This window comes from Aotus nancymaae, unplaced genomic scaffold, assembly GCF_030222135.1.
Source record: "Aotus nancymaae isolate 86718 unplaced genomic scaffold, 86718_ANA_hifiasm-v0.15.2.pri h1tg000028l, whole genome shotgun sequence".
In the NCBI taxonomy this organism is placed as follows: Eukaryota; Metazoa; Chordata; class Mammalia; order Primates; family Aotidae; genus Aotus; species Aotus nancymaae.
In genome coordinates, this window is record NW_026988441.1 from 34,242,117 (window position 1) to 34,380,062 (window position 137,946).

The window sequence follows — 137,946 nt, forward strand, 5'->3', positions numbered from 1 at the left end:
GCGCCACCATGCCTGGTTAATTTTTGTATTTTTAAGTAGAGACGGGTTTCACTGTGTTGGTCAGGCTGGTCTCAAACCCCTGACCTTGTGATCCACTCTCTTCAGCCTCCCAAAGTGCTGAGATTACAGGTGTGAGCCACTGTGCCCACCTAAAAAAAATTTTAATAAAAAGTTTTCAGCCCAACTTTTGGGTTGGATGGATGGTAAGCCCTATCCATCATACTCCTTGTCCTTAGTCACCATCAAGGATGGAGAACACAAGATGCCATCTGCCCTAACAGCTATCCTGACCCAACCTCCCACCTCTACCCTTGCCGTTCCACCACTCAGTGCTCAAAAACCCTCTATGCAACACCATTCTCCCCTCCTTGCCTTCATGACATCATCTGTCATCTGGCTGTTCCTCCTCCTCTCTTCCCTCCATCCCACTCATTGGTTGAAGATTTAGGAATCTTCAACCAATGAGAATCTCTGTCTAGACAGAGAATCTCTCTGGAATCTATCTAGACAGGTCCTGTCACTCTCAGGGGCTCTCCTGTCCTCTCAGCCTCTCTATTCACTGTCTTCCTCATCTTCAGCGATTCCACCCACTCTCCCAATCACACCCTGTTAACTTCGCTCCTTAAAAGCTTTTTGTCCTATGTCTGTACCCTTCCTGCCCTCTCAGCGTGGACATGGATGACCACTCTGGGATGGACACTGTGGGATGACCATGGTCGTTGGGGAACCATTCCTCTCTCAATGAAACTGTAGTCTAGATGGCAGGTTCCTGCTGCCTGACTCCAAAACTAGACCCATCCTTTGACTGCAGTGATTGATTCAATGATTTACAATAAGTAAATGACCAAAATCAGGCTGGTAAGAGCCAGTGAGCTCCAGGCTTGGCACTTAGGAGCAAGACTACGCTGGGCCAGACACAGTGGCTTTCACCTTTAATCCCAGCACTTTCGGAGGCCGAGGCGGGTGGATCACGAGATCAGGAGTTCAAGACCAGCCTGGCCAAGATGGTGAAATCCCATCTCTACTAAAAATACAAAAATTAGCCAGGTGTGGTGGTGGGTGCCTGTAATCCTAGCTACTCAGGAGGCTGAGGCAGAGAATTGCTTGAACCAGGAGGTGGAGGTTGCAGTGAGCCCAGATCTCACCACTGCACTCCAGCCTGGGTGACAGAGTGAGACTCTATCTCAAAAAAAAACAAAAAAAAAAAGACTTCTCTGATCTTAAAACCAGAAAAATGTATGGTGTGTGTTATTATTAGGGATCTCCAGAAAGAGCTAATAGGAGGTAGGTAGATAAGAGGAGATTTATTAGGATAATTGGCTCACTTGATTATGGAGGCTGAGACATCCTACCGCACACACCGACTGCAAGCTGGAAACCCCGAAAAGCCAGTAGCGAGGCTCAGTCAGAATCTGAAAGATTCAGAGCCAGGGACACCAATGGTGTAATTCCCAGTCCAAGGCTGAAGGCCTGAGAACCTGGAATCAGTGGTATAAGTCTTGGAGTGTCAAGACAGGAGGAGGAGAGTGTCCCAGCTCTGGACAGGAAGATTCTTTCCCTCCTTTTTTCTTTTCTTTTTCTTTTTTTTTTTTTTTTGAGACAGAGTCTCAGTCTGTTACCCAGATTGGAGTACAGTGGTGCAATCTTGGCTCATTGCAACCTCTGCCTCCTAGGTTCAAGCGATTCTCATGCCTCAGCCTCCCGAGTAGCTGGGATTCCAGTCATGTGCCACCACACCTAGCTAATTTTTATATTTTTAGTAGAGACAGCGTTTCACCATGTTGGCCAGGCTGGTCTCAAACTCCTGACCTCATGATCTGCCCACCTTGGCCTCCCAAAGTGCTGGGATTACAGGCGTGAGCTACCGCGCCCGGCCCTTTCTCTCCTTTTTCTGTTTTATTGGAGCCCCAGCAGATTGGATGGTAATACTTTATCAGACAGAGTGTTGCTCCGTCGCCCAGGCTGGAGTACAGTAGTGCGATCTCAGCCCACTGCACCCTCAGCCTCCTGGGCTTAAGTGACCATCTCGATTCATCTTCCTAAGTAGCTGGGACAACATGCACACGACCACCACACCCTACTAATTTTCATTTTTTTGGTTGAGACAAGGTTTCCACATGTTGCCCAGGCTGGTCTTAAGCTCAAGTGATCTGCCCACCTCAGCCTCCGAAAGTGCTGACTGTAGACCTGAGCCACCGCACCCAGCCACTTTGTTGTTTTTTCTTTGTCTTATTTTTACCACATCACAGCTCAAATCTGGGTATTTTCTAATCCAGCCAAGTTCACACCTAAAATTAACCATCACAGTATAGTGTGGTTGGAGGCAGGGAATATACCCAGATAAAGGAACTTGGCAGAGAATGAAGCCAACCCAGAAGAAAGTGGAGGCAAAGCATGAAGCCAGAAAACACTTTGGTGGTTCCTCAAAAAATTAAACATAAGCCAGGCACAGTGGAGAGTGCCTGTCATTCCAGCTACTTGGGAGGCTGGGAAGGGATGAAACCTTCAGTCCAGTAGTTCGAGCCAGCCTGGGTAACATAGCGAGACCCAGTTGCTTAATAAGAAAGAGATGGATATGGCAAATTTTATGCTATGTGTATTGCACCACAATTCTGGGTTGTTGTTTTTTTCTGAGACAGAGTCTCACTCTGTTGCCTATGCTCAAGTGCAATGGCGCAATCTCAGCTCACTGCAGCCTCCACCTCCCAGGTTCAAGGGATCCTCCTGCCTCAGCTTCCTGAGTAGCTGGGATTACAGGCACCTGCCACCATACCTGGCTAATTTTCTTTTTTTTTTTTAGTGGTGATGGGGTTTCACTATGCTGGCCAGGCTGGTCTCAAACTCCTGACCTCAGGCCTTGGCCTCCTAAAGTACTGGGGTTATAGACGTGAGCCACCACAGTTATTTAAATTTTTAAAAATGGCCAGACGCAATGGCTCACATCTGTAATCCCAGGACTTTGGGAGGCTGAGGTGGGCAAATCACTTGAGGCCAGGAGTTCAAGACCAACCTGGCCAACATGGCGAAACCCTGTGTCTACTACATATACAAAAGTTAGCCAGGCATTGTGGCTCACGCCTGTAATCCCAGCTACTCAAGTGGCTGAGGCAGGAGGATTGCTTGAACCCGGAAGACAAAAAAAAAAAATTATGGAGTGAAAGTGAGACCAAATTGTAGCCACATCATTTAAGCCCCAGGACGTTGAGACGTGTGGCAAACAATTCCCAGGACCATGCACACTGATGCCAATATTTGGGACACATGTAGGACCTTGACCTCCTTATATTTACCTTCACCTCTCCAGGACCTCCCTGGGGCCCTGAAGTCCCTCTGGCCACTTCTCCTCCATCTTTTATTACTATTATTACTTTGTTTTTTGAGACTGTCACCCAGTCTAGAGTGCAGTCGCAGGATCTTGGCTCACTTCAACCTCTGCCTCCCGGGTTCAAGCCATTCTCCTGCCTCAGCCTCTCAAGTAGCTGGGATTACAGGCATGCACCTGTAATCCGTCTCATCCAGCCTGATGACTGGCTCGGAGATGGCATCTCACCAAAATAGATGGCAAGAGAGGCACCTCTAGACCTTGCCTCTCATCATCTGAGAATATAGGATCTTTCTTTTGGAAGCAACTGGGCTGGCAGGCTGTACTCCCAGGACATATGTTCAACTTCATGTGTCCTTTCACACTATGCTCCATTCATTAGTTCATCCATTCATTAATTCATCCAAAGACCCTCTCCATTTTTTGTTTTTGTTTTAAGATGAGATCTCACTCTGTCGCCCAGGCTGGAGTGCAGTGGTGTGATCTTGGCTCACTGCAGCCTCCACCTCTCGAGTTCAAGCAATTCTCCTGCCTCAGCCTTCTAAGTAGCTGGGATTACAGGTGGGCACCATCATGCCTGCTAATTTTTTGTATTTTTAGTAGAGATGGGTTTTCACCATGTTAGTCAGGATGGTCTCTATCTCCTGACCTCGTGATCTGCCTGCCTCAGCCTCCCAAAGTGCTGGCATTACAGGCATGAGCCACTGTACCTGCCCCCCTCTTTTTTTTTTGAGATAGAGCGTCGCCCCTTTGCCCAGGCTGGAGTGCAGTGGCGCAACCTCCTCTGCCTCCCGGGTTCAAGTGATTTTCCTGCCTCAGCCTCCTGAGTAGCTGGGATTACAGGCGTGCACCACCACACCTGGCTAATTTTTGTATTTTTTGTAGAAACAGAGACTGAGTTTCTCCATGTTGGCCAGACTGGTCTGGAACTCCTGACCTCATGATTCGCCCACCTCTGCCTCCCAAAGTGCTGGGATTACAGGTGTGAGTCATGGCAGCTGGCCCTTCTCTGTTTTTGTTTGTTTGTTTGTTTGTTTGTTTGAGATAGAGCCTCTCTCTGTCGCCCAGGCTGCAGTGCAGTGGTGCAGTCTCAGCTAACTACAACCTCTGCCTCCTGAGTTCAAGCGACTCTCCTGCCTCAGCCTTCCGAGTGGCTAGGATTACAGGCGTGCACCACTATGCCCGGCTAATTTTAGTATTTTCAGTAGAGATGGATTTTCACCATGTTGGCCAGGCCGGTCTTGAATTCCTGACTTCAGGTGATCTGGCCACCTCAGCCTTTCAAAGTGCTGGGATTACAGGCATGAGTCACTCTGCCTGGCCTCCATCTTTAAATCATATTTAAAATTGAAACACTTTTCTTTATCTTCACTATGGTTGCCTGAGTGCAATACACCATCAGCACTTACCTGGTTTGGTGCAGTACCCTGTCAATGGTCTCTCTGCCTCTATACTTGCATTGTAAGAGCTTTTCCCACACAACAGTCAGAAGGCTTTGGGTACATAAATAAGGGTGAGATCTGGGCGGGGCATGGTGGCTCACACCTGTAATCCCAGAATTTTGAGAGGCTGAGGCAGGAAGAAAAGCTCTTGAGGCCAGGAGGCTAGGAGTTCAAGACCAGCCTGGGCAATATAGCCAGACTCCATCTCTATAGAGAATTTAAAAATTAGCTGGGTGTGGTGGCACCTGCCAGTAGTCTCAGCTACTTGGGAAGCTGAGGTCGGAGGATTACTTGAGCCCAGGAATTCCAGGCTGCAGTGAACTATGATTGCACCACAACACCCCACCCTGGGTGACAGAGTGAGACCTTATCTCTCTCTCTCTCTTTTTTTTTTTTTAGATGGAGTCTTGCTCTTGTTGCCCAGGCTGGAGTGCAATGGCGCGATCTCAGCTCACTGCAACCTCCACCTCACAGGTTCAAGCAATTCTCCTGCCTCAGCCTCCTGAGTAGCTAGAATTACAGGCATGTGCCACCATGCCTAGCTAATTTTGTATTTTTAGTAGAGACAAGGTTTCTCCATATCAGTCAGGCTGGTCTTGAACTCCTGACCTCAAGTGATCTGTCTGCCTTGGCCTCCCGAAGTGCTGGGATTACAGGTGTGAGCCACTGAGCCCGGCTGAGACTTTATCTCTTAAAAAAAAAAAAAAAAAAAAATCCAAGCACGGTGGCTCATGCCTGTAATCCCAATGCTTTGGGAGGCCAAGGCAGAGCACTTGAGGTCAGGAGTTTGAGACCAGCCTGGCCAACATGGTGAGTGGTGAAACCCTGTATCTACTAAAGATACAAAATTAGCTGGTTTTAATGGTGCACACCTGTAATCCTAGCTACCCGGGAGGTTAAGGCAGGAGAATTGTTTGAACCTGGGAGGCAGAGGCTGCCGTGAGCTGAGATTGTTCCACCGCACTCCAGCCTGGATAACAAAGTAAGACTCTGTCTCAAAGAAAAAAAAAAAACCACTAAATAAATAAGAAGACTTGGGGCCCAGGCTTGGTGGCTCACGTCTGTAATCCCAGCGCTTTGAGAGGCCAAGGCGGGGGTATCACGACGTCAGGAGTTCCAGACCAGCCTGGCCAACATGGTGAAACCCGTCTCCACTAAAAACAAAAATTAGCCAGGTGTGGTGGTACACGCCTGTAATTCCAGCTATTCAGGAGGCTGAGGCAGGGGAATAGCTTGAACCTGGGAGGTGGAGATTTCAGTGAGCTGAAATCACACCACTATACTCCAGCCTGGGACAGAGTGAGACTTTGTCTCAAAAAAAACGAAACAAAACAAAAAGACTGGGAGCTTAGAGGCAGGTATCACTAATGCGTAACAATCGCTAACACTACGCACTTCCTCCCGGTGTCAGGCAGGTTAAACCCTTAACATCAGGCCAAGAGTAGTGGCTCATGCCTGTAATCCCAGCACTTTGGGAGACTGAGGAGGGCAAATTGCTTGAGCCCAGGAGTCTGAGATCAACCTGGGGAACATGGTAAGACTCCCATTTACAAAAAATACAAATATTAGCCGTACGTGCGTTGGTGGATGCCTGTAGTCCCAGCTGCTGGAGAGGCTGAGGCAGGAGGATCACGTGAGCCTGGAGGTGGAGGTTGCAGTGAGCCAGGATTACTCCACTGCACTTCAGCCTAGGTAACAGAGCAAGACCCTGTCTCTAAATAAATAAATAAACCCTTATTATTCATTCAGCTCTTCCATGTGCATGTCCGGTATGTCTGCTGTGTACCAGGCACTCTGGCTCACCCTGGGATAAGGTGGTAAACAAAAGACAAGGTCTGTGTCTTCTCTGAACTGCCATTCTGGTTGGGGAGGCTGACAGTAAGTGAAAAGACACATAAGTTATATAATTACAGATGGTGGCAAGTGCTAAGGAGAAAAAGATTGTCACCCAGAGAGCCAACTTTAGGTGAGCAGGGTAAGCTTCCTGGAGGAGGTGATCCCCAAGCTGGAAGTAGAAGGATGCAAAGAGGTGAAAGAAAAATGGAAGGCATTTCAGGCATCAGTGCTGGGATCTGAGTGGCTGGAGGGCTGGAGTGCGTGGGAGAGTGAAGGGAGATAAAGGTGGGAGGTGACAGAGCAGATGGTGCTGGGCCTGTGGGCTGCAGGGAGGACTTGGGATTTGACGTGGGTAAAGTGGGAACCGTGGAAGGTTCTTGAGCAGAGGAGGGGCGTGGCCTCACTCTGATGTTTGCAAGTGTCTCCCTGTCCCTACTGGGGGAATGGGAATAGGAGCTGGGCACCAAGGAGGCAGGGTGGCACTCCCTCAGCTCAGTGATGATGGGGTCTGGGAACCAATAATGTGGACAGAAACAAGTGGGGTTTGGGAGCTGTTTTTTTTTTTTGACGGAGTTTTGCTTTGTCACCCAAACTGGAATGTATTGGCTGTCTCAGCTCACTGCAACCTCCACCTCCTGGGTTCGAGTGATTCTTGTGCCTCCTGGCCAAGTCAGGAGTTATTTTTTGGTTGGAAGGGAGCTGGGGCTAAAGAAAATGCCAGACTCAAAGGATCCAGGGGAACAAAGGCATCGATGAAGAGGTCAGTGCCGGTGTAGGGTAGAACTTGGGGGCTCTGGAGCCAAGACCTGGGTTCAAATGCCTTCGTGGAAACAAACAAAATGCAGGCCAGGTGCAGTGGCTCACGCCTGTAATCCCAGCACTTTGGGAGGCCGACGCAGGTGGATCACATGAGGTCGGGATTTTGAGACCAGCTTGGCCAACAAGGTGAAACGCCATCTCAATGAAAAATACAAAAATTAGCTGGATGTGGTGGCTCACACCTGTAATCCCAGCTACTCAGGAGGCTGAGGCACAAGATTCGCTTGAAGCTGGGAGGTTGCAGTGAGCTGAGATCATGCCACTGCACTCCAGCCTGGGCCACGGGGGGAGACTCCGTCTCATGAAAAAAAAGAAGAAAAAAGCCTTCTTAGCCCCTTTCCTGTTGGGCAATCTATAGATAGCACTTTCGGAGGCCGAGGCAGGCGGATAACTGGAGCCCAGGAATTTTAGACCAGCATGGGCAATATGGTAAAACCCCATCTCTACAAAAAAATACAAAAATTAGGTGTGGTGGTGTGCACCTGTAGTCCCAGCTACTTGGGAGGCTGAGGTGGGAGGATCACCCGAGCCTGGGAAGGTTCAGGCTGCAGTGAGCCATGACTGCACCACTGCACTCCAGCCTGGGCCATAGAGACCCTGTCTCAAAAAAAAAAAAAAAAAAAAAAAAAGGCTAGGAGTGGTGGCTCACACCTTTAATCCCAGCACTTTGGGGGGCCCAGGTGAGTGGATGAACTGAAGTCAGGAGTTCGAGACCAGCCTGGCCAATATGGTGAAACCCCGTCTCTACAGTAAAAATACAAAAATCAGCCAAATGTGGTGGTGTGCACCTGTAATCCCAGCTACTCGGGAGGCTGAGGCAGGAGAATCGCTTGAACCCAGGAGGTGGAGGTTGCAGTGCGCCAAGATTGCACCACTGCACTCCAACCTGGGTGACAGGCCAAGACTGTCTCAAAAAAAAAAAAAAAGTGCTATTGAAGAAAAATTCCGAGAGGGGAGGGTGGAGATAGTTAAAATCTTGGGGCAGATTGCCTGGAGGCAACTGACACAGGCAGCTGGCACCAGGGGGCAGCAGCGAGCCTACGGGCAGCAGGGTCCATCCCACGGGCCATCCCTTCACAGATCCAAAGTATCTGGTGAGCACAGTGACTGCAGGACCTCAGGTGCCTGGGCCCTGGGAGAGAGCAGGCCTGGGGGAGGGGTGTCCAGGAGGGGTGATGGGGGAGGTGGACAGGCTGCTTGTGCCTTCTGGAGTCCAGGGATTAGGGCCTAATCAGGGGAAATCTGAGCTGCCTGAAGTTTGGAATTCAGGCAGAGCCGCCAGCAGCCAGTGGGTTTCCTGCCCCCTCCTCCTTCCTTTTGAGAGAATTGCCCCAGCTCAGAGAATTCAAGAGTCTTGGAAGCTGGGGTCCCCCCACCAGCCGCCCACTGGCTCACTGCCCCCCACAAACACGCCAGGCCTGGACCTGTACAATAGGCACTTTATTAGTGGTTGGAATGCAGTTACACGCAGGGTTGTGCAGACGCAGTGGGGGCAGGGCTGGCGCAGGTACAGGAAACGGGAGACCCCCCCCTTTCTCCGGGGGCCGGGGTTCTCCCTCTCCAGGATCCTGGGACAGTGCTGATGAGCAGAGATGTTAAGTCTCAGGGGGCCTTGGAATATGGCAAAGGGGCCACTGGGAAGCCAGGTCCCCCAAGTTCAACAAGTTTGGCAAAAAGATCATCAAGTGAGGTGCGTGGGCAGAGGGGCCCGGTTTGCCCCGGGCATCTGCCCTCTACCTCTCCCCCTGAAATCATCCCTTGGGTGGGTTCAGTTTCTTTCCTCTCTTACAAAGAGAGCTGTGTCAATAACTGGCAGAGGAAGTCGGGAAATTCAGCCTCCCTCCCTCCAGCCCAGCAGGTTTCCATTAAACAGCTATTAGCGATCTCCTCTCCAGCCTGCTCCCCACTGCCAACCACCTCTGTAAAAACCTCCCTCCCTCTCCCTCCTTCCCAGCCAGGAGACACCCCCACCTGGGCACACACACTCCCACCCCAGCCACGCCCAGCTAGGAGGGAGCAAAAGAAAGGCACTCCTTGGCGGCCCCATCTCAGCTGTTGAGACAGATTGGAAAAAAAAAAAGCTAATAGACCCTTTAATGCACGTCCAGGTTAAAAAATAATAATAATAAAGAAATGCTTCTGGTGGCTCTTACGCCAACTGTTCAGGTGTGGAGAAGGGGTTCAGTCCTGGCTGGAGCAGGCAGGAATAAACGTGGGTGTTCACTGTGGCCAGCAGCTCCCTCAGACGCAAACACTATCCTTCCTGTGGTCTGGCCTGTTGTCATGTAAGCGGGAACCAGAAGCATGAGGGAGCTTGCGGCGGTCGGACAACATCCTGGACATCAAGAGGTCCCACTGGATTTGAACTCATTTCTCGCAGTCTTGGGGGGCAGCTGTGAAAACTCCAAGCGCCCCCTTGGCATAAGAAGGAGATGCCCCAGATGCTCCACGTCCAGAAACTGGTGGGATCTGGATCATGGGGATGGGCCGAGCGGCAGTGATAGGACTTCGGGTGAGCCCAAGGGGTTGGGGGAACAGACCCCGCTACTGAGCACCCTGTGGCATGAGGCTCCTCGAGAAGTGGGGAGCACGGGGCCTTCAGGACTCCGCTACCTTCTTGTTGGTCTTGTTCAAGAGTTTCTTGAGGGTGGAAGACATGAAGTAAGGCCTCTCGGCCGAGCCATCATTCCTCTCCAGGTCCTCCACTGTGGAGAGAGGTCCCAGAGCAGGAGGCGTGAGGGGAGCTCACGGGCAGGGGCCACTGGGGACAGGGAGGGTGGACGAGGGTCACAGAGAAGCCTCAGAGGGTTAGAAAGCAGACACACTGGGACCAGAGAGGGGCGGACTGTGACGGGCTCCGAGGGACACACAGGATCCCCACACTCCCAGGCCAGAAAGCCCCCCGCTTCATGCACCCCCAATCTACACGGAGGAAACCTGGCCCCCACGCCAGCCTCCCTCACTGTCTACTCCTCATCTTCTGCCCGCTTCCCCTCCTCCGCACTCCCCTTCAACAGGATGTCTCTCAGCTCGGGCGACATGAAGTAGGGTCGCTCCTGAGAGCCGTCATTCCTTTCCAGGTCCTCACCTGGGCTCCCCCCGGGAACCGGCAGGGGGAAAATGGGGTGGTCAGGAAGGGAGGGAAAGAGAGAGGCAGGGAAGAACAGGGAAGCCAGCAGGCATGGAGAAGAGGAAGAGAGAAGAAAAAACAAAACAAAACAAAAACAGATGGAGAGACCAGAGTTAGTGGCAGCCACAGATCCACCCCCCATCAAAGCCAGAAACTGCGAAGCGAGGGCTTGAGGCCAGCATCTGGGCTGCAGCCTGGGTCAGTGGACAGGAGGTCAAAGCCGCTTCTAAGTGCAAAAGGAAACCAAGAAGACGGGCTGGGGACCCAGGACGAGGGACAGCCAAGCCCTGGGGAAGCTGGGGGCAGGCAATCATGTTGCCCCGTTGGAGGGGGATGTGATGCCCAGTGGAAAGGAGGGTTTCGGGGCCCCGCAAGATTTGGGGTGAGGGGTCACTCACAGAAGCAGAGGAACAGCGTGTCCACACACATGCCATAGACGCTGAAGAAACCGTGTGCAATCAGGTAGGAGCCGATGATCACCGTCTGGGCGAGGAGAAACAAGCTGTCCTTGCTCCGTGTCCTTCCCAGAGCAACCCCCACCCACTGTGTCCTTCCTCTACTGAGAAACCCTCTTTGGAATAACGACATCTTAACCCCTCACCCATGCCAGCCGGGCCCCACCATCCACACAGCCCTCTTCTCTCCCTCTCTCTCTTTCTTTCTCTTCTTTTTTTGGAGACGGAGTCTCACTCTGTCACCCAGTCTGGAGTGCAATGGCGCGATCTCAGCTCACTGTAACCTCCGCCTCCCGGGTTCAAGTGATTCACCTGCCTTAGCCTCTCTAGTAGCTGGGATTACAGGCACCCACCACCACATCCGGCTAATTTTTGTATTTTTAGTAGAAATGGGGTTTCACCATGTTGGCCAGGCTAGTCTCAAACTCCTGACCTCAAGTGATCTGCCCGCCTCAGCCTCCCAAAGTGTTGGGATGACAGGCATGAGCCACTGCGCCCAGCCTAATGCACACATCCTCACTATGCCCAGTCCCATTTACTGCTACATCCCTAGCAATCTGGAGACTCCCAGGGCTTCGGTAGCTGCTTGATAAACATTTGTCAACGTAAGTCAGTGGAGCTGGCCAGGCGTAATGGCTCATGCCTGTAGTCCTTGCACTTTGGGAGGCTGAGGCAGGAGGATCCCTTGAGCCCAGGAGTTCGAGACCAGCCTGGGCAATATAGGGAGACCCTGCCTCTATTATTATTATTATTATTATTATAGTAGAGCGTGAGCCACCAGACCCAGCCTATCTCTGTTATTTTAAAGTAAAAATTTTAAGAAATAAAGCCATGGCCAGGCAGGGTGGCTCACTCCTGTAATCCCAGCACTTTGGGAGGCCAACGTGGGTGGATCACCTGGCCAATAGTTCAAGACTAGCCTAGCCAATAGGGTGAAACCCTGTCTCTACTAAAAATATAAAAATTAGCTGGGCAGAGTGGTGCATGCCATGAGTTCGAGACCAGCCTAGCCAACAGGGTAAAGCCCTATCTCTATTAAAAATTCAGAATTAGCCGGGCATGGCTGTAATCCCAGTTACTCGGAAAGCTGAGGAAGAATTGCCTGAACACAGGAGGCGGAGGTTGCAGTAAGCCGAGATCACACCATTGCACTCCAGCCTGGGCAAGAGCGAAACTCCATCTCAAAATAAAAAGAACTAGCAAATAGAGGAACTAAGATAAGAAACTGGGTCACTGGGCTTCAAGACCTGTACTGAGATACAATACTGCCCTTGCAATGAAGGCTTATTCCCTCCACAGCCTCATTACCTCCTTTTTTTTTTGAGACAGAGTCTCACTCTATTACCCAGGCTGGAGTGCGGTAGCATGATCTTGGCTCACTGCAATCTCTGCCTCCTGAGTTCAAGCAATTCTCCTGACTCAGCCTCCTGAGTACCTGGGATTACAGGCACCTGCTACCATGCCTGGCTAATTTTTGAATTTTTAGTAGAGATGGGGTTTCGCCATGTTAGTCTCGAACTCCTGACCTTAAGTGATCCACCCACCTCAGCCTTCCAAAGTGCTGGGATTAGAGGAGTGAGCCACCATGCCCAGCCCTTATCTCCACTTGTTTAGTCCCTCCACATGCCCCACTGCTCTCTTTACTGTTCCTGGCACAGTCCCACCCCAGGGCCGCTGTACTTGCCATTCCCTCTGCCTGGATACTGTCTACAGCTTCAGATCTCAGATCCAACATCACCAGCATGGTGACACCACCTGGACTCCCACACCTGCCACAGGTCCAAATAGTTCCCTGTGCTATACAGACATACAGACATACTAATGGCATGTCCCAGTTTGCAATCATACATTCACCAATATCATTATGGAGGAATATCTGTATACCCCCAAACTGTAAGGCCTCGAGAGGAAAGCCCTCCCTCTCAATGCCTGATACACAATAGGTGCTTGATAACGTTTGTGGTCTGAGGTCGGGCATGGTGGCTCAAGCCTGTGGGAGGCTAAGGTGCGCAGATGACTTGAGGTCAGGAGTTTCAGACCAGCCGAGACAACACAGTGAAACCCTGTCTCTATTAAATACACAAAAATGAGCTGGGTGTGGTGGTTCGTGCCTGTAATCCCACACTTTGAGAGGCCAAGGCAGGTGGATCACCTGAGGTCGGGAGTTTGAGACCAGCCTAGCCAACGTGGTGAAACCCCGTCTCTACTCAAAATAAAAAAATAAAAAATAGGCCTGGTAAGGTGGCTTATGCCTGTAACCCCAGCACTTTGGGAGGCTCAGGCAGGCAGATCACCTGAGGTTAGGAGTTCAAGACCAGCCTGACCAACATGAATAAACCCCGTCTCTATTAAAAATACAGAATTAGCCAGGCATGGTGGCGTATGCCTGTAATCCCAGCTACTCAGGAGGCTGAGGCAGGAGAATCACTTGAACGTGGGAGGTGGAGGTTACAGTGAGCCGAGATTGTGCCATGGCACTCCAGCCTGGGCAACAAGAGCAAAACTCTATCTCAAAAAAAAAAAAAAAAAAAAAATTAGCCAGGTGTGGTAGCATCTGCCTGTAATCCCAGCTACTCAGGAGGCTGAGGCACAAGAATCACTTGAACTAGGGAGGTGGAGGTTGCTGTGAGCCAAGATTGCTTCACTCCACTACAACTTGGGCAACAGAGTGAGACTCTGTCTCTAAATAAATAAATAAAATGAAAATTAAAAAATAAATAAATATACAAAAATTAGCCAGGTGTGGTGGCAGGCACCTGTAATCCCAGCTACTCGGGAAGCAGAAGCTGGAGAATTTGCTTGAACCCGGGAGGCAGAGGTTGCAGTGAGCTGAGATCTCACCACTGCACTCCAGCCTGGGTGACAGGGCAAGACTCTGATTCAAAATCAAACAAACAAAGTCTGCAGTCTGAATAAATAATCATTTCCCCACTTCTGACCTCTATCCCCATTTATCTAGTCAAAGAAGACCAGCAAAACATCTCTTCCCAAACCCCCATCTCTCCCCAGCGGTCCATACCAGTATAGGAACCCAGTAATAATTGAGGGGTGGTGCTGTATCCTGCACAATCCTAATACGGTGAGTGAAGAAGAAGAAAGCCAGGATCCCTGGAAAAAGGAGAGGAAAGCAAGATGCTGAAGGGTTCTGGGTATAGGAAACAGCTTCCCAACAAGATGACACCCATCACAGAAGACGGAAATCAGGCTCCCACACCCTGAGAGGCTAGGTGGGCAGCACTCACCCACACTACCCACGATCAGAAGTTTGCCCAACAGAAAGAGGAAGTCGGTAACTTTGTCCAGGACAGCCACTCTGCAGGGGACAATGAGGGGCAGGTGTGAATGTTGGCTTCAGGGACTAGGGGAAGAGGTGGGGTGGCAGGAGGAAGATGTCTTCCCTGACCTGATGATGTTTCTCATGAGCAGAAAGAAGGCATTCCTGGCCGAGGTGCAGAAATTGGTGCCGTAGATGGCAATCTGGAGGAGAGTGTGAGGGAGAGATCAGACTCACTGAGTGGGCATGGTGGCGGGGGGGGGCTGTCACCCTGCAGGAGCTGTTGGGTTGGTTGGGGGTCCCAGGCCCACTCACCATGATGTAGGCATTCCTGTTGAGGAATTTGATGAATTTCTCCAGGCACCAGAAGCAGCATTTGAGACAGGTCATGAGGTACTTGGCAAACCTGTTCTCCGCAGCTGGAAAAGAAGGGAAGGGATGTGGAAGTGAGGGGGACACCCGGCCTGGCCTAGAAGGGATCCCCTCTTCTCTATCACACAGATTTGCCACCGTCCAGGTCTCCTGAGTCCATGCTGTCAAAGAGACAGGGACTTGAGCCCAGGATTTTGAGGCTCCAGTGAGCTATGGTGGTGCCACTGTACTCCAGCCTGGGCAACAGAAAGATCTTGTCTCTAAAACAAAGTGTGACCAATCCCAGCCCCACAGCCCCTCTTGTGCTTTTTTTTTTTTTTTTTTTTTTTTTTTTTTTTTAACGGAGTCTCGATCTGTTCCAGGCTGGAATGCAGTGGCTCGATCTTGGCTTACTGCAACCTGCACCTCCCAGGTTCGACCAATTCTCCTGCCTCAGCCTCCCAAGTAGCTGAGATTACAGGCATGCGCCACTACGCTCGGCTAATTTTTATATTTTTAGTAGAGACGGGGTTTCACCATGTTGGCCAGGCTGGTCTTGAACTCCTAATCTCCGCTTTGGCCTCCCAAAGTGCTGGGATTACAGGCATGAGCACTGCATAAACCCATAAACCAGTTTTATTCCTGCTCTCTTGAACGCAAATAGATCTCACTCCTACTCGCTCTAGTAATAACCAGTGGTGGGCCAGGCCTCATGAGCCTGCCTCCTCCGGTAGGCTCTCTGGGCTGCTTCTCCATCGCAGGACCCAATCACGCGAACTCCCGAACGCCACCGTCACAGACAGAAACCAATGACTCCCCTATTCTCTTGTCCCCGCCCACCTCCAAGCAAGAACCAATCCTGGTTTGCTATTCAGCCTCACCCCCCCCCCCCGCCCCCCAGCAGGAGCCAATGCCAGCCGTCGGTGGGCCGTACCTTTCAGCCGCTGATCCAGGTACTCAAGGATCACTCGGATGATCTGCACAATGGCCAGGATGAGCGCGCCAAAGGCCAGGGAGCCTGTGTGGTACCTGCGGGCCGAAGGGGTGGTCGGTGGCCGGGCCAGGCCTCGTCCTCCACCCCATCCTGCCCGCAACGCCAGCCCACCTGAGCGCCCGACCAAAGGCAGAGAAGAGCGGGAAGGCCGGCAGGTCGTCTGGCTTGCGCAGGGCCCAGTAGTAGGAGGCAAAGGCCCCGGCCAGCGTGACTTGGCCCAGCGCCAGCACGAAGTTGGCCAACCAGAAGAACATGAAGGCATTGAAGATCTGCAGGCCCAGCAGGGCTCGGTGGTAGCCCGACTCACCACCGTAGAAGGCGAACTGGCAGCGGGCATTGGGGCATAGGCGGGACTCATTGGAGGAGGGGAAGGTCTGTGGGAGAGAAGGGAGAACGGAGTCCAAAAAGAGGCGCCAGGAGTTCAGAGTGGGCTCTGAGCATCAGATGTGGGGCCAGGGAAACTAGGATAGGAGACATGGGGATCAGAGTTAAGTGAAGGAATTAAGGGTTCCGAATACGGGCTTGTGCAAAAAAAGGGATTCTAGAAACAAGAAGTGGCCAGCACCAGGGTCAAGAAGAAGGCATGGAGACAGGAAATGAAGTGGGGAAAATGAGTGATTTAGCAGCTGGGGTGAAGGCCAGGTCAAGTTGGAGAAGTCGGCCTGTCTCGGGAAGTTGTTTGATCCTCCCCTGCTCCCCCTCGCCACACACACCCAGCACAGGGCATGCAACAGGGGACAGTTGCTTGCTGAATAATCTTCAAGTGGACATGAGAGGTTTCAAATCATCTGGGGCCTGCTGGGGCAATACCTGCCCTCCCCACCCCAGGGACGCCTACCTCTGGGTTGCAGGTTTTCGAAGTAAGTGGGCAGGGGCCATCATCAAAGATCTTATAGACCGCTTCGTTGGAAGTGGACAGGAAGCTAGAGGCTCGTTAAGGAAGTGGAGGTCTAGGACTGAGGACCCCAGGGACTTGTGGGAAAGAATCCATTCTCCCACCAGTTTCCAGCCCTGTTCCTAAGCTGCATGTTACTTCTGGGCAAAGTTGGTCTTTTTCTTTTTTTTTTTTTTGAGACAGAGTTTCGCTCTTGTTACCCAGGCTGGAGTGCAATGGCGCGATCTCGGCTCACCGCAACCTCCGCCTCCTGGGTTCAGGCAATTCTCCTGCCTCAGCCTCCTGAGTAGCTGCGATTACAGGCACGCGCCACCATGCCCAGCTAATTTTTTGTATTAGTAGAGACGGGGTTTCACCATGTTGACCAGGATGGTCTCGATCTCTTGACCTCGTGATCCACCCGCCTCGGCCTCCCAAAGTGCTGGGATTACAGGCTTGAGCCACCGCGCCCGGCCTCAAAGTTGGTCTTTAGCCATCCCTAGGGTCAGAGATTGGTGTCTGGGGGTGGATACACAGCAGTGCTGGCCCAGTAGGCAATGCAGAGGCACAGCAGGAAGAAGGTGACCAGTGGGTAGAGCATGGAGCACATGACGTATCCCACAGCCCTAGGAAGGAACAGAGACACAAGCATCAGGGCAAAAGACATGACTCTAGGGATAGGTCCATCCTGGCCCCTGATGCCCCAGCCCCTACCTGCTGGCTTCTTTGATGAGTGCGATCGCGATGAGAATCCTCTTCCGGAGAAAGATGAGCAGTAAGATGATAATGACTTCAAGGATACTCAGAATGATCACTGCAAAGGGCAAAGGCTGAGCCGCCTGGGCTCCCCACTCCCTCCAAGGCCTCATGTAGGGGCAGGATTGGGAGACTGGGACTCACTAAAGGCCAACCAGGTCTGCCGTAAATGCAGGTACACCCGGAAATCCGTCTGAAAGCCGAGGTCCACCAGAGAGACATCAGAGCCAGCCTCACCACGCAGTCGGGAGTACTCCATGTAGCAGTGAAATATGCCTGCATGGAGGAACCACAAGCTCAGTCCACCAGTGCCTCCTGTAACTTTGCAAAGCAGCTACAACTGCCCCCACTTAACAGAAGCAAACGCCGGGCGCGGTGGCTCACGCCTGTAATCCTAGCACTTTGGGAGGCCGAGGTGGGTGGATCACCTGAGGTCAGGAGTTCAAGACCAGCCTGGCCATCATGGAGAAACCCCATCTTTAAAAAAAAATAATAATAATAAAAATAATAATAAAAAAATAACAGAAGCAAACACTGGCCAGGCTCGGAGGCTCACACCTTAAACCCAGCACTTTGGGAGGCCGAGGTGGGCAGATCACCTGAGGTCAGGAGTTTGAGACCAGCCTGGCCAACATGGTGAAACCCCATCTCAACTGAAAATATAAAAAGTTAGCCAGGCATGGTGGTGGGTGCCTGCAGTCCCAGCTACTCGGGAGGCTAAGGCAGGTGAATTGCTTGAACCCAGGAGGTGGAGATTGCAGTGAGCTGAGATTGCGCCATTGCACTGTAGCCTGGGCAACAGAGCAAGATTCTGTCTCAAAACAAAACAAAACAAAAAAACATAAGCAAACATTGAGGCTGAGAGGCTGCCTTTTTTTTTTTTTAAATGGAGTTTCGCTCTTGTTATCCAGTCTGGAGTGCAATGGCGTGATCTCAGCTCATCGAAACCTTTGCCTCCCAGGCTCAAGTGATTCTCCTGCCTCAGCCTCCCCAGTAGATGGGATTACAGGCAAGTGCCATCATGCCCAGCTAATTTTGTATTTTTAGTAGAGACGGGGTTTCTCCATGTTGGTCAGGCTGGTCTCGAACTCCTGACTCAGTTGATCTGCCTGCCTCAACCTCCCAAAATGCTGGGATTACAGGCGTGAGCCAGCATGCCCGGCAGAGGCTGCCTTTCCTTGCCCCTGCCTCAGGGACTTTACACTTGCAGTTCCCACTGCCAGGCACTTTCTCTCCCCATGGCTGGATCCCACACATCCTTAGGTCTCTGCTAAAGGGTCATCTTCACGGGAGACTTTCCAGAACACTTTCCCCCTACTTGGAATCATAATGATACTGCCATGCTCTAACTTCTCTCTCTTTTTTTTTTGAGGCATCTCACTCTGTCGCCCAGGCTGGAGTGCAATGGCATGATCTTGGCTCACTGCAACCTCCGCCTCCCAGGTTCAAGAGAGTCTCCCTGCCTCAGCCTCCAGAATAGCTGGGATTACAGGCGCCTGCTACAACGTCTGACTAATTTTTGTATATTTTAGTAGAGACAGGGTTTTGCCATGTTGGCCAGGCTGGTCTCAAATTCCTGACCTCAGGTGATTTGCCCACCTCGGCCTCCCAAAGTGTTGGGATTACAGGCGTGAGCCACCAAACTTGGCCGAGTCATTTTTTTTTTCCACCTTTGCTCTCCTCCACTTTTTTCTTTTTTTTTCTTTTTTAAAGACAATGTCTTTCTCTGCTGCCCAGGCTGGAGTGCAGTGGCAGGATCACAGCTTATCGCAGCCTCAAACTCCCAGGCTCAGGCAATCCTCCCACCTCAGCATCCCCAGTAGCTGGGACTACAGGCTTATACCACTACACCCAGCTAATGTTTACATTTTTGGTAAAGATGCGGTCTCATTATGTTGCCCAGGCTCGCCCAAAACTCTTGGGCCTCCCAAAGTACTGGGAGATTACAGGCATGAGCTACTGTGCCTGACCCAAGTAGCTTTCTTGAGAATGCCTTTTGCTGTTGATAAAAGTATAGACCTCGACCTGGATTGGAGGGCAGTGGTGAGCCTGGCCCAGGCCCCACTGAAGGATGCTGAGGCTGTTATCACAGGAATGTGCTCTTGGCCTGTAACCCCAGCACTTTCAGAGGCCAAGGTGAGAGGATCACTTGAGGTCAGGAGTTTAAGACCAGCCTGGCCAACATGGTGAAACGCTGTCTCTACTAAAATACAAAAATTTGGCCGAGCATGGTGGCTCATGCCTGTAATCCCAGCACTTTGGGAGGCTGAGGTGGGCAGATCACCTGAGGTTAGGAGATCTAGACGAGCCTGGCCAACATGGTAAAACCCCTTCTCTACTAAAAATACAAAAATTAGCCAGTTGTGGTGGTGCATGCCTGTAATCTCAGCTACTGGGGAGGCTGAGGCAGGAGAATCACTTGAACCTGGGAGGTGGAGGTTGCAGTGAGCCAAGATCAACCCACTGCACTCCAGCCTGGACGACAGAGCAAGACTTTGTCTTAAAAAAAAAAAAAAAACAGAGCCAGGCTGGGTGACTCATGCTTGTAATCCCAGCACTTTGGTAGGCCGAGGTGGGTGGATCACCTGAGATAGGGAGTTCAATATCAGCCTGACCAACATGGAGAAACCCCATCTCTACCAAAAATACAAAATTAGCTAGGTGTGGTGACCCATGCCTGTAACCCCAGCTACTCAGGAGGCTGAGGCAGGAGAATCGTTTGAACCTGGGAGGGGGAGGTTGTGGTGAGCCGAGATCGCGCCATTGCACTCCAGCCTGGGCAATAAGATGAAACAAAAGAAAACTCTGTTTCAGAAAATGAAACAAAAGAAAACAAATAAAAAAGAATCTGGTCTTCTCAACAACACCAAGATGAACATTTTCACAAATATGTCAAGTAAGTGATGAAGAATGTCTGATGGCTTAGGATAAATTTCCTGATGGGCCATTTCCATGGGAAGGGGAAGGGCGGAGTACAGACTCAGGAAAGACGTGTCTCGGGAGGGGGTGACGCACCATAGCCCAGCACCAGAATCACCATGATGATCATCACCCAGACCATAATACCAGCCAGGAAGCGCAGCAGGATGATGAACAGGAGGCTCATCACCATGGCAATGACCAGGCCTCTGGGGAAAAGAAAAGGGTCATGAACAGATGCCACTCCCGGTCAGGCATAGAGGGGGCAGCCAGGGGAGAAGCCCCTTCCCTCCCGACTTACATGATAATCCAGTACCAAGACACGGTGTAATCTTCAAATATGCGCATGGCAAGTTGCCGCGCCTCGAGGACCCCATTAGCTTTCCTGGGGGAAGGAGAATGAGGCTCAGATCAGACCCTTTTCTGTGATCAGGCCAACCCCAGGGGATGCCTGTCCCACCCAGGAAAGCGCGACCCCAGCATGGTGCGCCAACATCCTCACTTAGCGCCCTCCACCAGGTCTGTGATGTTTTTCCGGGAGCCGTGCCCATCCTCATAGGTCGTCTCATTGCCCACCATCAGGACACCCTTGTGGGCGTGGATGGCGGGGAAGCATCTCCGGGCCACTGCATGGAGCAGAGGATAGGACCAGTCAGGCTGAGTCTCTGCACAGCCTCCCTGTCCCCACCTGAGCCTCCTGGGATCCCCTGACTCACAGGGTTTGCTGGGGATGAGGACAGCGGGGCAGTCACCATCTCGAAGCACCTCAGCGACTCCCTGCCGAGAGAGAGGGAGGGAGGTGAGTCCCTGAGGCAAGCACCCTGCCACTACCTGTGCCTGGGCTCCTGGGGCAGGCTACAACTCACTTTATTGTTCTTAAAGCCAGGAACACAGAACTGCTTATAGTACTCAAAGTCCCGGGAGCTGCGCGCATTCAGGTATGTGAGGTAACGGTCGGGGCATTTTTCCACGCAGATCTGGGAGGGGAGAAGGAAGGGACTGGGTGGGGTTGGGACAGACTGCTCAGGACAGAGGTCCCAGCCCACCTTTACGGGGGAAAAGGATGGAAAGCAGGGAGGGAAAAAGGGGAACAGTGTGGACAGGTTACCTGGGGAGTAGGACATTGGAATTCCAGCAAAACCAGGGGGCTGGCACACTTCACAATGTTGAAATAAAACAGGAAGGGTTTGTTCCTGGAGTTGGAGAAGGGAGAATGGAAACTGTCAAGACTTCTTAACCACCCAACAGAAAACTTCTTTGCTTCTTTTTTCCTTTTTATTTTTTTTCTCTCTCTTTTTTTTTTTTTTGAGACGGACTCTTGCTCTGTTACGCAGGCTGGAGTACAGTGGTGAGATGTGGACTCACTGCAACCTCCACCTCCCGGGTTCAAGTGATTCTCTTGCCTCAGCCTCCCGAATAGTTGGGACCACAGGCACCCGCCACCATGCCCAGCTAATTTTTTTTTTTTTTTTTTTTGAGACGGAGTTTCGCTCTTGTTACCCAGGCTAGAGTGCAATGGCGTGATCTCAGCTCACCGCAACCTCCACCTCCTGGGTTCAGGCAATTCTCCTGCCTCAGCCTCCTGAGTAGCTGGAATTACAGGCACGTGCCACCATGCCCAGCTAATATTTGTATTTTTAGTAGAGACGGGGTTTCACCATGTTGACCAGGATGGTCTCGATCTCTTGACCTCGTGATCCACCCGCCTCGGCCTACCAAAGTGCTGGGATTACAGGCATGAGCCACCGCGCTTGGCTAATTTTTGTATTTTTAGTAGGGATGGGATTTCGCCATATGTGCAAACTGGTCTTGAACTCCTGCCCTCAGGTGATCCTCCCACCTTGGCCTCCTAAACTGTTGGGATTACAGGAGTGAGTCACTGTGCCTGGCCTCTTTTTTGTTGCTGTTTTTCAGAGACACAGTCTTTCTCTGTTGCCCAGGATGGAGAGCAGTGGCACAGTCTTGGCTTGCCACAGCCTCAACCTGGGCTCAGGTGATCCTCCACTTCATCCTCCTGAGCAGCTGGGATGACAGGCATGCACAACCACACCTGGCTAATTTTTTGTAGTGACAGTGCTTGAACCCAGGTGGCGGAGGTTGCAGTGAGCCAAGATCGCACCATTGCACTCCAATCTGGGCGACAGAGCGAGACTCTCTCTCTCTCAAAAAAAAAGATATTTTATATAGCGCCAGGCAGGGTGGCTCAGGCCTGTCTTATGCCAGCACTTTGGAAGGCCAGGTGGGAAGATCACTTGAGCCCAATTCCAGGTTGTAGTGAGCTATGATCCTGCTACTGGCTGACAGCGAGACACCACCTCAAAATAATAACAATAAAACTGCAGCAGCAGGAACTCTATGGCAGGTGCCACTCTAAGCTCTACACAGGTACTGGCGCATCTAACCATCAAAATGGCCCCATGAGGGTGGGACTGTCATGATCCTCATTTTAGAGATGAGGAAAATGAGGCCCAGAGAGATTGAGACACCTGTCCTAGGTCACAGAGCCAGGAAGTGACGCCACTCACACTGTACTTGCTCTGCTGTCTCACCTGCTCATCACCACCTGACGTCTGCTCCAGGACCGTCCCCTCTCTGTCTCTCCTGCCCTTAAAATGTGAGCTGCCAAAGAACAGGACACTTACTATCTCATTTAGAGCTGTGTGTCCCCAAGGCCTAGAATAGTGGCTGAGGCTGGTGAGGCTTTTATCAGTACTTGCCTTCTTTTGTTGTTTGTTTTGTTGAGACCAGGGTTCGCTCTGTCGCCCTGGCTGGAGTGCAGTGGTACCACCACACCTTACTGCAGCCTTGATCTCCCAGCTCAAGCGATCCTCCCACCTCAGCCTCCCGGGTAGCTGGGACTAGAGGTGCACCCCACCATGTCCAACTAATTTTTTTGTTTGTTTCTTTTGAGACAGAGTGTCACTCTGTCACCCGGGCTAAAGTGCAATGGCACGATCTCGGGTCACTGCAACCTCTGCCTCCCAGGTTCCAGTGACTCTCCTGCCTCAGCCTCCCGAGCAGCTGGGATTACAGGCATCTGCCACCACGCCTGGCTAATTTTTGTATTTTTAGTAGAGACAGGGTTTCACCCTGTTGGCCAAGCTGGTCTCAAACTCCTGACCTCAAGCGATATTCCTGCCTCGGCCTCCCAAAGTGTTGGGATTTCGGGTGTGAGTCACTGTGCCTGGCCCTGTAAACACTTTTTTTTTTTTTTTAATTCATTTTATTATTATTATTATTTTTAAAATTTTAAATAGAGATGGGGGTTTCACCATGTTGGCCAGGATGGTCTCGATCTCTTGACCTCATGATCCGCCCGCCTCGGCCTCCCAAAGTGCTGGGATTACAGGCATGAGCCACAGCGCCCAGCCTCGTAAACACTCGTTAACTGGACTTAAGGAGATGGGGAACGCCTAGAATCTTCTGCCCACTCCTCCCCAGCCCCACCAGGCCCCAGGGAGGACTCACTCGTTTTTGGTGCCCTTCTGCCCACAGAACTCGCCCCGGCTATCCGTGGGGTAGATGACCTTTCGAGGGTCTCCATGAGTCCAGGCTGTGGAAAGATCCGGGGATACTGAGACGCTGCCACTCCTCAGAACCAGCCCTGTTCCCACTGCAGAGGCTGGGGCTGTGTGGCTGCCCCCTCCTATCCTGGAACCCCGGGTACCATCTCATTCTCTACTCACCTATAATGCCCACAGCCACGTAGCCCACAATGGCCAGGAGCAGAAACACACAGCAAATGACGTCTGTGCAGCCCCTGGGGAGCAGAGGGGCAGTGTTGAGGGGAGTCTTGGTGCCGTGTGCACCACGGGCACATCTGCACTCTGCAAACACCCGCATCCAACACCCGCATCCCTGTGTTATTTGGACAAATTTTCCTGAGTCGTTTGAATGCCGTACCAACCGGCACATGCATTTTAATTTTTATTTCATTTCACTTTTATACTGGCTACTTTTTTTTTTTTTTGAGACGAAGTTTTGCTCTTGTTGTCCAGGCTGGAGTGCAATGGCACGATCTCGGCTCACCACAACCTCCGCCTCCCAGATTCAAGTGGTTCTCCTGCCTCAGCCTCCTGAGTAGCTGGGATTATAGGAATGTGCCACCACACCCAGCTAATTTTGTACTTTTAGTAGAGGCCAGGTTTCTCCATGTTAGTCAGGCTGTTCTTGAACTCCTGACCTCAGGTGATCCATCTGCCTCGGCCTCCCGAAGTGCTGGAATTACAGGCATGAGACACCGCACCTGGCTTTTTATTTTTTATTTTATATTTTTGAGAGCAACTCTCGCTCTGTTGCTCAGGCTGGAGTGCAACCTGGCGCCTCCCAGGTTCAAGTGATTCTCCTGTTTCAGCCTCCCAAGTAGCTGGGATTACAAGCACCCGCCACCACACTGGGCTAAGTTTTGTATTTTTAGTAGAGACAGGATTTCACCATGTTGGCCAGGCTGGTCTTGAACTCCTGGTCTCAAGTGATCCACCTGCTTTGCCCTCCCAAAATGCTGGGATTACATGTGTGAGCCACCGTGCCCGGCTGCATTTGATTTTTTGATATTATTTTTTTGAGACAGAGTCTCACTCTTGTCATTTAGACTGGAGTGCAGTGGCGCCATCTCGGCTTACTGCAACTTCTGATTCCCAGGTTCAAGGGATTCTCCTGCCTCAGCCTCCCTAGTAGCCTCCAAGTAGTCACAGCTGCTCTGGAGGCTGAGGCAAGAGACTCGTTTGAACCGGGAGGGGTAGGCTGAAGTGAGCTGTGAGACTGGGCCACTCCAGCCTGGGTAACAGATGGAGACTCCATCTCAAAAATAAATAAATAAATAAGAGCATGGTAAAAATTAAGTGCAGGCTGGGTATGGTGACTCACACCTGTGATCCCCAGCACTTTGGGAGGCCAAGGCAGGTGGATCACTTGAGTCCAGGAGTTCAAAACCAGTGCTTTGCACTCAGGAGGTCGAGACCAGCATGGGCAACACAGCAAAACCTGTCTCTGCTAAAAATACAAAAAAAAAAAAAAAAAAAAAAAGAAAAGAAAAAAAATTAGCCAGGCATGGTGACTTGTGCTTGTAACCGTAGCTACTCGGGAGGCTGACTTGGGAGCATTGCTTGAACCCGGGAGGTGGAGGTTGCAGCCACTGCACTCCACCCTGGGCAACAGAGCAAGACTCCGTCTCAAAAAAAAAAAAAAAAAAAAAGAACAGTTGCAAATATTTGTCACCAGTCTGTTAGAGAACAGATGGGAGCGGGTGTGAAGAGACAGGGATTGGAGTGGTATTATCTGGGAGAACCCCCCAAAACCCAGAGCCCTTACCTGTTGTAAATGGGTCCTTTGAAAGTGGGATCATACTTCTGTGGCGTTCCTGAAAGTGGACAAAATTAAGATGGATGGGGTTGGAAACCCGAACCAAGACAGCGCTGGGAGAGCACCTCTCCCAAAAGCCCCTCGGGGTGTCTTTGCCTTGGCAAGAATAAAATTCAGAGACCTGTGGAATTTCTGCCCCACCCACCTCCAGGTGACCACACCCAAGCCCCCAGCCCGGGCAGGCCAGGGCCGGGGGGAGGGATCACTAATTGTGAACAAATTCATTAAGTGGCGGCCACCTACTGGGAAAGAGCTGAAATGGTGGCCACCCCGGAACCAGGTGGCGACGGGGAAGGTCTGAAGTGGGATAGGGGGAAGAGGGAGCCGGCACCAGTGCCAGGCAGAGGGGAACAGGGGCAGGTCCTTCGGGTGGGGGAAAGTAAGGAGGGTCGTCTGCGAGGCTCTGGGGGACAAGTGGAGTGAAGGGGGCTGGGTGACGGTGGGGGGCTCCAGGCGCAGATTTGCAACTGCGCTCCCCCTCCAGCCCCCTTCCCTGCGCCCCAGCTCCTCGAGAGGCCCCTTCCGAGGGGCCGAGGGGTCGGCCCGGGGCTGCAGGCGGGGGTCGCTGCTTACCGTGTTTCCCGTAGTAGTGGGGCCGCTCGTTCCCCATTCTGCAGGCGCCCAGCCCCGGCGGCCGCCTGCGCTCTCTCCCGCGCCCCCTCGGCCCTCCGGAGTCTGGAGGGAGGCACTGACCGCGCGGCTGGCGGCGGCTCCTCCCAGAACAGCGCCAGGCGGGGCGGCCCAAACCGGTCAGGCCGGCCCGAGCTGGACGGCTGCCCAGACGGAGGGACCCGGGAGGGCGCGGGCGGGGCGCAGCTGCTCCCGCCACTCACCGGCCGACCGGATTTAGCCCTCCCCGCCCCCATGGGGGAACCCTGCGGATTCACCCCGGGGCCACGCTGCCACCGGGCAACGCCACCTAGAACCCCTGGACACCCTCAAAGGGCGCTATTGTGGCTCCGTTTTGCAGGTGTGGAAACTGAGGCACGGGGAGGGAAAACGGCCCACGGCCCAAGCCCAGACAACCAACTGTGGAGTGTTGCGGCTGAAAACTCCTCAAACCTGTGCATGAGTTTTCTGTCTGCTGCTTTTTTTTTTTTTTTTTTGAGACTGGATCTCCCTCTGTTGCCCAGGCTGGAGTGCAGTGGTGCAATCACAGCTCATAGCAGTCAGGCCATTCTCCTGACTCAGCCTCCCGAGTAGCTGGGACTACAGGTGCTCTACTGCACTCGGCTAATTTTTAATTTCTTTGTAGAGATGGGATCTCGCTATGTTGCCCAGGCTCATCTTTAACTCCGGGACTCATGGGCTCTTCCCACCGTGGCCCCTCAAAGTGCTGCGATTACAGGCATGTACTACTGGGCCTGGCCTTAGAACAAGTATTTATTCAGCCCTTACAGGGTGCAGGCCTTGGACTGGGCACTGCATACAGTGAGGAATAAGAGACCCAATCTCGCCGGTAATCCCAGTGGCTCACACCTGTAATCCCAGCACTTTGGGAGGCCGAGGCGGGTGGATCACGAGGCCAAGAGATTGAGACCATCCTGGCCAACATGGTGAAACCCCATCTCTATTAAAAAAAAAAAAAAAAGGTGGGGGGGACCCGATCTCCAGCCTTGTAGAGCCCACATCCTCCTGGGTCACCCTGAATTTAAATGCTCCTTCTGCGCCCTCTGGACTAGATGATACTTAACAAAGGCCTTATCTTCCCTGAGCCTCAGTTTCCTCAACTGCAAAATGCGGCTTAAGTATGAAACCAAAAGTGACCTCAAAGAGCTGGCATAGGCTGGGCATGGTGGCTCACACCTGTAATCCCTGCACTCTGGGAGGCTGATGTGGGCAGATCACCAGCGATCGGGAGCTCGAGACCAGCCTGACCAACATGATGAAACCTCATCACTACTAAAAATACAGAAATTAGTCAGTGTGGTGGCACGTGCCTGTAATCCCAGCTACTTGGGAGGCTGAAGCTGGAGAATCACTTAAATCTAGGAGATGGGGCCATGCCTGATCTAGCCAGTGTTTTTCTTTTTTAAAAAATTTATTGTCTTTTTTTTTTGTGATGGAGTCTCACTCTGTCCTCCAGGTTGGAGTGCAGAGAGGTCCAGTGACTCACACCTGTAATCTCAGCACTTTGGGAGGCTAAGGTGGGCAAATCACCTGCGATCAAGAGTTCAAGACCAGCCTGGCCAACATGGCGAAACCCAGTCTCTAAAAATTAGCCAGGCATGGTGGTGGGCACCTGTAATCCCAGCTACTCTGGAGGCTGAAGTAGGAGAATTGTTTGAAACTGGCAGGTAGAGGCTGCAGTGAGCCAAGACTGTGCCACTGCACTCCAGCCTGAGTGAAAGAGTAAGACTCTGTCTCAAAAAAATAAAATAAAACAAAAATAGAGACAGGGTCTCACTGTGTTACCCAGGATGGTCTCAAACTCCCTGTCTTAAGCAGTCCTCCCACCTTGACCTCCCAAAGTGCTGGGATTGCAGGCATGAGCCACTGCACCACAACCTGACCCTACTTGTATATTTATACATAATTATAAATATAAGTGCAGCTGATTACTTGGTTAACATGGCATTATACAGGTGGCATGGAGGTGTCCTCAGCAGAAATATACATTTAGTGTGGAGGGGGTACACAGACAGCCTGGGGTTATACAGTCAGTGTGACCATATGCAGTTGGTGTCCAATAATTATAGCTGCTGTCTTAGACTCTAGGACTCACAGGCAGGGCTCTGGTCACTAACTCAGCTTATCCTTAAAGAAATCCCCTCTCGGCTGGGCAAGGTGGCTCACGCCTGTAATCCCAGCACTTTGGGAGGCCGAGATGGGTGGATCACGAGGTCAGGAGTTTGAGACCAGCCTGACCAACATGGTGAAACCCCGTCTCTACTAAAAATACAATTAGCCGGGTATGGTGGCTTGCGCATGCCTGTAATCCCAGCTACTAGAGGGGGCTGAGGCAGGAGGATCGCTTGAACCTGGAAGGTGGAGGTTGCAGTGAGCCAGGATCATGCCACTGCACTCCAGGGAAACAGTGGGAGACTCTATCTCAAAAAAAAAAAAAAAAAAAAAAGCTCCCTCTCCTATTAGTAGCCTCCAGCAGAGAGGAGGCTCCATCTAAACACCTGGAACACAGGCGAGGCCCGAGGCACCAAGTCATGCCCTTGGATGACCCAGACTCCCAAAGAAGCCCTGTGGTTCTTTCTGGAAGTCTCTGCCAGCCCAAAGGCTGGCTGGTCCCACCCTACCCATTCCAAGTAGTGGAGAGAGAGCAGGACACAGGCCTCTTCTCTTCCCAACTACACTGGGTGCCCTGGGGACATTTGGGTTTATTCGTGCCCCACCCACCAGCTCCACACTGAGGAATCCCAGAAGTTGAGCCCTCAGGAAGCCGTTGTCTCTGAACTGCACACCCATGTGACATCTGTTTTCCCCCAACACACGTGGGCATCTCATACTCAGTGTGGCGGCATCCAAGCTTTTTTTGAAACAAAGTTTCGCTCTTGTTGCCCAGGCTGGAGTGCAATGGCAGGATCTCGGCTCACTGCAGCCTCCGCCTCCTGGGTTCAAGCGATTCTCCTGCCTCAGCCTCCCAAGTAGCTGAGATTACAGGTGCCCACCAGCACGCCCAGCTAATTTTGTATTTTTTTTAAAATAGAGATGGGGTTTCATGATGTTGGCCAGGCTGGTCTTGAAATCCTGACCTCAGGTGATCCACCCGACTCGGCCTCCCAAAGTGCTGTGATTATAGGCGTAAGCCACCACACCTGACCTAATTTTCTATTTTTTTTTTTTTTTTTTTACAAAATACGTGTTGGTCAGGCTGAGCCACTGTGCCCGGTCAGCTTTTTTGTTTTTGAGACAGGGTCTCACTCTGTCACCCAGGCTGGAGTGCAGTTGCACAATCACAAGTCACTGTAGCTTTGACCTCCTGGGCTCAAGCGATCCTCCCACCTTAGCCTCCTGAGTAGCTGGGACCACAGGCATGCACCACCACACTCAGCTAATTTTTTGTATTTTTAGTAGAGATGGGGTTTTGCAACATCACCCAGGCTGGTCTCAAACTCCCAGCCTCAGGGATCCTCCCACCTCAGCCTCCCAAAGTGCTGGGATTATAGGTGTGAGCCACCGCACCTGGCCCAGCCAAGCTTCTGATTATCCCATGACTCAGGAACAGCAGCTCCATCCTCCCACATGCTCAGGCCAGGAACCTGGGGCTACTTCTCTGCTTCAGATCAGTTTTGCCTTCAGAGCTATCCAGAATTCAACCTCGTTTCACCTGTTCCTCAAGCACTCACCCTTTCTTTTTCTTTTTTTTTTTCTTGCTCAGCCACCCAGGCTGGAGTACAGTGGCTGGATCTCAGCTCACTCCAATAACCATCTCCTGGGTTCAAGAGATTTTCCCATCTCAGCCTCCCAAGTAGCTGGCATTACAGGCGCCTGTCATCATGCCCAGCTAAGTTTTGTATTTTTAGTAGAGATAGGGTTTCACAATGTTGGCCAGGCTGGTCTTGAACTCCTGACTCAGACGATCCGCCCACCTTGGCCTCCCAAAGTGATAGAATTATAGGCGTGAGCCACCACCCCCGGCCAGCACCCGGCCTTTTCACACAGCCCTGTCATCTCCTCTCTGGACAAACACAGGTACCTTCTATCTTCCCTATAGCGGTCAACATGGTGAAACCCTGTCTCTACTAAAAAACAAAACAAACAAACAAAAAACAAAAATTAGCCGGATATAGTGGTGCATGCCTGTAATCTCTGCTACTCGGGAGGCTGAGGCAGGAGAGTTGCTTAAACCTGAGAGGCAGAGGTTGCAGCGAGCCACGATCGCACCCACGCCATTGCACTCCAGCCTGGGTGACAAGAGCGAAACTCTATCTTAAAAAAAAAAAATTCCACATGGATTAATCATGCAAACATATAAAACTCAAAACTATTACAAGTATGAAGGGAAAGCTTAAGAGAATACTTCTACCATCAGATAGGCAGTAAGACTGGTAAAGCCAGAAGGCAGAGATAAGGGAGTACCAGAAGTTTCTGGTGTTAGCTAGAATGGCAGAGGGTGAGCGGCCACATAGAAACAGCCAGTGCTGAGCAAAGACAACTTGCTACCTTTCAGATCCTCCCCACCACACTGGAGGCCATTTCATCAACCTATTTTATAGCAGAGGGAATGGAGGCTAAGGGAAGGGAAGGGGCTTTGCTAGTCAACTGAGTGATCTGTCTCCAGTCCAGGCTTGATGGGTAAGTGGGAGCCATGGAGGGTGTTTGGGCAGGAGCATGACAGGGCCGCGCTGGGGAGGGGAGAACACATGGGGGAGTCTCAGCTGTCTCGGGAAAAGACTGGGGAGCCTGAGGGTTTGGTGCCATGAGTGGGACAGCTAGGCCATGCCTGGCTGTGTGAACTTGAGTTACTCCTCAGTGAGATGGAATTAAAAATGCAGAGAGAGGTGCCTGGCATACACTTGGCTCAAGGCCTGGCTTTGTGGGCTCTCAGGAAAAAGGGAACATTGGTATCATCTTGTGATGGTTTCCAAGTTAGCTGGGTGGGGACGAAGGGAGGGGAACAGCAAATACTAATGGTTTCTGCTCTGAAGATCGGAACTTGCTGTATCTCTGCAGCAACACTGCAAGACAATAATAAGCACAGGCTGGGCGTGGTGGCCAGTGGCTGGTGTCCGTATTCCCGGCTACCAGGGAGACTGGGGCAGGAGGATGATTTGAGCCCAGGAGTTACAGGCAGCAGTGAGCTGTGATGGCACCATTGCACTACAGCCTTGGCCACAGAACAAGACCCTGTCTCTAAAAATAAAAGTAAAATAGAGACCAAGCATGGTGGCTCAATACTGTGATCCTAGCACTTTAGGAGGCTGAGGTGGGTGGATGGCTTGCGTCCCGGAGATCAAGACCAGCCTGGGCAACATGGCGAAACCTTGTCTCTACAACAACAACAAAAAAATTAACTGGGCGTAGTGGCATGCCTTTGTAGTCCCAGCTACTTGGGAAGCTGAGGTGAGAGAATCTTTGAGCCCAGGGAGATAGAGGTTGCAGAGAACTGAGATTGCGCCACTGCCCTCCAGCCCAGAAACAGAATGAGACCCTGTCTTTTTCACTATGTGTATGGAAACAGAGTTTCACTCTGTTTCGATAAATAAATAAACATAGTAATAAAATGTTACACAGTTCGCCTCATTTCATCCTTGCTTTTTTTTTTCTTTTAAGACAGGGTCTTACTGTCACCCAGGCTGGAATGCAGTGGCACTAGCTTGGCTCACTGCAGCCTCGAGCTCCCAGGCTCAAGTGATTCTTCACTTCATCTGGGACTACAGGCACATGCCCCCATGCTTGGCTAACTGTATTTTTGGTAGAGACAGGGTTTTGCTATGCTGCCCAGGCTGGTCTCCAAATCCTGAGCTCAGGCGATCCTGCATTGGCCGTCTAAAGTGCTGGGATCACAGGCGTGAGCCACCATGTCCAGCCCGCCTCGTTTCATCTTTACAGCCACTCCTGTCATTATCCCCATCTGAGACAGAGCAACTGAGGCCTAGAGAGAAATAGGTGCCCACGGTGTGAAAGATTTCAATGAGCAGACCCAGGCTGTCCAGCTCCTGAGTCAACATTTAGACAGTTAACCTTTGAACAACACAGGTTTGAACTTCACGGGTCCCCTTAAACACCAATTTTCTTCCGCCTCTGTTACCCCTGACACAGCAAGACCAACCCTTCCCCTTCCTTCCTCTTCCTCCTCAGCTCACTCAGTGTGAAGACCTTTTTTTTTTTTTTTTTTTTTGAGATGGAGTCTTGCTCTGTCGCCCAGGCTGGAGTACACTGGTGCGGTCTCCGCTCACTGCAACCTCAGCCTCCCAGGTTCAAGCGATTCTCATGCCTCAGCTTCCTGAGTGAGTAGCTGGGACTACAGGTGTGAGCCACCACGCCCAGCCAATTTTTGTATTTTTAGTAGAGATGGGGTTTCACCAGCCTTGGCAGCCTCTGAGGTGGGAGGATGACTTGAACCCAGGAGTTACAGGCAGCAGTGAGCTATGATGGCACCACTGCACTACAGCCTTGGCAACAGAGCAGGACCCTGTCCCTAAAAACAAAAGTGAAATAGAGAGCGAGCATGGTGGCTCAATCCTGTAATCCTAGCGCTTTAGGAGGCTGAGGTGGGCGCCCCTCCTGTGGCTGCCCTGGAACCTGGGAGGGAGGCTGCTGTGAAGGGCAGTACAGGGAACAGGAGACCCATCTGAGGCTCAGCCCTAGCTGTCAGCCCAGCTGCGGGGAAGTTTACTGCCTGGAGACCCCCCTTGCCCATGCCTCCTGCTACAAAACAATTCAATTGCTTTTTTTGTTTGTCCAAAATAAAACCTCAGCTAGCTCTACCAAAAGGAAAAAAAAAAAAAAAAAAAAGAAATGGTGTTTCACCATGTTGGCTGGGCTGGTTTCAAATTCCTGACCTCAAGTGATCTGCCCACCTCGGCCTCCCAAAATGCTGGGATTACAGGTGTGAGCCACTGTTCCTGGCCCCTAATTTTTATTTTTAGTACAGACAGGGTTTTTGCTATGTTGACCAGGCTGCTCTTGAACTCCTGACCTCAAGTGATCCACCTGCCTTGGCCTCCCAAAGTGCTGGGACTACAGGTGTGAGCCACCGCACCCAGCCTCTGAAAACCTTTGTGATGATCCACTTCCACTTAATGAATAATAAACATATTTTCTTTTCCTTATGTTTTAATAGTTTTTGCCATTAAAAGGAACGGCAAAAACTGCAATCACTTTTGACTTTTGCACCAAACCTATAATATTTTCTTTTGCTTTGTTTTGTTTTCTTTCTTTCTTTCTTTCTTTTTTTGAGATGGAGTCTCACTCTGTCACCCAGGCTGGAGTGCAATGGCACAATCTCGGATCACCGCAACATTTGCCTCTCAGGTTCAAGCCATTCTCCCGCCTCAGCCTCCCGAGTCGCTGGGATTACAGGCACACGCCACCACACCCAGCTAATTTTTGTATTTTTAGTAGAGATGGGGTTTCGTCATGTTGTCCAGGCTGGTCTCAAACTCCTGACCTCAAGTGATCCCACCCATCTCCACCTCCCAAAGTGCTGGGATCACAGGCGTGAGCCACCTCCACCTCCCAAAGTGCTGGGATCACAGGCGTGAGCCACCTCCACCTCCCAGAGTGCTGGGATCACAGGCGTGAGCCACCGCACCCGGCCTTCTTCAGCTTGCTTTCTTGTAAGAATGAGATATACATAATACATAGACACAATACATATACATTGGCTGTTATGTTATCAGTAAGGCCAAGGGTCAATAGTGGGTATCACTAGTTAAGTTTCTGAGGAGTTATATGCAGGCTGAATGTGGTGGCTCACACCTGTAATGCCAGCAATTTTGGAAGCTGAGGTGGGAGGATCGCTTGAGCCCAGGAGTTTGAAACCAGCGCGATCAACACATCACAACCCTGTCTCTACAGAAACTTAAGGCACAGGCAGATTTCTAATTGCACGGGGGTCGGTGCTCCTCATACCCATGTTGTTTGAGGGTCAATTACATTATTTCCTATGGTTGCTGTAACAGGACACCAATGCCGTCTGGCTTAAAAAACACAAATTTGGCCGGTGCGGTGGCTCACGCTTGTAATCTCAGAACTTTGGGAGGCTGAGGTGGGCAGATCATGAGGTCAGGAGTTCGAGACCAGCCTGGCCAACATAGTGAAACCCGGTTTCTACTAGAATTACAAAAATTAGCTGGGCATGGTGGTGTGTGCCTGTAGTCCCAGCTACTTGGGAGGCTGAGGCAGGAGAATCACTTGAACCCAGCAGGCGAAGGTTGCAGTGAGCCGAGATCGCACCACTGCACTCCAGCATGAGTGACAGAGTGAGATTTCATTTCAAAAAAAAAAAAAACAAACCAAAAAAACACAAATTTATTACCTCACAGCTCAGGAGGGCAGAAGTACAAAATGCATCTCACTAGGCTTCAATCCAGGTGTAGGCAGTGCTGTGTTTCTTTCGGAGATTCTAGAGGAAAATCTGTTTCCTTGCCTGTTTCACGTTCTAGAGGCTGCCCACGTTCCTTGGCTCCTGGCCTCTTCTTCCATTTTTAAAGCCAGCAATCACATCAAACCCACCATGCTTCCGTTGTTTCATGTCCTCCTCTGACTCCGCTATCTCCCTCTTCCATTTTTTTTAAAGAGACAGGGTCTTACTATGTTGCCCAGGCTGGTCTCAAACTCCTCGGCTCAAGCAATCCTCCCACCTTGGCCTCCTAAAGTGCTTGAACTACAGGCATGAGCCACTACACCCAGCCAAAGTCTTCAATTTGGTCAGGTGCAGTGGCTTACGCCTGTAATTCCAGCACTTTGGGAAGCCAAGGAGGGCAGATCACTTGAGGTCAGGAGTTCGAGACCAGCCTGGCCAACATGATGAAACCCAGTCTCTACTAAAAATGCAAAAAAAAAAAAAAAAAATAGGCCGGGCGCAGTGGCTCACGCCTGTAATCCCAGCACTTTGGGAGGCCGAGGCGGGTGGATCACGAGGTCAAGAGATCGAGACCATCCTGGTCAACATGGTGAAACCCCGTCTCAACTAAAAATACAAAAAATTAGCTGAGCATGGTGGCGCAGCCTGTAATCCCAGCTACTCAGGAGGCTGAGGCAGGAGAATTGCCTGAACCCAGGAGGCGGAGGTTGCGGTGAGCCGAGATCGCGCCATTGCACTCCAGCCTGGGTAACAAGAGTGAAATTCCGTCTCAAAAAATAAAAAATAAAAAATAAAAAAATAACCGGGCGTGCTAGCAGGCACCTGTAGTCCCAGCTACTTGGGAAGTTGAGGTAGGAGAATCACTAGAACCCAGGAGGCAGAGGTTGCAGTGAGCCAAGACTGTGCCACTGCACTCCAGCCTGGGCAACAGAGCAAGACTCCATCTCAAAATAAAACAAAAAAAAAGAAAGGAAAAGAAAAGAAAAAATAACTATATTAGCTAAGTGTGGTGGTACATGCCTGTGGTCCCAGTTCACAGCTCACTGTAGCCTACCACTAGGGAGGCTGAGGTGGGAGGATCACTTGAGCCCAGGAGGCAGAGGCTACAGTGAGCTGTGATCACACCACTGCACTCCAGACTGGATGACAGAAACCCTGTCTCTAAAAAAAAAAAAAGCAAACAAATAAAAATAACAAAACAAAAACAACCCCTCCCATCCCCACTAACCATTAGTGTGATCCCACTTCACAACAGGCACACTGAGGCTGCTTGGTCAGACCACACAGCTGGTGAGAGACACAGCCAGGAATCAAACCAGGCCCTGCTGGAGCCAACCCAGGCCTTTCCTTGGCAGGTACTGGAAGAAGCAGAGATAATGTTGCGGCAATGGTGGGGAAGAACAATTGGGAAAATTGGGCTGTTGGACAAGGCCAGGATTGAGGGAGGCAGCCTTCAGGTTCCAGCCTTGCTGGTGGTAACAGCTGACCCACCCAGTGTAGTGGGCGTAGGCGATAAGAGAACAGCCACAGCCTGCCCAGTCACAGTGCTGGTGCCAGGACATCAAATGCCACCCAGCCCCCACAGCTTCCGGACACTGGCCAAGTCCCCAAGAGCTGCAGTGGCCCAAGGCCTCACCCACACAGCCAGCCACTGGCCTCTGCCTTCCCAGAAGTCTGTGCCTGCGGAATGAGCATCACCAGCTGCCCAGCACCTCCTTTTGACAAAGGATTTGAGGACAGCATCTAGGTGGGAGGCGCAGAAGGGTTAAGGGCAAAAGATAAGAGTGCCTACTGTATGCACAGAGCTCCTACTGTGTGCTGGACTGTGCTAGGCACCAAACCAGACTTTGCTTTTAAAAACAGTTAAGATTTTTTTTTTTAAAGACAGGATCTCCTTTCTTTTTTTTTTTTTTTTGAGATGGAGTCTCACTCTGTTACCAGGCTGGAGTGCAGTGGCGCAATCTCAGCTCACTGCAATCTCCGTCTCCTGGGTTCAAGCGATTCTCCTGCCTCAGCCTCCCAAGTAGCTGGGATTACACTACAGGTGCGTGCAGCCACACCCAGCTAATTTTTGTGTTTTTTAAATTAGAGATGGAGTTTCACCATGTTGGCCAGGATGGTCCTGATCTCTTGACCTCATAATCTGCCCTCCTCAGCCTCCTAAAGAGGGAGGCTCACCATGCCCAGCCGAGACTCCCATTCATAAATAAATAAATTTTTAAAAATCATGCTCTCAGGCCGGGCGCGGTGGCTCACGCCTATAATCCTAGCACTTTGGGAGGCTGAGGCGGGTGGATCACGAGGTCAAGAGATTGAGATCATCCTGGTCAACAAGGTGAAACCCCGTCTCTACTAAAAATACAAAAATTACTTGGTCGTGGTGGCGCACGCCTGTAATCCCAGCTACTCAGGAGGCTGAGGCAGAAGAACTGCTTGAACTCAGGAGGCGGAGGTTGCGGTGAGCCGAGATCGCACCATTGCACTCCAGTCTGGGTAACAACAGTGAAACTCCGCCTCAAAAAAAAAAAAAAAAAAATCATGCTCTCTTGGGGATTGATTGGGAAATGGCAAAAAAGTCTCGGCGGGGTATGGTGGTTTACGCCTGTAATCCCAGAACATTGAGAGGCTGAGGCGGGCAGATCACCTGAGGTCGGGAGTTACAGACCAGCCTGGCCAACAAGGTGAAACCCAGTCTCTGTTAAAAATACAAATATTAGCCAGGCGTGGTGGCTCACGCCTGTAATCTCAGCGACTCGGGGCGCTGAGGCAGGAGAATCGCTCGAACCCAGGAAGCAGAGGTTGCAGTGAGTCGAGATAATGCCACTGCACTCCAGCTTGGGCAATAAAAGTGAAACTCCATCTCAAAAAAAAAAAAAAAAAAAAAAAAGGGAAAAAGAAAAGCAAAGTCTCTAGGGAGAATTCTTTACCAGGGCTCTGCAAATGTTTTCTGTTAAAGACTAGATATTAAAGATTTTAAGCTTTGTGGTTCACATATCATCTCTGTCATATATTTTTTTCTTTTTTTACAACCATTTAAAAATATAGCAGCCATTCTTAGCCCACTAGCCTAACAAAAACAGGCCACCACCCAGCAATCTAAATATAAGTAACATTAGCCATGTTCGGTGGCTCACGCCTGTAATCCTGGCACTTTGGGAAGCCAAGGTGGGTGGATCACTGGAGGTCAGGAGTTCAAGACCAGCCTGGCCAGCAAGGTGAAACCCCGTCTCTATTAAAAATACAAAAATTAGCTGGGCGTGGTGTCTTGTGCCTGTAATCGCAGCCACTGGGGAAGCTGAGGCATGAGACTCACTTGAACCCAGGAGGCAGAGGCTGCAATGAGCTGACATGGTGCCCCTGCCTTCCAGCCTGGGCAACAGAGGGAGACTCCGTCTCAATAAATAAATAAATAAGAGTAACATAGATCTGCACATTTTAAAAGAGTTATGGGCTGGGCGTGGTGGCTCACATCTGTAATCTCAGTACTTTGAGAGGCCAAGGTAGGAGGATCACTTGAGCCCAGGAGTTCAAGACCAGCCTGGGCAACATGACAAAACATGGTCTCTTCAAAAAATACAAAAATTAACCGAGCATGGTAACTGGAACCCTGTAGTCCCAGCTCCTTGGGAGGCTGAGGCAGGAGAATTGCTTAAACCCAGGAGCGGAAGTTGCAGTGAGCCAAGATTGAACTATTGCACTTCACCCTGGGTGACAGAGTGAGACCTGTCACACACAAAAAAAGTATATACTAATAAAATAATAATAATACAGATTGGCCCTCCTTGGGCATGACAGGGCCCGTGCTGGCTAGATGAGGTGTTCACCTTGTGAAAACACCTTCAGCCTCATATATTTAGGATCTATGCCCTTTTATGTATGTATTTCCTACTTCAAAAAAAAGTTTAAAATAAATATTCACTTTGATTGGTTAAATAACAGACGGTCCATCCACAAATGTGCTATTCTATGCTACTGTGCAAAAAGGTTGTGCTGGGCACCGTGGCACATACCTGTAATCAGTGCCAGCTACTCAGGAGGCTGAGGTGGGAGGCTCCTTTCAACCCAGGAGTTCCAGGCTAGCCAAGGCAACATAGCAAGACCCTATGTCTTTTCTTTTTATTTTAACCCTCTCTTAAAATAATAATAATAAATGATTGAGGAAGCTTTGGAGGTGTTGACATGAGACCATCTCTAATATATATTAGGTAAAAAAAACAAAAAAACACTAGGTGCAGTGGCTCATGCCTATAATCCCAGCACTTTGGGAGGCCAGTACAGGAGTATTGCTTGAGCCCAGTAGTTCACAACCAGACTGGGCAACAGGGTAAGACCCCCACCTCTTAAAAAAAAAATTAGTTGACTATCATGGTGCACACCTGTAGTCTCAACTACATGGGAGGCAGAAGCAGGAGGATCACTTGAGCCTAGGAGTTGGAGGCTGCAGTGAGCTATGATCATCCCACTGCACTCTAGGCTAGCCTAGTGATAGAGTGAAACCCTGTGTATAAACAACAAAAATAACAACAAAGAATAAAGTATTGTCCAGGGTGACAGAGCAAGAGGGAAACTTTCATCATAAAGCCATAACATCTTTTGTATCTTTTAAATTTAAAGCATGTGAATGTATTATCCCTTTCAAAGAAAACAGTCACAAGTAACAACCTTTCATACATACATACATATATATGTGTATGTGTGTATATATATTTCAATATTACACATATACATATATATATATATATATATATATATTTTGAGACGGAGTTTCGCTCTTGTTACCCAGGCTGGAGTGCAATGGCGCTATCTCGGCTCACCGCAACCTCCACCTCCTGGGTTCAGGCAATTCTCCTGCCTCAGCCTCCTGAGTAGCTGGGATTACAGGCGTGCGCCACCACGCCCAGCTAATTTTTTGTATTTTTAGTAGAGACGGGGTTTCACCATGTTGACCAGGATGGTCTCGATCTCTTGACCTCGTGATCCACCCGCCTCGGCCTCCCAAAGTGCTGGGATTACAGGCGTGAGCCACCGCGCCCGGCCATATTTTTTTTGAGATGGAATTTTGAGCTTGTGGCCCAGGCTGGAGTGCAATGGCATGATCTCAGCTCATTGCAATGTCCACCTTCTGGGTTCAAGCAATTCTCACTCAGCCTCCCAACTAGCTGGGACTACGGGTGCACATCACCACACCCAGCTAATTTATTTATTTATTATTTTTTTTGGGACGGAGTCTGTCGTCGCCCAGGCTGGAGTGCAACGGCGTGATCTCGGCTCACTGCAACCTCTGCCTCCTGGGTTCAAGTGATTCTCCTGCCTCAGCCTCCTAAGTAGTTGGGATTACAGGTGCGCATCACCATGCCCGGCTAATTTTTGTATTTTTAGTAGAGACAGGGTTTCACCATGTTGGTCAGGCTGCTCTCGAACTCCTGACCTTGGGATCCACCCGCCTCAGCCTCCTAAAGTGCTGGGATTGCAGGCTTTAGCCACCACGTCCGGCCCTAATTTTTGTATTTTTAGTAGAGACGGGGTTTCACCATGTTGGCCAGGCTGGCCTCGAACTCCTGACCTCAAGTGACCCACCCACCTCAGCCTCCCAAAATGTTAGGATTATAGGCGTGAGCTCACACCTGTAATGCACGCCTGGCCAAGACTGTTTTAAATAAGCATCACTACTGTCCCCTCCGACCCCAGTTTTATTTCTCCCTAGTCAGAGTCTATTGTTTTGGATCCAGAATCTTTTTCTACACTGCTCTTACCAAGGGGGGGTTGGCTGGAAAGGATGGCAGTGCCCATTGCTGACATCCTCCGGGGGCCCAGAGCCATTTCCCCATTTCCCCTGGAACTGCTGCTTTCCTCTAGATATGATCTCTGCTGAGGAACGCGCTTCCTGCCCGACCTGGTCTCGCCCAAGTCAATGCCTTGGGTTGCTTCTCCATTAGCTCGTGGGAAAGCCATGTCCACAGTAACACCAGCCCTGGTGGCCTCTTGGCACACTGAGTTTGCCAGCCTATGCAAAATGCTTCCTCCACCAGTGAGTGTGGTCAGCTGAACCCTACAGACAAAGACACAGAGCATCAGAGAGGTCACGGACTCACCCAGGGCCACACGGCTCCTAAGTGTCAGAGCCAGGATTTGGTCCTGGGTTTGTCTGACGTCAGTCCCTAAACTTCTGCGGGATGGGAAGCCATTAGGACAAGGGGGTAGGTTATGTGAGCCACTCTTCCACACCATCCCCAGGAGAAAGTTCCCTTCATCCATCAGAGACTTCATGGGGCAGTCCAAGGCCCCCAGGTTTTTGGTTCTGAAGTGAAGCTTGCTTTTCCAAGCTAAGCAAAACCCCTACTTCAAGCAATCAAACCAGATGGCCCCTCTGGCCCCAAGGCAAAATATAATTAAGTAACTATGTGGTTTGTTTGCTGTTCTTTCTTCCTGAAGCACACTTCCCCTAAATCTTCCCACGGCTGGCTCAACCTCCAGCCCTTAGTAACCTAAAATAATCACTGATGTTTCTGCCACACAAGATCATACGATGTCCTGTTCTTTGCTTCACAATTTACAGCAACCTAAAATTACACATTCCTTCCCTTGACTACTCCCTGCGGTCAAAGATTTCGCTGCTGTATTCACTGCTGGGTTCCCAGGGTCTAGACCCCTGCCTAAATTGTGCTCAATAAATATTTGTTGATTGAAGGTACTCCCTTGAGCACAGCACAAGGTCTGTCTGGCGGGGTCCCCGTCTCATGTGTGGGCCTGGGAGATCTGCCTAGCTCCGCCCATGGCTCAGTTCCATCCTTTGGCCAAATTCAAGGCTGGGTGAATCCTATCATTGTCTACTCTGCCCCAGCCAAACCTCATAGAGACCCAATACCCCTCAGATGCTGCCCACAAGCAGGCAAGACCTGGCTGGAACCCCAGACTTAGACTCTGAGGTCAGAGACAGCCTGTCACACCCAAGGGACACACAGCACCCGCAGCCACTGGAGCTGGGGTTTGAGCCCAAATCAAGACCAAGGGGGTCCCTCCAGGGGACTGGGCTGGCAGCTTCAGTTGGGGAGGGGGTGCTGGGAGCCGGCCAGGTCCTGCTGCCTCCCTTGGCTAGGCTCTGCAGGGAAGGTCCCAGCCTCCCCCATCTATCTCTCCTGAAGCCTCCTGAGGCCACAGTCCCTGGGGGCAGGAAGGCACAGCTCTAGCCAACTTGTTTGTCTTGAATATTTTAGAGCAGTTTCCGGCCCCCTCCCCAAGGCCCTTCAGTGTCACTGTTTCCAGGAAGTTCTTGTCACACACAGAGGGGCGATATATGGTGCCTCTTTGCCTCCAGGGTAGTACCACGTGGGGCTGGGGCTGAATTGGGTCTTGGGGACCCAAAATGGAGAAGAGAAAGGAGAAACTGAGGATGGCAACTCTCCCCACCGTGGGAATCCAGGGGAGGGCGGCACCACACGGCGCTAGGGATGGAGAAGCCCATATCCTGGCCCCATCCCCGGGGCCAACTGACTCAGGCCGCCCCCAGAGGTTCGCGGGAGGGAGTTCCAGTCGCCAGCACCTCTCGAAACGGGAGGTGGGTGTCCCCATCCCCTTGCACAGGGCGGGGAAAGTTTCTCAATTGTTTCCTGCTTCCTTCCTGCCCCCTTGTCAGAGACGCCCTTCTTTCCGCCGTTTCCAGGCGGCTGGCCAGACCCGGTGGGCTCCCACCTTGGGTATTCGGTCTGCCCAGTCTTGCCTCAGTTTCCCCATTTGGCTAACAGCCCTGGAGGGCTACTTCTGGCGGTAAGGTGCAGGAGGAAGAAGTGGACAAAGGGGTTCGAGAGAGGAAGGGGATTTGGGGAGGTCGGGGCCCTGTCTCTTTTCCGAGCCCGCAGCGCCGCGCCTCCCCTCCCCCGCCCGCCATCTGAGCCGCCCAGATAACGGGACCTCCCCGGGCGGAGCATGCGCCGTGCACCCCGGCCCATCAGCCGGAGGGGGAGCTGGGGCTCCCGGGGAGGGGATGCGGGGCGACCCGGGTGGAGCAGGGGGCGTGGGATCCGCGCAGTGTGGGATGCGGGGGCCCGAGCGCGGAGGGCCCTCCAGCGGCAGCGCGGGTGCCTAGGGTCTCAGATGTCCCCCTGGCTCAACGTCCCCCCACCCCCAGGTCAGCAGAGGCGGCCCCTGACCGGAGGCGGCTCCTACCGTAGGCTCCGTTTTTCCGCTCGTCCTCCATGGCCGCGGCGGGCGGGAGGCGAAGTCCAAGCCAGCGCGACCCCAGCCCGGGCGGGCGGGAGGCTCCGCGGGCTGCAGCGCCCCGCCCCGGGCTCCGGCCACGCCCCGCCCGCCGGACCCGCCCCCGCGCGGCTCCTCCAATGGGAGCCTCAAGCGGGCGAGGGCGGTGCCCAGAGGCGGGACCTGGCGTGGGAGGGGTGGAGCCCCAACCTTTGTTTCTAGTCTCGGCTCTCAAGTAATCCTCTGGAGGGTGTGCACCGTGGGCAAAGAGAGGTCTGTCATTCATTCATTCATTCATTCATTTATTCATTCATCTATGCATTTCATCGTCAAGGAGATATTGAGACTGGGTGTGGCGGCGCGGGCCTGTAATCCCAGCCACTCTGGAGGCTGAGGCAGGAGGATCACTTGGGCCAAAGAGTTCCAGGCCAGCCTGGACAACATAGTGAGATCTGGTCTCTAAAACGTACATTGACCGGGCGCGGTGGTTCACACCTGTAATCCCAGCACTTTGGGAGGCCTAGGTGGGAGGCTCGCATGAACCCAGGAGTTTGAGACCAGCCCGGGCAACATAGGAAGACCCTCGTCTGTAGAAAAAAATGTAAAAAATTGCCGGGCGCGGTGGCGCGTGCCTGCAGTCCCAGCTACTCGGGAGGCTGAGGTGGGAGGATCGCTTGAGCCCAGGAGTTCTGGGCTGTAGTGCGCTATGCCGATCGGGTGTCCGCACTAAGTTCGGCATCAATATGGTGACCTCCCGGGAGCGGGGGACCACCAGGTTGCCTAAGGAGGGGTGAACCGGCCCAGGTCGGAAACGGAGCAGGTCAAAACTCCCATGCTGATCAGCAGTGGGATCGCGCCTGTAAATAGCCACTGCACTCCAGCCTGAGCAACGTAGCGAGACCCGGTCTCTTAAAAAAAAAAGAAAAAGAAAAGGCCAGGTGCGGTGGCTCACGCCTGTAATCCCAGCACTTTGGGAGGCCGAGGGGGGTGGATCACGAGGTCAAGAGATCGAGACCATCCTGGTCAACCACCCCGTCTCTACTAAAAATACAAAAAATTAGCTGGGCATGGTGGCGCGTGCCTGTAATCCCAGCTACACAGGAGGCTGAGGCAGGAGAATTGCCTGAACCCAGGAGGCGGAGGTTGCGGTGAGCCGAGATCGCGCCATTGCACTCCAGCCTGGGTAACAAGAGCGAAACTCCGTCTCAAAAAAAAAATAAAAAATAAAAAAATTAACCGTGCTTGGTGATGCACACTTGTAATTCAGCTACTCTGGAGGCTGAGGTAGAAGGATCACTTGAGTCCAGGAGTTTGAGGCTACAGTGAGCTATGATTGTGCCACTGCATTCCAGCCTGGGCAACCCTGTCTCAAAATAATAGTAATCATAACTAACAGTAATAATAACAAAAGATGAATAGATAAATAATTGATAGGTAACTATTGATCACCTAGTACCACTGAACATACCAAAAGATGCCATTTTCTTTTCTTTATTTTATTTTATTTTTTGGAGATGGAATCTTGCTCTGTCTCCCAGGCAGGAGTGCAGTGGCACAATCTTGGCTCACTGCAACCTCTGCCTCCTGGGTTCAGGCAATTCTCTTGTCTCAGCCTCCGGAGTAGCTGGGATTACAGGGGTCCGCCACCACGCCCAGCTAATTTTTTGTATTTTAGTAGAGACGGGATTTCACCGTGTTGCTCAGGCTGGTCTCAAACTCCTGATCTCATGATCAGCCCACCTCGGCCTCTCAAAGTGCTGGGATTACAGGCTCCGCGTGAGCCACCGTGCCCAGCCAAGATGCCATTTTCATTCATTAGATTAGTAAGAATTTTAGAGTTTGATAACATGAAATCAGGTGAGTGACTGCTTTAAAGCAGAAGGTTTTCTGGCAGAAAGAGTAAATCCAAGTCATGTTCACCTGGCACCATTCCTGCCTGGCACTGACCAGTGTGTGTGCATGGAATGGAGTAACCAAGGGGTGTTCCCTGCAGCCTTGACAGTTATTGTGAAAAATGGGTGAAAACATCACTACACTCCAGCCTGGGTGACAGAGTGAGACCCTATCTCAAAAAAGTAAAAAAAAAATGAATAAAGCATAAAGCACGAAGTCATCAGGGACATGTAAATTAAAGCCTCGATGAGATACCATTGCACACCCACCTGAGTGGCTAAAATTAAAAAGTCTGGTCGAACCAAGTGTTGAGGAAGATGGGAAGCATATGGGTGCTCTCCTACTCTGTTGGTGAGAATGTAAAACGGCACAACCACTTGGAAAATAATCTGACAGTTTCTTCTTTCTTTCTTTCTTTCTCCATGTTGGTCAGGCTGGTCTCAAACTCTCGACCTCAGGTGATCCACCTGCCTCTGCCTCCCAAAGTGCTGGGATTACAGGCATGAGCCACCGCACCTGGCCTGATCTGGCAGTTTCTTGCAAAGTTAATGCCCTAGAAATTGCACTCCTAGGTATATACCCAAGAAAAGTATAAGTGAAGAAAAGAAAAAACCCACAGAGACTTTCATATAAATGTTCATGGCAGCTTTATAGTATCCTTATTCACAACGGCAAAAAAAAAAAAACAAAAAACTAGTGGCCTGGTGCAGTGGCTCACGCCTGTAATCCTAGCACTTTGGGAGGCTGAGGCTGGCAGATCACAAGATCAGGAGTTCGAGACCAGCCTGACCAACATGGTGAAACCCCATCTCTACTAAAAATACAAAAATTAGCTGGGCATGGTGGCACCCGCCTGTAATCCCAGCTACTTGGGGGGCTGAGGCAGGAGAATCGCTTGAACCCAGGAGGCAGAAGTTGCAGTGAGCCGAGATTTTGCAACTGCACTCCAGCCTGGGCAACAGAGTGAGACTCTGTCTCAAACAAACAATCAAACAAATGAACAATCAAAAAACTAGGAGCAACCTAAATTCCCATTAATGGTTCAGTGGTGAAGCAAACAATTGTGGGTTTCACCCATACCATGGGATTCTCCTTAGCGATGAGAAATGCATGTTTTATTTTTCTTCTTCTACTTCTTCTTCTTCTTCTTCTTTTTTTAGGGACAGGATCTTTCTCTGTTGCCCAGGCTGGAGTGCAGCGGTGCAGTCATAGCTGACTGAAGCTCTGACCTCCTCAGCTCAAGCAATCCTCCTGCCTCAGCCTCCCAAGTTGCAGGGACTACAGAAAAACAACACCACGCCCGGCTAATTTTTTAAGTTTTTGGAGAGATGGGGCTCTCCCTAATAGATGCCCAGTCTGGTCTCAAGTGATCCTTCTGCCTCAGTCTCCTAAAGTGCTGAAATTACAGGTGTGAGCCACAGTGCCCAGTCCAGGAATAAACTATTGATACAGGCAAAAATAAGGATGAATCTCCCCAAAAAGCATAATGTTGTGTGAAAGAAGCCACACACATTTTTTCTGAAATTCTAGAACAGGCATAGCTAATCAACCTATAGTAACAGAACATAGATAGTAACAGAACATAGATCATTGGTTGACTTTTGGGACAGTAGTAACTGCTAGGATGACAGGAGCAGCTTCTGGGAACTGGAAACAGGATTGTAGTGATGTAGCTTAGTTCAGTTTGTGAATACTTCATATTTGATCTTTCCCCTTCCACCTCCCCAACTCCTTTTTCTTTCTTTTTTTTTTTTTGAGACAGTCTTGTTCTGTCGCCAGGCGCCAGGCTGGAGTGCAGTGGCACAATCTTGGCTCGCTGCAACCTCTGCCTCCTGGGTTGAAGCAATTCTCCTGCCTCAGCCTCCTGGGTAGCTGGGACTACAGGCATGCGCCACCATGCCCGCTGATTTTTTTTGTATTTTTAGTAGAGACGGGGTTTCACCATGTTGGCCAGCGTGGTCTCAATCTCTTTTTTTTTTTTTTTTTTGAGACGGAGTTTCGCTCTTGTTACCCAGGCTGGAGTGCAATGGCACGATCTTGGCTCACCGCAACCTCCACCTCCTGGGTTCAGGCAATTCTCCTGCCTCAGCCTCCTGAGTAGCTGGGATTACAGGCATGTGCCACCGTGCCCAGCTAATTTTTTTTGTATTTTTAGTAGAGATGGAGTTTCACCATGTTGACCAGGATGGTCTCGATCTCTTGACCTTGTGATCCACCCGCCTCAGCCTCCCAAAGTGCTGGGATTACAGGCGTGAGCCACCACACCTGGCATGCTTTTTCTTTTCTTTTCTTTTTTTTTTTTTCTGAGACAGAATCTTGCTCTGTTGCCCAAGCTGGAGTGCAGTGGCAATTTTTGTATTTTTACGAGACACGCAGTTTCACCATGCTGCCCAGTATGGTCTCAAACTCCTGACCTCAAGAGATCCACCCACCTCAGCCTCCCAAAGTGCTGAGATTACAGGTGTGAGCCACCACGTCTGACCTCGACTTCTGCCCTTTAAAAATATGTTGCTCAGCTGAGCGTGGTGGCTCATGCCTGTAATCCCAGCACTTTGGAAGGCTGAGGCGGGAGAATCACCTGAGGTCGGGAGTTCGACACCAGCCTGACCAACATGGAGAAACCCCATCTCTACTAAAAATGCAAAAAAATTAGCCAGGCGTGGTGGCACAGGCCTGTAATTCCAGCTACTCAGGAGGCTGAGGCAGAAGAATCGCTTGAACCCGGGAGGTGGAGGTTGTGGTGAGCTGAGATTGCACCATTGCACTCCAGCCTGGGTAACAAAAGCGAAACGCCTAAAAAAATTAAATAAATAAATACATAAAATATGTTGCTCTTCCCAGTCCAGTCGCCAGCATCATGCTCTTTTATTCCTTTTTCAAGTCCCTCGTGGGCAAGAATGTGGTCATGGAACTCAAGAATGATGTGGGCCGGGCGCGGTGGCTCACGCCTGTAACCCCAGCACTTTGGGAGGCCGAGGCGGGTGGATCACAAGGTCAAGAGATCGAGGCCATCCTGGTCAACACGGTGAAACCCCGTCTCTACTAAAAATACAAAAAATTAGCTGGGCATGGTGGCACGTGCCTGTAATCCCAGCTACTCAGGAGGCTGAGGCAGGAGAATTGCCTGAACCCAGGAGGCGGAGGTTGCAGTGAGCCGAGATCACGCCATTGCACTCCAGCCTGGGTAACAAGAGCGAAACTCTGTCTCAAGAAAAAAAAAAAAATAAAAGAATGGTGGCACCCTTCATTCAGTAGATCAGTATCTCAACATCAAACGAGCTGACACAAGTGTCATACACCTTGAGAAATATCCTCACAAGTTATCAGTGAAGAACTGCTAGGCTGAGCTTGATGGCTCACACCTGTAATCCCAGCACTTTGGGAGGCTAAGGCAGGTGGATCACCTGAGAGCAGGAATTCAAGACCAGCCTTGCCAACATGGCAAAATCCCATCTCTACTAAAATACAAAACTTAGTCCAGGGCAGTGGCAGGTGGACCACCTGAGGTCAGGAGTTCGAGACCAGCCTTGCCAACGTGGCAAAATCCCATCTCTACTAAAATACAAAACTTAGCCCAGGGCAGTGGCAGGTGCCTGTAATCCCAGCTACTCAGGAGGCTGAGGCAGGAGAATTAGTGGAACCTGGGAGGTGGAGGTTGCAGTGAGCTGAAATCACGCCACTGCACTCCAGCCTGAGCAACAGAGCAAGACTCTGTCTCAAAGGAAAAAAAAACAAGGACTGCTTCATTCTGGGCTTAGTGGTCCCATACAGACAGTTCCCAGCAGAGGAGGTGGACACACATTGTCACAGCGTACAGCAAGGAAGAAAGCCCAGCAGCAGTAAGTGACAACCCCTCCTTCTCCTCCCCTCCCTCTTCCTTGGTGACCCGTAACCCCAATCCCCAGCCCAGGACCCCTAACTCCCAATACTTGAAGATTTTGTTTTTTTGTTTTTTACTAATGATGGTTTTGTGAGTTTTTTTTTTTTAAAAAAAGGGATGATCGGATAAGAGGAATAATAGGGAACAGGTATCCTTTCTGAGCAGGGGAGAAGAGGTAGGCTGGGAAATTTCAAAGCCTTCCCAATCCCCAGTACCTGCCTTTCTCACTACCTCCCTGGAGATGGTGGGAGGGAGGGCTTCCTAGGTCTTTCCAGGGCAGCATGTGAATCACTTGGGGGGATGGAAGGAATCTGTCCCACGTCAGGAATAAAATTTATGATGCAAATATATATATATACACACACACAGACACATACACACACAAGCATATATATATATATACACACACTATATATATAAAATGTAACACACACACACATACATATAACATATATATAAGCCAAACGTGGTAGCTGATGCCTGTAATCCCAGGACTTTGATCCCAGGGCGGATCGCCTGAGGTCGGGAGTTCGAGACCGACTTCACCAACATGGAGAAACCCTGTATCTACTAGAAATACAAAATTAGCTGGGCATGGTGGCGCATGTGTGTAATCCCAGCTACTCAGGAGGCTGATGCAGAAGAGTCACTTGAACCTGGGAGGTGGAGGTTGTGGTGAGCCGAGATTGTGCCATTGCACTCCAGCCTGGGCAACAAGAGTGAAATTCTGTCTAAAATAAATAAATAAATAAATAAATAAATGTGTGTCTGTGTGTGTGCTACATGTTACTGGGTGCAGTGTCTCACACATATTGGGAGGCTAAGGCAGGAGGATTGCTTGAGCCCAGAGGTTCCAGATCAGCTTGGCTAATCAAGTGAGACCTCATCTTTAATTAAAAAAAATAATAAATACGTCGGGCATGGTAGCTCACACCTGTAATCCAAGCACTTTGGAGGCCATGGCAGGCGGATCACCTGAGGTCAAGAGTTCAAGACCAGCCTGACCAACATGGTGAAACCCTGTCTTTTTTTTTTTTTTTTTGAGACGGAGTTTGGCTCTTGTTACCCAGGCTGGAGTGCAATGGCGCGATCTCGGCTCACCGCAACCTCCGCCTCCTGGGTTCAGACAATTCTCCTGCCTCACTCTCTTGAGTAGCTGGGATCACATGCACGCGCCAACATGCCCAGCTAATTTTTGTATTTTTAGTAGAGACGGAGTTTCACCATGTTGACCAGGATGGTCTCGATCTCTTGACCTCATGATCCACCCGCCTCGGCCTCCCAAAGTGCTGGGATTACAGGCGTGAGCCACCGCGCCTGGCCTGAAACCCTGTCTTTAAAAAATAAAAATAAATGGGCCGGGCGCGGTGGTTCATGCCTGTAATCCAAGCACTTTGGAGGCCAAGGCGGGTGGATCACCTGAGGTCGGGAGTTCAAGACCAGCTTGACCAACATGGTGAAACCCCGTCTTTAAAAAATAAAAATAAAAACAAAGATCTCGAAGAGATATTTGTAATAAATAAATAAATAAATAAAAATAAAAACATAAGCCGGGCGCGGTGGCTGACGCCTGTAATCCCAGCACTTTGGGAGGCCGAGGCAAGTGGATCATGAGGTCAAGAGATCGAGACCATCCTGGTCAACATGGTGAAACCCCGTCTCTACTAAAAATACAAAAAATTAGCTGGGCATGGTGGCGCGTGCCTGTAATCCCAGCTACTCAGGAGGCTGAGGCAGGAGAATTGCCTGAACCCAAGAGGTGGAGGTTGCGGTGAGCCGAGATCGCGCCATTGCACTTCAGCCTGGGTAATGAGCGAAACTCCGTCTCAAAAAAAAGTAAAAATAGAAATAAAAATAAAAGTAAAATAAAAAATAATAAACAAATAAATAGCAATATGTTACATTTTGGCCGGGCGAGATGGCTCACGCCTGTAATCCCAGGACTTTGGGAAGCCAAGGCAGGTGGATCATGAGGTCAGGAGTTCAAGACCAGACTGGCCAACATGGTGAAACCCCGTCTCTACTAAAATACACAAAAATTACCTGGGCATGGTGGCTCGTGGCTGTAATCCCAGCTACTTGGGAGGCTGAGATAGGAGAATTGCTTGAACCGGGACCTGGGAGGCAGAGGTTGCAGTGAGCCCAGATCACACCACTGCACTCCAGCCTGGACTATAGAGCCAGAATCTATCTAAAAAAAAAAAAAAGGTTATATTTTTATTGGTCAGATGGTGGAAGAAAAAAAAATAAAAAGAAAAAATACGTTGTATTTGGAAATGGGAATTTTATTTTATTATTTATTTATTTATTTATATTTTAAGATGGGGTTTCACCGTGTTGACCAGGCTGGTCTTGAACTCCTGATCTCAGGTGATCCGCCCTCCTCGGCCTCCCAAAGAGCTGAGATTACGGGCGTGAGCCACTGCGCCCGGCCAGAAATGGGTATTTCAAAAAATAGTTTAAGAAAGGAGGTGGCTCTGCAGATTATAACAAGAGTCAATGTTACAGCCAGGTCAGGTGGCTCACACATGTAAACCCAGCACTTTGGGAGGCAGGATGGTCACTTGAGGTCAGGAGTTCAAGACTAGCCTGGATAACATGGTGAAGCCCTGCCTCTACTTTAAAAGAAAAAAAATAGCTGGGTGTGGTGGCATGCGCCTGTAATCCCAGGCAGTTGGGAGGCTGAGGCAGGAGAGCTGCTTGAACCCTGTAGGCTGAGGTTGCTGTGAGCCAAGATCGCACCACTGCACTCCAGCCTGGGTGACAGAGTGAGACTCTGTCTCAAAAAAAAAAAAAAAAAAAAATTAGCCAGGTGTGGTGGTGCACACCTCTAATCCCAGTTACTGGGGAGGCTGAAGCAGGAGAATCACTTTAACCTGGGAGGCAGAGGTTGCAGTGAGTTAAGGTTGCACCACTGCACATGCCAATCTGGGCAATGAAATGAGACTTGGTCTCAAAATAAAAGAAAAAGAGTGAATGTTTATATAAAGCTTAGTCAGTGTTAGACAAGGCATTAAGTGCTTTATATTTATTATTATCATTTTATTTATTTATTTTTCAGATGGAGTTTCACTCTTGTCTCCCAGGTTTGAGTACAATGGTGCCACCTCGGCTCATCACAACCTCCGCCTTCTGGGTTCAAGCGATTCTCCTGCTTCAGCCTCCAGAGGGATTACAGGTGCCCGCAACCACGCCCGGCGAATTTTTTGTATTTTTAGTAGAGATGGGGTTTCACCATGTTGTCCAGGCTGGTCTCAAACTCCTGACCTTAGGCGATCCACCTGCCTCGGCCTCCCAGAGTGCTGGGATTACAGGTGTGAGCCACCAAACCCCGCCTCCATCTAAATTTTTATTTTTAGTAGAGATGGGGTTTCACCATGTTGGCCAGGCTGGTCTTGAACCCCTGACCTCAGGTGATCTGCCCACCTTGGCCTCTCAAAGTGCTGGGATTACAAGTGTTAGCCACCATGCCCAGCCCACCTTTTATTTATTTATTTATTTATTTATTTATTTTGAGCCGAGGTCTGGCTCCGTTGCCCAGGCTGGAGGGCAGTGGCACCATCTTGGATCATCCGGTCAAGCACTCTATATTAAATCATTATAACCATTTTCCAACTGGGGAAAGTGACATGGAAAGGTGAAGTAATTTACCCACAGTAACACAGTGAGCACCTCACCGTGCAAGAATCTGCACCCGGAGAGTTTGGCTTTACACCGCAGACACACTTCCTTCCCCTTCAACCACATGCTTTCCAGAGCAGCCTCCGGGTCATATTGTTGAGTAATAATAGCAAGTTGTATTTATTTTTATTTAAGACAGAGTCTCGCCGGGCACGGTGGCTCACACCTGTAATCTCAGCACTTTGGGAGGCCGAGTTAGGCGGATCACCTGAGGTTGGGAGTTCAAGACCAGCCTGGCCAACATGGTGAAACCCAGTCTCTACCAAAAATACAAAAATTAGCCTGGCGTGATGGCAGATGCCTGTAGTCCCAGCTACTCAGGAGGCTGAGGCAGGAGAATCGCTTGAACTGGGAGGCAGAGGAGGTTGCAGTGAGCCAAGATCGAGTTGCGGCACTCCAGCCTGGGCAATCTATCTCAAAAAAGAAAAAAAAAGAAAAAAGTCCAGGCAAGGTGGCTCACTCCTGTAATCCCAGCACTTTGGGAAGCCAAGGCGGGTGGATTATGAAGTTGGGAGTTCAAGACAAGCCTGGCCAATGTGGTGAAATCCCATCTCTACTGAAAATAGGAAAATTAGGCAGGCATGGTGGCACACACCTGTAATCCCAGCTACTCGGGACGCTGAGGCAGAAGAATCACTTGAACCTGGGAGGCAGAGGTTGTGTGAGCTAAGATCACACCCTTGCACCTCAGCCTGGGTGACAGAGCAAGATTCTGTCTCAAAAAAAAAAAAAAAAAAAAGAATAAGGAGAAGAATGGTGGGTGCCAGGGGCTGGTAGTGGCAGTGGGAGTGTTTCATGGGGACAGATGAGAAAGCTCTGGAGATGGATGGTGGTGATGCCTGCACCACAACGTTGATGTGCTTAATGATGCTGAACTGTGCACTTCAAGATGGCTAAGGTGGCCAGGTGGCGTGGCATATATCTGTAGTCTCGGCTACTTGGGAGGCTGAGGTGGGAGGATGGCTTGAGAGAACCAGGAAGGGAACTGAAATTTGGGGCAGCAGGTTCAGTGATTTCCTGTGGCAAAGGTCCGCAGGTGTCTGACTGTGCCAGGTGCGGTGGTTGAGGGGCAATGGGGAGCCACAGAGGATGTGAGAGTGAGTGAGAGTCAAAAAGTCACAGAGAGTTTCAGAGAGATCCCTTTAGTGGTATGGAGAAAGGATTGAAGACAGGGCCTAGAGCCATGGTCCCTGGGAGAGGCTGCGGGAGGCTCCAGGCATCCAGAAGAATTAGGACAAGGCCATGGCCTCAGGGGGACGGGGGAGGTCACCACTGAGGCGGGGCAGGCTGGGCAGAGCCAGGGCACAGAGAGCTGCTCTGTTCTCTGACCCCATGGAAGCTTTTGGGCTCATGAATTTTTCATGCCAAACAGGCCTGCAGTTTCAGATTCCAGGGCGCTGGGCCCAGGCTTTTTGCTTCTGTTTACTGCCTCAAAACATCTCAGGGCCCCAGGAGACGAGTTATTTATTTATTTATTTGAGGCGGAGTCACTCTATTGCCCAGCTAATTTTTTGTATTTTTAGTAGAGATGGGGTTTCACTATGTTGATCAGGATGGTCTCAAACTCCTGACCTTAGGCAATCCACCTGCTGGAGTGCAGTGGCGTGACTCTGGCTCACTGCAACCTCTGCCTCCCAGATTCAAGTGATTCTCCTGCCTCAGCCTCTCAAGTAGCTGGGATTACAGGCATGCGTGACCACGCCTGGCTAATTTTATATTTTTAGTACAGACAGGGTTTCACCATGTTGGCCAGGCTGGTCTCAGACTCCTAACCTCAGGTGATCCACCTGCCTTGACCTCCCAAAGTGCTGGGATTATAGGCGTGAGCCACCAACCCACCAGGAGACAGTTCTTTTGAGGTTCAGCAATGCCTAGGCTGGGGTGAGGGCCTGGCAGTGGCTGTATCCCCCCAGGTGACCTTCTCGGCAGGCAGCTGCTGAGAGCCTGAAGGACACCCCGTCTCCTTTGGGCAGAGGCAACATAAAGTCTTGGGCTCTAGGCCAGGCGAGATGGCTCATGCCTGTAATCCCAGCATTTTGGGAGGCCAAGTGGGGGCGGACCACTTGAGCCCGGGAGTTCGAGACCAGCCTGGGCGACATGGTGAAACCCGTCTGTACCAAAAAACATAAAAATTAGCTGGGTGTGGGTGTGGTGGCTCATGCCTGTAATCCTAGCACTTTGGGAGACTGAAGCGGTGGATCACCTGAGGTCAGGAGTTCAAGACCAGCCTGGCCAACACGGTGAAACCCTGTTGTGTTTGCTTCGGCAGCACATATACTAAAATTGGAACGATACAGAGAAGATTAGCATGGCCCCTGCGCAAGGATGACACGCAAATTCTTGAAGCGGTCCATATTTTAAAAAAAAGAAAAAAAAGAAACCCTGTCTTTACTAAAAACACAAACATTAGCTTGGTGTGGTGGTGGGCACCTATAATCTCAGCTACTCAGGAGACTGAAGCAGGAGAATTGCTGGAACCTGGGAGGTGGAGGCTGCAGTGAGCCGAGATCGTGCCATTGCACTCATTCCAGCCCGGGCCGACAACAGCAAGACTTTGTCTCAAGAAATAATAATAATAGGCCGGGTGTGGTGGCTCACACCTGTAATCCCAGCACTTTGGGAAGCCGAGGTGGGTGGATCACCTGAGGTCAGGAGTTCGAGACCAGCCTGACCAACATGGAGAAACCCTATCTTTAAAAAAAAATAGTAATAATAATAATAAATAAAATGAGAAATAAAAAATTATCATCTTGCATAGGTCTCCTTCGTGTCATCTTATAAAGGCAGAAGCAGGGACACAGAGAGGTAAAGGCCCTTGCTAAAGACCACAGTGACACAGCCAGGAGGCAGTTAACCCAGAATTCCAATCTTAGTCCTGGGATTTGAAAGTCTGGTCCCTTGGTGAAAAAAAAAAAAAAAAAAAAAAGAGTCTGGTCCCTCCCACTCCTGTGTGTAGTTTGGAAAAGAACAAAGAAAAGGAAAAAAGAGTCTGGTCCCAGCCTGCTTCCACCTGCTTTGCTGTATTGCTGGATGCAAATACTGCTATTAGTAACATTAACTCTGGCTTGACTGGTGTTCAGTGTAAGTGAGGGTGGCCCTAAATGTCTCCCATGCAGGAATCCTCAAGACAACCCCTTGAATTAGAGAACCCTTTTATTTATTTATTTATTTATTTATTTGAGATAGAAACTTGCTTTATCATCCAGGCTGCAGTGCAGTGGTGCAGTCAAGGCTCACTGAAGCCTCAACCTTCTGAACTCAAGAGATCCTCCCATCTAGGCCTCTTCAGTAGCTGGGACTACAGGTGAGCACCACCACTCCCGGCTAATTTTAAAATTTTTTGTAGGCCAGGCACGGTGGCTCATGCCTGTAATCCCAGCACTTTGGGAGGCCGAGGTGGGCAGATCACGAGGTCAAGAGATCGAGACCATCCTGGCCAACATGGTGAAACCCTGTCTCTACTAAAAATACAAAAATTAGCCGGGTGTGGTGGCATGAGCCTGTGGTCCCAGCTACTCGGGAGGCTGAGGTGGAAGAATTGCTTGAACCCAGGAGGTGGAGGTTGCAGTGAGCCGAGATTGTGCCACTGCACTCCAGCCTGGTGACAGAGCAAGACTCCATCTCAAAAAAAAATAAAAATAAAAATATTTTTTTGTAAAGACAGTGTCTTGCTACTTGCTCAAGCTGGTCTTGAACTCCTGGTCTCAAACCGTCCTCCCACCTCAGCTTTCCAAAACACTGGGATTGGCCAGGCAAGGTGGCTCATGCCTATAATCTCAGCACTTTGGGAGGCTGAGGCAGGTGGATCACCTGAGGTCAGGAGTTTGAGGCCAGCCTGGTCAACATGGCGAAACCCCGTCTCTACTAAAAAAAACAAAACAAAAACAAAAAAAAAACAAAAAAAAACCCAGGTGTGGTGGCGCATGCCTGTAATCCCAGCTACTTGGGATGCTGAGGCAGGAGACTCGTTTGAACCTGGGAGGTGGAGGTTTGATAAACCGAGATTGTGCCATTGCACTTCAGCCTGGGCAACAAGAGTGAAACTCTGTCTCAAAAAAAAAAAATTAGCAAAATTTGCTAGGTGTGGCAGTTTGTGCCTGTAGTCCCAGTTACTAGGGAGGCTGAGGCAGGAGGATGGATGGAGCCCAGGAGGTTGAGGCTGCAGTGAGCCATGACTGCATCACTGCACTCCAGTCTGGGGTACAGAGTGAGACCCTGTCTCTGCAAAATGTTTTTTTGGCTGGGTGCAGTGGCTCATGCCTGTAATCTCAGTACTTTGGGAAGCTGAGGCAGGTGAATCACCTGAGGTCAGGAGTTCAAGACCAGCCTGGCCAACACAACGAAACTTCATCCCTACTAAAAATACAAAAATTAGCTGGACATGGTGGTGGGTGCCTGGAATCCCAGTTACTAGGGGTGCTGAGGCAGGAGGATCGCTTGAACCTGGAAGGCGGAGGTTGCAGTGAGCTGAGATCATGCCACTGAACTGCATCCTGGGCAACAGAGCAAGAATCCATCTTTAAAAAAACAAAGCTTTTGGGCCGGGCGCGGTGGCTCACACCTGTAATCCCAGCGCTTTGGGAGGCCGAGAGATCGAGACCATCCTGGTCAACACGGTGAAACCCCGTCTCTACTAAAAATACAAAAAATTAGCTGGGCATGGTGGCGCGTGCCTGTAATCCCAGCTACTCAGGAGGCTGAGGCAGGAGAATTGCCTGAACCCAGGAGGCGGAGGTTGTGGTGAGCCGAGATTGTGCCATTGCACTCCAGCCTGGGTAACAAGAGCGAAACTCCGTCTCCAAAAAAAAAAAAAAAGCTTTTTTTTTTTTTTTTTAATGAATAGAGTAAATTGGTAAGAATAATAAAAGCTACATTTGTCCTGCTCGGAATGATATTCACAGTTCCCGTTACTGAGTGAATGAATATTTCAAATTCACTCAGTAAAATTTATTTATTTATCTAGAAACAGCAATGGTGCGATCTTGGCTCACCGCAACCTCCACCTCCTGGTTCCAGTGATTCTCCTGCCTCAGCCTTCCAATTAGCTGGGATTATAGGCATGGGCCACCATGCCAGGCTATTTTTTTTTTTTTTTTTTTTTGTATTTTTCGTAGAGATGAGGTTTCTCCATGTTGGTCAGGATGATCTTGAACTCCCGACCTCAGGTGATTCACCCCCTTCGGCCTTCCAAAGTGCTGGGATTGCAGGTATGAGCCACCACGTCCGGCCCACCAATAAAAATTATTATATGAAACAGTGAATGAATGAATTGGACAAATTTTGAGCACCCAGTGCTGAGCACTGGGGATATAAACATGAACAAGACAAAGTCCTTGCTGTATTGGCGCTGACATGTGTGGGAGAGACAAGATGAATGGATAGATGAATTAACGAGAGAATGAATGAATGGATGGATAGATGGGTGGATGGATAGATAGGTGAATAAATTAATGAGTGCAAGAATGGATGAATGGATGGATGGATGGACCAATGGATGGATGGATACATGAATAAATTAACGAATGCAAGAATGGATGAATGGAGCCAGGGATGGTGGCTCATGCCTATAATCCCAGCACTTTGGGAGGCTGAGGCAAGTGGACCACGAGGTCAGGTGTTCAAGACCAGCCTATCCATATGGTGAAACCCCGCCTCTACTAAAAATACAAATATTAGCCCCTTATAATCCCAGCTACTCAGGAGGCTGAGGCAGAAGAATTGCTCCAGCCTGGAGGGCAGAGGTTGCAGTGAGCCAAGATTGTGCCACTGCACTCCAGCCTGGGTGACAGAGTGAGACTCCGTCTCAAAAAAAAAAAAAAAAAGAATGGGTGAATGGATGGATGAGTGGAATGATGGATGGATAGATGAATAAAATGATGAATGCAAGAATGGATAAATGGATGGATAGATAGATAAATTGATGAATGTAAGAATGGATGAATGAATGGGTGGATGGATGGATGGATGGATGGATAAATAAATTGATGAATGCAATAATGGATGAATGGATGGATGGATGAATGGATGAATGATGGATGGATGGATGAATAAATTAATGAATGCAAGAATGGATGAATGGATGGATGGATGAATGATGGATGGACAGATGGATGGATGAACAAATTAATGAATGCAAGAATGGATGGATGGATGGATAGATAAATTGACGAATGTAAGGATGGATGGATGGACAGATGAATAAATTGACAAATATAAGAATGGATGAATGGATGAATAGATGGATGAATGGAAAGATGAATAATGAATGTAAGAGTGGATGAATGAATGAATGGATGGATGGATAATGGATAGATGAATAAATAAATAAATGCAAAAATGGATGAATGGATGACGAATGGATGGATGGAGGGATGAATCTATGGAACATGGATTAATGAATGGCCGAATTAGTGGATGCATGGATGGATTAATGAATGCAAGAATGAATGAATGGATGGATGGATGGAGAGAGGAATGTAAGGAAGGATGAATGAATGGGTGGAAGGCTGGATGATTTGTCTGGGGTCTCCACCCATCAGTACTCCTGGGGGGGTAAGGAAAGTGAAGCGGGGCAGCAGACCCATCCGAAGCCGCAGTACCTCTCCGAGCCCCGCAGCCGTCTTCGCGTCTGCCGACAGCGCTGCTCACCTGGCGGCCTCCCCTTTAAGACGCACACACCTGGGCGCTCACCTGGGCGCAGGCGCTTCCGCAGGAAGAAGGAAGCGGCACTGCCGTCGCCTCCCCGCGCTCCCTCCCCGCCTCCTAGGTCCCTCGGCCGCCACCATGTCCGCCTCGGCCGTCTTCATTCTCGACGTCAAGGGCAAGGTGAGGCTGGGCATGAGGAGTTGGGAGACTGACTGGTGAGGTCTCGCTCCCGGGGATTCAGGGAAGACTCTACTCTGCGCAGGCCAGGGAGGGAGGCCCCAGAAAGGGGCCTGGGAACACCCCCTCCCCACGCAGTCCCTGGGAATCCGGGGCCAAATCCCACCTCCAGCATTCACTCACCTTGTGCCAGAGGCCAAGGCCTTCGCCTCTCAGGGCCTCAGTTTCTCTGTATGTAAAAATGGGAGCAACAGAGTTCCCCACCCAATGAGAATTAATACAACTCGCTGCATGTAAACTACTTAGCACAGTGGCCTTTCTGCAAATATTAGGAACTCAGCAAATTGAAATTATCTCCATCACCATCGGCATCCACAGTGTTAATACCTGGGGAAGGCGGCTGAGGCAGGGGCCTCTAACTCCGCTCTGTGGCTGTCTTGTGTCTTTCTGAAGTCCTTTCATTCCTCTTGCCTTTTTAAATTTTCGAGACAGGGTCTTTTGCTGTCACCCAGGCTGGAGTGCAGTGATGCCATCATAGCTCACTGCAGCCTGGAATTCCTGGGTTCAAGGGATCCTCAGCCTCCAGAGGAGCTGTGAAAACACAGGTGCAGGCCACCACGCCTGGCTAATTCTTGAAATTTTTTTGTCGCGAGATCCCGCTATGTTGCCAAAGCTGGTGTCAAACTCCTGAGTAACTGGGGCTGTGGGCTGACTCCACCCTCCACTATGCCTGGCTATTTTTAATTATTATTATTTTTTTTTTAGATGGAATCTCACTCTGTCACCCAGGCTATGATTCTCCTGCCTCAGCCTCCTGAGTAGCTGAGACTACAGGCGCCTGCCACCATGCCCAGCCAATTTTTGTATTTTTAGTAGAAGCAGGGTTTCACCATCATGGCCAGGCTGGTTTTGAACTCCTGACCTCAAGTGGTCCACCCACCTTGGCCTCCCAAAGTGCTGGGATTACAGGCATGAGCCACTGCACCCAGCCTTTTTTTTTTTTTTTTTTTTTTTGTGGAGATGGGGTCTTACTATGTTGCCTAGGATAGTCTTGAACTCCTGGGCTCCAGTAATCCTCCTGCTCAAAGTGCTGGGATGACAGGTGTGAGCCACTGCAGCTGGCCTGTCTTGTTGTTTAATAGCCAAAATAACAGTGGTAAAAATAAGATTCCTGTTAATATTAATAGTGAGAGCTAAGATACTTGAGAACCTGCCAAGGGTCCTCCCTGTTCAGACGCTGGACAAAACAATCTTAAGAAGTGATTCTGGGCCAGGCGCGGTGGCTCACGCCTGTAATCCCAGAACTTTGGGGGGGGCCGAGGCAGGTGGATCACGAGGTCAAGAGATCGAGACCATCCTGGTCAACATGGTGAAACCCTGTCTCTACTAAAAATACAAAAAATTAGCTGGGCATGGTGGCGTGTGCCTATAATCCCAGCTACTCAGGAGGCTGAGGCAGGAGAATTGCCTGAACCCAGGAGGCAAAGGTTGCGGTGAGCCAAGATCGCGCCATTGCACTCCAGCCTGGGTAACAAGAGCGAAACTCCGTCTCAAAAAAAAAAAAAAGAAGTGGTTACTATTATGGGCGGCTTCCTGACTACAGACACAATCATATGAGCTTCTTCCTTTCTTAATTTCTTCCTTTTTTCGTTCATTCCTTCCTTCGTTTCCTTTCTTCTTTCCTTCTTCTTCTTTTTTTTTTTTTTTTGAGACAGAGTTTCACCATGTTGATCAGACTGGTCTCAAACTCCTGATTTCAGGTAATCCACCCGCCTCGGCCTCCCAAAGTGCTGGGATTACAGGCATGAGCCACCGTGCCCGGCCTTTCTTTCTTTCTTTCTTGTCACCCAGGCTGGAGTGCAGTCATGTGATCACAGCTCACTGCAGCCTCGACCTCCTAGGCTCAAGCGATCCTCCTGCCTCAGCCCCCAGAGTAGCTGTGACTACACAGGTGCAGGCCACCATGCCCAGCTAATTCTTAACATTTTTTTGTAGAGGAATCCGGCAATGTTGCCAAAGCTGGTCTGAAACTCCTGGCCTCAAGCGATCCTCATGCCTCGGTCTTCCAAAGCAGTGGGATTGGATTACATGCCTGAGTGATTGCACCATTGCACCTGGCCTCTTCTTTGCTTTTTTTTTTCAATAATCCCACTTTGGTGCAAATGAAGTCTGGGACAGCAGCAGGGATTCTGGACTCAGGATGCCTTAGATCGACCCCCAGTTTCCATGCTGCCAATGGACACGGTTTCTAACCTCACTTCTCCTGTGTAAAATGAAGATGATGATAATGTCTACCCCACGGGGTTGTGGCAAGAACTAATAAGTTAGCAAACATCTACTCTTTCTTTTTCTTTTCATAGTTTCTTTATTTTTCTTTCTTTCCTCTCTCTCTTTCTTTATTATTATTTTTTTTTGAGATGGAGTCTTGCTCTGTCGCCCAGGCTGGAGTGCAGTGGTGCGATCTCACTGCTGTCTCCCAGGTTCAAGCAATTCTCCTACCTCAGCCTAGCTGAGATTACAGGCGCACGTCACCATGCCTGGCTAATTTTTGTATTTTTAGTAGAGACGGGGTTTTGCCATGTTGGCCAGGCTGGTCTCCAACTCCTGACCTCAAAGTGTGGGGATTACACACATGAGCCACCACACCCTCCTTCCCTCCCTCCCTCTCTCCCTTGCTTCCTCCCTTCCTCCCTTCTTCCTTCCTTCCTTTCTCCCTCCCTCCCTCCCTCCTTCCCTCTTTCTCTCTTTCTTTCTGGAGTCCTGCTCTGTCGCCCAGGCTGGAGTGCAGTGGTGTGGTCTCGGCTCACTGCAACCTCCACCTCCCGGGTTTAAGCAGTTCTCCTGCCTCAGCCTCCTGCTTGCCACCATGCCTGGCTAATTTTTCGTATTGTAGTAGAGATGGGGGTTCACCACATGGGTCAGAATGGTCTTGATCTCCTGACCTCATGATCTGCCCACCTTGGCCTCCCAAAGTGTTGGGATTACAGGTGTGAGCCACCATGTCCGGCTTCTTTTCTTTTTTTTCTTTGAGAGGGAGTCTCACTCTGTCACCCAGGCTGGAGTGCAGTGGCGTGATCTCAGCTCACCGGAGTCTCAAATTCCTGGTCTCAAGTGATTCTCCCACCTCAGCCTCCCAAATAGCTGGGACTATAGGCACACACCAACATGCCTGTCTAATTTCTGTTGTTTTTTTAATGGCGTGATCTCGGCTCACCACAACCTCCGCCTCCTGGGTTCAGGCAATTCTCCTGCCTCAGCCTCCTGAGTAGCTGGGATTACAGGCACACGCCACCATGCCCAGCTAATTTTTTGTATTTTTAGTAGAGACGGGGTGGATGACCAGGATGGTCTCGATCCACCCGCCTCGGCCTCCCAAAGTGCTGGGATTACAGGCGTGAGACACCGCGCCCGGCAATTTCTGTATTTTTTTATAGACACAAGGTCTTGCTATGTTGCCTGCCGACAATCACTTTTTTTAATGTTTAAGTTCAGGGATACTTGTGCAAGTTTGTTTTATAGGTAAATGTGTATCATGGGAGGTGGTTTTACAGATTATTTCATCATCCAGGTATTAAGCCTAGTATCCATTAGTAATTTTAGAAAATTTAAAAAAATTTTTTTTTTTTTAAATAATAGAGATGGGGTTTCACCATCTTAGCTGGGCTGGTCTTGAACTCCTGACTTCATGATCCATCCGCCTCTGCCTCCCAAAGTGCTGGGATTACAGGCGTGAGCCACCGCGCCCGGCCTCCATTAGTAATTTTTGCTGATCCTTTCCCTCTTTCCACCCTCCACCCTCCAAAGGCCCCGGCGTCTGTCCCCCTCTGTGTGTCCATGTGTTCTCATCACGTAGCTCCCTCTTATAAGTGAGAACATGCAGTATTTGGTTTTCTATTCCCGTGTTAGAGGATAACGGCCTCCAGCTCCATCCATGTCCCTGTGAAAGACGTCATCTCTTTCTTTTATGGCTGCAAACACCTACCCTTTTTCTTTTTCTCTTTTCTTCTTTTTTTTGATTCAGTCGCCGTAGAGACTTCCAAAAATTGCCAATGCCGACTGTATTTCTAGTCGTCATGGCGGGGTATTGGGAAAAGTTTTCAATTAGCAATAATCAAGCCTCAGATAAATCTCATTGGCTATGATAATGCCGCTGCGCAAAGCTCCCTTTTTATTTTTTTCAAGACAGAATCTTGCTCTGTGGCTCAGGCTAGAGTGCAGTGACAAGATCTCCACTCACTGCAATCTCTACTTCCCAGGTTCAAGCGATTCTCCTGCCTCGGCCTCCTGAGTAGCTGGGATTATAGGTGCCTGCCACCATGCCTGGCTAATTTTTTTTTTAAGGTAGAATTTCACTCTTGTTATCCAGGCTGGAGTGCAATGGCACGATCTCTGCTCACCACAACCTCTGCCTCCCAGGTTTAAGCGATTCTCCTGCCTCAGCCTCCCATGTAACTGGGACCACAGGCACGTGCCACCACACTTGGCTAATTTTTTTGTATTTTTAGTAGAGATGGGGTTTCACTGTGTTAGCCTGGATAGTCTCAATCTCCTGAGCTCGTGATCTGCCCACCTCAGCCTCCCAAAGTGCTGGGATTACAGGCATGAGCCACCACGCCTGGTCTAATTTTTGTATTTTTAGTAAAGACAGTGTTTCACCATGTTGGCCATGCTGGTCTCGAACTTCTGACCTCAGGTGATCTGCCTGCCTCATCCTCTCAAAATGCTGGGATTACAGGTGTGAGCCACTGCCCCTGGCTGTCACCTACTCTTCTTTTTTCTTTTTTTTTCTTTTTTTTTTTTGAGACAGTCTCAATCTGTCGCCCAGGCTGGAGTGCAGTGGTGCCATCTAGGTCCAGCTCACTGCAAACTCCGCTACCCGGGTTCAAGCGATTCTCCTGCTTCAGCCTTCTGAGTAGCTGAGATTACAGGTGCGCACCACCACGCCTGGCTAATTTTTTTGTATTTTTAGTAGAGACAGGGTTTCGCTATGTTGGTCAGGCTGGTCTCGAACTCCTGACCTCAGGTGATCTGCCCACCTTATCCTCTCAAAGTGCTAGGGTTACAGGTGTGAGCCACCGCACCCACCCATCACCTACTCTTAACTAGAACACGGCCTGGCACTTAGTGAAGACCCTAGACCCATTAGCTATTGTCAGTCCTCACACTCCCATTTTACAGAGCGGGAAACTGAGGCACAAGGAGGCAGAGCCTTGCCCAGGTCCCTTAGCTAGGAAGTAGGGTCAGAACCGGGCACTGTGCCCCCACAGTGTGGTAGGTTCCTGGATGCTGGTGGTGACCAGGTCCTTTCCTCACACCCTCAGCCCCTGATCAGCCGCAACTACAAGGGCGATGTGCCCATGAGCAAGATTGAGCACTTCATGCCTCTGCTGGTGCAGCGGGAGGAGGAGGGCGCCCTCACCCCGCTGCTGAGCTACGGCGAGGTCCACTTCCTATGGATCAAACACAGCAACCTCTACCGTATCCACCCCACGTGGCGTCCCTGGAGGCGGGTGTGTAGGGGTGGCGGCGACGGTAGCGGCTTAGGCCGAGAGGGTGGCTTGAAGACCGGAGTTGCACAGCACATCTGTGTGGCTCAGGCTGGGGGGCAGGGGCAGGGGCAGGTAGAGATGGGGGTGGTGGCAAGGGACAGGGTGGAGGTTCAGGGTCTGTGCTCCATTTACGCCTCCATAAATGGCACCTTTTCCTGAACCTTGCTGCCCCCAGTGGTGGCCACCACACTGAAGAACGCCAATGCCTCACTGGTGTACTCCTTCCTGTATAAGACAGTAGAGGTAGGTACTGGCCTCCCATTGGCCGACCGGTCTATCCATCTACCCCTCTTGCCCGCCTCTTTTGAGATCTCTTTCCTTCTTTCTTTCCTTCTTTCCTTCCCTCCTTCCCTCCTTTCTTCCTTTCTTTTTCTACAGTTTTGCTCTGTCGCCAGGCTGGAGTACCATGGTGTGGTCTTGGCTCACTGCAACCTCCGCCTCCCAGGTTCAAGCAGTTCTCCCAAGTAACTGGGATTACAGGCGTCTGCCACCACACCCGGCTAATTTTTGTATTTTTAGTAGAAACAAGGTTTCACCATGTTGGTCAGGCTGGTCTCGAACTCCTGACCTCGTGCTCCACCTGCCTCGGCCTCCCAAAGTGCTGGGATTACTGGCGTGAGTCACCACACCTGGCCTTGAGATCTTTTTCTGATAGGAAGACCCCACCAGCTCTCCCTAGGCCTTCTTTTTTTTTTTTTTTTTGGTAGAGACAGGATCTTGCTATATTACTCAGGTTGGTCTAGAACTCCTGAATTGAAGCAATCTTCCTGCCTCAGCCTCCCAAATTGCTGTGATTACAGACATGAGCCGCCACACTCAGTCCTTCGCTGGGGCCTTGCCTGAGTCCCTGTGCATCAAAGCCCCATCACGCTGCATCTCATCAGCTGCTTATGACGTCCTCTCTCCCTAAAGGGCAGGAACCAAGAATGTCTCAGAGAGTGTACAGCTCAGCTAAGCCCAAGAACTTGCATTCAGTCCCAGCTTCCGTATTTCCTCACTGTGTGACCTGGAGCAAGTGACTTCTCATCTCTGTGTTTAAAAAAAAAAAAAAAAGAGTCTGGAAATTATTTTTTTTTGTTTTATTTTATTTTTGAGACAGGGTCTCATTCTGTCACCCAGGCTGGAGTACAGTGGCGCAATCTTGGCTCACTGCAACCTCCGCCTCCTGGGTTCAAGTGATTCTCCCGCATAGCTGGGATTACAGGCGCCCGCCACCATGCCCGGCTAATTTTTCTATTTTTAGTAGAAACAGGGTTTCACCATATTGGTCAGGCTGCTCTCAAAATCCTGACCTCATGATGCCTCCACCTCAGACTTCCAAAGTGCTGGGATTACAGGTATGAGCCACCAAGCCTGCCTTGCCCAGCTAATTTTTGTATTTTTAGTAGAGACAGGGTTTCACCATGTTGGCTAGGCTGGTCTCGAACTCCTGACCTCAAGTAATCCACCTGCCTCAGCCTCCAAAAATGCTGGGATTACAGGTGTGAGGCACCGCACCCAGCCTCATCTCTGTGCTTCTAAACTCGGGGTTATAACAAGCCCTGCCTCAGGGTTGTACAAATAAATTAATACCTGTCAAGTGCCTAGAACATTGCTCAGTGTATAGTAAGTGCTCAACAAAGGTTTACCGCTATTAGATTATCACAAATATTATAGTAATCACATAATAATGTATTGAATATTTATAATATGCCACTGGTTTTTGTTTGTGTGTGTGTTTTTTGAGACGGAGTTTTGCTCTTCTTGCCCAGGGTGGAGTGCAGTGGTGCGATCTCGGCTCACCGCAACCTCTGCCTCCTGGGTTCAAGTCATGCTCCCGTCTCAGCCTCCTGAATAGCTGGGATTACAGGCATCTACCACCACGCCCGGCTACTTTTGTATTTTTTACTAGAGACGGGGTTTCTCCATTTTGGCCAGGCTGGTGTTGAATTCCGGACCTCAGGTGATCCACCCACCTTGGCCTCCCAAAGTGCTGGGATTACAGACATGAGCCACCGCGCCCGGCCTTTTTTTTGTTTGTTTGTTTTTTTGAGACAGGGTCTTGCTCTGTAACCCAGACTGGAGGGCAGTGACGCAATCTCAACATGCTAGAGCCTTGATCTTCCTTTTTAAATTAAATCAAATTAAATTAAATTAAATTAAATTAAATTTTTTTGAGATAGAGTGTCTCTGTTGCCCAGGCTGGAGCGCAATGGCACAATCTCAGCTCACTGCAACCTCTACCTCCCGGGTTCAAGTGATTCTCTTGCCTCAGCCTCCCAAGTAGCTGCGACTACAGGTCCATGTCACCACGCTAGGCTAATTTTTGTATTTGTGTTTTTATTTTTTGAGAAGGAGTCTCACTCTGTCTCCAAGGCTAGGGTGCAGTGGTATAATCTCAGCTCACTGCAACCTCCTCCTACCAGGTTCAAACGATTGTCAGACCTCAGCCTCCTGAGTAGCCGGGACTACAGGTGCACGCCACCATGCCCAGCTAATTTTTATATTTTTAGTAGACATGGGGTTTCTCCATGTTGGCCAGGCTGGTCTCAAACTCCCAACCTAAGGTGATCCACCTGCCTCAGCCTCCCAAAGTGCTGGGATTACAGGCGTGAGCCACTGTGCCCGGCCAGTTTTTGGTATTTTTTGTAGAGACAGAGTCTCTCCATGTTACCAGCCGGGGATTATATGTGTGAGTGAGTCACTGCACCCTGCCTATAAATACTCTTCCACGAACAAGAAATATTTATTGATTTGCCTTCTCTCTCTCTCTTTTTTTTTTTTGAGACCAAGTCTCGCTCTTGTCGCCCAGGCTGGAGTGCAGTGGCGTGATCTCAGCTCACTGCAACCTCCACCTCCCGGGTTCAAGTGATTCTCCTGCCTCAGCCTCCCAAGTAGCTGGGATTAAAGGCACGTCACCACACTTGGCGTGTTTTGTATTTTCAGTAGAGACGGGGTTTCACCATGTTGGTTGGGCTGGTCTTGAACTCCTGACCTCAGGTGGGCCACCTGCCTTGGCCTCCCAAAGTGCTGGGATGACAGCTGTGAGCCACCGTGCCCGGCCTGATTTGCCTTCTCTTTGCAAAATGGGGATACACAGCTATGGACGTAGTAGGCAGAGTCCTGGTCCCATTGTTCACTGATGCTAACAGAGGGAATGAGACAGTACACTGTGGAGTTAAAGGGCATTAAGGAGGCCGGGCATGGTGGCTCACGCCTGTAATCCCAGCACGTTGGGAGGCTGAGGCAGGTGGATCACGAGGTCAGGAGTTTGAGACCATCCTGGCCAACATGGTGAAACCCCGTCTCCACTAAAAATACAAAAAATTAGCTGGGCATGGTGTAATCCCAGCTACTCAGGAGGCTGAGGCAGGAGAATTGCCTGAACCCAGGAGGCGGAGGTTGCGGTGAGCTGAGATCGCGCCATTGCACTCCAGCCTGGGTAACAAGAGCAAAACTCCGTCTCAAAAAAAAAAAAAAAATTAGCCAGGTGTGGTGGTGCGCACCTGTAGTCCCAGCTACTTGGGAGGCTGAGGCAGAAGAATCACTTGAACTTGGGAGGTGGAGGTTGAAGTGAGATGAGATTAAGCCACTGCAACCCAGCATGGGCAACAGCATCAATTCTTCTAAAAAAAAGTGGGGAGGGGCATTAAGGAGATTAAACAGAGGATTGTGTTAACCCATGACTTTAGTGCTGATCTCAAGGGAGGGAGGGCTTTGCCAAAGAAGGGACATTGGACAAGGTTTGAATGACAAGGACCCCACTGTGAGGTGAGCTGGGGAAAAGTGTCGAATGAGTGATAGTTTCTCCGCTGAGGTCATACATAAGTGTTCTCACGGGATCTTAACTTGGTGCTAGCTCCAGATTCACAGGGCCAGTGGATCAAATTTAGAATGTTCATGAACTTGGATGTTTCTTTCTTTTCTTTTTTGAGACTGAGCTTCACACTTGTCACCCAGGTTGGTGCGATCTCTGCTCAACCTCTGCCTCCCAGGTTCAAGCGATTCTCTTGCTTCAGCCTCCTGAGTAGCTGGGATTACAGGCACCTGCCATCATGCCCTTCTTTTTTTTATTTTTAGTAGAGACGGATTTCACCATTAGGCTGGTCTCAAACTCCTGAGCTCAAGCCATCCGACTGCCTTGGCCTCTCAAAGTGCTGGGATTACAGTCAGGAATCACCATGCCTGGCCTTTTTTCTTTTTGAGACAGGGTCTTATTCTGTTGCCCAGGCTGGAGTGCAGCACATTATCATGGCTCACTGCAGCCTCTATCTCCTGGGCTCAAGCGATCCTCTTGACTCAGCCTCCTGAGTAGCTGGGACTACCGGCATCCACCATCATGCCAAGCTAACAAAATTTTTTTTTTTTTTTTGGTAGAAATAGGGGCTTACTATGTTGCCCAGGCTGGTCTTGAACTCGTGACCTCAAGTGATCCTTGTGCCTTGGCCTTCCACGGTGCTGGGGTTACAGTCATGAGCTACTGTGCCCAGCCCATAGCCACACTTTGTGAGTATCTGTCTCCCCCAACCCCCAGGTATTCTGTGAATACTTCAAGGAGCTGGAGGAGGAGAGCATCCGGGACAACTTTGTCATCGTCTATGAGTTGCTGGACGAGCTCATGGACTTTGGCTTCCCGCAGACCACCGACAGCAAGATCCTGCAGGAGTGAGTGGAGCCCTGGGGTGGCCATGGGCTGGACCATGGGTGTAGGGAACTGGAGGAGGTCCAGGGAGGTGTCCCTGGGTCCAGCTGCTTGTTTCTGCCACCCTCCTGCCAGGTACATCACTCAGCAGAGCAACAAGCTGGAGACGGGCAAGTCACGAGTGCCACCCACTGTCACCAACGCTGTGTCCTGGCGCTCCGAGGGTATCAAGTATAAGAAGAACGAGGTCTTCATTGATGTCATAGAGTCCGTCAACCTGCTGGTGAGCCCACACACCTCCCCCGGACCCTTTCCAGGGCCTGGCTGCAGTAGAGGGAGCTGGATGCCTGCTGACCACCCCCCAACGTCCACCCTCAGGTCAATGCCAATGGCAGCGTCCTGCTGAGCGAGATCGTTGGTACCATCAAGCTCAAGGTGTTTCTGTCGGGAATGCCTGAGCTGCGGCTGGGCCTCAATGACCGTGTGCTCTTTGAGCTCACTGGCCGTAAGTATTTAGGGGACCTCTCTTCTGGGAAGTGCACAGGGGAGCCGTGAACCCATCCCACGTGAGGACCTAGAGAACGGCAGCCAGTTTTGAAATAAGCGCTTGCTCACCCTCTGCTGGTCACGGCCAGTATTGCAGCCATTGGTTGACTGGAAAGGCTGTTTCATGATGGAGCGACTATTGGGTGCCAGGTGCAGTTTTAGGGTCTGAGGACACAGCAGAGAAGAAAAAGACAAACCCATGTTTTTACGGAGCTGAGATCCTGCTGAAAGGAGGAGACAGAATAGTATCATATGTATTCATTTATTTTGGGACGGGGTCTCCCTCTGTCGCCCAGGCTGCAGTGTAGTTTGTGATTGTAGCTCATTGCAGCCGTGACTTCCGAGGCTCAATTGATCCTCCTACCTCAGCGTCTCGAGCAGCTGGGACCACAGGCAAGGACCATCTAATTTTTAAATTTTTTTATAGAGACAGGAATCTCATTATATCGCCCAGGTTGGTCTAAGCTCCTGGCCTCAAGCGATCCTCCTGCCTTGGCCTCCCGAAGTGCTAGGATTGCAGGTGTGAGCTACTGTGCCTGGCTTAGCATTGTATTTAAAAGCTAGATGACTGGGCACAGTGTCTCACACCTGTAATCCCAATACTTTGGGAGGCTGAGGGGGGAGGGTCACAAGGTCAGGCATTTAAGACCAGCCTGGCCAACAAAGTGAAACCCCATCTCTACTAAAAATACAAAAAATTAGCTGGGTGTGGTGGTGGGTGACTGTAATTCTAGCTACTTGGGAAGCTGAGGCAGGAGAATCACTTGAACCTGGGAGGCGGAGGTGATAGTGAGCCGAGATCACGTCCCTGCACTCCAGCCCAGGTGATAGTATGAGACTCCTGTCTCAAAAAAAAAAAAAAGCCAAGGTTCGGAATCCAGCTCTACCCTGCTGGTTTTTATGCACCCTCTCTGGGCCTTGGTTTCCCCATATGGGGTGATAGTGGTGGGCAGGGAACGTGGGGATAGGAATTCTTCCCTGGCCCCCAGGGTCACTCCGCACTCTCCACTCTGAGTTTCAGGCGGCAAGAACAAATCGGTAGAGCTAGAGGATGTGAAATTCCACCAGTGCGTGCGGCTCTCACGCTTTGACAACGACCGCACCATCTCCTTCATCCCGCCTGATGGTGACTTTGAGCTCATGTCCTACCGCCTCAGCACCCAGGTGAGGTAGGGTCCAGCCCCACGTGGGTGGGGTAGGATGGGGTAGGCTGAAGAGTAGCCCTGAGCTAGGCGCGGTGTTTCATGCCTATAATCCCAGCGCCTTGGGAGGCCGAGGCGGGTGGATCACTTGAGGTCAAGAGTTTGAGACCGGCCTGGCCAACAGGGTGAAACCTCATCTCTACTAAAAATATAAAAATTAGCTGGGCGTGGTAGCACATGCCTGTAATCCCAGCTCCCGGGGAGGGTGAGGCAGGAGAATTGCTTGAACCTGGTAGGCGAAGGTTGCAGAGAGCTGAGATCACACCATTGTACTCCAGCCTGGGTGAAGAAGCCAGACTCTGTCTCAAAAAAAAAAAAAAAAAGGGCTGGTCTTGGTGGCTTATGCCTATAATCCAGCACTTTGAAAGGCCAAGGTGGGTGAATCACGAATTCAAGAGATCAAGACCAGCCTGGCCAACATGGTGAAACCTCATCTCTATTAAAAATACAAAAATTAGGCCAGGCGCAGTGGCTCACACCTATAATCCCAGCACTTTGGGAGGCCGAGGCGGGTGGATTACGAGATCAAGAGATTGAGACCATCCTGGTCAACATGGTGAAACCCCGTCTCTACTAAAATACAAAAATTAGCTGGGCATGGTGGCGCAAACCTCTAGTCCCAGCTACTTGGGAGGCTGAGGCAGGAGAATTGCTTGAACCCAGGAGGCGGAGGTTGCGGTGAGCTGAGATCGCGCCACTGCGCTCCAGCCTGGGTAACAAGAGCGAAACTCTGTCTCAAAAAAAAAAAAAAAAAAAAAAATTACCTGGGTGTGTTGGCACACACCTGTGGTCCCAGCTACTCAGGAGGCTGAGGCAGCAGAATTACTTGAACCCAGGAGGCGGAGGTTGCAGTGAGCTGAGATCGCGCCACTGCGCTCCAGCCTGGGTGACAGAGCCAGACTCTGTCTCAAAAAAAAAATAAATAAATAAATAAGAGTGACCCTTGAGTCCCCAACAACTGCTCCCATCTTTTGCCCACAGGTGAAGCCACTGATCTGGATTGAGTCTGTCATTGAGAAGTTCTCCCACAGCCGTGTGGAGATCATGGTCAAGGTGGGTCTTGGGAGAATGCTTATTAACAATGCATGATCTCAGGTGGGTGCAGTGGCTCTTGCCTGTAATCCCAGCACTTTGGGAGTCTGGAGCAGGCAGATCACTTAAGCCCAGAACTTTGAGACCAACCTGGGCAACATGGTGAAACCCCGTTTCTATAAAAAAATACAACAATTAGTCTGGCATAGTGGTGAGTCCTTGTAATCCCAGTTACTTGAGAGGCTGAGGTGGGAGGATTGCTTGAGCCCAGGAGGAGGAGGTGGTTGCAGTGAGCCAAGGACTCTAACCTGGATGACAGAGCTAGAACCCATCTCCCAAAAAAAGTCAGTTACCAAATAAAAACCACTGGGAGTGTTGGCTCACACCTGTAATCCCAGCACTTTTGGAGGCTGAGGTGGGCAGATCACCTGAGGTCAGAAGTTCAAGACCAGCCTGGCCAACGTGGTGAAACCCTGTCTCTACTAAAAATACAAAAATTAGCCAGGTGTGGTGGCGCTCACCTTAATCCCAGTCACTCAGGGGGCTGAGGCAAGAGAATCGCTTGAACCCCAAGGTGGAGTTTGTGGTGAGCCGAGAGCACGCCATTGCACTCTAGTCTGGGCAATAAGAGTGAAACTTCATATCTAAAACAACAACAACAAAACAGGCCGGGCGCGGTGGCTCACGTCTGTAATCCCAGCACTTTGGGAGGCTAAGGCGGGTGAATCACGAAGTCAGGAGTTCGAGACTAGCCTGACCAACATGGTGAAACCCCATCTCTAGAAAAATGCAAAAATTAGCCAGGCGTGGTGCTGCGCGCCTGTAATCCCAGCTACTTGGGAGGCTGAGGCAGGAGAATTACTTAAACCTGGGAGGTGGAGATTGTGGTGAGCTGAGATTGTGCCACTGCACTCCAGCCTGGGCGACAGAGTGAGACTCTGTCTCAAAAAACAAACAAAACCAAAACAAAACAAAAAACAACTCTTCTGTGATGGACTGAAGGGTTTTTTTGTTTGTTTGTTTGTTTTGAGGCAGAATCTCCCGCTGTTGCCCAGGCTGGAGTGCAGTAGCACATTCTCAGCTCACTGCAACCTCTGCCTCCTGAGTTCAAGTGATTCGCCTGCCTCAGCCTCTGGAGTAGCTGGGATTATAGGTGAGTGCCCCCATGCCCAGCTAATTTTTGTATTTTTAGTAGAACTCCTGCCCTCAGGGGATCTGCCTGCCTCACCCTCGGCCTCCCAAAATGCTAGGATTGCAGCCATGAACCACTACGGCCGGCCAGAAGGGGTCATTTTGAATCAGGCAAAGGTGTATGGTGCTGTCCAAATGAAAGGCACCAAGAGCGGGGCTTCTGGGGGCTCACGGTTGTGGCCCTGGCTCTACCACTTGTTGGCTGTGTTATCTGCAGGGAAATGCCTTAACTTCCCTGTGCCTCAGTTTCCTCATCTGCAAAATGGACAGAATAGCCAGGCATGGTACTCGTTCCTGCAATCCCAGCACTTTGGGAGGCTGAGGCAGGTGCATCACAGGGTCAGGAGATTGAGACCAGCCTGGCTAATATGGTGAAACCCCGTCTCTACTAAAAATACAAAACAATTAGCTGGGCATGGTGGCATGTACCTGTAGTCCCAGTTACTCAGAGAGGCGGGGGCACTGAGGCAGGAGAATCTCTTGAACCCAGGAGGCAGAGGTTGCAGTGAGCTGAGATTGTGCTGCTACACTCCAGCCTGGGCAACAGAGCGAGACTCTGTCTCAAAAAACAAACAAAAACTGGACAGGATAATGTCGCCACTTTAGAATTGTGGAGCCCTGGCTGAGATGGCATAGGAAAGGGCTTGGCGAATATTTGCAGGATGTGCAATCGAATTCTTCATGCTCCATGCTCTCTCTTCTGATAGGCCAAGGGGCAGTTTAAGAAACAGTCAGTGGCCAACGGTGTGGAGATATCTGTGCCTGTGCCCAGTGATGCCGACTCCCCCAGATTCAAGACCAGTGTGGGCAGTGCCAAGTATGTGCCAGAGAAAAACGTTGTGATTTGGAGTATTAAGTCTTTCCCGGTAAGCGCTGGGGACTGGTGGGGCATCTGGGGGTAGGGGTAGCTGCAGTAGCGTCAGGGCTGGCCAGGACGCATGAGAACAAGGCAGAGAAGAAATCAGAGATGCAGTCAGGTGTGGTGGCTCATGCCTGGAATCCCGGGACTTTGGGAGCCTGACATGGGCAGATTGCTTGAACCCAGGAGTTGGAGACCTGCCTGGGCAACACAGTGAGACCTTGCCTCTATAAAAAGATTCAGAGAGGCTGGGTGCGGTGGCTCACGCCTGTAATCCCAGCACTTTGGGAGGCTGAGGTAGGTGGATCAAGAGGTCAAGAGATTGAGACCATCCTGGCCAACATGGTGAAACCCCATCTCCACTAAAAATGCAAAAATTAGCTGGGCATGGTGGCGTGCACCTGTAGTCCCAGCTACTCTGGAGGCTGAGGCAGGAGAATTGCTTGAGACCGGGAGGCAGACGTTTCAGTGAGCTGAGATCATGCCACTGCACTCCAGCCCGGGCAACAGAGCGAGAGGACTCCATCTAAAAAAAAAAAAAAATTAAGACACCAGGCGCGGTAGCTCACACCTGTAATCCCAGCACTTTGGGAGGCTGAGGTGGGTGGATCACCTAAGGTCAGGAGATCAAGACCAGCCTGGCCAACATGGTGAAACCCTGTCTCTACTAAAAATATAAAAATTAGCTGGGCATGATAGTGTATGCCTATAAACCCAACTGCTTGGGAGACTGAGGCAGGAGAATTACTTGTACCTGGGAGGTGGAGGTTGCAGTGAGCTGAGATCGAGCTACCTTAAGCCTGGGTGATGGAGGAGTGAGACTCCATCTCAAAAAAAAAAAAAAAAAAAGATTAAGAAGAAAGAGGCCGGGTGCAGTGGCTCACACCTGTAATCCCAGCATTTTGGGAGGCCGAGGTGGGTGGATCACAAGAGGTCCAGAGATCGAGACCATCCTGGCCAAAATGGTGAAACCCCCTCTCTACTGAAAATACAAAAATTAGCTGAGCGTGGTGGCATGCACCTGTAATCCCAGCTACTTGGGAGGCTGAGGCAGGAGAATCACTTGCACCTGGGAGGCAGAGGTTGCGGTGAGCCGAGATTGCACCACTGCACTCTAGACTATCAACAGAGTGAGACTCCATCTCAAAAAAAAAAAAAAAGTAAAGAAATAAAAATAGCCGGGCGTGGTGGCTCACGCCTGTAATCCCAGCACTCTGGGAGGCCGAGGTGGGTGGATCATGAGGTCAAGAGATCGAGACCATCCCTGGTCAAGATGGTGAAACCCCGTCTCTACTAAAAATACAAAAATTAGCTGGGCATGGTGGCGCACGCCTGTAGTCCCAGCTACTCGGGAGGCTGAGGCAGGAGAATTGCTTGAACCCAGGAGGCAGAGGTTGCGGTGAGCTGAGATCGAGCCATTGCACTCCAGCCTGGGTAACAAGAGCGAAACTCCGTCTCAAAAAAAAAAAAAAGAAAGAAATAAAAATAAATCAGACAACAGATGCTGGAGAGGATGTGGAGAAATAGGAACACTTTTACTCTGTTGGTGGGAGTGTAAATTAGTTCAACCATTGTGGAAGACAGTGTGGCGATTCCTCAACGACCTAGAAATAGAAATTCCATTTGACCCAGCAATCCCATTACTGGGCATATATCCAAAGGATTATAAATCGTTCTACTATAAGAACACATGCACATGAATGTTCACTGCAGCACTGTTTACAATAGCAAAGACCTGGAACCAACCCAAATGCCCATCGATGATAGACTGGACAGGGAAAATGTGGCACACATACACCATGGAATATTATGTAGCCATCAAAAACGATGAGTTCGTGTCCTTTGTAGGGACATGGATGAACCTGGAAACCATCATTCTCAGCAAACTGACACAAGAACAGAAAATCAAACACCGCATGTTCTCACTCATAGGTGGATGTTGAACAATGAGAACACATGGACACAGGGAGGGGGGCATCACTGGGGTCTGTTGGGGGGAAATAGTGGGGGGCGGGGAGTTGGGGAGAGATAGCATGGGGAGAAATGCCAGATATAGGTAATGGGGAGGAAGGCAGCAAATCACACTGCCATGTGTGTACCTATGCAACAATCTTGCATGTTCTTCACATGTACCCCAAAACCTAAAATGCAATAAATAAATAAATAAATAAATAAATCAGGGAGGTACATATGCAGATGATGATTCTTTGAGAGTGATCAAGCTGGAAACCAGGCCAGGCTATTTCACAGAGGTACACTAAGCCTCCATGATGGGAAGTGGGTTTAAGTGTCCCCCTGCGAAGGTCTCGAGGAAACTGGCCCTGGGTTCAGCTTCCTCACCCTTGCTTTGCTGAGCTGGGTGGGCTTGGGAAATGCATTTCCCCTCAGGGAGGCTCAGTTTGCCCGTCTGTGAAATCCCTGGGCTGCTAGAGGTTTTGGCTCGTCCCTGTAAAACAGGACATGGTAGTTTAAAAAAAAAAATTGGGTTTTGCAGTCAGAATCTCTGCTGGTGAATTTCTGTCACCCAAGCTGGAGTGCAGTGGTGTGATCACAGCTCGCCACAGCCTCAAACTCCCAGGCTCAAGGGATCTTCCTGCCTCAGCCTCCCAAGTAGCTGAAACTACAGGCGTGTTCCACTGCACCCAGCTAAATTTTTTTTTTTTTTTTGAGACGGAGTTTCGCTCTTGTTGCCCAGGTTGGAGTGCAATGGTTTGATCTCGGCTGACCGCAACCTCCACCTCCTGGGTTCAGGCTATTATCCTGCCTCAGCCTCCCAAGTAGCTGGGATTACAGGAATGCACCACCATGCCTAATTTTTTTGTGTATTTTTAGTAAAGACAGGGTTTTCCATGTTGGTCAGGTTGGTCTCGAGCTCCTGACCTCAGGTGATCACCTACCTGGGCCTCCCAAAGTGCTGGGATTACAGGCGTGAGCCACCGTGCCCGGCTTTAATTTTTAAATTTTTTGTAGAGATGGGATCTCACTCTGTTGCCCAGGCTAAGGAGCTGTTATTTTCCTGTCTGTGAAATGTGCTGTGAGCACATCTTGCTCCCGGGGTTGCTATAAGGAAGGTCTGGGAAAGGGTAGAGGGACCCTGGTGTGTGTGATGCCCCGTGTTCCCTCAGGGGGGCAAGGAGTACTTGATGCGAGCCCACTTTGGTCTACCCAGCGTGGAGAAGGAGGAGGTGGAGGGCCGGCCCCCTATCGGGGTCAAGTTTGAGATCCCCTACTTCACCGTCTCTGGGATCCAGGTGAGAGAAGCCGTGGGGAGGCTCCTCCCCTTGACTTCGGTGTGTTCCTTTCTCTCCTGTCCCTTGGCTCAAGTCACCTCAGTCCCCCGGCCTATGTCCACTCCTCTGATGGCTTCCTGGCCTTTCCCGAGAACAATGTTACCTCTACCTGCTTGCGGCCTGGGCCTCCACTCCCCCAGCCTGTGCCACCGCGTTCCCCACTGGCTTGTTCATTCTCTCTCTTCTCCAAGCCATTCACCACTCCCTTGCCTGTGCCACCTCATCCCCCAAGACCATGTCACGTTCCCTCAGTGATCCCAGCCTGTGCCACATAGCCTCTTGGCCTAAGCCATCTCTTTCTCCCTGGCCCTGGCCACCTCCCTCCTGCAATCCTGGACCACCTCTTTTCATTCCCTTCCAGGTCCGATACATGAAGATCATTGAGAAAAGTGGTTACCAGGCCCTGCCCTGGGTTCGCTACATCACCCAGAGTGGCGGTAAGGCAGCCCGGCTTGCAGGGACAGTGGGGTAAGGGAAGGGCAGTGGGTAGGAACTCAGGGCTTTCACCACATTCTGGTTCAGAAAACTCAAGAAGGCAGCCGGACAAGGTGGCTGACACCTGTAATCCCAGCACTTAGGGAGTCCGAGGCAGGTGGATCACCTGAGATCAGGAGTTCAAGACCAGCCTGGCCATCATTGCGAAACCCCGTCTCTACTAAAAAAGGCAAAAAATTATCTGGGCATGGTGGCACATGCCTGTAATCCCAGCTACTTGGGAGGCTGAGGCAGGAGAATTGCTTGAACCCAGAAGGCGGAGGTTGCAGTGAGCTGAGATTGTGCCATTGCACTCCAGCCTGGGCAACAGAGACCCTGTCTCAAAAAAAAAAAAAAAAAAAAAAAGAATTGCTGCTTCTTGTCATGGCACTGTGAGCCTTGGTTTGCCCATCTTTAAAATGGGGGCAGTTGACCCAGGTGTGGTGGCTCACATCTGTAATTCCAACACTTTGGGAGGCTGAGGTGGTAGGACTGCTTGAGCTCAGGAGTTCTAGACCAGCCTTGGCAACACAGGAAAACTACTTCTTTACAAAAAATATAAAAATTAGCCAGGTATGATGCGTATACCTGTAGTCCCAGCAACTCACCAGGCTGAGGTGGGAGGATTGCCTGAGCCCAGGAGGTCGAGGCTGCAGTAAGCCATGATCGTGCCACTGCACTCCAGCCTGGGCAAGAGTGAGACCCTGGCTTGGGAAAAAAAAAAGAAAGAAAAATTGGGGCAATTGACAGCTCTAGGGTGGTCATGATTTGGAGAAGGGGCTGAACATATAGAATCCCCATCTGCTGCCTGGACACCAGCTTGTTGCTGTGGTTACAGTACCTGTCTTTAGCCCCAGTCTTTTTGTTGTTGTTGTTCTTATGACAGAGTCTGGCTTTGTCACTCAGGCTGAGTGCAATGGCATGATCTCAGCTCACGGCAACTTCTGCCTCCCAGGTTCAAGCAATTTTCCCTGCCTCGGCCTCCTGAGTAGCTGGGATTCAGATGCCTGCCACCACGCCTGGCTAATTTTTGTATTTTTAGTAGAGATGGGGTTTTGCCATGTTGGCCACGCTGGTCTCAAACTCCTAACCTCAGATGATCCTCCTGCCTCAGCCTCCCAAAGTGCTGGGATTACAGGCGTGAGCCACCGTGCCCGGCCTATTAGCCCCATTCTTAGCCTTGTCGATCATGAGCGCTGAGGTCAGGGATAAATTGAAGTGGCATGGGAGGCCGTCCCTCTTCCTTCCCCCCTCATTTCTTTTCTTTTTTGAGATGGTAGTCTCGCTCTATCGCCCAGGCTGGAGTGCAGAGCCACGATCTCAGCTCACTGCAACCTCTGCCTCCTGGGTTCAAGTGCTTCTTCTGCCTCAGCCTCCGGAGTAGCTAGGATTACAGGTGTGCGCCACCGTGTCCAGCTAATTTTTGTAGAGACGAGGTTTCACCACGTTGGCCAGGCTGGTCTAGAAATCTTGACCTCAACTGATCCGCCCACCTCGGCCTCCCGAAGTGCTGGGATTACAGGTGTGAACCACCACGTCCGACTCCCCTCTTCCCATTTCTGAGACGGCCCCTGCTCATTCTTTCTCTGCAGATTACCAACTTCGTACCAGCTAGAAGGGAGAAGAGATGGGGGCTTGAACAGGAGGCTTCCTTACAGCCCCGGCTGCAGACTTTAGGAGGGAAGGTGCGGGCTTTGCGTGTCTGCGTGAGGGCAGGCCTGGACTTGGCAGTGTCTCGCTCCCAGCATCGGCCCCTTCCTCACCTCTTCCTTACTCCATAGGCTGGGAGAGAAACTCTCTCTGCTTCCCTCGCCCTTGGAGCTTTCCCTGTCCCCCTGATTTTATATGAAGAAATAGAAAAGGGGCTTGAAGTCCCCGTCGCGAGTGCCTTTTTGCAATGACCTGCCTTAGCGGGTTTTGCGGGTCCCTCCTCCTTCACAGCCGCTGAGCCCAGAGGCCTGGCTGGCCCCTCCTCTGAATTTTACGACGTCATTAAAAAGATGAATCTAGCCGCTATCTATGTGCTTTTTGGATGGAGACATTGCTCAAGTGCTGCAGTGGGAGTGGCAACCGTCCCTGGTCATCGCTCGCTTGGGACCGGGGCAGTCAGTCTCCCTGGTCCCCTGCGGCTGCCTTCGCTTCCCACCTCCAGTCTGTTCCCCCAATAGCCGCTAGAGGGCGCCCGTTAGCTTCCCTTCTTTCTTTTTTTGAGACGGTCTCACTGTTGCCCAGGCTAGAGTGCAGTGGTGCAGTCTTGGCTCACTGCAACCTGTGCTTCCCGGGTTCAAGTGATTCTCCTGCCTCAGCCTCCTACCTAGCTGGGACTACAGGCGCCCGCCACCACGCTTGGCTAATGTGTGTGTGTGTGTGTGTGTGTGTGTGTGTGTTTGAGGCGGAGTTTCGCTCTGTCACACAGGCTGGAGTGCAGTGGTGTGATCTCGGCTCACTGCAACCTCCGCCTCCTGGGTTCAAGCAATTTTCCTGCCTCAGCGTCCCGAGTAGGTGGAACTACAGGTGCCTGCCACCATGCCTGGCTAATTTTTTTTTTTTTTTTGTATTTTTAGTAGAGATGGGGTTTCACCGTGTTAGCCAGGATGCTGTTGATCTCCTGACCTCGTGAGCTGCTCGCCTCGGCCTCCCAAAGTGCTGGGATTACTGGCGTGAGCCACTGCATGCGGCATTCCTATCTTATTAAAGCCATAGCCTGGGCTGGGTACAGTGGCTCATGCCTGTAATCCCAGCGCTTTGGGAAACTGAGGCAGGGGGATCACTTGGGGTCAGGAGTTCAAGACCAGCTTGGCCAGCATGGTGAAATCCTGTCTCTACTAAAAAATACAAAAATTGGCCGACCGTGGTACTGGGTGCTTGTAATCCCAGCTACTCAGGAGGCTGTGGCACAAGAATCGCTTGAACTGGCGAGGTGGAGGTTGCAGTGAGCTGAGATCGGGCCACTGCACTCCAGCGTGGGTGACAGAGCGAGACTCTGACTCGAAAAAAAAAAAAAAAAAAAAAAAAAAAAGCCATGGCTTGATCTGCACAATGCCACCTCCATCCCCCACCTACCTGCTCTACCCTCCTCTGTACAGGCACACTCTCACCTCTGGGCCTTAGCATCTGCTGTGTTTCCCAGCTGGTGTGCTTTTCCCCTTATAACAAGTCTCGCTCCCTCACCGTTATGTCTCAAATCAAATGTCACCTCATTAGGGAGGCCCTCTCTACCTTTCCATTTCAACGGCTCATCTGATCAGTCGCCTCTACCACTCTGAAAAGATTTAACTATTGGCCGAGTGTAGGGTCCCATGCCTGTAATCCAGCACTTCGGGAGGCGGAGGCAGAAGGGTCCGTTGAGCCCAGGAATTCGAGGCCAGCCTGGAAAACATAGCAAGAACCCCAAGATTAAAAAAATATATATCTGGGCTGGGAGCGGTGGCTTATGCCTGTAATCCTAGCACTCTGGGAGACTGAGGCTTGCAGATCACGAGGTCAGGAGATGGAGACCATGCTGGCTAACACGGTGAAACTCTGTCTCTACTAAAAATACAAAAAAAATTAGCCAGGTGTGGTGCTATGCACCTCTAGTGTCAGCTACTCGGGAGACTGAGGCAGGAGCATTGCTTGAACCCAGGAGGCGGAGGTTGTAGTGAGCCGAGATCACGCTACTGCACTCCAGCCTGGGCGACAGGGCGAGACTCTGTCTCAAACAACAACAAAAATCTGTATTTAAAAACAAAAAACAAACCAACCAAAAACACCAGCCTGGGCAACATGGTGAAACCCAATCTCAACTAAAAATACAAATTAGCTGGGCGTGGTGGTGCGTCCTTAGTCACAGCTACTCTGGAGGCTGAGGCGGTTGGATCACTTGAGCCCGGGAAGTCAAGGCTGCAGTTAGCTGTGATCTCACCACTGCACTCCAGCCTGGGTGATGGGAGTGAGACCCTGTCTCAAAAATAAATAAAAATTAACTATTGTCTCCGGCCCCAAACCATAGGTGTCCCTACAACAGGGGCTGCCTGGCGTGCTCTCCACTCGGGCACCTCTAGGAGGTGCCAAATAAATCTTTGAGCGAAGACTTCTGAGTCCCTGTCTGGCTGCGACTCTGTCCTCCCAGGCCGTCCCACGTGGCAGCTGCAGGCTCCTTTCCTCCTGGCTCAGTCTGAGCCAGGCAGGGTGATCCCTTCCTCATCTACCCCGTCTCCCCATTTCCCTTTCTTCACAGTGCTTTACGCTATCTAATATTATTTAGTTGCTTGAATGTGCGCGTGCAGAGCCCAGAACGCTCCCTGCACACAGGGAAAGATGAATGAATGAAATAAAGCGCCCAGCGTGTAATAAGGGCCAATTAATGTCTATTAGTAGTGGAGCCCTGGATTGGGTGGCCCCAGCCCTGCCTCCCTTCCCCCAGGAGGCGCCGAGGTCCCGGAGCAGCCCGTACTACCCTGTCCTTGACCTTTCTCCCTGGGTCAGTTAAACCGGCCGTCTTTCCCGCCCGCCGAGTACATTTGAAAACCGAAAACCCCTCCATTGGTGGCGGGCCACCGGTTGCCGCGCTCTGACCAAACAGGAGCGACGCCTTTCACCCCGAGCCCGAAATTACCCCGGCGACGCGCATCCATTGGTTACGCAGGCCTTGTGGGCGGGGCGCCGTAAGGTCGCGCCACAGGCAAAGCGCCATCGTTACACAGTAGCGAATTTGTAAGAAAACAAATCCCCGGCGTTCGGGGCGGGGCCGGGAGCACGTTGGCTCCGCCCCCTGGCGGCTGTCTGGCTGCGGCGGCGGCGCAGGCTCAGAGCAGACCCCGCCCGGCGAGGAGGAGGGAGGGTGAGTTGAGGGGAGACCCGGCCCCCAAGGGGCGGGCGCCGGGCAGGGCCCCGCGGGCGGCCGAGGGCTGGGCCGGGCTCCAGGCCCCTCACCGCGGGCCGGCTGACAGGGGGAGGAGCCCGCTGGGAGGGCCGGGGTCTCGGGCTGGGGAGCCGGGCCGGGAGTGCAGCGCAGCCAGGCGCACCGCGGCCGCGCCCCGGGAGGGCTGTTCGGGCCAGCGCCCGCCGGCTCCTCGGTGCTGACGGCGCCGGGCTGGGGCGGGGTGGGGGACTTCGCAGGCCGTCAGTATCGACATGCTGCTGGAGGAGGTCTGCGCCGGCGACCGGCTGAGTGGGGCCGCGGCCCGGGGCGACGTGCAGGAGGTGCGCCGTCTTCTGCACCGCGAGCTGGTGCATCCCGACGCCCTCAACCGCTTTGGCAAGACGGCGCTGCAGGTGAGGCCGGGCTGGCTCAGGTCAGGGTCGGGGCGGCTCAGCGAGGTGAGTATCGAGACCCCGGAGCCCCTCTCTTCTGGTCTCTTGGCCCTGGTGATGACCCACTGGGGACCGGTCCTTCTTCTCTAGGCTTTCATTGTTCCCCCACGGTCCCCTTTCGAAGGTGGGTGGTGAGTGAGGCTAGGTTGGAGGGGGAGGGGATAGCTTTCCAGATTCTTCTCTGGGAGGATTCCTGGTTCTCTGAGTGCAGAGGATTCTTTTTCCCTGGGGAGGGTCTTTCTATTCCGTGAGTGGGGGTTCAGCTGCTTTGGATGCCTTTTCCCTGGGGACGGCTCACATTTTTGGGGGCTTCTATGGGGAGATGGGATCTCTGGAAGGAGAGGTCTGGTCTCCAGGGGTTCCTCATTTTGTAGGGGCTCTCTGAGACATATTTGGTTACTTGGGGGTGGTGTCTTAATTCCCAAAGTTTATGCAGATCTTTGGTATAGTGTGGGGGCCCCGGAGGAGAAACTGTGTCAGATTGTAAGAGTCTCTATATGCCCTTGGGAGACATGTTACAGAGAAGTCTCCTTTCTCTTCTCTTATTACTTTTGGAATCCTCCTTTCTTTCTTTCTTTTTTTTTTTAATGGAAGCTGGAGTGCAGTGGCACGATCTTGGCTCACTGCAGCCTCCACCTCCCGGGTTCAAGTGATTCTCCACCCTCAGCCTCCCGAGTAGCTGGGATTACAGGCCCCCCGCCACCACGCCCGGCTAATTTTTGTATTTTTAGTAGAGGCGGGGTTTCGCCAAGTTGGCCAGGCTGATCCACCCGCTTCGGCCTCCCAAAGTGCTAGGATTACAGGCATGAGCCCTGCACTGGTCAGAATCCTGTTTTCCTGTTTTTTGAAAGAAACTCTCAGGTACCCTGAAGTGACATCATCATTATATAGGAGGAGGCTATTTCCTGGAGAATGGCGGGGGGGTTCACTTTACTTTGGCATCTTTTTTTCCTTTTGAGGACTGTCAAGTTCTTTGGGGGTAGTTCTCAGTCTCTTGGGGCCCATTTCCTGGAGGGGATTTTATATTTCCTGGTGATTGCCCATATCTGGGGTGTCTTTGGTCCCTTGGAGGAGAGTCTTAGGTTCCTTGAAAGTTTCCATGGGGGCTGTTCTCTGGGTTGGGGGTCTCATATTATTCTTAAAGGAGTGACCAGTTTCTGGCGCGGGGGGTTGGGGTGAGGGCAGGCGGGTGGGGGGGAGGGGGCAGGAAAGGGTTCTCTATTTCCAGGAGAACTTTTTCTCTGCGTTCTCAAACAGTTCCCTGGGGGCTTATGCAGCTTCCCCATTCACTAGAGGACCCCTCCTCTGGCATATCCTATTCCTAGGAGATGCCTCTTTCTGGATGACCCTTCTCTCTCCAGTGACCCCTTTTTCGGAACCCCCTCCCTTGAAGACCTCCTGATCCTCTGTCCCTCACACAGGTCATGATGTTTGGCAGCACCACCATCGCCCTGGAGCTGCTGAAGCAAGGTGCCAGCCCCAATGTCCAGGACACCTTCGGTACCAGTCCAGTCCATGACGCAGCCCGCACTGGATTCCTGGACACCCTGAAGGTCCTAGTGGAGCATGGGGCTGATGTCAACGCGCCTGATGGCACCGGGGCACTTCCCATTCATCTGGCGGTGCAAGAAGGTCACACTGCTGTAGTCAACTTTCTGGCAGCTGAATCTGATCTCCATCGCAGGGATGCCAGGGGGCTCACACCCCTGGAGCTGGCACTGCAGAGAGGGGCTCAGGACCTCGTGGACATCCTGCAGGGGCACATGGTGGCCCCGCTGTGATATGGGGTCACTCTAGCAAGAGGACCCCGTGGGGTTATTATAGATCAAGAGAGAGGGGAAGAAACACTTTCTCTTCTTGTTTCTCCTGCCCACTGCCGCAGTAGGGGAGGAGCACCAGTTTGTGGCTTATAGGTGTTGGTTTTGGGGGTGTGTGTGTGTTTGGGGGACGTTTCTCATTTGTTTTTCTCACCGCTTTTGGTGTGTTGGACAGAGAAGGGCTCCTGCAGGCCACAGCCACCTAAACGGTTCAGTTTCTTCTGTGCTTCAGACAAGACCCAAGGGCCGAGCATTTAAGAGTGAGGTCGTCACCTCCAGAGCTCCTGGAACCTGGTGACCTTGGCCGGCTGTGCTCAGAGACCTGAAGTGATGTTGCTTCGGGCATGGGGGGTGGGAGAGCGTCCCAAATCAGTAAGAAGGTAGCATGAGTTCATATTCTGTTGGAAGCTTGTTTTCCAGTCTCTTGTACAGCGTTTTAAAAGAAATAGATTCTATTTATTATGCTTTATTGGAAAAAATGTTGTGTGTAATAATTTAATGTTTTTACCCATTAAATTAAGACTTGTGCATGATCACAGCGCGGGTGGCTTCTGATGTTTGAGTTTGGGATGGGGAGTCACACATCTTGGATGTTGATGGGGATGAGGACGAAGGTCGAGGATCGTGGATGCCGTGGGTGAGGGGAGAGAATAGTAATTCCCAGGGCGCCAGGGTGAGTGAGCTGGGTGGGGCAGCGGTTTTCTCTGTCGGAACGGAAGGGAAGCAGGAAACCGCGAGTGGAGAAAGGGCCCCCAGATGTCAGCTGGGTGCCCGGAGCCCCGGGGGTGGGGCGGGTGGGCGGTGGCCGCGGTCCTTTCCCTCAGGGGCGTAGCCGTGGGTGGTGACTGCGGTCACGAGGCGAAAGAGATCCCGGAAAAGCCAGGGGCGGGGTTAGGCGCGGTCCGCCTCTTTTAAAGGTTGATGTGGGCGGGGCTGAGGGTGGCTCCGCCCCTCCTGGACGTCCTCAATGCGCGTGCGCAGTGGCCACAGAGCCGCCATGCCGGAACCGCGCGGGTCGTCGCAGCTGCGGGTGAACGCGGCGTTTGCCGCGCGGTACAATCGCTACCGGGAGCGCGAGGAACTGCAGCGGCGTGAGTGTGGAGCGCACACGCGCGCGCTGGACGGTTGGGAAGTGGGGAGTCGAGCTGGCCTCGCCGGCTGACCTGGGGGGCATTCCGTCTGTGCCCCGCAGTGAAGGATCGCTACGGGGACCGGGACAGCGGCGGAGACTCTAGCTCCGAGTCGGACTCCAGTGACGAGCGCGTGGTGCGTGTCCCCTTCCCTCCTGGGCATGCAGAGGAGTCCAAGCCCCCCTACCGACCCCGACGTAGACGCGGAGCTTAACCCTCAACCCCAGAGCGCTCTGCGGGAGCGTCCATCCCCCGCCCCCATCCCGTGAGGGACGGAAAGCTCCCTTCCTCTGCCCAGGGGAGCCAAATTCCCCCCTATTTTCTCTCCCCTGCCACGATCCACCTGCCCACTTTGATTTTGGGGCGACTCCTCTGTCCCCCAAGAACCCCCTTCCCCTTTCATCCTCGAGTCTAGCCATTTTTCAGTGTACCCCTTGTGTCACGTGGGGCGCCCAACTTCTGCCCACATCAACCATGATCTTGGTCTCACTGTGCGGCCTGGCCCAGCCCCTCCCCGCTGTCTCCCTTGCGCCCTCAGCCCACCTGCTCCTTGTCAAGTCCTTGTTTTCCCCAGGAATTACCTTCTTACCCCTCGCCTTCCTTTACCCATATCCTGTACACCTGTGGCCTGCCCTTGCCCACCCCAAGAGGGCCCCTCCCTCCTGCTGTTTGACCACCTGCCTGTCTCCCCAGCCAGATCCCTCCCTCCCTCCATCCTAATCGCTACGCTGAGCTCACCTGCTGGTGCCAGGGCTCTTACTACCTGCCTTCTGAAGTCCCCAACCCTTTTCCTGCCCTAGGAATTTGACCCCCATCAGGAGCGGGACTTTTACAGAACGCTCTCCTTGTTGAAGAAGAAAGACCCCCGCATTTATCAGAAAGATGCCACCTTCTATCAGAGAACAGGTCTGGGGGCATGCCTGTCAACCTCTCCTTCATTCCTCAGGAATGGAATCCGGGGTTCCTCCTGTGTGGATTCAGAGAAGTGACTTGAATTCTCTCAGCGTCTTTTCCTGTCTGTAAAGTATATCTAATGGTACCATCTACCCTCAGGGCTGTTTTAAGGCTACATTGGAATTTACCCAGTTTACACAATTCATCTGTTGTGATTATTGAATGAATTGCTTCACAAGTCCTTAGCAAGAGCCTAGGTTATTACCTGGTGGTGGGGTTAATGACTGTGTGCTTGGCACTGTTCATGGTGGGAGTTGCTGACTGAGTGATTCCAACTCCACTGGGCTGGGCAGATGGTTCAAACCTCTGATCCCAGCACTTTGGGAGGCTGAGGTAGGAGGGTCACTTGAGGCCAGGAGTTTGAGACCAGTGTGGGCAAGATAGCAAGACCCCATTTTTTTTTTCCCTTGGAGACAGAGTCTTGCTCTGTCACCCAGGCTGGAATGCAGTGGTGCAATCTCGGCTCACTGCAGTGTCCACTCCCAGGTTCACACAATTCTCCTGCCTCAGCCTCCCGAGTAGCTGGGATTACAAGCGCACGCCACCAAACCTGGCTAGTTTTTCTATTTTTAGTAGAGACGGGGTTTTACAATGTTGGCTAGGCTGGTCTTAAACTCCTGACCTTGTGATCCGCCCACCTCAGCCTCCCAAAGTGTTAGGATTACAGGTATGAGCCACTGCACCTGGCTGCAAGACCCCATTTTTACAAAAGATACAGAACTTAGCTGGACATGCTGGCATGTGCCTAGCGTCCCAGGTATTTGGGAGGCTGAGGTGGGAGGATTGCTTGAGCCCATGAGTTTGAGGCTGCAGTGAGCTGTGAGTTAGGATCTTGACACTGCACTCCAGCCTGAGCAACAGACTGAGACCCCTACTCTCAAAAAACTAATTACAATAATCAGGCTGAGCGTGGTGGTTCATGCCTGTAATCCTAGCACTTTGGGAGGCTGAGGTGGGAGGATCACTTGAAGTCAGGAGTTGGAGATCAGCCTGGCCAACATGGTAAAACCCTGTCTCTACTAAAAATACAAAAATTAGCTGGGTGTGGTTTTGCACACCTGTAATCCCAGCTACTCGGGAGGCTGAGGCAGGATAATTGCTTGAACCTGGGATTCAGAGGATGCAGTGAGCCGAGATCACACCATGCACTCCAGCCTGGGCAACATAGTGAGGCTGTCTCAGAAAAATAATAATACTCAAAGCAGGAATTGCTGACTGAATGGCCCTAACCCCACCAGATGGTGACAAGCACAGTACTCTTAGACAGCTGGGAATTGGATTGGGGATTTGAATCCTCTGTCTAACCCTGGCCCTGCCTTTTGGGATTCTCTGCCAGGGGAAAGAAGGGGGTTGTGGGTGATGGCAGGTGTCTTGCTGGGTTAACAGCATCATCATCAGACAGCGAGGAGGAGCCAGCAGCTTCGGAGAAGCAGAAAAAAGTACGGCCCATGTACCTGAAGGACTACGAGAGGAAGGTCATCCTGGAGAAGGAAGGGTATGGAGAAGGCCCACATCTCCACCCCCTGGTCCCCAGCCCTCTCAGGTTTATGGGGGTCTTGGGGCAGGAGAGGAAAAAAGCTGGCAACCTGGGCCAGGCATGGTGCCTCATGCCTGTAATCCTAGCACTTTGGTAGGCCAAGGCAATAGGATTGCTTGAGGATAGGAGCTCGAGACCAGACTGGGCAACATACTTGTCTCTACAACAACATTAAAAATTAGCTGGGCATGATGATGGGTCTCTGTACAGTCTCAGCTCTTCAGGAGGCTGAGGCAGGAGGATTGCTTGAGCCCAGGAGATGGAGGCTGCAGTGAACTATAATCAGGCCACTGCACTCCAGCCTAAGCAACAAAGCAAGAACTGTTTCCAAAAAAAAAAAAAAAAGGTAGCCTGGCACGGTGGCTCATGCCTGTAATCCCAGCACTTTGGGAGGCCAAGTGGATAACCTGAGGTCAGGAGACCAGCCTGGCCAACATGGCAAAACCCCATTTCTACTAAAAATACAAAAAGGTGGAAACTCAGCAGAATTGCAGATACCCTGAGCACAGGAGCCTCAGTGACTCCATAAGCCTCCCAGGACCCCCACCAGCTGTTGCTTGGAACAGCTGCCTTGCATGGGCATGGGGACAGGCGGGCCCTGGAAGATACTTTCTGAAGACCTCACTTTTCCTGTACAGCAAATATGTTGACGAAGAGAACTCAGATGGGGAGACTTCCAATCACAGACTCCAGGTGTGTGGGGTGGAGACTGGGTCCGGGGGTGCCGGGCCCGGGGCTGGCCTGAGACCCACGACCCTCTCTCCTCTGCAGCGGACCTCGTCACAAAGTTATGTGGAGGAACAGAAACAGCTCAAGGAAAGGTGAGACTGGGCCATCAGGAGTGGCCAGTGGAGGAAAGTTGAGGCTCAGGAATTGGACAGGCAGGTGTTCAAATTGAGCTCTGTCACTTTCTGTCTACCTACTTCTGTTTCCTCATCACTTAAACGAGGTTAATGACATCACAGCACGACTCTGAGCTTGTTGAGAGGAGAGGTCAGGGCTTAGTAAATGGGGTTCATCTTGGGGTGGCCAGTCGGGTGAGGTGGCTCATGCCTGTAATCCCAGGGCTTTGGGAGGCAGAAGAGGGAGGATCACTTGAGCCCAGGAGTTCAAGACCAGCCTGGGCAACATAGGGAGACCCCATCTCTACAAAATAAAATAAATGTTGGGGCAGCAGACAGGGACCAGCCTACCTGTCCTGAGGCTTTTCTCTGATGGGCAGCTTCCGGGCATTTGTGGAGGACAGTGAGGACGAGGACAGCGCTGGGGAGGGCGGCTCTGGTTTGCTGCAGAAACGTGCCAAAACCAGGCAGGAGAAGGTGGGTATTGGGGCCTGGCTGTACCACCAGGGGGCAGGGTGGCGGGTGGCTGAGTGTCTGCAGATGCTCAGTGCTGGCCTTCCCCCAGGCCCAGGAGGAGGCCGACTACATTGAGTGGCTGAAGGGACAGAAAGAGATTCGGAACCCAGAGTCCCTGAAGGAACTGGTGAGTTCTCACATGTGGTCACGGATGGAGTAGACCGCGTGTTCTGCCTCCATCCAGCTATTTACAGAAGGTAACCCACTCAAAATGAGATGTGTGCATCTGTGGGCCTCATTTCCCACATCTCATAATACGGGGATAGGCTGGGCGCTGTGGCTCACACCTGTAATCCCAGTGCTTTGGGAGGTCAAGGTGGGAGGATTGCTTGAGGCCAGGAGTTTGAGACCAGCTTGGGCAACACAGCAAAACCTCTCTACAAAAAAATGAAAAAATTAGCCAGGCATGGTGGCATGTGCCTGTAGTCTCAGGTACTGGCTATGAGGTCCACGTGGTTACCATGCCTGTCCTCCTTCCCTGTCCTCCATTGACTGAGGTCCTGTCTTCTGTCACCCCCAGAACCATCTCAAGGAATACTGGAACGACCCTGAGTTGGATGAAGGGGAGCAGTTCCTGCGGGATTACATCCTCAACAAACGCTACGAGGAGGAGGAAGATGAGGAAGAGGAGGGGTGAGCCGCTGTGCCTCTCCAGGGCCTAGATTTAGGGTGTTCTTCCTGAAATATCCCCAGGCGGCACCGGCCAGGAGGCAGAGGGCACCATGTGTGTATTTTCTTCACAGATGGTGGCAGAGTTAGTCTTCCGCAAGACAGAGCCACAGAGTGTGGGCTCAGGAGCCAGGTGGCACTGCCTCAAATCCTGGTTCTGCTGTGAGACTTCCATGCCTCAGTTTCCCCATATGTAAAATGAGGACAATGGCAGAGTGCACCTTGTAGGGTTGTGAGGATTAAATGCGTTCATACATTTTGTACCCAGGCGTGCAGGAAATGTGGGCTCAACCTCCTTTGGCTGGCCCCCCAGCCTCACTGCATCTTGTCCCTCAGGGTCCCCGGTCCCCCAGTCCAGCTGGCTGTGGACGACTCCTCAGACGAGGGGGAGCTGTTTCTTAAGAAGCAGGAAGACTTTGAACACAAGTACAATTTCCGTTTTGAGGAGCCGGACTCGGCATCGGTGTGTGGCTGGGGAGGACTCGGTCCCCGGGGTCCATGCCCCAGAGAGCCCCACATCATCTCTGGGGCCCTTCTGGACTTTTCTGCTCCCCCCTAGGTCAAGACCTACCCGCGCAGCATTGCGTCCTCCGTGCGCCGTAAGGATGAGCGCAGGAAGGAGAAGAGGGAAGAGACTCGGGAGCGCAAGAAGAGAGTGAGTGTGGGGGTGGCCAGCTGGGGAGGACCCCTCAGCCCTTCAGGAAAGCCCATGCCCTCCCTCCCTCTGCCTGGGCCTGCAGGAAAAAGCAAAGAAGCAAGAAGAGCTCAAGCAGCTGAAGAACCTGAAGAGGAAGGAGATTCTGGCCAAGCTGGAGAAGCTGCGGAAAGTCACGGGCAACGAGACGCTGGGGCTTGAGGAGAGGGACCTTGAGGACGACTTCGACCCAGCCCAGCACGACCAGCTCATGGAGGTACGGCCCCTCATCCCATGACACTGACCTCACACAAACATGGCTCTCGCTGGGCACAGTGCCTCATGCCTATAATCCCAGGACTTTGGGAGGCTGAGGCAGGTGGATCACTTAAGGTCGGGAGTTTGAGATCAGCCTGACCAACATGGTGAAACCCCATCTGTACTAAAAAATACAAAAATTAGCCAGGTATAGTGGTGGGCACCTGTAATCCCAGCTACTTGGGAGGCTAAGACAGAATTGCTTCAACCCGGGAGGCAGAGATTGTGCCACTGCATTCCAGCCTGGGTGACAGAGCAAGACTATTTAAAAATAAAAAGACTTAGGCTGGGCGCGGTGGTTCATGCCTGTAATCCCAGCACTTTGAGAGGCCGAGGCGGGCAGATCACCTTAGGTCAGGAGTTTGAGATCAGCCTGGCCAACGTGGTGACACCCCATCTGTACTAAAAATACAAAAATTAGCCAGGCGTGGTAGTGGGTGCCTGTAATCCCAGCAGGCTGAGGCAGGAGAATCGCTTGAACCTGGGAGGTGGTGGTTGCAGTGAGCCGAGATCACACCATTGCACTCCAGCCTGGGGAACAAGAGCAAGACTTCATCTCAAAAAAAAGACCCGGGGCCTGAGTAGTGCAGTGGGTGTGGGCACCGCAGGGGCAAAGGCCTGTAGGAAGGCAAAGAACTGGATCTGTGGAACTGAATAGTGGCCAGTACATCATAGGGTAGAGAGCAGGGGAGTTGGCAGAGGAGCCTGGACATGCAGGGGCCCCCCACCTCAGGAGCTAGGTCCTGGGAGGGCTCCCCAGAGCCCTGCACCACGAGGTGCAGGACTAATGCTGCCACAGAGGGGTCATTGGCAGTATTGTTGGGGACTCAGCTCCTCCGCCTTGAGTGGGCCCTGGTGACTCAGCCCTGACCCTCCAGAAGTGCTTCGGGGACGAGTACTACGGGGCGGTGGAGGAGGAGAAGCCGCAATTTGAGGAAGAGGAAGGGCTTGAAGGTGAGATCAGCTGGGGTACCAGGCTGGGGCTGGGGGACTGGGGACTGGGCCTGAAGCCCGAGGTCCTGCCCTGACCCCACCTCTCTGTTCTGTCTGCATCATCCAGATGACTGGAACTGGGACACGTGGGATGGGCCTGAGCAGGATGGAGACTGGAGCCAGTGGGAGCTGCATTGTGAAGACCCCGACTTCAACGTAGGTGTCACGGGTCGGGGGAGTCCCAGGGGCCTTGACTGAGGGCTGGCAGGATCTGACCTGTGCGTCCTGGCAGATGGATGCCGACTACGACCCCAGCCAGCCGAGGAAGAAAAAGCACAAGGCCCCCTTGACGGGCAAGAAGCAGCGCAAGTCACCCTTCGCTGCAGCCGTGGGGCAGGAGAAGCCCGTGTTTGAACCCGGTGAGGCCCAGGTGGGCAGGCTGTGGGTGGGGAAGGGGCTCCACAGGACCTGGCACGGTCCGGCAACCTGGCTGTCTTGAACAGGGGACAAGACATTCGAGGAATACTTGGATGAGTATTATCGGCTGGACTACGAGGACATCATTGACGACCTGCCCTGTCGCTTCAAGTACCGCACCGTGGTGCCCTGCGACTTTGGCCTCAGCACTGAAGAGGTAGGGCCTAGGCAGGCAGGGACACTGCAGAGGGTACCAGGTATGCCGGAGGGGCAGGAAGCTGGCCCTGAGCCCTGATCTCTGTTGCTCAGAAATGGTACAACACGGCGCCCTGTTTCTTCATCTTGAAAATGAAGGGCCAGGCGCAGTGGCTTATGCCTGTGATCCCAACACTTTGGGAGGCCAAAGGCGGGCGGATCACAAGGTCAAGAGATCAAGACCATCCTGGCCAACACGGTGAAACCCCATCTCTACTAAAATACAAAAATTAACCAGGCATGGCAGCACACGCCTGTAGTTCCAGCTACTTGGGAGGCTGACACAGGAGAGTCACTTAAGCCGGGAGGCAAAGGTTGCAGTGAGCCAAGATCACGCCACTGCACTCCAGCTTGGGCGACAGAGCAGAACTCCATCTCAAAAAAAAAAAAAAAAAAAAAAAATGCAGGGTGGCTCATGTCTGTAATCCCAGCACTTTGGGAGGCCGAGGTGGGCGGATCACCTGAGGTCAGGAGTTCGAGACCAGCCTGACCAACATGGTAGAACCCCCATCTCTACTAAAAATACAAAAAAAAATTACCCAGGTGTGGTGGGAGGCTCCTGTAGTCCCAGCTGCTTGGGAGGCTGAGGCAGGAGAATCACTTGAACCTGGGAGGTAGAGGTTGCAGTGAGCCTCTGTCTGTACTGTCATGTGGCCTATCTTTTTTGTCCTTCTGAGACAGAGTCTCACTGGGCAACAGAGTGAGACTGTCTCAGAAAAAAAAAATAGTCCAAACGACAGTACTAATAATATTACCTTGCCTCAAAGGTAGTATTACTACCTTCTACACGGTGGGGCCTCAAAACAGTGTCTCACCCATGGCATGCTATGCCCTGTAAATATTACTTTTCTTGAGACAGAGTCTTGCTCTGTTCCCCAGGCTGGAGTGCAGTGGTGCCAACCTCCTGGGCTCAGATGATCCTCCCAAGCAGCTAGGACTACAGGCATGTGCCATCATGCCCAATTTTCATATTTTTAGTAGAGGCAAGGTTTCACCATGTTGGCTAGGCTGATCTGGAATTCCTGGCCTCGTGTGATCTGCCATCCTCAGCCCCCCAAAGTGCTGGGATTACAGATGTGAGACAGCATGCCCAGCTAATATTATGCTTTTAATTCTGTCAATATGTATCAGCAGCAGTCTGGCTGGTAAGACTTGGTAGCAGGACTGGGCACACTGGCTCACACCTGTAATCCCAGTACTCTGGGAGGCTGAGGCAGGAGGATCACTTGAACCCAGGAGTTCTGAGACTAGCCTGGGCAACATAGGGAGATATAGTCCTAGTTACCTGGGAGGCTGAGGCAGGAGGGTTGCTTGAGTCCAGGAGGTTGAGGCTGCCGTGAGCATGCCACTGCACTCCAGCCTGGGCAAGAGTGAGACCCTGTCTCAAAAAAAGGTTTCATATCCCCTGGAACTAGGGGGCCCAGGTGGGTTCAAGCCCTGGCTTGGCTATTCGCCAGCTGTGTCTCTGGACAAGTGATTCCCCCATCTGTGCCTCAACTCCCATCTGTTAAATGGGACAATAATTGATAACACCCCAACTTCGGTGACTTGGAAGGAACAGGCATAAGATCAAATGTGTGTGGCACATGGCAGGCTGTGGGCACCTACTCTTCCCCACTTACGACAGCTGAAGGTGCGTGACTGTTTGCATGGTCAGTAAAAATAGCCAATTTGTACTGAGCTGGTACCATCAGCACTCACTCACTTCCTTTTTCTGATGGCCTTCCACTAGGTTTGGAAACTGAGGCCCAGAGACTGGGAATGAGAGCCTCACATGTAATTAGGAAGCCTGGCGGTTGGGAGCGACCCATGCCTGTTTTGAGGCTTTGGGGATAACTGGGAATGGGTAACAACTCAAGAGCTCTGGGGCTCAAACTGAAATCAGTTCAGCCAACTTCCTAGCCATGTGGCCTAGGGCAAGGATCCATTCTCTGAGCCTCAATTTCCCCGTCTTCTGGCCTCTGTAGAAATCAGTCTCTGGCCATGATGGCAGCCCTGCTTGGCCCCCTATGGGGACTATCACAGCAGGTCCCCGCCCTCCCTTCCCACGCAGATCCTCGCTGCTGATGATAGGGAGCTCAACCGGTGGTGCTCTCTGAAGAAGACCTGCATGTACAGGTGACGCAGTGGGGCGGGGCCAAGTGCGCAGGGGTGGGCAGCCCAGGGCACTTCCCAGAGCACCCAACAACAGGCCCCTCTGTCTGCGTGCAGGTCGGAGCAGGAGGAGCTGCGGGACAAGCGGGCATACAGCCAGAAGGCTCAGAACTCACGGAAAAAGCAGCAGATCTTCAAGTCACTCTGCCGGGAAGAGTAAGCAGTGCTGGCTGGGGAAGTGTGGGTCGGGAGCCCGCCAGGCTCAGGCTTGAGTCTTGGCTCTGTCAGCCTCTTGTTGCATGAGTCTGGGAATACAGCGCCTCTCCCTGCCTCTCCCCTGTCTCCTCCCCATCCCCCCGCTCTGAGACCCGGGTTCTAATCCTGGGTGCCATTGCTGTGACCTTGGGCAAGTCGTTGCCCCTCTCTGGGTCTGCTTCTCATTTATAAGCTGGAGATAGAGATGGTTCTGCCTCATAAGGTTGCTGAGGATGAAGAGATGGTAAATGCCTGATAGGTCTCAGCTGTTATTATGAGGATTGTTTTCGCCCAGTCTATAAGGCAGGGGTGATATTTACTTACTTAAAGCTAAAAAGAGGCCCTGTGCGTGCTCCAGCCTCTAATTCCAGCACTTTGGAAGACTTGGGCGGGCAAAAAGATCGCTTGAGCCCAGGAGCTGGAGGCTGCCGTGAGCTATGATCACGCCACTGCACTCTAGCCTGGGTGAAAAAGCAAGACCCTGTCTCTAAGGCAAAAAAAAAAAAAAAAAAAAAAAAAAAAAAAAAGCTAAAATGAGTTAACTGATATGAATAGCTTAGGGCAGGCCCAGGCCCAGGCACAAATATCAGAATCCTTGGCCTCACAATCTAGCCTTTGGGTTCAGCAGAAAAGCCACAGACTGGCTTTGGCATGAGACCCAGTTCTGAATCCCAGACAGGCCCTCGGTCACTGTGTGGCCGCTTCACTATGCCCCTCCTTTCCCCGCCTGTAAAATGGGGCACACATGCTCGGGAATGGGCCTGATCTTGACAGGCCTGGACTGAGCCCCGACTTTTCTCCTTCAGGACAGAGACGCCCGCGGAAGCCACAAGGAAGCCACAGAGAGATGAAGCTGGCCCACAGAAGCAGCTGCCAGCGCTTGATGGGGCTGGTGGGAAGCGGCCCTGGCCAGAGTGTCTCCCAGCACAGGAAGAGGAGGCCCCTATGTTACCCCCAGAGAAGCTAGCCCTGCAGAGGCGGAGGAGGGCAAAGAAGGCGCGGCTGCTGGGCCCCACTGTGACGCTTGGTGGACATGAGTTCAGCCGCCAGAGACTGCAGGCCTTTGGCCTCAACCCCAAACGGCTGCACTTCCGCCAGCTGGGCCGGCAGCGGAGGAAACAGCAGGGGCCCAAGAGCAGCTCCTGAGCCCCAGGGAGCAGGCAGGGGTCTCTGGCTCCTCCCCTCCAGTCAAGCCCTGGACAGGTTTTGCACCCACAAGTACTATCTGCTATAGAGAACCTCACACCTATGGCCAGCCATGCAGCTCACGCCTGTAATCCCAGCACTTTGGGAGGCCGAGGTGAAAGGATCACTTGAGCCCAGGAATTTGAGACAAGCCTGGACAACATATCGAGACTCCACCTCTACAAAATGGTGGCATATGCCTGTAGTCCTAGCTACTCAGGAGGCTGGGGAAGGAGGATCACTTGAGGCCAGGAGTTTGAGGCTACAGTGAGCTGTATGATTGCACCACTGCACTCCAGCCTGGGCAACAAAGCCAAGACCCTGTCTGTCTCTTAAAGAAGCACGTATAGCTGCGGGTAAGGAAGTTGTCCCATTTTATGGATGTGGAAACTGAGGCTGACTTACACTTCTCAAGTGACTTGGAACTCTCACCTTGAGATACTTCCCAGACCTCACATCCCCTCAGAATGCTGCGCCCAGCCACAGCCATGATCTAGTTACATAGCTTTATTGGCCTCCAGCAGCCAGTTTCCCTACGGTGGCTTTGGGACAGGGAGGGCCCGGGCGTCCAGTGCAAACTACAGTACTTGAGTCAGGCCCTGAGGGGGGTGCCCGGGGTCCTCCCACTGGTGGGAGACAGGTGCATGGGCTCTGTCCCTGACTGGTCACAGCTGGGCTTGAGGGGGTGAGAACAGGAAGTACCATCATTGCCAGAGCTCAAGATCCCACACTTGACATGACATAAATAAAAAAATAAATAGTGTTACATCTTTCCCCCCAATCCCCTCCCTTTATAAAAACACAAAGTCCTCGGAGCTGGGCCGTTTGGCTCTGAGGAGCCGCCCTGTGCGAGGGAGCCGGAGTGTGGGCTGGGAGAGCTGGGAGCAGAGGTCATCCAGGCTGTGGTCCTGAGCGTGGCCCTCGGCCAGAGTGAACATGGGGTACCGCTCCGTGGCCGAGGAGGAGCTGAGGACCTGGCGGGAGGAGGGGGACGCTCAGCCACAAACAGTGCCAAGCCATATTCCTTAGCCCTGGTTTACTTAGCAGGTGCTTCTCAGGACTGCCTCTCCAGGGCAGGCTGGCCAATCAGCACCTTCCATCCCCTGGCCACAGGTGGCTCAACCATAAGCATGTGACTCAGCTCAGCCACTCAGCCAAACACTGGGATTTTTGCTGCAAAAACGGAATTCCCCTTCCAGTGACTACAGAGTAGGTGCCCAGAAGGGCTGGTGGCCATCTTTCTTTTGCCACCAGGAAGTTAAAGCCCTAGTCAGACAGCAAAGACACAAGGAGGGTTTTCCCCACCTGACTGCCTGGATACAGCTGCCTCCAAGGCATGACACCCTCAATTTGCAGGACAGCAAGTTGACAGACAGGTGGCCTTGGCCTCCCCTCACATTTTCAGGGGTGGACGTTCTTCACATTTCCCAGATTAGGACACCCAGCCTGGAAGCAGCACTCCAGCTCTACTGGACTCCAGGCCTCTGTTCCTGTTTCACCCCCAGCCCTGCCTGCCCACCCACCCTCCCTCCCCTCCAGCTTTCCTCTTGCTCACCCTGGTCAGCTCTGAGCAGAGTGTCTCAAACTCCTTCTTGTCTCCAGCGTAGAAGCCCACAGTACAGCTTGGGTCCATCTTGGCGAAGGCCATCTTGCGGGGCGAGGTGCAGTGGAAGGACTGGGGCAGACAGATGAGGGAGGATCAGAGGCCCTGGCTGCCCACCCACCATGGTCCCAACCACACACTGGGGCTCCCACTCACCTCCAGGGGAAAGTTGGCCTGGCTGACGTCCACAGTGGGCTGGCAGTAGTGAGGGTCCAGGTACAGCAGGAAGTCATCTGCAGGGGCGCAGGTGTGAGTGGGGATGGGGTGAGGGTTGGGGATTGAGGAGGGGTTGGGCCTACCTTGGTAGCCAATGAAGTACAGCGAGTGCCGCGGTTTCCCGCCCATGATGCCCAGGCACAGCTCACAACGCAGGAGTTCCTGCAGGGAGAGGGTGCGCAGGTGCTGTGAGGCAGCCACTTAACAAACATTTAGCAAACGCCTCCTTAGTGAGAACCCAGCCTCTGGAGGGCAGCAGTGATCAAAACCACAAAACCCTGCCCTCAGGAGTTAACATCCTAGTGTGGGAGATGATTATTTTCTTTACAAGGAAGATGATTAAATGGTGTTTTTTTTTTTTTTTTTTTTGAGATAGAGTCTCACTCTGTCACACAGGCTGGAGTGCAGTGGCATGATCACGGCTCACCGCAACCTCTGCCTCCCGGGTTCAAGTGATTCTCTTGCCTCAGCCTCCTGAATATCTAGGATTACAAGTGCCCGCCACCACGCCTGGCTAATTTTGGTATTTTTAGTAGGGACGAGGTTTCACCATGTTGGTCAGGCTGGTATCAAACTCCTCAGCCTCCCAAAGTGCTGGGATTACAGGTGGAGATCCACCGGCCGCAGCCTCCCAAAGTGCTGGGATTACAGGTGGAGATCCACCGGCCTCAGCATCCCAAAGTGCTGGGATTACAGGCGGAGCTGATTACATGATTTATCTCATGTGTTAGAGGTGATAACTTTATGGAAAAGAATAAAGGAGGGAAGGGAACCTTGTGATTTTAAGTAAGGAGGTCAAACATTACAGCTCCTTTAGAATTTGTCTCATAGGTTTTCTGATTCTCACTGGAAAATCTCCCAATGCAAAAAATATTTTAAAACAGAGGCCAAACAGTGGCTCATGTCTCTAATCTCAGTACTGTGCGAGGCCGAAGTGGGAGGATCGCTTGAGCCCAGGAGTTCAAGACCAGCCTGGGCAACATAGTGAAAAAAAAAAAAAAGAGCTGAGTGTGGTGGTGAGTGTGCCTGTAGTCCCAGATATTCAGGAGGCTGAGGTGAGAGGATCATTTGAGCCCGGGAGGTTGAGGCTGCAGTGAGCTGAGACCACATCACTGCACTCCAGCCTTAGTAACAGAGTGAGACTCTGAATCGATCAATCATAAATAAATGAGAGTCAGGATAGGCCCTATTGAGAGATGATGAAAATAACTGAAGGATTTCTTTTGATGGTTAGTGTTAGTAAAATAACAAATTTTTAAATAAATAGAGCTGACTGTGGTGGTGCCTGCACCTGCAGTCCCAGCTACTCAGGAGCCATATGCATTACAGCTGAAAGAGCGCTCCAAGCAGCAGGAGCCGGAAGCACAAAGGCCCTGGGGCAGGAGTGTTCTGCAATCAGGGAGGAGGCCCCTGTGGCTGTAGCAGCATGTGGGAGGAGGATATGAGGTCAAGGCGGGAGATGACCTCCAGACGGTGATTGCCGGGGACATTTGGCTTTTATTCTGATGCAAATACATAGGGGCCTTTCCAGTCTCAGGGCCTCTGTCTTGCTGTTCCTTTTGCACTCCTCCTCTGGCTCCTCATTTGCCTGGTGGCTGCAGAGGGCCTTTTCTAGGCTCTCCTGCTACCCTCATCATCTGCTACCCTTTAGGAGGCTGAGGCAGGCGGATCACCCGAGGTCAGGAGTTCAAGACCAGCCTGACCAACATGGAGAAACCTGATCTCTACTAAAAATACAAAATTAGCCAGGCGTGGTGGTGCATGCCTGTAATCCCAACTACTTAGGAGGCTGAGGCAGGAGAAGCACTTGAACCCAGGAGGCAGAGGTTGCAGTGAGCTGAGATCACGTTACTGCACTCCATCCAGTCTGGGCAACAAGAGTGAAACTGTCTCAAAAAAAAAAAAGGCTGGTAGCTCACACCCGTAATCCCAGCACTTTGGGAGGCTGAAGCAGGTGGATCACCTGCGGTCAGAAGTTCGAGACCAGCCTGGCCAACACGACGAAACCCGTCTCTACTTAAAATACAAAACTTAGCTGGGCATGGTGGCAGAAACCTGTAATCCCAGCTACTTGGGAGGCTGAGGCAGGAGAATCGCTTGAATCTGGGAGGCAGAAGTTGCAGTGAGCTGAGATTGCACCACTGCACTCCAGCCTGGGCGACAAGAGCGAAACTCCGTCTCAAAAAAAAAAAAAAAAAGGGATGAGGGACACAACATAAACAGCAGCCCTAACCCAAGCTAAACAAGTCTGGAGGGCTCCCGGGTGGAGGTGTCCTGGAACTCGGCTGAACCTACCTTCACGCAGGGCACATACACGGGGTTGAGAGTCTCGCCACCCAGTCGCACGGGCACCAGGATGACTACAGACTTCCACTCAGCTGTGGGGTCTGGCCTGGCCACCAGGCGTGCCACATCTGCCTTGTACACTGGAGGGACAAGACAGCGGCAGGTCACCTTCTTGGCAACCCTTCAAGCCCCAGAGTGTGGCCCTCTAACCCCAGGAGCCCCACCTCAACCTTGCAATTTCTCAATGGGCAGCACTGTCACCAGCCAAAAACATTGTTCTAGTGTCCCTCAGACACCCCCAGAAAATCCCAGGACCTCCAGGCAGGTGTGGACATCCCCATTTTACAGAGTGGGCAACTGAGGCCCTGGGAGGTAGACTGAAAGTATATACAGTTGGGAGAGGTGGAGACTGTTCTCTCAGGCTCCTCCCCAGCCCCAGGCCTGACGAGTCCTCACTGACTCCATGCCTTGGTTTGCCAATACAGAAATAGAAGCACTGGGCGCTCGGTCCTTGAACCAAACACCCCGGGTGTGTCCCTCCTCCTCCAGTCCCATTTACTTGGGCCCATTCTCCTCCCCCTACCTTGCAGCGACATAAGCCCATTTCGCACTCCTAGAGAAGTAGACCAGTTTTGGAGATATGATTCTCTGAAAATCAAATCTTGTCCCAAACACCTACAATTTTTCATTAAAAAATTACAGGGTTTGGGCACAGTGTCTCATGCCTGTAATCACAGCACTTTGGGAGGTTGAGGTGGCTGGATCACCTGAGGTCAGGAGTTCAAGACCTTCCCGACATAGTGAAACCCTGTCTCTACTAAAATACAAAAATTAGCCGGGCACGGTGGTGCGCACCTGTATCCCAGCTACTTAGGAGGCTGAGACACAAGAATCACCTGAACCTGGGAGGCAGAGGTTGCAATTAGCCGAGATCATGCCACTGCACTCCAGTCTGGGTGACAGAGTGACCTGACCTCAGGTGATCCACCTGCCTCGGCCTCCCAAGGTGCTGGGATTACAGGCATGAGCCACTGCACCTGGCCTCTTTATTTTTTTAAGACAGGATCCTACTCTGTCACCCAGGCTGGTGTACAGTGGCAAAATCACAGCTCACTGTAACCTCGAACTCCCAGGCTTAATCAAGCAATCCTCCCACCTCAGCCTCCTGAGTAGCTGGGACTACAGTATGTGCCACCACACCTGGCCTCTATTCTATCACTCAAGGTGTGGTGGCACTATCACCCCGACGTTTCTTCTCCCAGTTCTAGAGGGAGAGGAGAAGAGGGACTGTCTCCCACTACACAGGACTTGCGTCCTTCCTCAGTATCCCTCTGCCCCAGAACTTGTTCCAGCCTCTGAGGAAGGTGCATTCTAAGAAGCAGGTGAGGCAGAGTCTGGCTCAGGGTGGGACCCCCATGATCTCAGCTCCCAGCCCCTTACCTGTGCAGTCCTGAGAAACATACACCACCAGGCGGGTGACCTCAGAGGAGCTCTCCACGGCTTTCCTGGGGGCAGGAGGGAAGGCCTTAGTGCCTGCGGGTACCCAGCAGCTCCCGGGATCCCTGCAGCGGCCCTTACCTGAGGATGTGTGCCACCAGCGATGGCCCATACCAGTCACCTGCCTTCTTGCCTGAGCTCTGCCCCAGCTCCACCAGCCGGTGTAGGCCAAAGGGGGCCTGGGGGTGGTCGGCGAACCAGGACACAATCTGCCGGTGCCGGCGTTCCTGCTCCAGCTCAGGGGCACCCTGGGCCCAGCATGGGGGCATCCAGCGGGCAGGGCCATGGTACCGGCTGGGAGAGGCTGGCCCTGACAGCTCAGGAGGGCCCAGGCCTGTGCCCTCAGCCCATGTCCAGTCTGGTGGAATGGAGCACACAGTCAAACAGTGCTAGTGTGTGGGGGGCAGAGGTCCCATCTACACATGTACCACATACAATGCTAATAATACCCCTGAACCTGGTGATTCAACAGAATTTACATACTCCTGAAACTTATTATTTATTTATTTACTTTTCGTTACTTAAAGACAGGATCTCAGCTGGATGTGGTGGCTCAAGCCTGTAATCCTAACACTTTGGGAGGCTTAGGCAGGGGGAGGGGGAGTGGGGATCACGAAGTCAGGAGATCGAGACTGCCTGGCCAATGTGGTGAAACCTCATCTCTAATAAAACAAAAATACAGCTGGGCGCAGTGGCTCATGCCTATAATCCCAGCACTTTGGGAGGCCGAGGCAGGTGGATCACGAGGTCAAGAGATCGAGACCATACTGGTCAACAAGGTGAAACCCCTGTCTCTACTAAAAATACAAAAATTAGCCGGGCATGGTGGCGCGGGCCTGTAGTCCCAGCTACTCGGGAGGCTGAGGCAGGAGAATTGCTTAAAACCCAGGAGGCGGAGGTTGCGGTGAGCCGAGATCATGCCATTGCACTCCAGCCTGGGTAACAAGAGCGAAACTCCGTCTCGGAAAAAAAAAAAAAAAAAAAAATATATATATATATATATACACACACACACACACACACACACATACACAAAAAGCAGACAGGCATAGTGGCAGCCACCTGAAATCTCAGCTACTCAGGAGGCTGAGGCAGGAAAATTGCTTGAACCAGGAGCAGGGGTTGCAGTGAACCAAGAATGCTGTACTGCACTTCAGCCTGGACGATGGAGCAAGACTTGGTCTCAAAAACAATAATAATAATAAATACTATAATCCCAGCACTTTGGGAGGCCGAGATGGGCGGATCACAAGGTCAAGAGATCGAGACCATTCTGGTCAACATGGTGAAACCCCGTCTCTACTAAAAATACAAAAATTAGCTGGGCATGGTGGCGCACGCCTGTAGTCCCAGCTACTCGGGAGGTTGAGGTAGGAGAATTGCTTGAACCCAGGAGATGGAGGTTGCGGTGAGCCAAGACTGTGCCATTGCACTCCAGCCTGGGTAACAAGAGCAAAACTGTCTCAAAAATAAATAAATAAATAAATAAATAAATACATAAAGACAAGATCTCACTGTCAGCCAGACTGGAATGCAGTGGCATGCTCACAACTCACCACAGCCTCTAAATCCTGGGCTTCACAGATTCTCCTGCCTCGGCCTCTTGAGTAGTTGGAATCACAGGCACATGCCACCACACTTGGCTAATTTTTAAAATTTTGTAGAGACAGGAGTCTCATCATGTTGCCCAGGCTGGTGCCGAATGCCTATGTTCAAGCCATCCTCCTGCCTCAGCCTCCCAATGTGCTGGGATTACAGGTGTGAGCCACCACACTTGACCTGTGGATGTTGCTGGAGTCTCATTCTGTCACCCAGGTTGGAGTGCAGTGGCAGGATCATAGTTCACTGTAGCCTTGAACACCTGGGCACAAGTGATCCTCCCTCCTCAGCCTCCCAGGTAGCTGGGATTACAAGCATGCACCACAGGGCCCAGCCAAAACTCTTTTTATTTAATTAATTTACTTATGTTTATTTAGAGACAGACTCTCGCTCTGTCACCAGGCGCCAGGCTGGAGTGCAGTGGCACGATCTCACCTCACTGCAACCTCTGCCTCCCGGGTTCAAGCAATTTTCCTGCCTCAGCCTCCCGAGTAGCTGGGACTACAGGTGCAAGCCACCATGCCCAGATAATTTTTGTATTTTTTTTAGTAGAGATGGGGTTTCACCATGTTCGCCAGGATGGTCTTGATCTCTTGACCTCATGATCCGCCTGCCTCAGCCTCCCAAAGTGCTGGGATTACAGGCGTGAGCCACAGCGCCCAACCTATTTTTTTACTTTTAATTTTTTGACACAGAGTCTTACTCTGTTGCCCAGGCTGGAGTATAGTAGTGTGATCTCGGCTCACTGCAACCTCCAACTCCTGGGTTCAAGTGATTCTCCTGCCTCAGCCTCTGGAGTAGCTGTGTTACAGGCATGTGCCACCACACCCAGCTAATTTTTGTATTTTTAGTAGAGATGGGGTTTCATCATATTGGCCAGACTGGTCTTGAACTCCTGACCCCAAGGGATCCACCTGCCTAGGCCTCCCAAAGTGCTAGGATTATAGGCATGAGCCACCACACCCAGCCCCAGCTGAAACTCTTACAAACAACTCATCTCTCCAAAATTTACTTGACATTCAAGTCCAACGTGACTTCGAACTCTTAGTAGTTTGCAAGTAATTCTAATACTGCTGATACGGCGATTGACCCTGTACTCCTAGTCCACCCCTTCCCCCGCTCCCATCCCTGGGGCTCACCTCTAGGCAGAAAATGCAGCAGTAGGCCCTGTGCCAGCATCATCTGGCCGCTGCGTAACATGCACCCCCAGCCACAGTCCGAGGTCAGGCAGCCCCCAGGAAGGGGTGGGAAGTCCCGGCGGTATGTGAGCCACAGGCGGGACACAAAGTCACGCTGGAAACGCTGGATATCACCTACAAGAGTGGGTCTGTCAGCTGCCACCAGGGACACTGGGACAGGCATAGAGAGGTCTCCCCCAACCCTGGTCCCAACCACCAGCTCACCCTCGCCCTCGAAACGGTAGCGGCGGCCACAGAGGTGGATGCTGGAGATCTTGCTAAAGCTGGTCCGGCTTTTAACCGCCCAACCTGGGGAGACGTGGGGGCAGCGCCCAGCGAGATGAAGCACTCGCATGACAGCAACAGCTATTCCATTCCCCCATCTGTGAAATGGGCACGATCCTAGTTCCTATCTCCGAGGTGGCTCTGGGGACTCCGTGCAATAGCCCTCTCAGTCGGAGGTGGGGCCCCGGTGACAGCTACAGGAGTGTCCACCATCAATTGAGGATGAAGGAAGGCAGCTCTGATTATTGTACCCATTTTACAGAGAGAAGTAAAAACAGAGGCGCCAGGAAGCAAAGGATTTTGCCCAAGGTCAGACAGGGGAATGGGCGGAGCTTGAAAACACTGCCTATTGGACCTGCCACAGGTCCACCCTGGGCCGGGCAGGGTGGGGGACCCACAGGTGACTCATGACGGGAACAAGGTCTGACAGGGCCGAGGTCGGGGCCTGGCAGAGCCGAGGTCTGGTTTTCCTCGACGGCCCCCCCACACCCCAAGATCTCCAAGCCCCCTCCTCACCATACTTCACGTTGTTCCAGGCTGTCAGGAACTTGGCTTTGAACTTGTCCACTTCGTCCGGCTCACTCGGGCCAGCCCCGGGAGAGCCAAGAGCGGGGCCGCTGGCTCCGGAGGGCCCCAGGCCGTTGGGGTCTAGGCCTCGGGAACCCCGCGGCCTGCGGGCCTCGGGCCGGCGGCGCGCGTCCTCCGGGCTGCTGCTCCGGTACTGCGCAGCGGCCGGCGACACCGAGTTCATGGACGCGCCGGGAGGGCAGACCGAGGGCCCAGGTGGGGGGCTGCGGACGCTGCTCCCCCAGGTGCCCCGCGGCCGATTCACGGGGCCCGGGGCAGGCGCTACTCGACCCCCGTCCCCAAGCTCCCGGGCCCGGCAGCAGCAGCCGCAGCAGCTGCCGTACCCAACGCCATCTTAGCGGCCCAGGACCCCGGATGACGGCGGGCGTGGCCAGGCCCGACGCCCCGCCCTCTCCCCGCCCCAGACGCGTTTCTAGCCCGGATCCCAGGTCGCCAGGCGGGGACCTCAAACCTGGACACCTCCCCGCGGCCTCCCCACGCCCTCCTTATCACACTGCCAGGGGCGCGACAGTCCCTGCAAGTCCTTATCGGAGGCCGCAGAGCTGGGGAACACCCGCCCCTGGCCCCGCCCCTAGTCCTGCCCCCCAGGGCCCAGGATTGACCTCTTAGCAGGCGCCCAGGTGTGACTGACTGCGCACCTGCCACGCCTGCCCCACCACCCCAGCGCACGTGCGCGGGCTGCGGACTCAGAACCGGCCCTCACCTGCGACCAGATCGACTAGTGTGACCTCCGGGGCAAGCCACGCCTCTCTATGCCTCAGTTTCCTCATGTGCAAAATAGATCTGAATACACGCAACAACATAGAGGAATCTTCATGTGAATTATGCTCAGGGAAAAAAATCCAGACTTCCCGCCTCCAAAAAGAAAAATATATACCCTATGGTCCCATTTATTAAAAAAACTCCAAAAATGCAACCTTTTCTATAGTAACCTAAACCAGACCAGGGGTTGGTTGCTGGGGGGTGAGAGTGGGCAAGCGCGGGAGGGAGGGATGAATAAAGTGAACCAGGAAAGTTTTTTTCAGTGTCTGTTCTGTTTTTTCAGGATATGGCTCTGTTGTCAGACTGCAGTGCAGTGATACTGTATAGCTCACTGCAGCCTCCAACTCCGATCATCCAGCCTCAGCCTCCAGAGTAGCTGGGATCACACACGGGAGCCACCACGCCTGGTTAAATAAAAAAAAAAAAAACTTTTTGTAGATAGAGTCTTGCTATGTTGTCCAGTCTGGTCTCAAACTCCTGGCTTCATGAGTTCCTCCCGCCTCAGCCTCTCAAAATGCTGGGATTACAGGCATGAGCCACCACCTCAGGCAGAAGGAAATTTTTTGGAGCTGTGGATAAATTCTGTACCTTGACTGTAATAGTGGCTTCATAGGTGTGAAAACTCATCAGACTGTATGCTTAAAATGTGCATTTTTTATGTCTATACCTCAATAAGGCTGTAAAAAAAAACCTTTTATTTTAAAAAGCAGTCAATTAACTTTTTAGAGAGACAGGGTCTATGTTGCCCAAGCTGGCCTGAAACTCCTTAGCTCAAGTGATCCTCCTGCCTCAGCCTCCCAAAGTAGCTCAGCCTACAGGAAAATGTTTTGATTTTTAATTTTTTTTCTCGAAACTTACAAGGCCCAAACGGATTTTTATTGTTGTTGAGACAGGGTCTTGCTCTGTCAATCCCAGCCGCCCGAGTAGTTAGGATTAGAGGTGACTGCCACCATGTCCAGCTAATCTTTTTTTTCCCCCCCGAGATGGAGTCTCGGTCTGTCACCCAGGCTGGAGTGTAGTGGCTCGATCTCAGCTCACTGCGACCTCCACCTCCTGGTTGAAGCAATTCTCCTGCCTCAGCCCCCCAAGTAGCTGGGATTACAGGCACCAGCTGCCACGCTGGTGCTAATTTTTGTATTTTTAGTAGCGTCTAATCACGGTTCACTACAGTCTCAACTGCCCAAGCTTAAGCAAGTCTCCTGCCCCAGCCACCTGAGTAGCCAGGAATACTGGCACGCGCTACACCTGGCTTTTTTTTTTCCCCCGAGATGGAGTTTTGCTCTTGTTGCCCAGGCTGGAGTGAAATGGCATAGACCTTGACTCACCGCAACCTCCGCCTCCCAGGTTCAAGCAATTCTCCTACCTCAGCCTCCCAAGTAGCTGGGATTACAGGCACATGCCACCATGGTTGTAAGGCTTGTTCTTGGGTTCTTGCCGAGTTTAAAAGGAAGAAACTGAGGCCAACACAAGATCCAACATGAAGGGTTTATTCAGGCTCACTGGGCAAGGTTCTGCGGTCTGACAGAAAGGGCCAAAGAAGTCGCAGAGACGCCTTGCAGAAGTGGGGTTTTATAGGGAGTGAAGGAGGTCGATTGGTTGTGGGAGAGCAGGACTACTATTGGGTAAGGTTACAAGCCTTTGTTTGCATACAGGACTCGGCTGCTATTGGCTAGAAAAACTCGGCTGCCATTGGCTAGAAAGACTCAGCTACTCAGCTGCTATTGGCTAGAAAGACTTGGCTGCTATTGGCTAGAATCACAAGACCCTGCTTGCATACTGGGTTCTTTAAGGGAAGGCCAGGCTGTGCAAGAAGGGGAGGAGGGAACATGTCCGAGCATGTCCGAGCTTTCGGACAAAGTGCGGGGGTGGGGGGGGCGTGTGCGTCTGAGCTTCCGGCGAGGCAACCGGCCTTACAATGCTCAGCTAATTTTTTGTATTTTTAGTAGAGACAGGGTTTCACCATGTTAGCCAGGACGGTCTCAATCTCCTGACCTCATAATCAGCCCGCCTCAGCCTCCCAAAGTACTGGGATTACAGGCATGAGCCACCACGCCCGGCCTACACACCTGGCTAATTTTAAACATTTTTCTGTAGAGACATGGTCTCCCTGTGTTGCTCAGGCTGGTCTTGAACTCCTGGTCTGAAGCTATCCTCCTCGGCTTCCCAAAGTGCTGGGATTACAGATATGAGCCACTGCACCAAGCCAGGGACAATTTATTTATCTTGAGATGGAGTTTCACTCTTGTTGCCCAATGCAGTAGCCCAATCTGAGCTCATTGCAACCACCACTTCTCAGGTTCAAGCTATTTTCCTGCCTCAGTCTCCTGAGTAGCTGGGATTACAGGTGCACACCACCATGCCCAGCTAATTTTTGTATTTTTAGTAGAGACAGGGTTCCACCATGTCGGCCAGGCTGGTCTCAAACTCCTGACCTCAGGTGATCTGCCCATCTCGGCCTCCCAAAATGCTAGGATTACAGGCATGAACCACCTCACCCAGCCAGGAAAAATGTTTAAATATATCTAACTCATAAAGATGTGTGGGAGTGAGCTGAACTTAACAATGTAAAGTGCTTAGAGTGGTGTTTCAGGGACAGCTGGGGCTCAGTGAGGCAATTACATGATGACAGTGCAGTGACCCTGTGAGCCATGGAGAGGGCGGCCTCTAGCGGCCAGCCCCGGGCTCTATCCAGCTCTCTGGAGGAAGTAAGAGAAAGATTTGAATGAGGGTGTGGTCCAAGAAGGAGAAAGCACAAAAGGGGCAGTCACCTCCCTGACTTTCCATTTTTCCCCTCTCCTTTCAGTCCCCTTAAAGCACAATTGACCCCTTTCTCTCTCTCTCTCTCTCTTTTTTTTTGAGACAGAGTCTTGCTCTGTCACCCAGGCTGGAGTGCAATGGCGAAATCTAGGCTCACTGAAACCTGCACCTCCCAGGTTCAGGCCCTTCTCCTGCCTCAGCCTCCTGAGAAGCTGGGATTACAGACGCGCAACACTACACCTGGCTAATTTTTGTATTTTTAATAGAGACGGGGGTATCACCATGTTGGTCAGGCTGGTCTCAAACTGCTGACCTTGTGATTTCCCTGCCTTGGCCTCTCAAAGTGTTGAGATTACAGGCACGAGCCACGGCGCTCAGCCAACCCCTTTCTCTTTCATTAATTTATTAATTTATTGATTCATTGATAGCGTTCTTTTTCTTGAGATGGAGTCTCACTTTGTCACCAGGCCGGAGTGCAGTGGCGCGATCTCGGCTCACTGCAACTTCTGCCTCCTGGGTTCAAGTGATTCTCCTGCCTCAGTGACCTGAGTAGCTGGGATTACAGGTGCCTGCCACCATGCCCAGCTAATTTTTGTATTTTTATTAGAGATATACTCCTAGAGACATCCAGTGATTCTCCTGCCTTGACCTCCTGAGTAGCTGGGACTACAGGTGCATGCTACCAAGCCCAGCTAATTTTTTGTATTTTAGTAGAGATGAGGTTTCACCATTTGTCCAGGATGGTCTCAATCTCCTGACCTCGTTATCTGCCCACCTTGGCCTCCCAAAGTGCTTGGATTATAGGCATGAGCCCCTATGCCCAGCCGTGTATATATATAGAGATGGAATTTCACTTTGTTGCCCAGGCTGGAGTGCAGTGGTGCAATCTCAGCTCAGTGCAACCTCTGCCTCCCAGGTTCAAGCAATTCTCCTGACTCAGCCTCTGGAGTAGCTGGGATTACAGGTGTGAGCCACCACACTTGGCTAATTTTGGTATGTTTAGTAGAAAAGGGGTTTTGCCATGTTGGCCAGGCTGGTCTCGAACTCCTGACCTCAGGTGATCTGCCTTCCTCAGCTTCCCAATGTGCTGGGATTACAGGTGTGAGCCACTGCATACAGCCAAGTGTGCCCTTTCTCAAACTCAACAATCCGGTGCCACCTCAAAGTCTTTGCACTTGCTGTTCCCTCTGCCTGGACCTTGTTTCTCACCATGGCTCCCCCTCACCTCCTTTGGGTCTTTTTTTTTTTTTTGACAGGGTCTCACTTTGTTGCCCAGGCTGGGGTGCAGTAGCGTGATCATAGCTCACTGCAACCACGACCTCCTGGCCACCAGTGATCCTCCTGCCTCCCGAGTACCTAGGATTACAAGCATGTGCCACCACACCCAGCTAATTTTTATATTTTTAGTAGAGACAGGGTTTCACCATGTTGGCCAGGCCAGTCTTGAACTCCTGACCTCAGGTGATCCACCCACCTTGGCCTCCCAAAGTGCTGGGATGCAATGTCCTCCCAGGTTCAAGTGATCCTACTGCCTCAGCCTCTGGAGTAGCTGGGATTACAGGTTTAAGCCACTACATCTGGCTAATTTTTGTATTTTTATTAGAGACGGGGTTTTACCATGTTGGCCAGGCTGGTCTCGAACTCCTGATTTCAGGTGATCTGCCTGCCTCGGCTTCCCAATGTGCTAGGATTACAGGTGTTAGCCACTGCTCCTGGCCATGGCATTGATGACTTTGAGCTCAGTGTATGGGCCAGGGGTCTTCAGCTTCTGCAGTCAATCTGATGAGCCTGATCCAGGTCTCTCAACAATTTCTTCCCTTCCTCATCTGTCTTCCTCCTCCAGCTCCTGCAAGGTCCATCCCCTTAAACCAGTCACCAGTCACCTGCACCCCGGGAACCTCCTGACTGGGCTGTCCCAGGCTTTCCAAGATCAAACTCGTGGCCACACCTTGGATACCAAATAACTGTGACTGTCACAGGTCAGCTTGTATTGTGGGTTGAATTCTCTGTCCTCCAAAGATTCGTGTGGAAGTCTTAATCCCTTCCTACCTGTGGGTGTGCCTTTATTTGGAAATAGGGTCTTTGCAGATTGACTGATGGATTTTTAGAGACTGGATCTCGCTCTGCGGCCCAGGAGTGACTGGTGCAATCACAGCTCATTGCAGTCTCCAACTGCCAGGATCAAGCTATCCTCCTGCCTCAGCCTCCCGAAGAGCTGGGTGACAGGTGCACACCACCACGCCCAGCTAATTAAAATTTTTTTTTTGTCAAATGGGCCAGGCACGGTGGCTCATGCCTGTAATCCCAGTACTTTGGAAGGCCAAGGTAGGCAGATCACTTGAGGCCAGGGTTTCAAGACCAGCCTGGCCAACATGGCAAAACCCGGTCTCTACTAAAAATACAAAAAAATTAGCCTGGCATGGTGGTGCACACCTGTGGTCCCAGCTACTCGGGAGGTTGAGGCAGGCAGGAGAATCGCTTGAACCCTGCAGGCAGAGGTTGCAGTGAGCTGAGATCACGCTATTACACTCCAGCCTGGTGACAGAGCAAGACTCTGTCTGTCTCAAAAACGGAAAACAAAAAACAAAACACGGCAAGTTAGGAAGGACCCAAGTACGAATTCCCCTCTAGAGCCTTCAGATAGGGCAAAGCTCTGCCACCACCTTGACTTCGGACTTCTAGCTTCTCTAGCTGTGAGAGAATACATGTCTGTTTTAAACACCCAGTTTGGGCTAATGAATTTCTGCCACCTGGGAAATGAATGCAGTCAGTTTCTCCCTCTTCTCCAGCAGGCCTCGGCTTGCCCACCCACAACTCAGAGGCCTGTCCTCACCAACAGCTTGAGCAAGTCCCCTGTGTGTGTTCTCAGTCCCACCTGATCACGCATGCCGTCATTCCTAATCAGCCGTGTCATTGCCTGTGAATCCCTAAATCGGCCAAAAGAACAAAACTCTCAGCCAGGCGTGGGGGCTGACGCCTATAATCCCAGGACTTTGGAAGGCTGGGGCAGGAGGATCACTTGAGCCAAGAAGTCTGAGACCAGCATGGGTGATACAGTGAGGCCATGGTCTCTACAAAAAAAAAAAAAAAAAAAAAAAGCTGGGCAGGGTAGCACTCATCTGTAGTCCTAGCTACTCAGGAGACTGAGGTGGGAGGATTAATTGAACCCAGGGGGTGGAGGCTGCAGTGAGCTGTGAGTGCACCACTGCACTCCAGCCTGGGTGACAGATAGAGATCCTGTCCCAAAAAAAAGAATATTCAGTCCGGCACAGTGGCACATGCCTGTAATCCCAGCACTTTGTGAGGCCAAGTGGGCGGATCACCTGAGGTCATCAGTTCGAGACCAGCATGACCAACATGGACAAACCCTGTCTCTACTAAAAATGCAAAATTAGCCCGGCATAGTGTCATGAGCTTGTAATCCCAGCTACTCGGGAGGCTGAGGCAGGAGAATCACCTGAACCCAAGAGGCGGAGGTTGTGGTGAGCTGAGATTGCATCACTGCTCTCCAGTCTGAGCAATAAGAGTGAAACACCATCCCCCCAAAAAAAATAATACCCATGTGGCCAGGCACAGTGGCTCATGCCTGTAATCCCAGCACTTTGGGATGCTGAGGCAGGAAGATTGCTTGAGTCCAGGAGTTCGAGTTTGAGACCAACTTGGGCAATATGCGGAGACTCTGTCTCTACAAAAGTGAAAAATAAAAAATAACCGGGCTTGGTGGCACATGTCTGTAGTCTTAGTTACTTGTGAGGCTGAGGTGGGAGGATCGCTTGAGCCCAGGAGCCGGTGGTTGTGATGAGCCAAGATCATGCCACTAACTCCAGCCTGGGTGACACAGCCAGACCTTGTCTCTATTTAAAAAAAAAAAAAGGCTGGGCACCGTAGCTCACACCTGTAATCCCAGAACTTTGGGAGGCTGAGGTGGGAGGATTGCTTGAGGGCAGGAGTTGAAGACCAGCCTGGGCAGCATAGTGAAACTCTCTCTCTACAAAAAGGAAAAAAATTGTACTTGATGGTTCTTTGGAAACAAAGAAACAAACAAAACAACAACAAAAAAAAACCCACAAAAAAAAAAAACAAAAACAAAAAAAACAAAGAATCTGAACATCATTATCCATCGGGGAAATTCAAAATAACGTGAAAATCAGATACCGCCCAAAATCCTTCAGAACCTCTAAAATGAAAAACACGGACCCTAACAAGTATTGGAGAAGATGTATGGGAACTAGACTATTTTATTTTATTATTTTATTTATTGATTTTGAGACAGAGTCTCACGCTGCCACCCAGGCTGGAGGGTAGTGGTACAATCTCAGCTCACTGCAACCTCCACCTCCCCGGTTCAAGTGATTCTCCCAATTCTTCTGCCTCAGCCTCCTCCAGTAGCTGGGATTACAGACATGCACCACCACACTCAGCTAATTTATTTTATTTTCGTTATCGCCTCACTCTGTCACCCAGGCTGGAGTGCAATGGTGCTATCACAGCTCATTGCAGCCTCAAACTCCTGGACTCAAGCGATCCTCCCTCCTTAGCCTCCCAAGTAGTGTATGAGATTATAGGCACATACCCCCACATTCTGATATAGAATTTTTTTTTTTTGGAGACAGAGTCTCGCTCTGTCACCCAGGCTGGAGTGCAATGGCCCACTCTGGGCTCACTGAAACCTCTGCCTCCCGGGTTCAAGGGATTCTCCTGCCTCAGCCTCCGGAGTAGCTGGGATTACAGGCGCGCAGCACCACGCCCAGCTAATTTTGTATCTTTAGTAGAGACGAGGTTTCACCATGTTGGTCAGGCTGGTCTCGAACTCCTGAGCTGGTGATCCACCCGCCTCAGCCTCCTGAAGTGCTGGGATTACAGGCATGAGCCACCGTGCCCGGCCAGTATGTGCAGCTTATTACATGTCCAGTATTCCTTAATAGAGTTGAGAAAACAAATCATATGGTGGCATTAGGTCACTGACTCACAGCTGCCCTTGAGTAGAACCCGGTAAGGTAACATTTCCTCCTACTGACTGCGTTGTGGCGTCTGTGCAGGAATTTTGTCCTGAGCCTCTCAACAATTCAAAAAATGTTTCCGTGCATCTCCACCCAGTTCCCATGCCTCTTAGTGAAATAAATCATGCCGGAAATCCCTCCCAGGCAGAGCAGTTGCTGGAATAAATTACAGTCTTGAAGAAAACATAACTATGTGGACAGGCACTTTCTCACGATAGATCATGTTCCTTGTCAAACTTCCTCTGTTTCTTGGGGCCATCCGGTCCTGTCTCTCATGCATCCATTACCCCGTGGGCTACATGAATGATGCTCTAGAAATGAGTTCTGTTAATTGCTGCCTTTTTTTTTTTTTTTTTTTGAGATGTAGTCTCACTCTGTTGCCCAGGCTGGAGTGCAGTGGCAGGATCTCGGTTCACTGCAACCTCCACCTCCAGGGTTCAAGAGATTCTCCTGGCCGGGCGCAGTGGCTCAAGCCTGTAATCCCAGCACTTTGGGAGGCGGAGGTGGGTGGATCACGAGGTCAAGAAATCGAGATCATCCTGGTCAACATGGTGAAACCCCGTCTCTACTAAAAAAATACAAAAAATTAGCTGGGCATGGTGGCACGTGCCTGTAATCCCAACTACTCAGGAGGCTGAGGCAGGAGAATTACCTGAACCCAGGAGGCAGAGGTTGCAGTGAGCTGAGATCGCGCCATTGCACTCCAGCCTGGGTAACAAGAGCGAAACTCCATCTCAAAAAAAAAAAAAAAAAAAAAAAAAGAGATTCTCCTGCCTCAGCCTCCTGAGTAGCGGGGATTACAGGCTTACATCACCACTCCTGGACTAATTTTTGTACCATTAGCAGAGACAGAATTTCACCATATTGGCCAGGCTGGTCTTGAACTCCTGAACTCAGATGATTGGCCCGCCTTGACCTCCCAAATGCTGGGATTACAGGCATGAGCCACTGTGCCTGGCCTTGCTGCCTCTTTGGCTGAAAGGATTCAAAACTGTTTCATTCAACAAATGTATCCTGAATACCTACTTTGCACCAGACACTATTTTGAGTCCGGGCTGCAGTAATGGAAAATCCACACTGTTGTCTCCCCTGTGGGTTTTGGAGATGGGGTGGAGCAGACAGATGAGGAATTTATTACACAAATAATTACACAGTTATGATTGCAGTAATGATCAGGTAGGAATATACAAGCTTACAATAGGGGGAAGAAACTGAATCTGGGGCTGTGATCCAGGAGGACGTCTCTGAGGAAGCCACATTTAGGTTGGGTTCTGTATTAGTCAGAATAGTCCAAGATTTGCTGCAGTAACAAATAAGCCCAAAGCTTAGTGGTTTAACACAATCAAAGTTGATTTCTCCCTTGGGCTATGTATCCTATACGGGCTGGCAGGGGCTCGGCTCCACACAGTCATTCAGGAGTCCAGACTGACAAGTCTCCCATCATCTTATGACTGCACTATCTGAAACTCACTGCTTCAGTTATCACAGAAGAGCAAGAGGGAGACAGGAGAGGCATGTATGAGTTTTTGGATGCCTCTGTTCAGAAGTGACTGACATCCAGAATAATGTATGACACCTCTACTCCCACTTCAATGGCCAGAATTAGTCAAGAGAGCCAGCTATCTGGAAAGCACAGCTTTTCATTCAATGGATTGTTATCTACACTAAAAATGTCTATCATGGAATCTAATGGATGAGTAGGCATTAGCCAAAAAGAGAGAGGAAGGAAATGTATTCCCGGTAGGACAAACAGCATGTTCACAGACACTGGAGGCTGGGTGTGGTGGCTCATGCCTGTAATCCCAGCACTTTGGGAGGCCAAGGTGGGCAGATCACTTGAAGTCAGGAGTTCGAGACCAGCCTGGCCAACATGGTGAAATCCTGTCTCTTCTAAAAATACAAAATTAGCTGGGTCTGGTGGCAGGCACCTGTAGTCCAAGCTACTCGGGAGGCTGAGGCAGAAGGATCGCTTGAGCCCAGGAGGAGGAGGTTGCAGTGAGGTGAGATTACGCCACTATACTTTAGTCTGGGTGACAGAGTGAGACTGTCTCAAAATAAAAAGCTAAGAAAGTCAAGTAAAGAAAAAAAAAACAAACAGCTGGGCGCAGTGGCTCATGCCTGCAATCCCAGCACTTTGGGAGGCCGAGATGGGTGGATCACAAGGTCAGGAGTTCAAGACCAGCCTGGCCAAGATGGTGAAACCCGATCCCTAAAAAAAAAAAAAAGAAAGAAAAAAAAAAGAAATAAAAAAAAACAATTACCTGTAGGTGGAGAAATTATACATCATAGTAATTGTACTTCTCAATTGTATCTTTCAAAGGGAAATGAAATTCCGTTGTTATAAAAGCAATAAAAAGAGGCCAGGCTCAGTGGCTCATGCCTGTAATCACAGCACTTTGGGAGGCTGAGGTGGGCAGATCATAAGGTCAAGAGATCAAGACCATCCTGGCTAACACAGTGAAACCGTGTCTCTACTAAAAAATACAAAAAATTGGCCGGGCATGTTGGCACACATCTGTAGTCCCAGCTACTCAGAAGGCTGAGGCAGGAGAATTGCTTGAACCTGGGAGGCAGAGGTTGCAGTGAGCCGAGATTGCTCCACTGCACTCCAGCCTGGCAACAGAGAGAGACTCCATCTTAAAAAAAAAAAAAAAAAAGCAATAAAAAGAATGTGTACTGTTTGCCAGGCATAATAGTTCACACCTGTAACTCAACATTCTGGGAGGCTGAGGTTGGAGGATCCCTCGAAGTCAGGAATTCAAGACCAGCCTGGGTAACATAGAGATCTCAGGCCTGTAATCCCAACACTTTCGGAGGCCAAGGTAGGTGAATTACTTGAGCCAAGGAGATTGAGACCAGCCTAGGTAACATGTGGAGACCCCATCTCTACAAAAAATAAAAATAAAAAAAGTATCTGACCATGGTGGTACATGCCTGTAATCCCAGCTACTTGGGAGGCTAAGGGAGGAGGATCACTTGAGCCCAGAGGGTAAAGACTGCCATAAGCTGTGTTCCACTGCACTCTAGCCTGGGTGACAGAGACCTTATCTCAAAAAAAGAAAGAAAGAAAGAAAGAAAGAAAGAGAGAGAGAAAGAAAGAGAGAAAGAAAGAAAGAGAAAGAAAGAAAGATGGACTGCACTGTGGGTGGTGTGATTAATAGAGACTTGTCCAGGCTGGAGTGCAATGGCGCAATCTCAGCTCACTGCAAACTCTGCCTCCTGGGTTCAAGCAATTCTCCTGCCTCGGCCTACCAAGTATCTAGGATTACAGGCATGCACCACCACACCCACTTACTTTTGTATTTTTAGTAGAGACAAGGGTTTTACCATGTTGGTCAGGCTGGTTTTAAACTCCTGACTTCAGGTGATCCACACACCTTGGTCTCCCAAAGTGCTGGGATTGCAGGCATGAGCCGCCGCCCCCAGCCCGTTTCTAATTTTTTTGGAGACAGAGTCTCTTTCTTGTTGCACAGGCTGGAGTGCAGTGGCATGATCTTGGTTCACTGCAACCTCTGCCTCCCATGTTCATGTGAGTCTCCTGCATCAGCCTCCTCAGTAGCTGGGACTACAGGCACACGCTGCCACACCCAGCTAATTTTTTTTATTTTAGTAGAAACCAGGTTTCACCGTGTTGCCCAGGCTGGTCTCGAACTCCTGAGCTCAGGCAATCGCCTGCCCAGCTTCCCAAAGTGCTAAGATTACCGGCATAAGCCACTGCGCCCCTCCCTGTTCCTTTTTATTTTGAGACGGAGTTTCACTCATGTTCCCCAGGCTGGAGTGCAATGGCACGATCTCAGCTCACTGCAACCTCCGCCTCCTGGGTTCAGGCAATTTTCCTGCCTCAGCCTCCTGAGTAGCTGGGATTACAGGCACGTGCCAGCATGCCCAGCCAATTTTTTATATTATTTTAGTAGAGACGGAGTTTCACCATGTTGACCAAAATGGTCTCGATCTCTTGACCTCCTGATCCACCCGCCTCGGCCTCCCAAAGTGCTGGGATTACAGGCTTGAGCCACCACGCCCGACTCTCCTCTTTTCTTAAGACAGGATCTCACTCTGTCGCCCAGCTGGAGTGCAGTGACGCGATCTCCGCTCGCTGCAACATATGCCTCCTGGGTTCAAGCAATACTCCTTCCTCAGCCTCCCAAGTAGCTGAGATTACGGGTGCCCACCACCACGCCTGGCTAGTTTTTGTATTTTTAGTAGAGATGGGGTTTCACCATATTTGTCAGGCTGGTCTTGATCTCCTGTCCTCAAGTGATCCACCTGCCTCAGCCTCTCGAAGTGCTGGGATTACAGGCGTTGAGTCACCACACCTGGCTTTATTTTATTTTTGAGATAGAGTCTCAATCTGTCACCCAGGCTGCAGTACACTGGCATGATCTCAGCTCAATGCAACCTCCGCGTCCCAGGTTTGAGCAATTCTCCTGCCTCAGCCTTCAGAGTAGCTGGGACTACAGGCATGCACTGCCACACACAGCCAATTTTTGTATTTTTAGTAGAGACGTGGTTTCACCATGTTGGCCAGGATGGTCTTGATCTCTTGACCTCGTGATCTACCTGCCTCCGCCTCTCAAAGTGCTGGGATTACAGGCATGAGCCACTGCACCTGGCTTTATTATTTTTTTAAAATGAGTTTCTTCCTTCTTATTCTTTTTTTTTTTTTTTTTTAGAAACAAGGTCTCTTCCTGTTGCACAGCCTGGAGTGCAGTGGTGTGATCATGGCTCACTATAACCCTGAACTCCTGGGTTTAAGTGATCCTTCCACATCAGCTTCCTCAGTAGCTGTGACTGCAGGTGCACATTACTGTAAGGTTTGTTCTTGGGTTCTTGCCGAGTTTAAAAAGAAGAAACTGATGCCAACACAAGAAGATCCAATGTGAAGGAATTTATTCAGGCTCCCGGGCAAGGTTCTGCGGTCGGACAGGAGGGGCCAGAGAAGTCGCACGGACTCCTCTCAGACGTGGGGTTTTATAGGGAGTGGAAGGGCTCGATTGGTTGTGGGAGAGCAGGACTACTATTGGGTAAGGTTACAAGCCTTTGTTTGCATACAGGACTTGGCTGCTATTGGTTAGAATTACTCGGCTGCTATTGGCTAGAAAGACTCGGCTGCTATTGGCTAGAAAGACTCGGCTGCTATTGGCTAGAATCACAAGACCCCGCTTGCATACTGGGTTCTTTAAGGGAAAGCCAGGCTGTGCGAGAAAGGGAGAAGGGAACATGCCCGAGCTTGTCCGAGCTTTCAGAAAAAAGGAGGGGGGCTGGAATGTGCGTCTGAGCTCCTGGCGAGGCAGCCGGCCTTACAATTACCATGGCTAACTTTTTATTTTTTGCAGAGATGGGGGTCTCGCTATGTTGCTAAGGCTGTTCTAGAGCTGCTGGGCGCAAGTGCTCCTCCCACATCAGCCTCTGAGAGCTCTATGTTATAGGCATGGACCACCATGCCTGGCCAGTGGTGGCATTACTTTAGAAAACAGTCTAGGCTGGGTGCAGTGGTTCTTACATGAACCACTTTGGGAGGCTGGGGCAGGTGGATCAACTGAGCTCAGGTGTTCGAGACCAGCCTAGCCAACATGGTGAAACCCTGTCTCTACAAAAAAATAGAAAAAAATTAGCCAAGTGTAGTGGCACATGCCTGTAGTTCCAGCTAATTGGGAGGCTGAGGTGGGAGGATCACTTGAACCCAGAAGTTTGGGGTTACAGTGAGCCATGACGATACCACCACTGCACTCTAATCTGTACAACAGAACAAGACCCTGTCTCAAAAAAAAAAAAAAAAAAAAAAAAGAGCTGGGTGTGGTGGCTCACACCTGCAATCTCAGCACTTTGGGAGGCCGAGGTGGGTGGATCACGAGGTCAGGAGTTCAAGACCAGCCTGGTCAAGATAGTGAAACCCCATCTCTACTAAAAATACAAAAATTAGTTGGGTGTGGTGGCACCCGACTGTAGTCCCAGCTACTCTGGAGGCTGTGGCAGGAGAATCGCTTGAACCGTCGAGGCGGAGTTTGCAGTGAGCTGAGATCGAGCTACTGCACTCCAATCCGGTGACAGAGCAAGACTCTGTCTCAAAAAAAAAAAAAAAGGCCCTTTCCTTCTCACTTGATTTTGTGGGTGAGAATGTAACATGGTGTAGAAAGTTCAGCACATTGCCCAGCCTTCAAACAACCACTTGATAAATGTCAAATATTTTTTAACAGCTTTATTGAGGTATAATTCAGATCCCATCAAATTCACACACTCAAAGTATACAACTCTGGTTTTTAGCGTGTTTTACAGAGTGGTGCAACCATTACCACATTCTAATTTTAAATTCTTTTTTCTTTTTTTGAGATGGAGTCTCACTCTGTAGCCAGGCTTGAGTGCAGTGGCACCATCTCGGTTCACTGCAACCTCCGACTCCCTGGTTCAAACGATTTTCCTGCCTCAGCCTCCGGAGTGGCTGGGATTACAGGCACATGTCACCATGCCCAACTAATTTTTGCATTTTTTTTTTTTTTTTTTTAGACAGTCTCGTTCTGTCGCCAGGCGCCAGGCTGGAGTGCAGTAGCACGATCTCTGCTCACTGCAACCTCTGCCTCCCGGGTTCAAGCAATTCTTCTGCCTCAGCCTCCCAAGTAGCTGGAACTACAGACGCGCGCCACCATGCCCAGCTAATTTTTTATATTTTAGTAGAGATGGGGTTTCACTGTGTCGGCCAGGATGGTCTTGATCTCTTGACCTCGTGATCTGCCCACCTCAGCCTCCCAAAGTGCTGGGATTACAGGCGTGAGCCACCGCACCCGGCCTAATTTTTGTATTTTTAGTAGAGACAAAAATGTTTGTATTATTGGGGGTTACACCATGTTGACCAGGATGATCTCGATCTCCTGATCTCCTGATCCATCCACCTCGGTCTCCCAAAGGGTTGGGATTACAGGTGTGAGCCACCTTGCCTGGCCAATTTTTTTGGAGAATTCAATCTCTGTCACCAAAGCTGGAGTGCATTAGGAGATCTCTGCTCATGATCTCTGCTCACTGCAACCTCCGCCTCACAGGTTCAAGTGATTCTCCTGCCTCAGACTCCTGAGTACCTGGGATTACACGTGCCCACCACCAGGCCCAGCTGATATTTGTACTTCTAGTAGAGATGAGGTTTCACCATGTTGACCACGCTGGTCTCAAACTCCTGACCTCAGATGATCCACCTGCCTCAACCTTCCAAAGTGTTGGGATTACAGGCACGAGTGACTGCACCTGGCCATATTCTGGCGTTCTATTGGTGATTTTGTGTCTTCATCATTCATTCAACATTTATTTACTTATTTATTTAATGTATTTATTTGAGACAGGGTGTTGCACTGTCACCCGGGCTGGAGAGCAGTGGCATGATCATGGCTCACTGTAGCCTTGAACTCCTGGGCTCAAGCAATCCTCCTACCTCAGCTTCCTGAGTAGCTGGGACCACAGGCACGTGCCACCACACCTGGCTAATTTTTAAATTTTTTGTAGAGATGGACTTTTGCTATGTTCGTCAGGCTGGTCTTTTTTTTTTTTAACCAAGTTTTGCTCTGTCACCCAGGCTGGAGTGCAGTGGTGTGGTCTCAGCTCACTGCAACCTCCACCTCCTGGGTTGAAATGATTCTCCTGCCTCAGCCTCCAAGCTAGCTAGGATTATAGGTGTGCACTACCATGCTCAGCTAATTTTTGTATTTTTAGTAGAGACAGGGTTTCACCATGTTGGTCAGGATGGTCTTGATCTCCTGACTTTGTGATCTGCCTGCCTCAGCCTCCCGAAGTGCTGGGATTACAGGTGTGAGCCACCACCCTGCCTCTCTGGTCTCTGGCCATGGGAAAGTTGCCACATTTAAGTCTCAGGCCTGTAAAAAAGGGAGCATGGGCCGGGTGCGGTGGCTCATGCCTGTAATCCCAGCAATTCGGGAGGCCGAGGCAGCAGGATCATTTGAGCCCAGTAGTTTGAGACCAGTCTGGGCAACATGGCTAAATGTCATCTCTACAAAAATAGAAAAAAAAGTAGCTGGGCATAGTGGGGCACACTACTTGGGAGGCTGTGGTGGAAGAATCCCTTGAACTCAGGGGCAGAGGTTGCACTGAGCCAAGATCACGCCATTGTACTCCAGCCTGGGTGGCAGAGCCAGATCTGCCTCAAAAAAAAGAAAAAAAAAAAGGCCAGGCACGGTGGCTCTTGCCTGTAATGCTGGCACTTTGGGAGGCCGAGGCGGGTGGATCACAAGGTCAGGAGTTTGATACCAGTCTGACCAATCTGATGAAACCCCGTCTCTACTAAAAATACAAAAATTAGCTGGGCATGGTGGTGGGCACCTGTAATCCCAGCTACTCAGGAGGCTGAGGCAGGAGAATCCCTTGAACCCAGGAGGCTGTGGTTGTAGTGAGCCGAGATTGTGCCACTGCACTCCACAGAAAATACAGAGTGAAACTGTCTCAAAAAAAAATTAGTGGGGAGAGTGGGGAAGGTGGGAATGGGAAACGGAGACCATGGGAGGCAGTCTGCCCTCTCGAAGGCGCAGACCCAGCTCTGCAAGAGTGGGCGCTGGGTGGAGCTGCCCCTGTGGGCGACTGTGCTGGCAGCAGAACCGGCCAGGCAGGTGCGCTGGTCTAGACATGCTTCAGGCAGGCGGGCTGCTGCGAGGTACAGCGGGAACACAGAGGCCAGGGGTGCCCTGCGCCCGGGAAGAGACAGTTTCGCCTGCGGCGTGTGGGAGGAGGGATGGGGTGGGGTCAGGTGGTGGCAATGCCTGGGGCTGATTCCTTGTGAGCCCATTGCCCTAATTCTTCTTTGGGGATACAGTGGTGACCAGTAATACCTGCAGTAACGTTGGTGGAGCTCTCACTGTATGCCCTGGCTCTGTTCCAGCTGTTCATTTCATCTTCAACAACAGCCTTGGAGTGGGTGAGGTTATCTCAAATTTTTTTATTTTTTATTTTTTTATACAGAGTCCCACTTTGTCACCCAGCTTGGAGTGCAGTGGCGTGATCTTGGCTCACTACAACTTGCGCCTGCCACGTTCAAGTGATTCTCCTGCCTCAGCCACCGGAGTAGCTGAGATTACAGGCATGAGCCACCATGCCCAGTTAATTTCTGTATTTTTAGTAGAGACAGGGTTTCACCATGTTGGGCAGGTTGGTCTTGAACTCCTGACCTCAGGTGATCTGCCCGCCTCAGCCTTCCAAAGTGCTCGGATTACAGGCGTGAGCCACCGCACCTGACCTATTATCTCAATTTTACAGGTAAGTCCACTGAGGCTCAGAATGGGCATCACTTGCCTGCCTCCAGACCTTGAGTCCTATCTCATTCCTGTAATGCCAGCACTTTAGGAGGCCGAGGCGGGAGGATTGCTTGAGCCCAGGAGTTCAAGGTCAGCCTGGGTAACATGGCAAGAACTTGTCTCTACAAAGAATTTTAAAAAGCAGCCAGGTGCAGTGGTGGCACCAGCTACTCAGGAGGCTGGGGCAGGAGGATTGCTTGAGCTTGGAAAGTTGAGGCTGCAGGGAGCTGTGATCACAGCACTGCACTCCAACCTGGGTGACAGAGTGAGGCACTGTCTCAGAAAAGAAAGAAAAAAAAGTGTGAGCCCTTAACCTTTAGGAATCTGGGCAGAGGGACAGACAGGGGCCCTGCTTTCCTGGAGCGGAGGCTGTAGGTCAGAGATACACATTAGGGCAGATGAATAAATAAATGAACAAAGTGGCTGGGTGTGGTGGCTCATGCCTGTAATCCCAGCACTTTGGGAGGTGGAGGTGGGCGTGGTTTACCTGAGGTCAGGAGTTGGAGACGGCCTGGCTAATATGGTGAAACACGATCTCTACTAAAAATACAAAAAATTAGCCAAGCGTGGTGGCAGGTGCCTGTAATCCCAGCTACTCAAGAGGCTGAGGCAGGAGAATCGCTTGAACCTGGGAGGCAGGGAGGTTTCAGGGGCGGAGGAGTTTGCAGTGAGCCCAAATAATGCCACTGCACTCCAGCCTGGGCAATAGAGCAAGAGTCTTGTCTTAAAAAAAAAAAAGGCCAGGTGCGGTGGGTCATGCCGGTAATCCCAGCACTTTGGGAGGCCAAGGCAGGAGGATCATGAGTTCAGAAGATGGAGACCATCCTGGCTAACACAGTGCAACCCCGTCTCTACTAAAAATACACACACACAAAAAAATAGCCAGGCATGGTGGCACATGCCTTGTGGTACCAGCTACTGGGGAGGCTGAGGCAGGAAAATCATTTGAACCTGAAATGTGGAGGTTGCAGTGAGCCGAGATCATGCCATTCACTCCAGCCTGGGCGACAAGAGTGAAACTCCGTCTCAAAAAAACAAAAGAACAAGGTGATTTCAGATAATGCCAACTGCCATTTGAGATGAGGGACAGATCACTGAAGGCCTCTCTGAGGAGGTGACCAGGTGACTAGCTGGGAAGGGGTGGGGAGAAGGGTGCCCCAGGCCACCTGGCCCCCAAGTTCAAAGGTCTTTTTTTTCCTTTATTTAATTTTTTTATTTTACGTTTTTAATTTTTTTTTTTTTTTAGAGACAGTATCTCGCTATGTTGCCCAGCCTGGAGTGCAGTGCCTATTCACAGGCGCGATCCCACTACTGATCAGCATGGGAGTTTTGACCACTTCGTTTCCGACCTGGGTCGGTTCACCCCTCCTTAGGCAACCTGGTGGTCTCCCGCTCCTGGGAGGTCACCATATTGATGCTGAACTTAGTGCGGACACCCGATTGGCATAGTGCACTACAGCCCAGAACTCCTAGGTTCAAGTGATCCTCCCACCTCAGCCTCCCGAATAGCTGGGACTGCAGGCACGCGCCTCCACGCCCAGCTCAAAGGTCTTGAAGTGTATGTGCAACTCGGAGGAGCCCGGCAGCCAGAAGCAGAGTGGAGCAGAGAGAGACACAGAAGTAACAGCAAAAGATAGATCGGGACTGCGTATGGCCTTATCCTTGGGGTGGGGAGGTCCTCGCTGAGGACTTGATCACTTACTCTGAGAGACACAGGGAACCTTGGGAGGGTTGGAGCAGGAGAGAAAATGTGATCTGAGTTTTAAGAATGGTGGCCAGCGGGCTGCGGTGGCTCATGCCTGCAATCCCAGCGCTTTGGGAGGCCGAGGCAGGCGGATCACGAAGTGAGGAGACGGAGACCATCATGCTTAACAAGGTGAAACCCCGTCTCTACCAAAAATACAATTAGCCAGCTGTGATGGTGGGCACCGGTAGTCCCAGCTACTCCTGAGGCTGAGGCAGGAGAATCACTTGAACCCAGGAGGCAGAGGTTGTAGTGAGCTGAGATCGTGCCACTGCACTCCAGCCTGGACCACAAAGTGAGACTCCATCTCAAAAACAAAACAAACAAACAAAAATAACAACAGAACATGGTCGGGAGTGCAGAGTGGCAGTTAGGGATGGGACTCCCGACATGTGTCCAGATCCTGGAGCCTGAGTCCCCAGAGTCCCAATTCGTGGGAAACAAGTGCAGGGAGGCGGCGGGAGCGGCGAGTTGCCAGGCCGGCCGGGGACGCGCAGCCGGAAAAGCTCCATTTCCTGAGAGGTGAGATTGGCGCGTGGGAGGTGTGAAGGGGCCACCTTCCCACTCTGGGGCGTGGCTTCCCCTTTATAGAAGGAGGTCATTTATTGAGCGCCTACTGGGTGCCAAGCACAGCCATGCTGGGAGATCTTCAGGGCTCATCCCAGCGGGCACCATTGGAGTGGACTTAATCCACAGTACTGTGGCAGACCTGGCACCGAAGGGTTAACACCATCCCACCCTGCGGGTCCCGTTGGCTGTGTCTTTGAGCAGTGTAGGAAAGAAAGGTTCTGCCCACCCAGGGAACAGCGGGGACAGGAGGGCCGGACCCCCAAGGGGCTACATGGGGGCGTGACCCAGCTTGAACGTCCCCGGAGTTTCCTCCCACGAGGGCACCCCCGATCCACGCTTATTCTCAGCCTTTGCTCATCTCTCCTGGGGCGCTCTCACCCCACCCGCGGCCAGCAGGGCCTGAAGCATCAGGGGCAAAGGGCACAGTCCTGGAGAAGGTCGCAGCAGGGGGACCCAGACCCCCCTTCCTGAGTCTGAGGGTGAAAGAGTTGAGACCGTCTGGAAGCTCCTGGGAAGTGAGGGTGGAGGCATCTCGGGGCCTGCAGAGCGGGTCGGTTGGAGGAGCAGTGGCCTGGGAGAGGCATGGGAGAGTGATACAGACAGCAACAAAGAGACACGCAGAGATAAAGAGACACGCAGGCAAGAGACTCTAAGATCCTCCTGAGAGAGACACAGAGGACGTGAGGGAGACACTCATTCTTTCCTTCATTCATTCATGCAGCAGACACTTACTGGGCACTGGCTGTGTCCTGGCAGTGCCCACAATAGACTCAAATCCCTACCCCGATGGACGGGCCACGGTGGCTCACACCTGTAATCCCAGCACTTTAGGAGCTTGAAGTGGGAAGATCACTTGAGTTCAGGAGTTCAAGACCAGTCTGGGCAACATAGCGAGACCCTGTCTCTGTTTTTAAAAAATTATCTGGGCCGGGCGCGGTGGCTCAGGCCTGTAATCCCAGCACTTTGGGAGGCCGAGATGGGTGGATCACGAGGTCGAGAGATTGAGACCATCCTGGTCAACATGGTGAAACCCCGTCTCTACTAAAAATACAAAAAATTAGCTGGGCATGGTGGCGCGTGCCTGTAATCCTAGCTACTCAGGAGGCTGAGGCAGGAGAATTGCCTGAACCCAGGAGGTGGAGGTTGCGGTGAGCCGAGATCGCGCCATTGCACTCCAGCCTGGGTAACAAGAGCGAAACTCCGTCTCAAAAATAAATAAATAAATAAATAAATAAATAAATAAAATTATCTGGACATGGTGGCAAGCGACTGGAGTCCCGGCAGCTACGTTCAGGGGGCTGAGCTGGGAGGATGGCTTGAGCCCTGCTGGTCGCAGCTGCAGTGAGTTATGATGGTGTCACTGCTCTCCACTCTGGGTGACTGAGCGAGATCCTGTCTGGGACAGAAAAAAAAAAAAAAAACTTAGGTCGGTGAGGTTTACTGTTACTGGCACAGTCCAGAAACACCATGAATGAGTAAATCACTTCGTCCTCAGCGATAAGAGTGGGAGACAACCGGTCGGGGGAACGCGGAATCCAGGGGGTGGGACAGGACAGACCCTCCTTATCTAAGGAGCGGTAACTTCCCAGAACAATCCCGCCCGTCCCTGTCTCACCCCCACTCGCCCTGAGCCGGGGGCGGGAGCGGGAAATTGGGAGGGGCTGTGCCCGGGAGCAGCAGGGACCTATCTGCCGGTTTGATCGGACTCAGGCTAAGGTGGCCCCCGCTGAAGACTCCTGCTAAGCAAGCACTAAAGACCCCTCCGAACCATCGACGGGGCGTCCTTGGGGTGCAGCCCAGGAAGCTCAGTTCACAGGTGCGTGGGCAATGGGGAGGGCGCAGTGCCTGGACACCCAGGACAGAGGAGACCCCACCGCTGGGGAGAAGAGGCTCAGGCTGCGACCGTCCTGCCGCAGAACCCTCCCTTTCCCGCCTCCTCTCCGAGTCCTCCCATCGCGACGGAGCGTCCCTGGGAGGGGGCAGCCAAGGCCTGGAGCGGGGAGCTGAGGGTTCGCCTGTGCCAGTCGCCGCCGGGGCGCGTTCCGGTGCCGCGGCGGGTGGCACAGGCTGGCAGCCACGGGCTGAGTGCCCGGGACCCGAGGGGAGGGGCAACTGCTGGCGACCGCCGGCCCTTTGCGTCGCTGGCCCGCCCTCGCCTGCGCCGGCGAGGCTCCAGCCCCGCCCCTGGAGCGGCTTCGGCTCACTCGGCTCAAGGCAGCGCGACTGCGGGGGGCGCACGACCAGGGCGCAGGGTGAGTGGAGCGCACTGGACCCTTGGGGGCGCAGGGCTGGGCCTGATCCGGAGGGGGTCGCCCTGGCGGCCACTTTCCCTGTCTAAAAAGGCGCACCGCCCGTTGCAGGGGGTTCCCTGATCTTTTCCTGGAGGCCTCTGGGGAGGGGGAAGCTGGGGACTCACCGGCTGGGTGCAGGGCCTGGGATACGGTGTGAAGGTGGCTGGAATCACCCTGGCCTCACCCCCTCCTGGCTGGGCCACTGCAAGTTTCCACACTTCAGTCCTGTTGCTGGGCAGGCTGGGCCGATGGGGGTGGCCTCCCATCAGAGCATGTGTAAACCTTTTCTCCCTCAATTTGGGCTCCCCACCTCCAGCCTGGGGGAGCCAGAGACTTCCTGTCTGTCTATATTTGCCCGCCTCGGTTCTCTGTGTGTGACCGAAGCTCTCTGGGGGCAAACACATCTCTACCTTGTGCAAAAAAGGTCCATTCCCCTCCCTAGGCCTTGGTTTTCTCATCTGAACTTGCATGGGGACCGTTTCTGCATGGATGTTTGTGTGGGAGCGTGGAAACCTTTGTGCCTGCTTTGATACGAAGCATTTCTTTTGAGCCTCAGTTTTCTCACCTGTACATTGGGACTAAAGGAAGCGGGGATTGATAAGGGCACAGAGGTCAGGGTGCAGTCCCTCAAGCCTGTAATCCCAGCACTTTGGGAGGCTGAGGCGGGCTGATCACGGGATCAAGAGATAGAGACCATCCTGGCCAACATGGTGAAACCCGTCTCTACTAAAAATACAAAAATTAGCTGGGCATGGTGGAGCATGCCTGTAGTCCCAGCTACTTGGAAGGCTGAGGCAGGAGAATCGCTTGAACCTGGGAGGTGAGGGTTGCAGTGAGCCGAGATCACACCAGTGGCACTTCAGCCTGGTGACTGAGCGAGACTTCATCTCAAAAAAAAAATAAATAAAAATAAAAAACAAGGACACAGAGGCAGGTGAGGAGTGTTATTATACTTTAATGACACGTTTGCCCCTCTGCAAGAGCCTGTGCCCCTTGTGGAGTCTCTCTCCTGTCCTCAGGCTCTGCCTTAGTAAAATGAATGAATAGGATCAATTTTCCTTTTTTTGAGACTGAGTTTCATTCTTGTCGCCCAGGCTGGAGTTCAGGGGTGCGATCATGGCTCACTGCAGCATCTACCTCTCAGGCTCAAGTGATCCTTCCACCTCAGCCTCTTGAGTAGCTGGGATATAGGCACTGTCACCACACCTGGCTAATTTTTAAAGTTTTTGTAGAGATGGAGTCTTACTATGTTGCTCAGGCTGGTGTCAAACTCCTGGGCCCAAGTGATCATCCCAGCTCAGCCTCCCAAAGTGCTGGGATTACAGGAGAAAGCCACTGTGCCTGGCCAAGGAGCAACTTTCTCATGGGGTTTTTGGGTGGATGAGGGGGTTTTGGCAGGAAAATGCTTTGTGTGCAGTGAGACGAGTGTGGAGTTTGGTGTCGTGGGCCCCAGGCTAGTGTGAGTGGAGTTGTGAAATTGTGGCCTGTGCCACTGGGTGGGAGAACCCGTATTCATGTGACTGATTTTTTGTTTTTTGTTTTTTGAGACAGAGTCTTATTCTGTTGCCCAGGCTGGAGGGCAGTGGCGCAATCTTGGCTCACTGAAATCTCTGCCTCCTGGGTTCAAGCGATTCTCCTCCCTCAGCCTCCCGAGTAGCTGGGATTACAGGCATGCACCACCATGCCTGGCTAATTTTATATTTTTAGTAGAGACTGGGTTTCTCCATGTTGGTCAGGTTAGTCTCGAACTCCTGACCTCAGGCGATCCACCCACCTTGGCCTCCCAAATGGCTGGAATTATACGATACACACCCTATAATCTTATTTTTTATTTTTTAAAGACAGGGTCTTGCTCTGTTGCCCTGGCTGGAGTACAGTTGCACAATCAAGGCTCACTGCAGCCTTGACCTCTGGGGCTCAAGTGGTCCTCCCACCTCAGCCTTCTGAGTAGCTGGGACTACAGGTGCACACCACCATGCCCGGCCAATTTTTGTATTTTTTTGTAGAAACAGGGTCCTCCTATGTTGCCCAGGGTAATCTCCAACTCCTGGGCCTCAAGCAATCCGCCAGCCTCTGCCTCCCAAAGTGCTGGGATTACAGGAGTAAGCTACCACACCCAGACGTGTGTGTGTGTGTATTTGTTTTTTGAGACAGTCTTGCTCTGTCACCTAGGCTGGAGTGCACTGGTGCAATCTCAACTCACTACAACCTTCCTCTCAAATGATTTTCTGCCTCAGCCTCCTGAGTAGCTGGGATTACAGGCATGCACCACCACGCCCAGCTAATTTTTGTGTTTTTAGTAGCGATGGGGTTTTGCCATGTTGGCCAGGATAGTCTCCAACATCTGACCTTAGGTAATCCACCTACCTCGGCCTCCCAAAGTGTTGGGATTACAGGCGTCGGCCACCGCGTCCAGCCATGCGTGTGTTATAATGTCCCTTTTTTTCGAGACTGTATGTCACCTTGTCCCCTTGTGATATTATTTGTGTGTCCGTCTGTCTCCACGGACCTATTCCTCTATCCTGAACTCCCCTTGGGCCCCATGTGTTGGGGGGTGATGGTCAGGGAGTAGGACCCCTTTCCCACGGCTTAGCCGGCTGCCGCGACCGTGCTCACGGGGACGGTGGGCTGACACCGTGTCCTGCCTCTCCACAGCCTTGGGGCGCGCGGCCCATGGAGTCCGGGCTGCTGTGGCCGGCGCCGGTGAGCGAGGTCATCGTCCTGCATTACAACTACACCGGCAAGCTCCGAGGTGCACGCTACCAGCCCGGGGCTGGCCTGCGCGCCGACGCCGTGGTGTGCCTAGCGGTGTGCGCCTTCATCGTGCTAGAGAATCTGGCTGTGCTGTTGGTGCTCGGACGCCACCCACGCTTCCACGCGCCCATGTTCCTGCTCCTGGGCAGCCTCACATTGTCGGATCTGCTGGCTGGCGCCGCCTACGCCGCCAACATCCTGCTGTCGGGGCCGCTCACGCTGCGACTGTCGCCCGCGCTCTGGTTCGCGCGGGAGGGAGGCGTCTTCGTGGCACTCGCGGCGTCCGTGCTGAGCCTCCTGGCCATCGCGCTGGAGCGTAGCCTCACCATGGCGCGCAGGGGGCCGGCGCCCGCCGCCAGTCGGGGACGCACGCTGGCTATGGCAGCCACGACCTGGGGCATGTCGCTGCTCCTCGGGCTCCTGCCGGCGCTGGGCTGGAACTGCCTGGGTCGCCTGGACGCCTGCTCCACTGTCCTGCCGCTCTACGCCAAGGCCTACGTGCTCTTCTGCGTGCTGGCCTTCGTGGGCATCCTGGGCGCGATCTGTGCGCTCTACGCGCGGATCTACTGCCAGGTGCGCGCTAACGCGCGGCGCCTGCGGGCCCGGCCGGGAACTGCTGGGGCCACCTCGATCCGGGCGCGTCGCACGCCGCGCTCGCTGGCCCTACTCCGCACGCTCAGCGTGGTGCTCCTGGCCTTTGTGGCGTGTTGGGGCCCCCTCTTCCTGCTGCTGTTGCTCGACGTGGCGTGTCCCGCGCGCGCCTGTCCTGTGCTCCTGCAGGCCGATCCCTTCCTGGGATTGGCTATGGCCAACTCACTTCTGAACCCCATCATCTACACTCTCACCAACCGCGACCTGCGTCACGCCCTCCTATGCCTCTTCTGCTGCGGCCGCCACCCCTGCGGCCGAGGCCCGGGTGGCTCCCGGCACTCTGGGAGCGCCGCTGAGGCTTCCGGGGGCCTGCGCCGCTTCCTGCCTCCGGGCCTGGATGGGAGCTTCAGTCGCTCGGAGCGCTCGTCGCCTCAGCGCGACGGGCTGGACACCAGCGGCTCCACAGGCAGCCCCGGTGCGCCCACAGCCACCCGGACCCTGGTACCAGAACCGGCTGCAGACTGACACCCGCGGCCCACGACTGTCCTCCCAAGTTTTACAGACATTTTCTTTTTATATAAAGGAACGTGTAGGAAATGCAGCCGAAGGTGCAGTCGGAAAAGACGCAGGGGAAATGTGTTGGTGGAGCGACACCCCGCATCAGTGAACAAGCAAACAAACATCTGTGCCCTCGCGGAACTGACGTTCTGCTTGGGAACACAGAAAATAACTCGGTGGTGAAATAATGGAGATAATGCCAGTGACCACACCGAGATGGCGATGGTGGTCAGGGAAGGCCTCTCTGTAGCGGTGGTGACTTGTGATGTGAGCTGAGACCTCTGTCCTGGGAGGACCAAAAGAAAAGGCATTTCTGAGCCGGGCGCGGTGGCTCACCCCTGTAATCCCAGCACTTTGGGAAGCTGAGGCGGGCGGATCACCTGAGGTCGGAAGTTAGAGACCAGCCTGACCAACAAGGAGAAACCCCGTCTCTACTAAAAAGACATAAAATAAGCCAGGCGTGGTGGCGCATGCCTGTAATCCCAGCTACTCAGGAGGCTGAGGCAGGAGAATCCCTTGAACCCAGCAGGCGGAGGCTGCGGTGAGCAGAGATCCCGCCATTGCACTCCAGCCTGGGCAACAAGAGAGAAACTCCGTTTAAAAAAAAAGAAAGAAAGAAAAAGCATTTCCAGAAGAGGGAATGGCATTCACAAAGGCCCTGAGGCTAAAATGCCTCCTGTGTTCTAAGAAATGCAGGGATGCCGGTGTGCCTGGGGCAGGGGTGGAGGGGAGAATGGGCGGAGACAAGGAGCTGAAGGAGTGGTTCCCAAAGGGCCTTGTGAGTGACACAGAGGACTTCCCTTTTGCTCTGAGTGAGGTGGGAGCCATAGACGTTTCTAAGCAGAGGAGGGACTTGCGCCGATTCAGGTGATGAAAGGTGTCTTGTGGCCTCCATGGGAGGATGGAAGCCAGAGAAGCTGAAGAGGGGCTGCACTGAGCCACAGGAACAATGATGGAGATTCCAGTTATGCCCAGACCCCGAGGATTCCAGATAGATTTTGGAGGCGGCAGACAGAATTACTGAGGAATTGAGTGTAAGAGGGGGATAAAGTTGTCAAAGACAATGCCAAGGGCGGGACACCCCCAAATCTGACTCTGGGAGATTCAGCCAAATCCTATCTGGTAATAAAATTTCTTTTTTCTTTTTTTTTTTTTTTTTTTGAGTCAAGGTCTTGTGCTCTGTCACCCAGGCTGGAGTGCAATGGCACAATTATTGCCCACTGCAGCCTGGAACTCCTGGGATCAAGCCTGGAGTTCCTGCTTCAGTCTCCCTAGTAGCTGAGACTACAGGTATGCACCACCATGGCCAGGCTGGTCTTGAACTCCTGACCTCATGATCCATCCTCCTTGGCCCCCCAAAGTGCTGGGATTACAGGTGTGAGCCACCAGGCCCAGCCTTTTTTTTTTTTTTTTTTTTTTTTTGAGATGGAATTTCGCTCTTGTTGCCCAGGCTGGAGTGCAGTGGCATGATCTCGGCTCACTGCAACCTCCACCTTCCGGGTTCAAGCGATTCTCCTCCCTCAGCCTTCCGAGTAGGCATGTGCCACCATGCCTGGCTAATTTTTATATCCTTAGTAGAGATAGGGTTTTACCATATTGGTCAGGCTGGTCTTCAACTCCTGACCTTGCGATCTGCCCACCTTGGCCTCCCAAAGTATTGGGATTACAGGCGTGAGCCACCGCGCCCACCCCTTTTTTGGTTTCTTTTTGAGACAGGATCTTGCTCTGTTGCCCAGGCTGGAGTGCACTGGGATAATCGCATCTCACTGCAGCCTTAAACACCTGGGTTCAAGTGATCCTCTTGCTTCAGGCCCCCCAGTAGCTGGGGTACCACACCAAACTAATGTTTTGAATTTTTTCCTAGAGATGATTTCTCACTATGTTGCTCAGGCTGATCTCAAACTCCTGGGCTCAAGCAACTTGCCTTGGTCTCCCAAAGTGCTGGGATACAGGCCGGGCATGGTGGCTCACACCTGTAATCCCAGCACTTTGGGAGGCCGAGGCAGGCAGATCTCTAGAGGTCAAGAGTTTGAGACCAGCCTGGCCAACATGGTGAAACTCCGCCTCTACTTAAAAAAAGAAAATTAGCTGGGCATGGAGGCGCACACCTGTAGTACCAGTTACTCAGGAGTCTGAGGCAGGAGAATCACTTGAACCCGGGAGGCTGGAGATTGCAGTAAGTTGAGATTGCGCCACTGCACTCCAGCCTGGGCCACAGAGCAAGAATACGACTCAGAAAACAGAAACAACAAAACCACAGTGCTAGGATGCAGGTGTTAGCCTCCACACCTGGCCTAAAATAAGAATTCATTTTGCCTGGCTAGTCCTCTGCACAGGTCTGGGACACACCTATTTTTCAGCCTTAGAGCAACCTTGCAAGGTAGGTTTCTTAATCCCCATTAGAGAGATGAGGAAATTCCAGACAGTGAGTACCTTGTCCCAGTGTCTAAGCCAGGACATTAGCCTAAGCTTCAGGCCCCAGGAGGCCTTGGCCTGATATCTGGCCCCTCCAGATGTGTCTGGCTAGGCCCACAGTCCCTCCCACGGGGGTCTGCATTCTTGATTGGAACGATGCCAGGGCGACGTTTGTGCCCATAAAAGGCTCCAGACGCACTGGCCCCAGCCCCGGGCGTGTCCCCAGGGACATTCTTGACCCCTGCACGGCTGGATGGGTCCCGGGCCCTAGTCGGGGGCGTCTGGCTTCGGGTCCCAACTGCAGCGCTCCACCTTCCGGGAGACCTCGGAACTGCAGGCAGCCGCGAAACCCGGTGTTTTGAGGACCCCTGACCCAGACTGGAATAACCCCAAATCCCTGCTGGCCACGCTCAAAGTGCGCCTGGAGGCCACACACACATGGAAAACCAACCAGTTGGAACACAGGCACACTCGATTATTAACTTTCTACAAAATGTTAAAAGCACCCAGTTTGGGCAGGCGCAATGGCTCACGCCTGTAATCCCAGCACTTTGGGAGGCTGAGGCGGGTGGATCACTTGAGTTCAGGAGTTTGAGACCAGCCTGGCCAACAGGTGAAACCCCGTCTCTTCTTAAAATAACATTAGCCGGGCATGGTGGCGTGCCACTTGTAATTCCAGCTACTTGGGAGGCTTAGGCAGGAGAATCACTTAAACCTGGGAGGCAGAGATTGCAGTGAGCCGAGATTGCACTAGGCCTCCAGCCTGGGCAAAAAAACTCTTTTTGCCCAGGCTGGAGACCTACTGCATCTCAAAAAAAAAAGCACCCAGTTTCCCTTCCCTGTGGCGATCATAGTGGGATTCCTGGGGGCCTTCCAGAGCTAGTCTGTGGATTCACCTTGCCAAAATGAAATGTAAATATGCCTCCTGTCTTTTTGCACAAATTGATCGCTGTTCTGCATGTTATTTTGTTGACTTAATAATATATCTTGATTGGACATGTCGGCTCATGCCTGTAATCCCAGCATTTTTGGGGGCCGAGGCAAGGAGGATCGTTTAAGCCCAGCACTTGGAGACCAGCCTGAACAACATAGGGAGACCCAGTCCCTAGAAACGATTTAAAAATCATCCAGGCGGCTGGGCGAGGTGGCTCATGCCTATAATCCCAGCACTTTGGGAGGCCGAGGCTGGAGGACGACTTGAGGCCAGGAGTTAGAGACCAGCCTGGCGAACACTGTGAAATTCTGTCTCCACTAAAAATGCAAAAAATAGGCAGGGCCTGGTGGCTTACACCTGTAATCCCAACACTCTGGGAGGCTGAGGCCGGTGGATCACTTGAGGTCAGGAGTTCGAGACTAGCCTGACCAACATGGTGAAACCCTGCCTCTACTAAAAAACTACAAAATTAGCCAGGCGTGGTGGCGCATGCCTGTAATCCCAGCTACATGGGAGACTGAGGCAGGAGAATTGCTTAAACCCAAGAGGTGGAGGTTGTGGTGAGCCAAGATCACGCCATTGCACTCTAGCCTGGGCAACAAGAGCAAAACTCAATCTAAAAAAAAAAAAAATGCAAAAAATATTTAGGCATTGTGGCGGGTGCCTGTGGTCCCAGCTACTCATGAGGCTGAGGCATGATAACTGCATGAATCCAGGAGGCAGAGGTTGCAGTGAGCCGAGATCATTTCACTGCACTGCAGTCTGGGTAACAGATCGAGACTCTGTCTCAAAAAAAAAAAAAAAAAAAAATCACCCAGGTGTGGTGGCACATGCCTAGGGTCCCCGCTACTGGGGAGGCTGGAGTGGGAAGATCACCTGAGCCTGGGAGGTAGAGGTTGCAGTGAGCTATGATTGCACAACTGCACTCCAGCCTGGGTGACACAGCAAAACCTGTCTCAAAAAATATTATATCTTGGAAAATATAGTACACCCACACATTTTCTTGTTTGTTTGAGACAGGATCTTCCTGTGTTGCCCAGGTTGGAGTGCAGTGGTACAATTATGGCCCACTTCAGCCTCCACCTCCTGGGGTCAAGCAATACTCCTCCTGCCTCAGCCTCCCCAGTAGCTGGGACCACAGGTCCCACACCACACCCGGCTCACAACCACAGAGCTCACCGCCACGACACAGCTCACAAACACACCCGGCTAATTAAACAATTTTTTTGTGGAGACAAGGTATCCCTTCGTTGCTGAGGCTGGTCTCAAACTCCTGAATTCAAGTGATCCACCTGCCTCAGCCTCCCAAGTGCTGAGATTACAGACATAAGCCACAGCGCCCAGCAATACCCACACATTGTGCTCTTGGTTGGCTTGGGCTGCATAACAAATACATGGGGTGGCTTCAGTCCCAGTAATTACTTTTGCCTAGTTCTGGAGAGTAGGAAGTCCAACATCAGAATACCAGCATGGGGCCGGGCACAGTGGCTCACGCCTGTAATCCCAGCACTTTGGGAGGCTCAGATGGGCAAATCACCTGAGGTCAGGAGTTTGAGACCAGCCTGGCCAACATGGGGAAACCCCATCTCTACCAAAAAAAAAAAAAAAAAAAATTAGCCAGGCGTGGTGGCAGGCACCTGTAATCCCCAGCTACTGGGGAGGCTGAGGCAGGAGAATTGCTCGAACCTGGGAGGCGGAGATTGCTGTGAGCTGAGATTGCGCCACTGCACTCCAGCCTGAGCCTGGGTAGCAGAGCAAGACTCCGTCTCAAAAAAAAAAAGAATGTGAGCATGGTTGGGTTCTAGTGAGGGCTCTCTTCTGAGCTTGCAGACAGCTGCCTTCTCACTGTGTTCCCACATGTTGGGGAAAGAAAGAGAGAGCAGGCTGGTTGAGGTGGCTCATGCCTGTAATTCCAACACTTTGGGAGGCTGAGGCATGTGGATCCACTGAGGTCAGGAGTTCAAGACCCACTTGGCCAACATGGTGAAACCCCGTCTCTACTACAAATACAAAAAAACAGCCAATCCCGTCATGAGGGCCCCATCTTCATGACCTCATCTAGACCTAATCACCTTCCAAAGGCCCATCTCCCAATAGCATTCCTTGAGAGTTAAGGCTGCAACAAGTGAAAACGGGGTGGGGTGAACAATTCAGTCCATAGCACTTGTTCTTTTTTTACATTTAAAAAATGGGCCGGGCGCGGTGGCTCACGCCTGTAATCCCAGAACTTTGGGAGGCCGAGGCAGGTGGATCACAAGGTCAAGAGATCGAGACCATCCTGGTCAACATGGTGAAACCCCGTCTCTACTAATCCAAAAAATTAGCTGGGCATGGTGGCGCGTGCCTGTAATCGCAGCTACTCAGGAGGCTGAGGCAGGAGAATTGCCTGAACCCAGGAGGCGGAGGTTGCGGTGAGCCGAGATCGCGCCAC

At 51.7% G+C, this 137,946-nt stretch overlaps 6 protein-coding genes and 3 non-coding genes across 21 annotated transcripts; 6 read left to right on the forward strand and 3 right to left on the reverse strand.

Annotated features, from left to right (window-relative positions):
• Positions 1-8,840: 8,840 nt before the first annotated feature.
• Positions 8,841-42,788, reverse strand: SLC44A2 (solute carrier family 44 member 2 (CTL2 blood group)). 7 transcript variants are annotated; one of them, XM_064381873.1, is made up of 23 exons: positions 26,107-26,223; positions 25,483-25,531; positions 23,859-23,932; positions 23,641-23,725; positions 21,281-21,365; positions 21,039-21,149; positions 20,889-20,949; positions 20,675-20,798; positions 20,474-20,557; positions 20,269-20,381; positions 17,398-17,529; positions 17,212-17,311; positions 17,031-17,123; positions 16,462-16,546; positions 15,735-15,997; positions 15,564-15,658; positions 14,594-14,697; positions 14,408-14,481; positions 14,247-14,317; positions 14,024-14,112; positions 10,948-11,032; positions 10,383-10,507; positions 8,841-10,124 (listed from the first exon to the last, which is right to left on the reverse strand). In XM_064381873.1, exons 1-22 carry the CDS (start codon positions 26,141-26,143, stop codon positions 10,386-10,388), a joined length of 2,136 nt encoding a protein of 711 aa, XP_064237943.1. In that variant the 5' UTR covers positions 26,144-26,223; the 3' UTR covers positions 8,841-10,124; positions 10,383-10,385. The 7 variants fall into 7 exon arrangements, with proteins under 7 accessions (XP_064237943.1, XP_012291625.1, XP_012291621.1 ...); XM_064381874.1 differs by lacking the exon at positions 26,107-26,223 and adding an exon at positions 42,683-42,766 and having other exon boundaries at positions 10,036-10,124; XM_012436196.3 differs by lacking the exon at positions 26,107-26,223 and adding an exon at positions 40,273-41,423 and having other exon boundaries at positions 10,036-10,124.
• Positions 42,789-54,419: 11,631 nt separating this feature from the next.
• LOC135276917 (U6 spliceosomal RNA) lies at positions 54,420-54,526 on the forward strand. Its single transcript, XR_010344466.1, has one exon. It is a non-coding gene; the product is annotated as a U6 spliceosomal RNA (small nuclear RNA).
• A 4,342-nt stretch (positions 54,527-58,868) lies between these two features.
• Positions 58,869-79,762, forward strand: AP1M2 (adaptor related protein complex 1 subunit mu 2). Of its 3 annotated transcripts, XM_064380721.1 has the most exons (13): positions 58,965-58,991; positions 60,984-61,311; positions 64,310-64,466; positions 64,713-64,780; positions 69,051-69,181; positions 69,294-69,441; positions 69,537-69,663; positions 70,726-70,868; positions 71,888-71,959; positions 73,837-73,995; positions 77,114-77,239; positions 77,640-77,715; positions 79,345-79,762. In XM_064380721.1, exons 3-13 carry the CDS (start codon positions 64,346-64,348, stop codon positions 79,365-79,367), a joined length of 1,194 nt encoding a protein of 397 aa, XP_064236791.1. In that variant the 5' UTR covers positions 58,965-58,991; positions 60,984-61,311; positions 64,310-64,345; the 3' UTR covers positions 79,368-79,762. The 3 variants fall into 3 exon arrangements, with proteins under 3 accessions (XP_064236789.1, XP_064236790.1, XP_064236791.1); XM_064380719.1 differs by lacking the exon at positions 60,984-61,311 and having other exon boundaries at positions 58,869-58,991; XM_064380720.1 differs by lacking the exons at positions 60,984-61,311; positions 64,713-64,780 and having other exon boundaries at positions 58,924-58,991; positions 64,310-64,498.
• Positions 63,010-63,150, reverse strand: LOC135276899 (U4 spliceosomal RNA). Its single transcript, XR_010344450.1, has one exon. It is a non-coding gene; the product is annotated as a U4 spliceosomal RNA (small nuclear RNA).
• A 2,779-nt stretch (positions 79,763-82,541) lies between the features above and the next one.
• On the forward strand, positions 82,542-85,402 carry CDKN2D (cyclin dependent kinase inhibitor 2D). Of its 2 annotated transcripts, XM_012436246.2 has the most exons (3): positions 82,542-82,574; positions 82,853-83,008; positions 84,469-85,402. In XM_012436246.2, the coding sequence occupies exons 2-3, from the start codon at positions 82,868-82,870 to the stop codon at positions 84,826-84,828; spliced, it is 501 nt and encodes a 166-aa protein (XP_012291669.2). In that variant the 5' UTR covers positions 82,542-82,574; positions 82,853-82,867; the 3' UTR covers positions 84,829-85,402. The 2 variants fall into 2 exon arrangements, with proteins under 2 accessions (XP_012291669.2, XP_064237951.1); XM_064381881.1 differs by lacking the exon at positions 82,542-82,574 and having other exon boundaries at positions 82,853-83,053.
• A 448-nt stretch (positions 85,403-85,850) lies between these two features.
• On the forward strand, positions 85,851-97,361 carry KRI1 (KRI1 homolog). Of its 2 annotated transcripts, XM_064381876.1 has the most exons (19): positions 85,851-85,955; positions 86,057-86,130; positions 86,795-86,900; positions 88,335-88,443; positions 89,124-89,178; positions 89,257-89,306; positions 89,708-89,804; positions 89,893-89,970; positions 90,364-90,476; positions 90,849-90,975; positions 91,072-91,167; positions 91,253-91,423; positions 92,343-92,418; positions 92,525-92,613; positions 92,690-92,816; positions 92,901-93,031; positions 95,123-95,187; positions 95,281-95,379; positions 96,225-97,361. In XM_064381876.1, exons 1-19 carry the CDS (start codon positions 85,862-85,864, stop codon positions 96,562-96,564), a joined length of 2,097 nt encoding a protein of 698 aa, XP_064237946.1. In that variant the 5' UTR covers positions 85,851-85,861; the 3' UTR covers positions 96,565-97,361. The 2 variants fall into 2 exon arrangements, with proteins under 2 accessions (XP_064237946.1, XP_064237947.1); XM_064381877.1 differs by lacking the exons at positions 85,851-85,955; positions 86,057-86,130; positions 86,795-86,900 and adding an exon at positions 86,913-87,030.
• ATG4D (autophagy related 4D cysteine peptidase) lies at positions 97,096-106,204 on the reverse strand. 3 transcript variants are annotated; one of them, XM_064381878.1, is made up of 10 exons: positions 105,784-106,204; positions 105,208-105,291; positions 104,944-105,117; positions 102,287-102,563; positions 102,149-102,213; positions 100,718-100,848; positions 98,506-98,584; positions 98,363-98,439; positions 98,159-98,278; positions 97,096-97,577 (listed from the first exon to the last, which is right to left on the reverse strand). In XM_064381878.1, the coding sequence occupies exons 1-10, from the start codon at positions 106,016-106,018 to the stop codon at positions 97,395-97,397; spliced, it is 1,425 nt and encodes a 474-aa protein (XP_064237948.1). In that variant the 5' UTR covers positions 106,019-106,204; the 3' UTR covers positions 97,096-97,394. The 3 variants fall into 3 exon arrangements, with proteins under 3 accessions (XP_064237948.1, XP_064237950.1, XP_064237949.1); XM_064381880.1 differs by having other exon boundaries at positions 105,208-105,365; positions 105,784-105,864; XM_064381879.1 differs by lacking the exon at positions 105,208-105,291 and having other exon boundaries at positions 105,784-106,018.
• On the forward strand, positions 99,220-99,281 carry LOC135276858 (U7 small nuclear RNA). Its single transcript, XR_010344412.1, has one exon. It is a non-coding gene; the product is annotated as a U7 small nuclear RNA (small nuclear RNA).
• Positions 106,205-130,936: 24,732 nt separating the features above from the next.
• Positions 130,937-132,133, forward strand: S1PR5 (sphingosine-1-phosphate receptor 5). Its single transcript, XM_012435970.2, has one exon. The coding sequence runs from the start codon at positions 130,937-130,939 to the stop codon at positions 132,131-132,133; it is 1,197 nt and encodes a 398-aa protein (XP_012291393.2).
• The last annotated feature ends 5,813 nt before the right edge of the window (positions 132,134-137,946 follow it).

Coding starts and splice junctions, on each gene's coding strand:
- SLC44A2 (XM_012436196.3), bottom strand. CDS start 40,786: ATGAAGTCTCTGATGGATGAAGGGAACTTTCTCCTGGGGATGGTGTGG. Junction 21,150..21,280: donor TCCAATGTCCTACTCCCCAG/GTAACCTGTCCA, acceptor CTCCCCTCCCAG/ATCTGCGTGGAAAAATGCCC. Junction 17,530..20,268: donor GATTCTGGTGCTGGGCTATG/GTGCGTCACCCC, acceptor TCCTCCATGCAG/GCATATTTCACTGCTACATG.
- AP1M2 (XM_064380719.1), top strand. CDS start 58,950: ATGTCCGCCTCGGCCGTCTTCATTCTCGACGTCAAGGGCAAG. Junction 69,442..69,536: donor TAGAGTCCGTCAACCTGCTG/GTGAGCCCACAC, acceptor GTCCACCCTCAG/GTCAATGCCAATGGCAGCGT. Junction 71,960..73,836: donor GTGTGGAGATCATGGTCAAG/GTGGGTCTTGGG, acceptor CTCTTCTGATAG/GCCAAGGGGCAGTTTAAGAA.
- CDKN2D (XM_064381881.1), top strand. CDS start 82,868: ATGCTGCTGGAGGAGGTCTGCGCCGGCGACCGGCTGAGTGGGGCCGCG. Junction 83,054..84,468: donor GGTCGGGGCGGCTCAGCGAG/GTGAGTATCGAG, acceptor TCCCTCACACAG/GTCATGATGTTTGGCAGCAC.
- KRI1 (XM_064381876.1), top strand. CDS start 85,862: ATGCCGGAACCGCGCGGGTCGTCGCAGCTGCGGGTGAACGCGGCGTTT. Junction 89,179..89,256: donor CTTCCAATCACAGACTCCAG/GTGTGTGGGGTG, acceptor TCTCCTCTGCAG/CGGACCTCGTCACAAAGTTA. Junction 92,614..92,689: donor GTGAAGACCCCGACTTCAAC/GTAGGTGTCACG, acceptor GCGTCCTGGCAG/ATGGATGCCGACTACGACCC.
- ATG4D (XM_064381878.1), bottom strand. CDS start 106,018: ATGAACTCGGTGTCGCCGGCCGCTGCGCAGTACCGGAGCAGCAGCCCG. Junction 102,564..104,943: donor GCTGCATTTTCTGCCTAGAG/GTGAGCCCCAGG, acceptor CCATTCCACCAG/ACTGGACATGGGCTGAGGGC. Junction 98,440..98,505: donor GTACTTCATTGGCTACCAAG/GTAGGCCCAACC, acceptor GCGCCCCTGCAG/ATGACTTCCTGCTGTACCTG.
- S1PR5 (XM_012435970.2), top strand. CDS start 130,937: ATGGAGTCCGGGCTGCTGTGGCCGGCGCCGGTGAGCGAGGTCATCGTC.